General features: G+C 39.7%; 1 protein-coding gene, 1 pseudogene and 1 gene segment (V, D, J or C); all 3 read right to left on the bottom strand.

Moving 5' to 3' along the window:
• Nucleotides 1-32,218: 32,218 nt before the first annotated feature.
• On the bottom strand, nt 32,219-95,714 carry LOC144252920 (chromodomain-helicase-DNA-binding protein 1-like). Its single transcript, XM_077794954.1, is given in 17 exon segments — nt 32,219-32,268; nt 62,345-62,410; nt 65,767-65,920; nt 66,734-66,848; nt 70,524-70,634; nt 71,864-71,937; nt 73,827-73,923; nt 75,220-75,312; nt 75,894-76,049; nt 77,765-77,839; nt 77,842-77,926; nt 80,241-80,322; nt 87,852-87,883; nt 88,720-88,834; nt 89,340-89,446; nt 92,502-92,614; nt 95,635-95,714. Coding segments are annotated over 16 exon segments (1,398 nt in total). The 5' UTR covers nt 92,526-92,614; nt 95,635-95,714; the 3' UTR covers nt 32,219-32,256.
• A 19,534-nt stretch (nt 95,715-115,248) lies between these two features.
• Nucleotides 115,249-116,508, bottom strand: LOC144252924 (ankyrin repeat domain-containing protein 40 pseudogene; annotated as a pseudogene).
• Nucleotides 116,509-118,496: 1,988 nt separating this feature from the next.
• Nucleotides 118,497-118,974, bottom strand: LOC144252912 (immunoglobulin heavy variable 4-30-4-like). The segment is given in 2 exon segments: nt 118,497-118,843; nt 118,929-118,974. Coding segments are annotated over 2 exon segments (393 nt in total).
• Nucleotides 118,975-144,179: the final 25,205 nt, after the last annotated feature.

Here is a 144,179-nt window from a genome sequence, read left to right as displayed (position 1 = left end):
GCTTTCATTGGATTGATTACCATTTCAACTCTAAATGGATGTATGATAATTAGTGGGTATGGAAAAACCAGTGCAGCTCAAGAAGCAATTGTCTTTACTGAGAAACAAAGTTTCAAAAGAAGCACAGTGAACTCCAAAAGACAATTCAATCTTACACACCTCCCTATCATAGTTACAAATGGAACAGATGTGCTAAAAAGCCAAGGAGAAGGTGGTTAATATTTTTTAGGGTTCAAATATGAATAGAATCTCCAACACTTGACTTCTCATTTTCACAATGATTTTTGCAGTGTATAATCTACAAAGGCATCCAAATTTGGGAATTTTTCGTATTAGTCAGGAATTTAAAACTTCAAAATATAGTTAAATTAAATATGATAGAAGGGTTTTTCTTTTTTAAATGTTTGTTTTTGAGTTGTAGTTTGGCACAATATCTTTATTTTTTAACGTGGTGCTGAGGATTGAACCCAGTGCCTCACACATGCTAGGCAAGCACTCTACCACTGAGCCACAACCCCAGTCCAGGAGGGATGGGTTTTATTCAAAAGCTAGAGAACAAACAAAATGAACATAAGTCTTAGTCATTAAAACAAATGCATTTATAGCTATGTCATGTTTATATGGATAACCATACATATGTGATATATTAAACCTTTATAATTTTAAAGTACAGTGGTCAGAAACACTAGCAATAATTAAAAATTAGGGGGATATGAAATAAAAATGGAATTATACTACAATCTATTTTAATAGTCCTCTATTTAACTGAATCATTGAATTAATTATACTATAATCTATTTTAAAATAGTCCTCCATTTAACTGAATCATTGAATTAACCCAAACTTTCAATTTACTCTGTTATATCAACTGATAGATCAAGATGATCTGCTGAAAGATATTAACTAGACAGTGACCTTCTGTTAGAGTTCCTGTATTAAGGATAGCTGCAAAAATTCTGGAAACTGCTCCATTTGAGAGGTGAAGTCTTTATTTCCTTCCTTGAATTTGGGCAAGTCCTGTGAATGCTTTCATTGATATAATGTGGTAGAAGAGATACTGTGCTGATTTCCAAGCCCAGGCTTTGAGATACTGAAGATTTACACTTTGTGTCTTTTATTCGATTCACTTTATGGAACTGAGCTGCTGTGGGAGTTCAACAACTCTGAGTCTACCAAGATGGAGAGGTTATGTAAACATTGCAGTCAATATGTATAGCTGACTAATGTCTGCCAATTTTTTAAAATATTTTTTTAGTTGCCAATGGACTTTATTTGTATATGGTGTTGAGAATCAAACCCAGTGCCTCACACATGCTAGACAAGCACTCTACCACTGAGCCACAAAGCCAGCCCTGCAATTTTTTTTCCACCAAAGCACCATACATGTGAGTAGAACTATTTTGGATTCTGGTCAGCTCTTTTGCTAGTTGAATACCATGGAGTGATCACAGTGGATACTATGTAATGTGGAAAAGTCACACATGCCCAAATTCACAACCCACAAAATCATGAGATACAAAGGGTGACTGCTGATTTAAGCTACTAAATTGGGAATAAATTGTTACACAGAACAACAAAAGCAAATTGTGTGCAATATGTTATATGCATTTCTGAATATATCAAAACGAAAAAAAAATTATGAACAAATATAATGCATAAAAATTTTAAAGAAGAATCAAATATTATCATTGCCATTCCTGTTCATCTAGTGACATAATTATATATCATAAAATTAGATGAGTATAAAGAGATGTGTTTTGTTTAAAACCAGATAAAATCTGTGGAAATAACTCAGTAAAAGTAAACTGAAAAAAATTTCTTTGGGTGAAGGATATTATATAAATATTGAAGAAATCTCCTTTCAGATCATTGTACAAATGCTTCTAACTTCTCCACAGAAACTAAAATGTACAAGTTTCTGATCTTTGCCCACAAAATTCCCTTAATTTTGTGATTTTCTGCAACATTCTAACTTGTAATACTGGAGTCCTTATTGCTACTCCTTGAACATTCTGAACAAACTCCTCCTTGAGAAGCTTTGTTCTACTTGTTCCATCTACCTGGAACAATTATTCCTTCAGAAACCTAGTTGGCTTCGAGTCTCCTTTGAATCTCATCTGCTCAATGAAATCCATCCTAACATCTTATTTCATTCTACTTTCTGGGCTCTGGTTCTCTTACTCCCTTTCCCTGCTATTTTATTTTCCATAATACACATATCCTTCTAACACACAATATGATTTATTAATTTACCAGATTATTTATTATCATCCTGTTTGTGGGGAGTCAGAGGGTTTCTACTCTGAAGAAAACCACAAAAGAGGAATAGATAATTTTGAAGTATGGCTCTGGAGGTGGGCTTTCGAAAGCTACAGAAAAAAAGCAAATGAAAACCAAGGCTTTTGAACTACATTCTAGATCATTAAGAAAGAAAACTTCAAATTGTGAACAAGGGCATTGGCAGGGAGAGGTCAATATGCTTTGTTCTGTTATGATGCCCTCTAGCAGAGAGTTCCAATGGGCCAAGATAAAGCCCTGTTCACATATGTCTCAGTGGACGCACAAATCTCCTCTGGATGAGCACAGAGTTTGTTTTCTCAGCTATGCTCTTTCAGGTAACTCAAAGTTTTTCTCATCTCAAACATATTAAGTATTACAAGTGTTTCTGAGCCAGAGTTATAACTGGATACTGCACTTCATAAGTATGAGGCAAAAAATATACATTTCACGTTTACTTGTGTCTCTTAACTTTCCTACCATTTCAGATGCTAATTGACTTTTCAGTAATATATTTACATTGAATAATGTTCCTATTTTCTTTTATAGCTAAGAAAGGGAATCATTACATTCATTATCAAATTTCCATGTTTTTTCTTTAAAAGGCAAAAAAGTAATTCAAGATAGTCATTAAATCTGAATAGTTAGTGTATTTTATTGGGATATGGGAGACAACTAAATACTAGAAAGGCCAATCAGTTTTTTGCCCTTAGTCATTTTATGGTCCTCTTAACTTGGATATAAAGTCAGCCTGGGAATCACACCCTAGTTCTGCCACATACTTGCAGTCTTTGGGAAGTTATTCAATATTTCTGAACCTCAATTTCATTGCCTATAAAAGTTAATTGATTTCTATGTCAATCACATCTCAATAAAGAAGTTTAGAAAAGATTAAATTATTTCTGAAGGCAAAAATACTTGATAAGACCTTTCTTATCATTTGTGATACTATCAACAACAAAACGAGTCCATATTGACAACTAAAAAAAAAAAAAAAATTAGTCCATAGATTTGTTTTCCTGAAATGAAGTGTTATCTTAAGATGATACAAAGAGAGAAAAGGAAAGAGAGGGAGGGAGGGAGGGAGGGAGGGAGGGAGGGAGGGAGAGAGAGAGAGAGAGAGAGAGAGAGAATTAAAATGTTTTTTTTTTATTTTTTAACAAAAGACAATGCTTTCACATTATAAAAAAATTTAATAGCTGGATACAGTGGTACATGATCCCAACTACTCAAGAGACTGTTGCAGAAGAATCACAAGTTCAAGGCCAGCCTCAGAAACTTATTAAAACCCTGTCACAATTTTTTTTTTTTAAAAAATGAAAAAGGCTGGGTATGGATCTCAGTAGTAAAGAGCACCTAGGTTCAATACCCTAGTACCACACACAGAAAAATCAATGAATAAAAGTAAAAGAGAATTCTGGAAAAGGTAATCAAATAAATCAAATATTATACAAACTATATGGCCCATACAAATATGCTTTTGGATTTTCAAATTATTTGTATTGTTGGAAAGCTTTGAAACTTTAGGTTGGGTATTGTAGGGTTACTTATTTTCTGGTTTTACTAAGGAGGAAATGGTAGTAGCTTGTTGGGAACAACACAGAAGTTTTTGATATTTTTTTTCCTAAGAAAATGTCACATTTGTATTACTTGCATGCTTGCATGCGTGTATGTATATATAAGAGACATGTATTAAAGTACGTTGAAATTCTTCAGAGATTTTTATATGTGGACTACACTAGTTAACTAGCAATTCTCTAAAGGAAAATTCACATACAGAGAACCATTAAGATATACTGCTGTAATACAGAGAAGGGTATTATGTTCTGTCAAATGTATGGCCATTTTATGGTTATTCCAAACATTAAAATCTCCTTCATCTGAGCAATCATAATACTAACATAACTCACAAAAACCTTACTCGTCCCTCCAATATAGTTTCTAAAAGAAAATGTACAGAAAAAAAACAGTAAGAGATATGGCTTAGGAATAAATTAAAATTTAAAAAGTGACAAACCCATTCAGAAGACTAAAGACAATGTACTTAAAAAACTGTATTATGCAGGATGGGGCTGTATCACAGTGGCAGAGTACTTGTCTGGCATATGTGAGACACTGAGTTCGATCCTTAGCATCACATAAAAATAAAAAAAAATAAAAGCATGCTGTCCATCTACAACTACAAAAAAATAATAAATTTTTAAAAACTATACTATGGCAAGGGAAAATTTTTACAATTTTTAAACTAGTTCCATATTGTTTTTTTTTAATTATTTCTTATTTATTTATTTATTTTTATGTGGTGCCAAGGATAGAACTCAGTGCCTCACACATGTGAGGTAGGCACTCCACCACTGAGCTACAGCCCCAGCCCTCCATATTGTTTTTTTTTTGTTGTTGTTGTTGTTGTTGTTGTTTTTGTTTTGTTTGTTTTAAATTTTTTTTAGTTGCGGTTGAACCCAATGCCTTTATTTCATTTATTATTTTTTTAATGTGGTGCCGAGGATGGGACCCAGTGCCTCACAAGTGTTAGGCAAGCACTTTACTATTAAGCCACAACCCCAGCCTCTCCATATTGTTTTAATTAATGAATGTAGATGGTGCTGCATTTACTATACACACTTGATTCAGACATAAACCTTTTAGGGTACAAATATTTATGTTTCAGAGAAATAAATACGGGATCAAAATGACTATTTCCCACAAGAGACACTAAACCCTTTTATTTTTGTTTATTATCTTAATGTGCAGTATTCCAGAAAGAAATACAATACAGAAGAAGTTTTTAAAAAATAAAATGTATAAAAATAGGGATACCTCAGTTGGATTAGTGGAGACAATCCTAAAATATATCGAAAATAAAACACTGAAATATATAAAATGGTAAAGAAATTTGTTTAAAGATATTCTGTTAAAAGATGTGTATTAAATTACAAAGTTAATATTTTATTTTGAAAAATCAAACTTCATCCATTTTTTCTCTATCAACTAAGACTCATGTACATTCTTGATCATTCAAATACATAACACTCTCTAAAAGGCAGCATAGGTAATTTCTTTGTCTTTAAATAGATGAGAAAGAACTGTAGCAAGACAGGAATTTTCAGTACTATGTAGGTTATATTATGCAAGCAATGCAAATAATCAATAAAAAGAAAAAGCAATTTTGATACACGAATCTTTCTAGCTTCATTCAAGAATTTCACTAAAATCATCATTTGTGTCATTTTCATTTAACATATTTATTTCCACATTCTTTTAAAATACTGGATTTTCTTTGAGCCTTAATAAGTTTAGAAGAAAAATGACTTTTAAAAAACTCTAAGAAAAAAATTTAGGAGCAATGTTCAATGTCAGGTCTGAATTCCTGGAACTTTTAAATTAGGGGTGTTTCCTTAGTCTTTGAATTATCCTAAATTAGTTCATAAATAATAATTCTGAATTTTTAAACTCCATACCCAAAAGTGGAGTATTCTTTTTTTTTCTTCTTCTTAAATGAAAAAAGTCCAAAACAATGAGGGAAAAACATATTTTGTTTTCCCTAACCCTATTTTTTCCCCTTAATCTTGCTGCCAATTATGATGACCTTTAGTGGCAGATGTTTCTTTATGTTTATATTTGTTTGTCCCTTTGTACAATAAACTCCTTTTATAGAGTCTTTGCCAACTCATTATATTACCCTTTTAGAATTTGGTCAAAGGCAAGTCCAAATTACAATCCAATTGTCATATCCAGGAGGATATTGAAATTGCTTATGCACAGTTTAAAAGCATAGCTTTCCTCACCTTTTACTTACTGAAAGAAAGTGAAAACAATGACATTTTTATTTTTAGTGATTTAATTACATTGTCCTATCCATGTGATTTCCTTCATCTACTTTAATACAATTATCAGAGGCCTGGCCTGATTACATATTATCTTTCTTATTCCAGAAGTACAGTTCAAAAACAAACCTTGATTTCTGTCTATATTCTAAAATTTTCCTGATAGATTTGTACATCTGTATCCTGGTTTAAGGCTAATGACAATTTTAATTTTTATATTTCTTTAATGAAAGTAATATTCCTTTCAACTTTTCTTAAAAATGGATGCCTTTATTATTTGGGAGGCCAAAAATCTCATGTTTGGTTTTTAGACTTCAGTTGACTCAATCTATTAATAATATTCATAGTAATAATCCTGGTTGTAACTTAGGGACACACCATGTTTATAAGCATTTCAAACCCAGATGTCACAACAGGAAGCTCTGGGCCTTAAAGAAATGCAGCCATGTGGAGTCAATATTGTTCTTTAAGTCTCTGAGCCTCTCTGTAATGGCAATTGAAAACCCTGGTAAATAAACATACTATGTAGTGGCAAAAATAATTGGCAGTCTATGGACAACTACTTTATTATTTTCACTTCTATTTTACTGTTTAATAAAAGGTTTTGAGTAACATCAAGGGCCTTAACCAAAGAAATTGTAGCAATAAAGAAAAGAGTAAATATCCATTGCATTCATAAAATCACAAAATGCATGTAAAGTCAAAATGAAACATCCCTTTCAATATCTGAGAATACCCAAAAATTTATCTGAGTATTAATGGGAAAGAAGTTCATGCTCTGTTAAAGGGATATCTTCATAATGGTCAAAAAAAACCAACTAAGGAATATATATATGTAACTGTCAGAATGTGCACTGGTGGCTAATGTGTCTCAAATGGATGGAACTGGAGACTGTCATGTTTAGTGGAATAAACCAATCCCCCCCAAAAAAACAAAAGCTGAATGTTCTCTCTAATATGCAGATGCTAACACACAATAAGTGGAGTGGGGAAGGAAGAATAGAAGTTCATTGGATTAGACCAAGGGGAATAAAGGAAAGGAGGAAGAATGGGAAAAAGAAAGAGAGTAGAATTAATCTGATATAACTTTCCTATGTTCATATATGAATAAACAACCATGTAAATTCACATCACATTTAATCACAAGAATGGAATACTAATTAGAATATGTTATACCCCATGAATGTACAATATGTCAAAATACATTCTGTTGTCATGTATATCCAAAAAGAACAAATTACAATAAAGAGACAGATCACATGTAAATAATAGACTCTTGGTGGTGAGCAATATTCTGCATATTTTCAGGTCTCTACTCAACATGTACCTATTTTTTTCACAGTAGATATCTAAATATACTTTTATCTGACTTTTCCAACATTTATATCACCAGATATGGAATGAGGAATCTATTGAATAAATGCATTTCCTTAAGTGCACAGGAAATAACTGTGAGAAACATGCCTTACTGATATTGAGCTAATCCAGTTTAGACTTCAAGCAATTGCCATTTCCTTTTTCATGTCCCTTAAAATCATTACTTTGGAGAAGCATTATGTGATGAAAGATGGCAAAATTAAAGCATTCCTACTTTCAATCCCTGCCACCAAATGAACAACAACAAAAAAATGATGTCCAAAGGAAGAGTAACTGTAGCAGGTAAAAACCTTTATATATAATATTTAAAGTACTTTTCATGGTATATTAGTTTCCTGGGGCTATTATAACAACACACTTTAAACTGGATAATTTAAAAATATAAAACCGAAACTTCGGGGCTACGTTCTCATTGAATGTTCTATGGGACAGTCTGTTTCATGCTCCCTTTTTTTAGCTTCTGGTATTGCCAGCAATTCTTGGAACTTACTCTGTCATATAAGATTACCCTTCTGTGTCTCATTCTCTGCACCTCTCTCCTTTTCTTGCTTTTGTTTTCTTCTTTTTCTTAAAATCGAGTTTCACTGTGTTTTCCAGGCTGGCCTTGAACTTCCTGAGCTCAAGGCATCCTCCTGCCTCAGCCTTCCAAGTAGCTAGAGTTACAGATACAAGCCATCAAACCCAACTCTCTCCTCTTATAATGACACCAGCCATGCTAAAAAAAAAGGGCCTACTCTACTCCAGTACAACCTCATCAAGATTAATTATGTCTGCAATGAGTCTTTTCAACAAAGCTACATTTTGAGGTTCCTTGAAGGATGTTTTTTAGAGAACACTATCCAACAGAGTACACCTGGTAAAATAGACCTCAATGAATTGGCTCAATTAATTTTAAACTACACTTCCTATTCCCACATCCAACTTAATAGACCAGCAAATTATCTGCTGAATGAAAAGCAATGCATAGCTGATGAAGTAGAGAGAAGTTCAAGAATAAGCATGTCGGACTGAGGAAGTCATGTTCAAGTATAAAGTTCTAAAAGCACAGAGAAATCCAATTTAATTCATTCAGATTGAACATAACATGATAATAAAAAATCCTTATAACTCACACAAAATTATGGCTTATGTGTTTTTCTGCTAATCATTCATAATGCTTGGATTTAAATAGAGAATTTTAAAATTCAATTTCATGTTTTAAATGCTATGTAGTACATTAATTGGTTTTTTTTTTTGTCTTTCATAGCCTGCAATTTTTTTGCCCTTAAGATACACACACACACACACACACACACACACACACACACACACACAATGGAATATTACTCAGCAACAAAAGAGAATAAAATCATGGCATTTGCAGGCAAATGGATGGAGTTAGAGAAGATAATGCTAAGTGAAGTTAGCCAATCCCAGAAAACAAAATACCAAATGTTTTCTCTGATATAAGGAGGCCTATTCATAGTGGGGTAGTGAGAGAGAGCATGGGAGGAATAGATGAACTCTAGATAGGGCAGAGGAGTGGGAGGGGAAGGGAGGGAGTATAGAGTTAGAAATTATGGTGGAATGTGATGGACATTATTATCCAAAATACATGTATAAAGACACAAATTGGTGTGAATATACTTTGTATACTACCAGAGATATGAAAAATTGTTCTCTATATGTATAATAAGAATTGTAATGCATTCTGCTTTCATATATAAATAAAAAACGTTTTTAAAAGTTCTGTTATATACCAACTTAAAGAACCTGACGTATTTAGGGAGCCTCAAATGAGAAGCTCATCATGACCAGCTTCATCTGGAACTTGCTGTGGCTCAGGTCTCTAACCAGATTCTTTGTTTCTTCTGAAACATTCCTTGCCTTGTGGGCTTCAGTTCTAAACTCCTAAATGGATATAATTCATTTTACTTCTTGATCCTGTTTGTTCCTAGACCCCAGTTGAATTTCCATTACCCAAGCTGAGAAGGACAAATCATGTCATGATAAATAATTCTGACACTTTGCTCTACTTCTTTACATTTTGCCTATAACCCCAAGGCCCTGAGGTCTTCACCAACTGCTCATTAAGGTTAGGTTTACCTACCAATTACCTGTTATATAGCAAGCCTATAACCAAGGAAGTATAATCTCCCACCTATTGTGGAAGCCTCATGCCCCAGCACCCCAATCAATTGCCCTACTTCTGGTCTATCCAATCTCCAGAATCCAGCCATCATTCATTTCACCTGTCCATTTAAATCACATCTAACTATCCAGTTCTCTCCCTTCTCAGTCAAACTAACATTTTAAATGTCAGATGAGCTGTGATAATGTTGATTGATCATGACATCATATCCCCTCATATTTAGGAGATGAACTGTCTGCTTACATCAATATTTTTAAACACTGAAGGAAATGTCAAAGGTATGAAAATTAATGATAAAATTTATCACTTAAATATTCTGCATACCTAAAAGGGAGAAGCCACATCTCCAATAATACACACCTGCCAATTATTTATAATAATCTAAAATATAGCTAACTTTCATTAGGCCTGTATCTTACAGTGAACATTTTACAAATATTGTCTCATAATATTCATATTATAGTTATTATCACCAATTCACAGATATAGGCTTAGTGAGATTACATAACTTTTTCAATGTTACAATAAATAATGTTTGAGTTTCTCATTTAGAACAACCAAAACCTTAGTAGTTTTGATCTACCCCAATCCTACCCACTGAGTACCCTGGTTGTAAATTACGATTTTAAGAATAAAGTGTAAACCTGAGCTAGGAAAAAAAAGATAAATGATTCCCATTAATTTTTCCTCAAAAAAAATATATGAAAAAAGAGTTCAACATCTCTACCAATGAGGGAAATACAAATCAAAACTTCACTGATATTCTATCTATCTCCAGTTAGAATTGGAATCATAGAGATTATAAATAATAGTAAATACCTGTGAGGAAGTGGATAAAAGGTACACGTATACATTGTTGATGGAACTACAAATTAGTACAACCACTTTGGAAAGCCATACGAAGATTCCTCAAAAGACTAGAAATGGAACTCCCATATGACCCAGCTATCCTACTCCTTGGTATTTATCCAAAAGAACTAAAATCATCATACTATAGTGATACAGCCACATCAATGTTTATAGTATCACAATTCACAATTATATCCAAGCTATGGAACTAGTCCATTCAGGTGCTTGTCAACCAGATGAATGGATAAAGGATCACTTGGGCTCAGGAGTTCAAGGTCAGCCTGGGCAACACAAGGAGACTCCATCTTAAGAAAAAGAAAGGAAGGAAAGAAAAGGAGAGAGACGCAGAGAATGAGACACATAGGGATAATCTTATATAACATATACACACAGAATGGAGTTTTATTTAACCATAAAAAAGATTGAAATTACAGCATTTGTTAATAATTGAAGGAAATTAGACATCATCATGCTAGGTGAAATACACCAGACTCAAAGTCAAGGGTTGAATGTTTTCTCTCATATGTGGAAGCTAGAGCAATATAAGGAGAAAAAAAAGAAGGTGATCTCATGAAACCAGAAAGGAGAACAATGGATTAGTGGAAGGGGTTAGAGTGGAAGAGAAGAGGGATAGGAAAAGAAGGGAACTGTGGAATGAAATTTACCAAATTATGCTATATAAATATATAAATATACCACAGTAAATTCTATTTTAATGTATAGCTATAAAGCACTAATTAAAAATACCCAAATGACTAAAAGGAAGAATAGAGGAAATTGAGTAGAAGAAAGGGAACAGGGGGAGGGAGGAGGGAAGGGAAATAAAAAATGCTGGGGAATTAAATGAAACAAATTATATTCCATGCATGTGTGATTATGTCAATATTAATCCCACTATTATGTATACCTATTATGCACTAATAAAACATTAAAATTAAATAGGTTTTAAAAATAAAATAAACTTATCTATAATTTTTGTACTATACATTTTTAATTTCCTTGACTCCCTTTATACTTCTTTATTTTTTTTTTTTTATTTTGGGAGTACTAAGTATTGAAACCAGGGGCATTTTATTACTGAGCCACATACCCCAGACATTTTTTATGTTACTGAGGCTGGCCTTTAATTTGAAATCCTTTTGCTTCAGGCACATGAGTCACTGGAATTACAGGCATGCACCATCATGCCTACCCCTTCACATCTCTTATGTAATAATTAATCTGACCAACAATGGCTCCAAACCTACCACAAGTTTACATATATGCTGGCTTTAACATGCATCTGCACAGGCACCTTATTTGTGGTGAAACTTAACAGATCAGCTTCTCAGACATTCACACTAACCTAACTTTTCTACCCATGCCCATTTTGGGCTAACTATTAGTGACTCTTACTCCCTCCTTTCAAACTTCACTTTCCTAACTGTAAACCCTATATTGTATGTCAATTTCATGATCTAATTGATGAAAGAACAGCGACAAGTAAAACAATAGACTCACCTTTTAATTATATGACACTTTTGGCAGACATAGAGGAAAGGTGGCCCCTCAGCCATGAGTACCAATGTTTTTCAGGACAGCACGTTTATATGAAAGAAAACTTGATTTCTTCAGGGCAGATACAGCCCCATACCAGGGATGCCTTTACAGAGGATTGGATCTCAGCCCTCACTAACCCCCTCGACTGAGCTTGCGTGGGCAGTGCAAAAACAGCACAGTGATATCTGGCATCCTTAAACACATTTAACTAAAATAAATCAATAAATTTGCTAGGGAAAAGTTAAAGTTAGAAACATATTATTCAAAAACTAGAGAGAATTCTGAAGTCTTTCACTGATCTTAGTTCATGACTTCTTTAAGAAGACACTAATATAATACCAATATTAGACCTCATTTATCAAGGGGAAATGTGAGCTTTTCTCCAAGGATATTTGGTAGAAATCAAGAGTCTACATCTCTAACAAATAGAACTCATCCTATAAAATCTAGATGACAACATTTGTCTTGCCTGTCAGTGAGAATCAAGTAAAATAATGAGATAACAACCTTCTCACAGACTCTAAAGTGGTAAGGTAAAATTTAAATACAAACTAAGAATACCTATAACATTCATCATATTTATATTAGAACTACATAACTGAATTAAATGTCCAACCTAGGTGTCCAAAGTTCTCTTTTATGCTAGTAATTTAATAGCTAACACCTGCTGGATATTTAACATGTAAGTTGGAAAATTTTAATCTTAACAAGCCTCTTTGATAAGAAATAGGTAATCAAAACTACTGGTCATGCATATGTGATTAAAAATTTACAGAAAACCCAATAATATAACAATGAAGAAACCCTTTAAAATTATTAAGTGCCATTGAAACATCAAATATAATTTGCATAATGAGCTTAGGATCAAATAGTTAAGGAACTTGACTGCCAAACATATGCTCAAATCACTGTGGTAAAGGCTTTAGAGAAGGGCCAAGACATGATTCAAATATGTTTTAAGAGTAATCTCACAGGAGATGAAGCTCTGTACTATGGTGATAGCTTTTAAAAAAAGAAACAGGAAAAATGTGTCAAACAAAAATATGATACGATAATAAGAACAGGAAGAAAGAACTTTTGAAATTGACTCCAAGATTTTGTAGTCAGAACATCACTATTGGATAGCAGGAGCAAATGGTAGAATTAGCACACATACAAACACACACACACACACACACACACACACACACAATACACACACTCCTCAAAACACTATTTTTGGATATTTAGAGAGCTATAATCTAACAGATATAGACAGTTCCATGCTGAATTGCCAAAGTCACTTTCAGACCTATGTTTTTATATTATTTTATTTTATTTTCAAATTCTTATTCATTTAGAACCCTGTAAAATTTTCATTGCTTATATGCTTGTGTAAGAAATTCATATCATGTGATTGTGCTCCAAAAAAGTTTTAGTAGCATAATAATGTTTTAATGCTCCTGAGAATGCCTAGCAATATTCAGTTATTGTTTGTTATATTAGGTCTAGCAACAGCAAAAACTATTGACTGAAGTTTGACATTTTAAAATTCTCTAATAAATTGTTAGGAGAGTCCACTTCTGCTGAAACTCTGCAGGGCAGAGAAGACAAATAGAGTTTTCCATCTTCCCTTGACTTCACTTAATATAGATTTAAAAAAAATAATATTTTAAAGGCAACTCATAACATGTCTATCTTCACATATAAAACACTAATATGCAAGGACATACTAAAACCAAGGACATTTCAAAATGATGAAATCAATCCTCATCAAATAGATATTAATAGGATACTCCTCTACTAAAGGGGTCTTTCTAAAGTGCATATAAGTTGTAGAACTCTTGTGTTCAGAGTTACATTTTTCCTCCTTATTCATAATGATAAGGGACCATAAAACTTAAAAGAACATTGCTAAAGATTTAAAAAGTTCTCCAAAGTAAAAACAGTTCTCAACTTCCAAAACACAAAGTGTAAATCGACCCACTCATGTTTTCCAAGCTAAAAAGTTAGTTGTTGTCAGGTCCTCAGAGCCTCTGCTACCCACAACCAATCTGCTGCTAAGTGTGAGTTCCTTTTTGCTGTATTGTATGCCTTAATAACTTTTTGTTCACTTGCCAAAATGAAACCCATATGTTTTTTTCCCCCACATGGTTTTCCAATACTGTAGTTAATTTTCCTGCTTATTTTATACGTTAAATAGATTTTCATACAATAATTCAAAATTCACTTTGTTTCTTTTGAGTTGCAAATTCATATAGACAAAGTAGGTTCATGCTCTTAAAGACTTTAATTAATTGAATTTGGTAGATAGAATATTCTACACAAGAAGTAGACAGAATGTTGACAAAACAAAATTTTCACAAAAAGTAGACAAGAGCATGCACAGAATTCATCTATGCAGTATTGAGAAATAAAGATTTTAAAATGTATTTCTTTCTTTCTTTATTTAAAACTTGGTCATTTCTAAGCTTAAACTGATTGAAAACTTTACAATGTTATTCACCTGCTAAATATAACTGGTATGTTTAATTGAAACCATCAGCTTTGATTCCTAACCAATTTTGGATTTACTATATCCACTTTGGGTTATGAATAATAGATGCACATCATAAAATCTAATTATACAGTAGTCAATAAACACCCTAGTTCATGTTCTAAAAAACAGAGAACAGAATTATAGAAAAAAATCTTGGATCTATATTTTAGGGGCATAAACTCTTTTTAGGGATAATTATTGCCAGAGTATTTTCCCGTTATGTTTTTAATCAGGTATCAAAAATAAAGTAGAATACATATAAACTAATTTTCCATAGGCTTAATATTCATATAAGTATGGATTTGCGTTTCAATTACAATTAGATTACCTTTCTATATTGCTATAAGCTTTTCATATTTATAATTTTAGATAGCAATATAAAGGACATATTATAATTTATGATTCTCAACTATTAGGTAATTTTTTTCTATTATTATTATTATTTTGCCAAACTAAACAACATTGTGAGAAGCCAAAAAAAAAAAAGAATAGATTAGAAAATAAGTGGCCAATTAACAAAGTAATGGATTGAAATGCAAATCTTAAAGGCTAAAAATATTCTCCTAGCACAAAAGGGGTCCCCAGTGACTCAGCAGCCCTGCCCTCTTTCTTCTCCTGGTTTGATGGCAAGTATATCTAATAGATCATTGCACTCTCCTACTGAGGCCAGATGAAACCTTCTCAATATTTAAGTTCAAGAAGCTATGACCAATTAATTAGAGTTGGCACTTTAATTTACTATTTGCTTTTCTTTCTTTTGTGATATCTAGATTTAGATAATTCAAGTTATGTTAAATATCTCCTTCAATGTGATATGAGGACACTTCTAAAAGTGATTGCTTGAAACTGCAGATTTGGAGCTATAAGGAACTTAAGCTTGAGGCCTAAATTTAAACATGATTAATAGTGTGTAGTTCTCTATTTCAGCCTAATGAACTCACTGACTTTAATAAGTAATTTTCAAGACAACATGTCCTTAGCATCCTGGCAAGCCCACAGAACTTCTGCTCCTTCCTCCTACATGTCAGTTTGGGTTTCAGCATTGCATAAAAAAATCTCAATTTTTGTTCTGTGTTACAAGTTCAGAATTGGAAGTGTGAATATAAAGTTAGGGGGAAAACTTATTAAACTTCTGCAAAAGAAACAAATCATTATGTCTAACTAGTTTTAGAGCATCCAGTAAACAAGAATACCCATCAAAGAGTGTTTATCTGGCCTGAGGAAATGCAGAGAGTATAGGTCTGATGCTAGCCTTCATATAAAAATTTGTGATACCATAGTCCATGTTTATCTTTGTAATTATGATTCATAACTATTAGCTAAACAATTTACAATTCCAACTATTTTCCTTGTTTATGAAGACTGATGTGCATTTAAAATATATCAAGTATTGACAGTATGAAGAAAAAACATTTAGTGAAAGACAATAAATTTCAGGAATGAAATGTTTCTCAACTGAGGAACAACATAGAATTATAATTCATCAAGGTATTTTCCCACCAGTTGCTCTGAATAGCTCTTTATACAAACATGTCAAAATATGCACCAGGACCAAATAAGTAGTAACAAAGGAGAAAGAGATGATTTTGTAATTGGCAATGCTGCTTCATGCATAGAAAACAGAATGAAGGTAGTCAAAGCATTAAAATAAACTGCCATCAAGTAAAAAAGAAAAGCAAAATACATAGGACAAGAAGATGTGGTATTGAAAGTCAAAACAAGAAAGCTACAGTGGAGTAGCAGCAGTTGAGGATAAGGTAAGCTCTGAAGTTTTGATGTATAGGAAAAAAGGAAGGAAACTGAAAGTGATTAATGATGTTGTTTCAGTAACAGGATCACAGATTGAAGGTAGCTTTCTGAACTGATTGGAAAGAATGCTGAAGGAAAGAAAGGTGCTCAGTGTGGGAATTGGGAGATTGTAAGATATAGAAATACAAGGTCAGGAGAGATTTCAGCAGTGCATTCTAGATTTTAAAAATATGATGGAATGATTGATATAGCTTGGATAGCAGTCTAGGTGTTAGAAAGAGACACAGCTCAACATTATCATTATCAGTCACCACTGAGAAAGGGCAAGGAGAATTTAACAGCAAAGATGTTTGCAGGAAATTAAAAGTGAAATAAGATATATGAGAAGATGTGAGAAAGAGATTACCAGAGGAACTTCTTATAAAAAGCGAGAATTTGAGAAGTATTTCCCTTCCTAAATAGAAATCAGTATTCCTAAAGTAAATAAAATTTCTAGTAAAATAAAAACTTCTAGTAAAATATGCAGATGAATTCAATAACGAGAAATAGTCTCTAAAATTTGAAAGCATGTAATTTTTTATTTATGAAGTTTTCAGGTCAATCCTATATAAAATATTTCAGTGAATTTATATCATACTTGTTCAGATATCATGGAGTGTGAATCTAGAAAAGTATATTCCCTGATTTTTATTTTTATGTGTACTTTAAAATGAATGACTTTTCTATAATTTCTCCTCTTTTTAGTTCAAATTATGGAATATAGTGCAAGAACCTTGCCCTAAGAGCCTTTGTTAAACTTTTTTTTTTCTGAATGGATAAATATTCATTGACTACTTGGAAGAGTAATTTAAACTATCTAGGATGAGCCTGCCTTTTACTAATCCATCAAATAAAAGGATTAGTTTCTATCCAAATAAACCTAGAAGGTCATTAATGGAATATTAACACATTTGAAACTGGTTTAAAGTTGCTCTGAATAGCTCTTTATACAAACATGTTAAAATATGCACCAGGACCAAATAAGTAGTAACAAAGGATATCCATCCATTAGTCACTGATTTGCTTATAAATTTTACAAATTACCTATTATGGGCCAGGTACTCTCTTGGTTCTGGGAAGAGACAAACATTGTCCCTGGCCTCCTATCAAGTATTGGTACAATTAACAAGCAACATATTTAACATTCTTTTGGAGGCAGGAAACGATGCTTAAATAATTTCTGCTAAGGTACATTAACAAACATGATTATGGGGGCTGAGGACTTAGCTTAGCTGTAGTGTGCTTGTCTAGTATGCATGAGGCACTAAGTTCCAATCCAGTACAGGAAAAAAAAAATCCTCAAAATTAAAAAAAAAAAAAAACATGATTATGGAAGTTGAAGGGCAGTCTTTTGTTCAGGATTTTTTTCTATTGCTATTCTTGCATGCCTTTTAATGTAAATGAAATAACATCACTTTAGGTCTTTCTATTTGCACAACTTCAGGGAACACAGTTCATAGAAAAATAAAACTTGAATTTATGCAATAAGTGGTACTACTTAGTATATAAGTATACGCCCTTAAATTTATGCATTAAGTTTATGCAATTTATATTCTTTGATTCAACTGGTAGTTATTTGACATATTTTCAAGTTTATATTTTAAAATATATTCAGACTTAAATGAAAGTTGCAAAACTTGAATCATGTATTCTCATAAACTCTTCAACTAGAAAAGGTCATTACAAGTTTACTTTATCTTAAATACAATTTTTGTCTGTATTTTAGGGTCAATTTCTGTATAATGAAATTCTGTTAAAATGTGTTTGGCATACAAAAATACTTTAGGTGTTAAGTTTGAATATGAAGATAGCTTAATTTTTATGTTTGTCTTCTAGCATAAGGGAGCAAAACTTTTCTGAGCAGTACCATATACATAAACAGCAGAGGCAAAAAATTGAAAGCTTGTACTTGAGAAGGAGATGGTTCAGGGTCAGTATCCATTAACAAATTATGATGGTGTGAACTTGAGCTTGTTCATTAATCATCTAGAGCCTTAATTCTCTTGTGAGTAAAGTGAGAACAATATTATGTATGTTTTAAAGGTTTTATGAAGATAAAATGAATTAATATTTTCCAAATTCTTAGAACAGTGTCTAGCATATAGTGAGCACCACCATTTAATGGCTTGATAGAAATTCTTTTGACAAGAAAATGAACATCACTCTCTATTTTGTAATGTAGGCCCATAGCAACACCTAAATTCTAAAAAAAAAAAAAAAAAGAAAACAAGAAAAAAATGGTGGCATAGGAAGGAGGGAAGAGGGAGGGAAGAAGGAGGGAGGAGGGAGAGAGGAGGGATTTACATGATTAGTTATTTTACATAAGCTTTCAGAGTTCTGCACAATGCAGTCAAATGAAATTTTATACTTAAAGCAAATTTTAGCTAAAGGCAAACATACATTCAATGTAGCTTTTAATACTGCCAAAATATTATTGAAAAAGTCCTTTATTTCACTATTTATTTTTAATATTGGAAGAAACTGGGATCCTACAACACTGACTTGTCTTGATTTTGACCTTCAGTAGTTAATATATGGTACTAAAGCTATAGCAGCCTCAAGGGTTTCGCTGGTCTTTGGATCATGAGCCATAACCTGTAAGTTTGTTTTGAAATTAAATACTAGAAAATGATGTATATATAGATTTTGTATTATAAACTCAAATTCAGGTAATTTATATCTTAATATAAATGTAAATGTACTATATTGGAAACATCAAACTAAGTTAATAAATTGAAGATATGCTGGAGTCACAGAAATAAACTACATGAGATTTCTTCAGGGAAAAGACAAAAACAGGTAGTTGGAAGGTAGAAAAATTGGAATTGTGGAAAGCAAAGAATGGGTGACCACATACTATCAGAAAAGTTATGGGATCCAAAGGGTACACTGGGATTATATTGATGATAACTCAGTTGTGGTTGGGAGACTGCTAGGATTACTGAAAAGGAGAAAATTTTGAGGATAATGGAAGCTCAATCAGTGGGAAAGCATGAAGAATATAGTTGATTCTCCAAGTAAAATAATTAATATTAGGATTGAGAATGTCAAGTAAAATTCAGTATAAAAAGGAGGTTATTATGTAAGAAAGCAACTGGCAAAGGAATGCCTGAATATATTTTGAATTTCCAAATAAAATAGATTATTGTAAATCCTTTAAAAGACAGTTATTTTTTTTTCTCCATCTATTGATTCTTTTGGACTTGTGAGAGCCATTCAACATTGTTTTTTTTTTCTTTTTATCCAATCTGCCTTTAACATAATCGGGGCCTCCCGATTACATAGATGCTTATATTATCCAATGAACAGAAAAACCAAATCATTATTCACATCATTTCCGAAAAACTCAAGATTATTTAAAACTCAGAATTCTAAGTGCTATACATTCACAAAAATCAAAGTCTAGAAATTTTAACTGTTGATAAGTCTGCCTTAGTTACTATGTATTAGAGTGTATTTATTGAACCCTAAGGCCATTGAAATAATATAAGTGATATTTAATCTTGGGACTACCAATTTATTGATAAAGTTAGCAATATTTGGATACTTCTCTTCTGAATGCAGCCTAAGAATCTCACTAAATATATTTCTAAACAACAACAAAAATATATAGATGAGATTATAAACCTATTTCAAGTGTTTGCTACATTAAAATGTTGCTTTCCCACATCAATATTAATAGCAGTTGCAATTCACAATAGCCAAGCTATGGAACCAACCATAATGAGTACCATGGACAGACAATATGGATGTAAATTCCATTAGAAATGTGATCTCACTCTAATCTTTGAATTTTTGTATCAGTTGTAAGGCCTAGATCTATGAGCATTTTGCTTTGCCTATGGATATCCCATTGCTCAAGTACCATTTGTCGAAAACACTATCCTTCATTTATTGAACTGATTTTAAACCTCTGTCAAAAATTAGTTGGGCATAATGATGGGAGTCTATTTCTGGGCTGTTCATTCTGTTCTATTGATCTATTTGTCTATCTTCCTCTCATTAGAAAACACAGTCTTGGATACTGTGGCTACAAAATTCAGTCTTAAAATCAGTTAGTGTAATTTTTCTGACTTTATTCTTCTGTTTCAAAATTGTTGTAGTTATTCCAGAGGCTATGAATTTCCCTACAAATTAAAAATACATTTGTCTATGTTTATACAAAAATATTCCTAGGATTTTAATAATAATTATATTAAATCTATAGAGAAGACATGATATCTTTACTGTGCTAAACATTTCAATCCATTCAAAAGCTGTTTCTCCCATGACTCAGGAGGCTGAGGTAGGAGTAGTACAAGTTCAAGGCCAGTCTCAGCAACTTAACAAGGCTCCAAGCAACTAAGCAAGACACTCTCTCAAAATTTAAAAACACATATTAAAAAGTGCTTGGAGGTTGCTATGTGGTAAAATACTTCTGGGTTCAATCTCCAGCATAAAAAATGTAACTATAAAAATTGCTTATGTTTCTCTATTTCTTTAGGTCTTTTATTTATTTAATCCTTATTTTATAAATTTCAGCATACAAATTCTGTATACTTTAATGTATACATATGTAATTCATTTTCCTTGCAGTGATGGTAAGTAGTATTAGGTATTAATTTTCTATTCATAGAAACGGGATTGATTTCTATGTGTTTATCCTATATCCTGTAAGATTGCTCAGCTCACTGATTAGGTCCAGGATTTGCATTCTATTTTGTTTTTGGGAATTTCCTGGGATTCTGTACATAGATAATCATATCATTTATAAGTAAAGATAATTTTATTCAATTCAAATCTTTATGCCTTTATAATTATTTTCTTAGTGTATTGGCTAAAATGTTCAGTATTATGCTGAGAAAAGTGGTTACTGAACTTAAGAGAGAAAAATTAAGCCTTTTAGCATTAAATACAAGCTGATCTGCAGGGCCAGTCTCAGAAACTTAGCTACAGATAATCTTTACCTTGTGGAATTTTTGCTCTATTCCTTATTTTCTAAAGATTTCTTTTGAATAAAGTTATGGATTTTGAATTGATAACTTATTTTCCTTTGTAAACTGTTATAATTATTTGATTTTTCTTCTTTAGCCTGTTTACATGGTGGATTTTAGTGCTTGTTTCTGAAATATTTAACTAGTTTTGCATATATAGTATAAATACTATTAGTTCATTATGTATATATTTTTAATATGTTGCTACATAGTTTTGAATAGCTAATACTAAATTTCATTGAGATTTTTGTATATGAGCTCCTCAGAGATATGGTTTGCATTTATTATTATTATTTCAAACTATCTTTCATCTTGGTATGAGCCATGATACCAAATGGAATAACACAAGAGAAATGTGGTCACTTCCATTTCTGCAAGAGGCTGGGTAAAACTGGTGCTATACAGTTTGTAAATATTTGAAGGAACACTACAGTGAATTTATTTTTTAAGAGCTTTATAATTATGAACAGAATTTTCTAAATGATAATAAAGCTATTCAAATTATCTATTTGATCTTGCTTAAGTTTGGTAATTTTGGGTTTTCAAGAAATTTGCCCACTTTTTCTAAGTAGAATCATTCTGTAAAATTATTTCAAGTTCCTTTCTTGTCCTCTTAATGATTGTAGGATCTATAGTGGGATCCCCTGTTCTGTACCTGATATTGGTGATTTGTATCTCTTTTTTTATTTTTGTCACTCTTCTGAGTTTTATCAATGATATTGTTTTTATTTTATTTTATTTTTTGAATAACTTGAGATGTTTCAGGAAATTTAAGTCATTAAGTGGGGACCAGAAATTAGTTAAGAAAATTGATGAAAATTCTTAAAAGATTTATAGTACATATGTTTACATTTAATGTATCAATTAATTATACATGATAATAGAGTATATTTTGACATATTTATACAAGCATGGAGTACATCTTATTCTAATTAGGATTCAATTTTTGTGGATGTACACCATGGTGAGATTCACTGTGGCGTATTCATATATGTACATAGGAGAGTTAGGTCAAATTTATTCTACTGCCCCCCCCCCACTAAATTCCCCTTTGTCTAATCCATTGAACTTCTATTCCCCAGCTTGTTGTGTGTTAGCATCCACATATCAGAGAGAACATTTGACCTTTGTTTTTTGGGGATTGGCTTATTTCATTTAAACTCTCTCTTTCCACTGTCTAAATGCCTCTAAATGGAAATATAACATATGAGACCTGCTTATTGGAGAGGAGAAGTAGTAGGGAATTTGTTTTGACCCTCTCGTTAGTTTGAAACCTCTAGGGATTAAAGAGAACAGGAGACTCAAGATATGGCTTAGTTTTAATGTTAATTCTATGGTACAGCTGGGACTTGTCTTACATTTACTGAGAACTCTAATTTACGAAAAATAGATCCCAGCATTTTAAAAGCAGTTCTGAGACCTCTAAAGCGGTTTCTTTTACAGTTTTTTTTTAAACTTCAGTTATAGTCTATGATATTGTCCTGATTCTTTTTTCACCTATTCATAGATTATTGTTAGTCCCTTGGAACCAACCCCTTCTATCTATGTGATTATGTCTCCCTTCACAAATTTCCCAAAATATACTATCTTATACTTTTATTAAATTATGAAAAATAATTAAGAAATGAGTTATGTAATTTAATACTGTACTTTATCAAATTACAATGGTAAGTCAGAGTATTTTTTCTGACAGAGATAGAATTTTTTCTTGACATAGAAGAGGAAGCAAAAATGTACAAGAAATAGCTGAAGGAGGTGAGGGAATGTATTAACATGTAGTGCCTTATATATATATATATTTGTGCAGTGCTTTGTACTCTGAGAATTTTGTTAAACCATTTTATAGATAGGGAGCATGTACATAGATAACTCATTTCTGAACTGATGTTCTAGTTCGAGTCATTCTGACTCGGAATTCCAGCTGTTCCCTTTCTGCATCTAGAGACAAAAAAATGTGCTAAATATGTGATTATAAATATGAACAACTGAAAATTTATTTATTTTTCTATGAAAGAAATTCTTTATCAACTTATAGTGCTAACAACCAAATAGCTCATTCGCTATATAGTCACTCAATCATAAGGGGCACATTTTAGAAAGTTTCTCCCTTAATCTCCCTTATTGTCATTTTTTTCCAGGATCAGGGTTAAAACCCTGAGTGTGATATGCACAGCCTAGAATGAAACATGCATTTGATTGCCTCCTTCTCTTGTCTAATGCAGGGCCTGTAAATACTCCTCCTCTTAATTTTTTATGTCCCTCTATTCCGAGGTTGGTTTATAACAGAGGAGAGGAGACTCAGAGACTATCAACCTCAACTCCCTCAAAACCTATATGAGAGCCATTAAGATGTCTCCTGTGTTTAAAATCTCACAATATTCCTCTTCTTTTCACGAGTTTTTAAATATAGAATGGGTATGACTAGATGTATGTGCCCACTGGCCCCTACATGCATGATAACAAACGTTTTTCTGTCTGGACTTGGGTTGTCACCCTGTTTTCTGGATACCCAGAGAGTTTATGTCTTCCAAAATTTGTATGTCATTCCCACTTGGTACCCAAAACAAATCCTCAGAGGTCCTCCCTCCTATTGCTGCCTTCCCACATCATGAGAACTGATGTTCTTTTAAACTGCATGATTTTTCAAAATTTCTCCCTGTTTACATGTAAATTTGAGAAGTATTTGCAGCTTCTATTTCCTCTGAGTTCAAACAGGTTCATAAACCTGTACGCTGAAGAAACAGTATCTCACCTAATAATCTGTGAGGCAGACCTCTGGAGGTTGACTTACAGAAACTAATTTCTAGGACTGAATTTAGGCAAATGAAAATTTAAGGGGAAAAAAAGGAAGGAGTAACAAAATATATTCAACAAATTAACCCAATATATTCTTATAGAAGTGTGCTCTGTGCATCAGGTACTATTCAAGCCACTGGAGCTATGGTAATTTAGGAAAATGTTTTCAACATATATAACAATCTTTTCTGGATTATCTCTTGCCATAATTTCCTTCCCTTTCTATTCACACTTCCCATTAAAATGATTTATTGAGTTAAAGCCTAGAACAGGGATTGGCAACCTTTCAAAGAGTAAAATAAATCTTCATTTATTCATTTCTGAAGAAGGAATATTTGGATGCTGGCCATGAACAGGAATTAAAATTCCATCCATCTTTCTGTTTCTACCAATGGAGATGTAGAATGGGAATTAAGCTAATGGCCCAAGCCTTTTGATATAGGCTGAGATGTCTGAAGCATAAGCAACCACCAAAAGAGAGAGAAATTAAAACAAAGAATGATTCAGTCCTTTCCATTCGCTCTCTACCACCCCTAAGCTCATCCTGCATGTCTCTGATCACTAAAAAAATATTAACATAGTCAACATCCATGCAATAAATTCTATTAGAATTGATAGCTCTCCTTAGGTAGTATCAAGTAAGATTATACCCTGCATTTAACACTACAGTAGGAAATATTTCAACAGGGGCTAAAAACATGATTAATATAAAATTAATTTTTTCTATCAAAGTAATGAAACATGAAATATTAAATATTACATGTAGTTGCATACAAATAATGATTTTCATTTTCTGAAAAATCAAACAAATAATAAAATCAAGAAAGAAGAAGGTGACAGTGTTTAGAAACTTGCAACAGTGTGGAACTAATCAACATCATTCTGCAAGAACATAAAAATAATTTCCTTGGAATGGGCTTTAGAAATTACTAAAGATTCTACTTAACAAATACGATTTTTAACACTAAAAATTCTGGATTTGGTAAAGCCTCGAGTAAGTATTAGGAAAATCATCAATTAGTATACAACTTTATTTCAAAACACTATATATTTTCTATAATTTAGTCAATAACTCCATTTGCTAATAGATTTCTAAAACGCCATCTATAAGTTAACTTAGAAAAAAATACTTCTCTTGAAATCCAGAGCTCTTTGAATCTCTAAAATATATGTATAAATTTCTGTGTATTTTTGTGAGTATTATTTCCCAGATTGTAAACTCATTGCTCATGTTTCATTTTAAAAGGATACATGACCACTCGCCAATTAAAAATCCTAATTAATAGTTTTCAATTTAAATATTGGCCCAATGGCTATTGTGTTTAAATATTTTCATGAAAAGGGTAGTTGTTTGTATTTAATTTCCCGATATCTATGTCTTGATAAATACAAACCTTGATGCTGTTGTATAACAAAAAGTATATACAGATTCAACAGAAACAGGGGATATAAAGAAAGAAAAATTTCATTTTAAAGAGACTTCTCAATGACAGAATAAGTATGTTCATTATTCTTCCTTCTTCTAGACATTATAGTGTATGATTTTCACCTTACACATTATAACCATTCATACTGACTTAGAATATCAGTTGAAAATGATAATTTTGATTGGCTGATAACATTATTAGATGTTATAATTCTCAGAAGAACTTGACAATCCAAGCAAGATATTTAATATCAATAAGATATTCCAAAAAAGTAAAGAAAAAGTCATGATTTCTCATGGTCTATTTACGTTTCTATTATGTTTTTAGTACAATAATCTCATATAATTTTCACAGTTGGTCCTACATTTCACCAAATCATCACTGAATGCTAGCCTGCACATGCTAAAAATCCAATAAACTATCTTAGAAAATAAGAGGACACAGGAAAGAAGTTATAATGATTAAGAAAAATTAACTTGCATTTTCTTTTTAAAAAATTTTTTAGTTGTATTGGACACAATACTTTTATTTATTTATTTTTATGTGGTGCTGAGGATCAAACCCAGGGCCTTGCACGTGCTGGGCAACTGCTCTACCGCTGAGCCACAACCCCAGCCCTTAACTTCCATTTTAAAGGCCCTTCGACTTGACTTTGGAACAAGTCATGCACATAAAAAAATTACTGTAGATACAAACAGGATCATCATTGTAATTTTGTTTTAAAGGAAAGAGAAGAAATATGGAACAATCCCTAGACCATATAATATCTAAAGGAGGAGTCCTCCCTTTCCATGAGGACATCTAGAAGAGCAAAACTCATCCTATTTTTATCAAAGACACTACCACCTGTTTTGAAAATCAACTGTTAGGAGTATATCTTTTTTGACAATGCAAGGTGGTCAGAGGAAAGGAAGTTAATGAAGTAAAAGATAGTGATGAGGAATGTTGAGTTTCTTAGGCATTGGAAAACAAAGTCTCCTATGAATTTGAGGAGCCATGAAACTGAGGAGGAGAGAGAGAAACATTATAATAAATGTTACAATAGATTTTTTCATGTCTGCTTTTAGTATTTTTTCAGAAAAGTAAGTATACAATTACCAAATTCCTTTTTGATTGTTGTCAAAAATGTCATTCTTGTTATTGTTTTCCTGAACGTGGCATCTCTCTAAAGTTGGATTTTGGAGTTCTCTACTTTTATTAGAATTATATTTGCATATATTAACTTACTGCATTATATAAGAATCATTCAGACAATAAAATGAGAAGTTTAGCAGAAATATTACTTGTCTTGAGATAGACAGGGTAGACTTGTTTAAGGAGTTAACACACTCAGTCACTGAATAACAACAAGCTTCAAATAAGAAAAAAAAAATTAAAGATTCGGTCAAAATAAAGGTAGGATTGAAATAATAAAAGAAAATAGATGAACATTAGAGGCAATTACTTTAACTAAAACATAAAATTAAGAATTCCTGCTATAGTTTGAATGTGGTTTGTCCCACAAAGGTTCATATATTGGAATCTGGGTCCCCAGCCTGGGAATATTGAGAGATACTGGAACCTTCAAAGAGTTGAACTTAGTGCAAAGGTAATTAAGCCTAAGGGGGGTGGAGCACTGATCACCTGAGAATAGGTTGCTATAAAGCCAAAATACTGGTATCCTTGCTTTCTGGCTCCTGTCTGAGCTTATATTCATATTCTCTCTCTCTCTCTCTCTCTCTCTCTCTCTCTCTCTCTCTCTCTCTCTCTCTCTCTCTCATGCATTACTGCCACAAGGCTATCCACCATGTTGTGATGCAGCCACAGAAGCCTTCACCAGGATACCACAGCCATGAACTTCCAAAACTGATATGTACAGTTCTTCATAATGCATCCCATTCCAGATATCTTATTATGATAACTGAAAATGAAAAAAAAACTGAAATGGACTAATACAATTTCCTATCATTAAATTCATGCATAAAATTCTGTCATGCCTATTTATCTGTTTAAAAAATGGTGGTCACTCTTTAGGCTCGGATTGTAGTGCAGTGGTAGAACACTTGCATAGCATGTGTGAGGCACTGGGTTCCATTCTCAGCACTGTATATAAATAAATAAAGATCCATTGATGACTAAAAAATATTTTTAAAATGGTGATGATCATAAGTACTTTCAAATTGCCAGGATTTGAATCAAGTAGCTTTTAATGATAAGCATATTCCAAAAGAAACTAAATAAAGTGGGAAGCAAGATGTGTATTGCAATGAAACTGTCTCAAATTAGCAGCCACATGTTAAGGTCTGTAAACAAGTCAAAATAACACCTGGTATTTTGCAGGGGGAATGTTAGAGTTTGTAAACAAGTCTGGATGGTGCCTGGCAAAATGCCAGAGGGAGTGGTTTGAGAAGTAACAAAAGTGAGCCATTAAGTGTGGAGATTCCTTATTGGTTGACTGATGTATCTAGTTTATGCTAATTAAGATAAGCTGTGCAAAATGTATAAATAGCTCTGTTGCCCTACAATAAACCGCTCCTACTCCTGCTGTATCAAAGTACCAAAGTTATTCATCACCCCCCACCCCCCCACCCCCGCTATTTTGCTGCAGCCGGACTGCGGCAGCCACAAAGTTTATTATTGACAATTTCATAACTATCTTCAGACTTAGTGTAGTTTTCTTTTCTAACTGCCTTCATCCTCAAGGTTATCATGCATTCCATAGAATTCTCTGAAAAGACTGGTCTTTGTTTTTGGAGGAACTGCAAAGGAGATGATGGATACTCATATTCTATAACAGACAGATTCCCTCTTAGGCCATCATAGTAATCAAACACCCCACCTGATATTGAGAAGAGAGACTATCATGAAGTTGTGCTCCTTTCCTCTCATGAAATTTGTGAGAGTGGGTCTCTGCATGCAGGAGTAACTGAAAAGCAATCTTCCTTGTGTGGCTTTGAAATCACTCCATGTGGGGATAATGGAAAGACCTGTAATTTGGGAAGAGAACTGAAGAGCTAAACAATAGAAAATTAGAATCATCACAGAAATCAAAATGGCTGCCTTGAAACTAATAATAGTAGGCCTATTTGCTCTTATTATGCCCAAGGCTAAACAAAAACAAACAACTATTTCTTGTTTAAGCATGGTGGGAAACGAAGAATTTATTGGGTACCTATTTTGTCCTATGCAATTCATATTTATGTCATCCAATACTCAAAGCATTATTATGACTAAGGGAATAGTATTACTCTCACTTTTCAGAAAGAAGTACAATGAAAATAAGGTTGACTTTAGAAGAAAATATGAGTTTGAATTGTGCATAAACTTCTTAATAGTTTTAAGAATTGTGTTTCAACTCATTAAGACTCAGTTTCCTTACTGACAATACAGGGAAACATATTACCTCTTATTGTAAATGAACTAGACATGGTTCTATTCTGCACTTGTCATACAAAAAGCATAAATAAGTAAAATTTATAATTTTATAAAATTCAGAGTATGTATCAGACCTTATTTTATACATGCTAAAACTCTTCCGTGTTATCCAATTTAATGATAATAACAACCAGGTGAAGAGGAGTGTTTTTTTTTTCCCAGCATGTTTATGGGTGAGGAAACTATAGCTCTCCAATATATCAATATATGGACTCTGGTACATAATAAGATTAAGTGGTATTATTGCTACTAGTCATATAATGCTGTCCTCCCAGAGAAATTTTTGCATAGAAAAAAACAAGAGGTAACAATAAAATTGCTTTAATGGATCATTTATTTTACACATGAATTCTTAAGAAAGGTACAGTGATCACCCTTATTTTACAGATGTGCAAACTGAAGCGCATACATATTATGTTGTGGATTAATTTTAGAGGTGTCATTTGAACTCTAGAGCCCTTCACCACCACTATATGCTGAGTTTGGGCTGTTTCTTCCATTAATAATTATGAGACCCTGGACATGTAACTTAATGTCTCCTTGGCTTCAATTTCTTTATACATAAAATGCTGGTATAGACTGTATAATTTTAAGAATTATGGAATATTAAAAGCTGATGGACTTATAATTTTATTAGGTTACATTTATAAACTTGACACATTCCCTATTTAATGCTGTTCACATATGCAGTTATTCCAAGGCAGCTACCCCTCACACTCTCATTTTTTCTCTATGATTCACTCTTTTAAAATCAATCTTTTCCATTATTCATTAATCTATTACTTCTTGAGTATCAGCTAGGAGAAGGGTACAGCTTCTAATGCTATCTCTCTCCATCTATAAATATTCTTTCTTAGACTGTCTTAATTTTCAGCTATTCAGCCTAAGCTACCCTTTTCCCATACTCACTATAACCTCTGCCAAGATTCTTGTGCATGAGTAACTTTGTTGCCTAGTCTAGTTTTGCATGAATCCATGTCACACCCTGTTTCTGTACAGCACTTTTTTTAGCTCAAGGATTTCTAATATGGAGGCTTCTGTTTCTGAATTTGGCTTGAACTAATTCAGGATGTCAAGAAGTTTGTGTCCTGAAAATCCCCCTGAGTCAGAACAGCACATATTTTGTATAAATAGAAACTCAGATGAAACAGAGAGTTAGTATAAACAACAGGAACACCTATAATTTTATGTGTCAATTTTTAAGAAAATAAAATGAAAAAAAAGATGCAGTTTCCTACATGGGGACTCATGGCTTCACCAGAGAGCAGGCTAACAGGCACTGAAAAAGAAACACAAAAGTGTTTGTGGGTGTGTGCACATGTGCACTGGAGATGTCTACAGAACATAGCATTTACAAATGGAACAACAATGACTGAGAGAAAAATTAATTTAATTTTAATTTTAAACAAATTGTCATTCATTTTCATTTCTTATGGCATTGATAATTTTGGTAAGATTATAATTTATTGATGTGTTCTCTATGAACAGACTGGTTTCTCATTACTGTTATCCATATTTTAAAAATCTTCACCCTTACACAATCTGCCTATACAAATAAGTCAATAACCTAGGACCTCAAACTGAATATTCCATGTAATATCATTCAGGGATACAAATACATACATATATATCATGTAGAAGGGCAACTGAAACTTGTCTCCTTTTTCTATGACTCCACTTAATTTCACAACTTTGACCAGAGATATTTGCAGAAGAGGTTATCAAAGAATGTGCAAAACTTTTAATGGATCAATTTAAAGCATTGAATATATTTAGAACATTTATTCCATGCAAACAGTTATTACTTTCCAGAAGCCATGTAGATGCACAATACACAGCACAGGTCACAGATAGTTAAAATCAGAAGGAAACATCAGAACTGCCAAAGGTAAAAATGTAAGGATGGAGACACAGAAAATAAGTTTTCATTATCCTCCTGAATTTTTTCATTTATAGTAAAATCTGTCTCTCCTCTCTTTCTCTTTGAGATAAAAGAAAGTTCAAAGTTTATCATATAATGAATGATAGATATATTTGGGCAATTTTATTTTGTTATTAAATTTCTGTTTTAGGTCATATTTTCTACCATTATAGCCTAAGACACGGATGCTTACAAAAATGATATATTGAAGAAGTGCTCAAAAGAGGAGGATGAAGGGAACAGCACAGGGGAGAGGGTAACTAAATAATAATGTAATCCTAGCAAGAAATTGTTATGGTTTACATATTGCTGTCCCTTAAAAGCTCATGCGTGAGACAATGCAAGAAATTTTAGAGATTAAATGATTGGGTTATGAGAACCTTAACCTAATCAGTACATTAATCCTTTCATGGGGATTAACTGAGTGGTAACTTCGGGCAGGTAGAGTGTGGCTGGAGGAAGTAGGTCATTAAGGATGTGCCTTTGTGGTAAGTATTTTGTTCCTGGCAAGTGGAGCTCTCTGTTTCCTGGCTGTCATGAACCAAGCAGCTTTTATCTGCCTTATCTTACCATCATGACATTCAGCAACAGAGTTGGATATCTATGGATTGAGATCTCCAAAACGTGAGCCCCAAATAAACTTTTATTCTTCTGTTAGAAGATGTGAAAGAACTGTGGGCATGTCTGAGCCATCTCTAAAGGGAAGTGAGCCCATGGGAGAACTCTTGGTATAGTCTCACCAATCTGAGACAGCTTGGCAAACATCCTGCTCAAAGAGAATTCTATGAATTTATTGGCTCAGACAGCCCTAGGTTCAAATGCAGAAAGAGGTAGAGAGAGAGATACCAGTGTGCCCAACTAGCCAGTGATATCAGCTTCCTGGAGGAGGAATTATTGTACAAGTGATAAATCCCGAAGCAGGCCAACTTCCCCACAGACTCTCTTGTTCGCCTTGAAGAATCCCTCCTCACAACAAATTCCTTTGGTGTATTTCAGTATAAATAAAGCATTTGTGGGTTTTTTCCCTTTGTTAGGATCAGATCAAGGGTCTCTTCTACCTGTCAAGCCTCTGCTTTAAAGAAATATTTTCTTGTATCTTCTGTTTTTGTTTCTCAATACTACTTTTTCAGACTTTTTATTTCTAGCCGGCCTATACCTCCAAGAGTTACTTATTCCCTCCCTACACAGTTCCCAGGTGACACTCCTCCAAAATTGTTCTTGTCAGGTCTTTTAGTCACAAAAACAAAAAAGCTGACTAAAACAGAGAATGATTTGAGCATTATTTCACAGGGCATTCTGGAGGGCAAACTACTAAACAGCCCCAACTTGCAGCAAAGGGGTGGACACTTATACTTACACATCAAACAGCACTGTCCTGGGGTAGGGGACATATGCCATCTCAGGATCCTGGTTCCCTTCAGATCAAGGGAAATCCTTTAGAGAAGGAGAGAGCTGTGAGTAGTGTCCAGTTCCTAGCCACTGGAGGGTGAGTACACTGACCTGGTGAAGGGGAATTTTGGTAGCAAACCAACAGCACGTACTAGAGTCAATGAAGACAATCAATTTAATTTTGATGACAGTATACAAAGAAAAATATATTTATTTTTGTTTTATTACAGTAAGAAAAAGCATGAGATATATCCTCTTAATGTTGAAATATATAATAAAGGATTGTTAATTACAGGCACAATATGGTAGAGCAGATTTTTAGAACACATTCATCTTGAATGTGAATGAAACTTATGCCACTGACAAAGGGAAATATTTTACATTTTCTTTAGTCTCATGGTATTTCAAATATAACCAAATTTACAGTTTGTTATACAATGGAGTTATGCAGATTTTTGGGCAAATGTGAACAAATGTATCCATTTCTCCAAGGGCTCTAACTGGAATTTTATAAAATTCAAGCTAAGGTTCATACATATTTAGTAACAACCTAGTGACATGGATTCATATCTCTAGAGAATGGGAATCAGAATGAAAAGTACTGTTATTGGAGATTTAAACAAAACTTTCAACACCAGTTGCTATAAAAGAAGGAATTAGATTATTTTGACACAGACAACCATAAGGGAAACTAAGTAGAAGTATCCATCTGGATCTAGAGGAAAGCTGTTTATAAGAAGCTGGCTCAGCTTTGGAGAAGCATGCTTTAATTCTGCTAGATTCCTTCTTCCTGCCTCTTAGAAAGAATCTGGAGGTCCAGGATCCATATTAGACAGTAAGGTATCATTGAAAATGGATGGCACCACAAAAAGATGGAAGGTCCTGAGTTCCTGACCATCATGACCCATGTACTACTTATAATTGAACTTCTTTCATGTGACAGCAATAAATCTCTTACCTAATACATCACTATTTCTGGATTTCTGTTACATGCAGGCAACCCCAATCCTAACTGATTTAATCATTTCTTTATACTCAAAATATAAACTGCTTACAATTTTACCTTTTTGTTGCTTCTCAAATTTTCCTACATGATGACTAAAGCACATTGTGAAAATATATAATTACTTTTAAAACAAAGAGTGTATAAATACATTAAATTCAAACTAGACAAAGTCTCATAAACTAATGTAAATGTGCAGAACAGTTTCATTACACAAGTGAAAATTAAATTGGACTGCTCTGCCATAATAAAGATGTGTTTGCTTACTCTGAAAAGTACCAAATCTTTTTTCTTAGTTGCTCTAGTCTTTCTGAATGTAAGGTATTCATTACCACTGGGATAAAAACAGAATGTAGAGGGTCACATGATTCAGGCAGCTGGGATTTCAACTGAAGGTCAGCCACTGGACCCTCAGGCAGCCAAATAGTATTTATTGCCAAATTGACTGATGCCTGAAACTTTGAAATAAGGGGCACTGACTTTGATTATTTTTTTCTTAAGAAACACTTCACTCTCTAATACATAGGCTATATATCTCATTAAAATTTTAAGAGAATCAGACTTCAGAAATATGTAAGGGAAATTTGAGTATAGTTCGAAGTTATCTAAAATAATCAGCATGGGACCATGTGTATTTGAAATCAGATGACAAACATGTACTTTCAAAGTATGGACATTTTATTAGAGTAACTTGCATCATTTGCTAAATGGGGGATTTAATGTAACTATCAGGATAACCAGTGTTAGATATTGAAATATGAAATATAATTTGGGTCTTCAAAATTACAAATTTAACAGAACAAGGAATCCACTGCACAAATGTTATTGTACAATTCCTACATTCATATGTTTAATTTAGAAACTGAATATAAGGTAGTAGATAATACAAAGATTCTAAAATATATGAGTCGGTAGCCAAAAATTAAAACAGTCGGCATGCCAAAACTATTATGCCAATATTAAAAACCTATTAGGACTTAAGGAAAGTCCTATATTAGTCTTTTTTATTGTTCGTTATTTTGAAGGAGGCACATCACCTCTATAAATAACTAAATAACAAACAAATAAAACTCCCAGGATAATTGTATTTTTCACATATTTTTAAGGGAAAACAAATGTGGTAATGTTTATCCAAATTTATTCCTACTCCAAATATTTACTTCATGTACACAATAATTCCTTATATTCCTGGACTACAGTAATCAGTATTATCAACAGACAGATCTCTATTTACAATTATTAGAAGCATAGTATGTGTGTATACTTGAGGGTTATTGAGTATACATTCATACACATAATTTTAGGCACACAGGCAATTAGAGTTTTATTTATTTATTTATTTTAATGTGAGAATATTTTTATTGGTTGTTCAAAACATTACATAACTTGTGACATATCATCTTTCATACATTTGATTCAAGTGGGTTATGAACTCCCATTTTTACCCCAAATACAAGTTGCAGAATCACATTGGTTACACATCCACATTTTTCCATAATGCCATATTAGTGACTGTTGTATTCTGCTACCTTTCCTATCCCCTACTATCCCCCCTCCCCTTCCCTCCCATCTTCCCTCTCTATCCCTTCAGCTGTTGTTCAATTCTCTCCCTTGTTTTTTTTTCCCTTTCCCCTCACCATCTCTTATATGTAATTCTGTGTAACAATGAGGGTCTCCTTCCATTTCCATACAGTTTCCCTTCTCTTTCCCTTTCCCTCCCACCACTCGTCTCTGTTTAATGTTAGTCTTGTCCTCATGCTCTTCTTCTCTGCTCTGTTCTTAGTTGCTCTCCTTATATCAAAGAAGACATTTGGCATTTGTTTTCTAAGGATTGGCTAGCTTCACTTAGCATAATCTGCTCTAATGCCATCCATTTCCCTGCAAATTCCATGATTTTGTCGTTTTTTAGTGCTGCATAATACTCCATTGTGTATAAATGCCACATTTTTTTAATCCATTCATCTAGGTTGATTCCAGAATCTAGCTATTGTGAATTGTGCTGCTATGATCATTGATGTGGCAGTATCCCTATAATATGCTCTTTTAAGGTCCTCAGGGAATAGTCCAAGAAGGGCGATAGCTGGGTCAAATGGTGGTTCCATTCCCAGCTTTCCCATGAATCTCCATACTGCTTTCCATATTGGCCACACCAATTTGCAGTCCCACCAGCAATGTGCAAGTGTACCCTTTTCCCCACATCCTCGCCAGCACTTATTGTTGTTTGACTTCATAATGGCTGCAAATCTTACTGGAGTGAGATGGTATCTTAGGGTAGTTTTGATTTGCATTTCTCTTACTGCTAGAGATGGTGAGCATTTTTTCATGTACTTATTGATTGATTGTATGTCCTCCTCTGAGAAGTGTCTGTTCAGGTCCTTGGCCCATTTGTTGATTGGGTTATTTGTTATCTTATTGTTTAATTTTTTGAGTTCTTTGTATATTCTGGATATTAGGGCTCTATCTGAAGTGTGAGGAGTAAAAATTTGTTCCCAGGATGTAGGTTCCCTATTAACCTCTCTTATTGTTTCTCTTGCTGAGAAAAAACTTTTTAGTTTAAGTAAGTCCCATTTGTTTATTCTTGTATTTAACTCTTGGGCTATGGGCGTCCTATTAAGGAATTTGGAGCCGGACCCCACAATATGTAGATGGGAGCCAACTTTTTCTTCTATCAGACGCAGAGTCTCTGATTTGATATCAAGCTCTTTGATCCATTTTGAGTTAACTTTTGTGCATGGCGAGCAAAAGGGGTTCAGCTTCATTTTGTTGCATATGGATTTCCAGTTTTCCCAGCACCATTTGTTGAAGATGCTATCCTTCCTCCATTGCATGCTTTTAGCCCCTTTATCAAATATAAGAAAGTTGTAATTTTGTGGATTGGTCTCTGTGTCCTCTATTATGTACCACTGGTCCACCTGCCTGTTTTGGTACCAGTACCACACTGTTTTTGTTACTATTGCTTTGTAGTACAGTTTGAACTCTGGTATCGCTATACCTCCAGATTCACACTTCCTGCTTAGAATTGTTTTTGCTATTCTGGGTCTTTTGTTTTACCATATGAATTTCATGATAGCTTTATCTATTTCTACAAGAAATGCCGTTGGGATTTTGATTGGCATTGCGTTGAACCTGTAGAGAACTTTGGGTAATATCGCCATTTTGATGATGTTGGTTCTGCCTATCCATGAACAGGGTACATTTTTCCATCTTCTAAGATCTTCTTCTATCTCTCTAATTAGAGTTTTATTATGCCTGCCATCCCTTTCACTTACTCCTCCTCCTTCTTCACTCTGTTTGCCTTTCATCAGTTTATGTTCCCCTCTGAACAGTGAGGAAGTAAGATTCCATGATTGATAGTTTCATATAGATAAAAAAATCACCAAATCCAATGAAATAATTCTGAAGAATGAATGACCAAAGACATTTTAATCTGAAAGTAAGTTGAATTCAATCAAGAATCTTTATGAACCCAGGCCACAGAAATAATGAAAGATATGAATGGTCTCTATATCAATCAGTGTATACCATTCTGTAAACTGATTTCAGGAGCAAAGCTATTATGATACCCGTAAACCTTTGAATAGGCAACCACTGATCCCAGAGAGATAGTAATGCCATGGGGGAATAAACACAAGTGCTTGCAATGAAGCAAAATGCTGGCTTTTGAAGTTTCCCTCTCATTTAGAATACCTCATCTGTAAAATGGGAATAATAAGATCATCCTCACAGTCCTGTACTGAAAATTTACTCACATAAAGCACATAAAGCTCTCACCATGGCATATGGCACAAAGTATGTGTTCAATATTTGCTGTATATCCTTATTATCTGCAGGGGTTTTATAATAACCAAAGCACATGAAAAGATGTAATTCCCTTTGGTATAAACATCAAAATACAGATGTTTTAAAAAATGGTATGTGGTAGTCATGAAAAAAAAAAAAAAAAAAAAAAAAAAAAAAAAAAAACTTCCCAGCACATTGGCTACATTCAAACTTTGTAAGATTCTGCTTTTGACTGTCAACTCAATATTTTCTACTCTTTCTTACACATTGCCTGTTATTTCTGGTCAGGAAAATAAATAAATAAATGCCCATCTGGCAAAGTATTTCTTCACCTATATATGAACCAGAAATACAAATCCTTTCTAATGTGTATTCCCCAGATGCAATAATTATCCTCTTTTTACAGCTAAACCACTGATTACTGTGGAAAATATTGTCAGAAAACCATACCCCAAAATGTATTGCTCTGAAAGGGGAAAAAATATCACAAAACAAAATCCTGAACACAGTCCAAAACAGAAGCCAATCTTTGATAGATTCATAGAAAGAGAAATATGTGGTTATTTTTATTTGTTAAGAGATACTGCCTTTTTTACATTAAAGTGTTTAAAACTACTTATCTGATTTTTGATTCTTAGTCAAATGGCAAACTTGTGAAGCAGTGATTTAATCACTTGCTAATATTAGCAAGAAAAAGGAGAGCAGGGAAAAGCATACAATGCAACTGATGTTATAACACTACTATTTTTCTAATTCACATAAAACATCAGTTCTACCCTAATACATTTAGAGGATGCAACCATTAGCTAATATTTACAATGTTTTGTACCAGGCATCGAACTGAGAGGTGCTTAACAGCTGAGTCACATCCCCAGCCCTTTTTATTTTTTTTTATTTTGAGACAGGGTCTTGTTATGTTGTTTAGGGACTCACTAAGTCACTAAGTTACTGAGGCTGGCTTTGAACTTATGATCATTCTGCTTCAGCCTCCCAAGCTGCTTAGATTACAGGTATGAGCCATCATGCAATTTAATTCATATCACCAGTGTGAGCAATGAAGAAACCTATTAAAGAAAACCAGGGGCTGGTGTTGTGACTCAGCAGTAGAGTGCTCGTCTCGCGCGTGTTAGTCCCTGGGTTCGATCCTCAGCACCACATAAAAATAAATAAACAAAATAAAGATACTGTGTCCATGTATAACTAAAAAATATTTAAAAAAATAAAATCAGTCTATTGAAGATTATGATAAAATAATCTAATAAAGTTAATAGCATTTAAATAAGGGTTAGACCTGAACCTTAAACAAAAACCCCATGTTTAATTCATACCATTTTTTAAATTAAGGATAAGTTTTTCTGTACAAATGTATGTAGTCCAAATTGTAGTCTAAAGATGAATATCCTATAATATAATGAACACAGAAATCACTTTTTATATATTGAGGTAAGGAGCAACCATGTACCTTTGTATTTGTATCTGTGGGAATGAAAATATTATTTCCTGAATAATTCCAAAAGTATATTTTAAATCTCTTAATATCTACAAAATTAAACAATTCAAAATAACCACTCAAACAGGGATATATTGCTTCAATAATTAAAAAAAATCCTTTGGTAGCAATCACTCTAAAATGGGCTTGAGAATACATATGTGTCCATTCCCATGGGCAAGGAGGGGGATGTAGGAAAGGAGAAAATTTCCTAGGGTCTGGTGATTACTGGAATAAAAGTCTGAAATTACCTTTAGCAGTGTTGAAAACTAAACTCATCACTTGCTGTCTCAACAGGTGCAAGCTCAGGCCCACCAACTCTCAGCTATTTGTAAAAGCCAAGGAAAAAGTTAGCCAAGCCCCACACAACTGTGCCTCTGGATGCCACTACAAAAGAATGAAGTGGGGATATTTTTCGGTTTGGAGCAGGCAATCAGCCAAAGCTCAGCAGTGTCACAAGAGCATGTACAAGGATAACAAGAGACTTTATACTTGTACCAGGGTTCCACCAGCATATCAACTTTGTTTGGATGCCCTGATTCTGTTATATTTCATGTGATCACCAAGTTACCTGTGTAATTCATCACTTTGCTCAAATTTCTACATTTCTGTAGCTTTCCTCATCCCTCTCATGTCACAAATTCTATACCTCAGTTATTGAAGCCCTGAAATTCTCTTCATTAATATCTACATTGAAGAAGTGGAAAAAAATGAATAGGATAGTGCTCAACATCTGTCTTTCATTTCACTAAGCCTATTCTGTGCTAGTAGTCATTTCCAGGTGAAAATCTGGATTTTGATAGAAGAAGTTATTCTATATTAGATCTGGTCTTTTGCTCATACCTCTTTGCAGTTTGTAAACTAAAGTGCATGCACATATTTATATTATAATATTAGGTATTGCTATCAAAACTATAAAAAGAATACATTATTCTTTTTTAAAAATGATAGTTTGGTGTGAACTAACATATATGAAATCCACCTTTGTAATATAAAGTACATTTGTTATAAAATGAACAAGGACTCTAGGTCAACCAAAAGTAAAGTCTTGATTTCACAGAATGCTTTCATCTCTATAAGAAAAGACGAAATAATAGTCTAAATTGTGTGGCATAATTATTTAAAAATACATTAAAATAAAACAATGGAAAGAAATTAACATTTTATTTTCTAATTTCATTTTATCCCCACTATTTTAAACTAAATTCAAAATGGCAGATGCAATTGCAAGGACTTATTCTCAGTGAGCCAGTATTTTGCAGAGACCAGCCTGGTTTAGAAGTATCTCTCATTTGTGAGGGCATTGTTTGCCAAAAATAATCCATTATACCTTCCTTTTAGGCCAATAAATAAAAATTTATTATATTCCAAAGAAACACGTAAATATAAAAGGTAATCCTATAAAGTTTACAGTTATTTTACCTCTGTAAATATTTTTTAAAATTTTATATATATATATATATATATATATATATATATATATATATATATATATATATATATACCAACACTCAGGAGCAATTTTTAGAGCAAAGCTCAAAATCTCAAGTCTGCCACTGATTAGTTATATGACCTTGAGAAAACTAAGTAAACTTGTGTTTCACATTTTTCATTTCTAACATAGGGGTGATTATTTCCATATAATCTATTTATGAGAACTGAAGCACATACATTCACATTCCCCTAGTATTCTCTAATCATTTAATTTATCACATATTCCCTCACTTAGGAATCTTGTTTTATAATTTTAACTATTATCTTTATGTGGATGACACCCAAATATTTCTAATTTCAACTCTTAGCTTCGGTCCTCTAACACAAAAATACCTATACTATAGACCCATCTAGATATTCCAGCAACAATTCCATGTCTCAAATGACCCTCTTCTTACTGCTCTCCAATTTTGATCCTATTCCTGGTATTTCTGTTTCTATTCATGCTTTCCTCATTTCACCAGTAATTCAGGTTGATTGGGTATTATTGAAAATCCCCAAATATGTTTCATAAAGTAAACGTTTTCTTTTGTTGTTGTTGTTGGCTGCATGTCAAGGAGTTCCAAGGTCAGGTGAGTGTGGAAAATGATTTTAAAAGTTAGGGAAAGGTCTTTACTGCAAAAATTCCAAAGCATGTTGAATATGCATTGCACTATGAAATAGTAAGAGGAGGATGTATAACAGCATTTCCTTAAATTATATAATTTCAGACGTCTCTTTTGCGGGTGTGGGGAGGGAAAAAGTCCATGTGGAATTATATTCCATAAAGAACTCTTGGGGGGGTTATTACTATGGTGTCTGTTAACAACTATTTCCTTTTCCTCATCTAGCACAACTTACCAACCACTTAATACCAAATAATGTTGATTCCTTATTGAATTCCTGGCTCATTCTGAGCTATTTCCTCTGTATAACTGGCCTAGACTACATATAGGCTTTCCTTCTGTTACTTTTACTTATTGAGTCATTGTGAATTCTTAATTCAATATTTTCTATAGGGTTTGAGATTTACTTTTTCAATAAGAGATACAAGGATATATAAGACATGACCTCTATTGTCACTGAATTCATGGGAGAAGAGAATAGGCCAGCAGAGTTCAAATACATACTCAATATTCCTGGCAAAGACATACCATATCAATGTTGTAAACAAAGAAACTATAATGCATACTTATATGAGAATGGTTAAGTCATGTTCTTCCATGAAATGGGACCAGGATGATAATAGTTCAAGAACATCTAAGCAAATTATTAAAAGAAATTTGTCTAGGGCTGGGGATGTGGCTCAAGTGGTAGCATGCTCGCCTGGCATGCGTGCGGCCTGGGTTCAATCCTCAGCACCACATACAAAAACAAAGATGTTGTGTCCGCTGAAAACCATAAATAAATAAATAAATATTAAAAAAAATTCTCTCTCTCTCTTAAAAAAAATTGTCTATACTGAAGCCTATCTTCTCATCTTAGACTAAAAATAATATTTTTTAATAAAATGCTCATTGGAAAAATATTAGAAAATACATAAATATATAAATATGAATATTAAAGTAAAACAGGGTATAATCATCCTAGATACATCCACTGCTATGATGCATGAAATATTATTTTAGCTATTTGAATTCTCTATAGGTCTAGAATTTCAAATACTTGAGTTCCAAATCTCAGGTTTTCTCAGAATAATGCTAATGAGTTATTCCAAAAGTTTAATAAAAAGACAACATATGAGGGCTGGGGTTGTGGCTCAGTGGTAGAATATTGCCTAGCACATGTGAGGCACTGGGTTTGATTCTCAGCATCACATAAAAAATAAACAAATAAAATAAAGGTATTGTGTCCATTTAAAAATATTTTTTAAAAGAGAACATACGATAACTAAGTTTTAAAAAATCTTATCACCTATTCACAACATTTTGCTTTTCATTTCCATTCAGTTTAAACATGCATATGAAAGCCATGTAAGTGTTTTTGAACTTAACAAAGTATGATTTATGTACGAAAAAAACGCATTAAAAAGGAATCTATGTCTAATTTCCAAAACAATCATCTGTATGAATTAAAAATTTACTTAATATCAATGAATATTTAATCCCCATACACATATTAGAATATTTATAGATCTACACTACTTATAACACTGTTTCTATCAATGTTATTGCTGAGAGTAGAAATATGACTCAAAAATATAAATATTCTAATAAGTGTACATTCCTATGTTAATCACAATAACTATTTTATAAATATTATTGTCTGATATAGCATCAGTGGTTCTTACAATGCAAGGGTTACCATTCTGCATTTTGATGGTAGAAATATAATAGTAAATGGTAATAAATAAGAGTAAGTGTTAGCAAATAATACTTATGACAGGATACCTTCTGTTTTAGAGATATGCAAGTACAAATCTCCAATATCACTCCACGGAACTCTGTCCATGTCGGATCACATGTCCTTAAAGAGGAAACTAAAGAATAAAATGTACCAAAAAGAAAAGGAAAAGCGAAGGAGTATGTATGAATGCAGAGAAGAGAAAGGAGGAGGATGACTTTTTTCTAGATAAAAAAGGTAGTTTGGTATAGCTAAAAGATTTGGCATATAGGTCCAAGAAAAGATGATGTAAGAAGGACAAAGACAGGCCCAGTCATGAATGGCATTTGAAATTTATCTGTTTCAAGTGTGGGAGTGATGGTTTTGTCACAAATTTATTTTGTAGCCTTGTCTTCTATAAAAGTAGTTGATGTTCATGTTTTAAACACATATATAAAAATAGGTAGATATAAAGATGAATGCTAAAGAAAATTTTTAAATAAACATGATTTCTCTAAACATGTATATTATAATATACATCAATGCCTCTAGAGGCACATACATGCATAATTACTTATGTACATATATGTGTATACATATACACACACATACACACATACAATTATTGGATAGAGCTGTGAGTCACATGAATTTATCAAACTTTATGATGCTGTAGCCATAATGGATTTATGGAAGCATCACAAGATAACCTGTGTTTCACTGCATATTGTTGCAGATTCTTTCTTTCTTTTTTTTCTTCCAAATGTTTGCTGTGGCAATTATGTGAAGATTTTTAAGAAAAAAAATGTGTTGGTATAATTAAAAAATAATCTATCATTAAACTGTCTTTGGTGCAAGATTAGGATGCACAGTTTATAAGTGCTGTGGTGATGATTATGCATTGAAGTAAGGTACTATCTTGGCCATTTTATGCCACAGAATTTTGGTAACTATGGAACTTATTATGGCAATGTGGTATGACATGAAAATCACAGGTTGGGAACGACCTGAGCGTAACTTTGTATCTACCTATGAGAACTAAAGTTTCACTTTCCACATCTGCAAAACTAGTGGTTGGAAAATATTCTCCAGGTAACTTCCAGATGTGATGATATGCCCTTGTTTCTTACCATAGCCGGTTAGCCTGGTGAAAAAGCAAAACTATAGGCCTAAATCCAGGTTTCCATTAGCCCTATCTATTACCTTTTAAAATCTTAGGTCTTCTTAATGTACACCTTAATTTCTCCTTTTTTATCCTCCTCTCTTCCAGCCCCTGGTTCTTTTCTGATCACCTTCCTTTACTCTCCTATAGTTCTTTTGCCCTCTGGTGTCTTGTTGGTTACAAATTACTATTGTACCTTGCATAAAGGCTTGATTTGCACTTCAATCACACCATCAGCACTCCTCACTAACTCAAAGATGAAAAAAAAACAGACTCTCAAGCACCTGAATTCTAGTTGCAGTGGAGATCTAAAGACATTTTCCCAGGGATCCAATTGGATCAGAGGAAAACTGGGAACAGAACAGCAAAGCCCTGAGTCATTTTCCTTTTCCCCATATTCCACTCACATATCAATCTCTTTTGCTCTCAAAACTATGAGTTTTTTTTTTTAAAAACTCCTTGGTGTGGGCTGAATTGCTTCTTCCTCAAATTCATATGCTGAACTCTTAAACCCAGTATCACAGAATGTGACTATATTTGGAAATAGGGTCTTTAAGAAGTTAAGTTAAATGAGGTCATTCAAGTGGGCCTTAATCCAATCTGACTGAAGTCCTTGTGAGAAGGGGAGGTAATAACACAGTCATGCACAGAAGAAATAGCATGTGAAGACAGAAGGAGGAGGCAGCTGTCTGCAAACCAAGGAGAGAGGCTTTAGAAAAAAACCAACCCAATGACACTTAGCTTTCAGAATTGCAAGAAAATTAAATTATTGCTTAAGGTGCCCAGTCTGCTGTGATAGCTTTAGGAAAATAATACACTCCTTGAAATGTTTTATATTTAAACAGAGACCATCATTCAAAGGAGTTCAGAATGTGCTATTTCAGAATATGTCAAATTATATATTGATTAAGTTAAAATCACTTGAGGAAATACAACTGCAGGAAGGGCCATTTGGACAGTCTTTCCCTATATGCAGTAATCAAAAAGTTTCTTCCCATTCCAACCCTGGGAACTAGACTTGATCACCAGAGACTGGTAATTGGGGCTTCAGTGAACCTGAGTAAACAAACTCAGATGTGATCCTAATCTTCCACTAGCTTGTCCAACTCCCCGCACCCTCCACCCCACATACATCTCTTAGGGACATCTCTAGAATTTACCACACTAGTCCCAATATCCATTTGTCCTGTCATTCCTAAAACAAACTGTGGTTGTGGTCTCTCTAAAATCAGAGAAGCTTCCTCACGCTGACAATAAAGGCTAAAGGACCATTCCCTCTTATTTGGAAGACATCATGATAGCTGAGTGTAGAATCCACCTCCCCAGCCAGTCTAACAAAGTTTGACTAAATCTGTATGTGTGTGTGTGTGTGTGTGTGTGTGTGTGTATACTATTTTATTGCCAATTTAACTCTAATATTTCTGGAGCAGCTAGTGGGAGCCTAACCTACCCACCCCCCACCCTCCAGGGGAAAGGAATTGGTGTCATTTGGTAAAGTTCCTTCACAAACATATTGTTGTTTTTGCTAAAAGTATAAACACATCATGCTTTGCCTCACTGTCTTGTGAAGATTTCCACATATATGTAAAAGTAATATAAACTTCTATGCTTTCTCTTGTTAATTAGAACTTGTATTAATCGGGTTCCTAGATCCAGATGAAGGGTCCACATAAGAACTAAATGGGGGTGTAAATGTAATCTCTGTCGCCTATATTTTATTTTTTGATAAGGACATAATATATATAATATATATTATAGTATATAATATATATTAGGATATATAATATATAACATATTATATATTGTAATATATAATATTTATTAGGATATATATATATATTATATATATATATATATATTAGGATTTATAATCAATCACACACGTGTATACATATGTAAAATAACAAATATAAATAAATGAATCTATAGTTATTATTAATGGTTAAACTATAACCACAAAAAGATGGTTAACTACAATCATTGTTTTAGAATGAGCTCTGCCCCTCACATGCTTTTAAATACTCATCTATTTATTGAAGAAGCACTAGCTAAAGGACTTTTGTGCTAAGTTCTGTGCTCATTTCTAGGTATGGGGTAGGGGTAGGAAGCATAATAATAAAATAACACTATCACCATAATATTGATAAATCAAACATACCAATGTATTTGTACTATAATACTCAAGGAAATAAGTTGACAAAATATCGGAAAGGATATTGTACATTTTGATGAAGTTATGTCATGGGAATACTTTTAAGTGTTAGTTAACTTGATGAAGTGAAAGAAGACGGGGAGAAAGGGTTAGGAAAGGATTTCTTTGGAGATGAAATCATTTTAATTAAGAAAGTTAATGTTAAGGAGAAGAGGATTAAAGGGAGGGTCACTTTAGGAAGACTTCTCCCTTACAACATGAGTACATGGCAGTTTGGGGCACACGGATCCTTTGGCCAATGTGATGGGAGTAGGAGGAAAGCAGATTGGTTAGAAGAGGCAAGAGTAGTCAGATGGGTCCAGATAATACATGCACTTGCATGTACATGGAAACAACATCAGTCTATATGAGAAAAAACCTTTTTTTCTTATGCACAAGTTAAAGTTAATTGTAAACTTGCTTTTTTTTTGTAATACTATCTCTGAAGGAATGATTTTCTCCTATGCTCATTTGCAATCATCAGGGTCTTTCAATGCAAAGGATTTCTAAGTAATGTAAATTATACCCAAATTCTAATTTCCTTTAGGAACTTACACTTAGTCAATATTTCTATAAGATGGTAACTATGATCAAGACAGAGAACTTTATTTCAACTTAAAGATAGTCCTTTGTAAAGGAATTGTGAATACCCTAACCAATGAATATTCTAATTTCTCTCCTCTGTTGGAGGACACATTCTGGTCTATTTTTAACCATTAATACTATGGTATAAATGAACTATTTTAAAGTATGTTAATTATTCCGAACTAAGCCTTCAGACAAGATTTATGATGACATCTCTGTATACTGGATATCACACTCTGATGAGGTATGTAAGTGTGTAGTTTCTATGACCTCATTTCATAACCATACAACCTTCCTGAATCATACGCTTGGCTGTATTGAAATGGCTAAATATTGTACCTAAACTGAAAACATTTACTTGAAAATCAGGAACAAGACAAGGATATCTACTCTTCCCATTCCTATTCAACATAGTCCTTGAAACACAGTCCTTGAAACTAGCCAGAATAGTCAGACAAGAGAAGGAAAAAGAAGAAAAGAGAAGGAAGAGGAAAAGAGAAGAAAAAACTGGAAAACCAAAGTCCTAAACTTCATATGAAAGAATAAAAGACCCAGCATAGCCAAAGCAATCCTGAGCTGGTGGTATTGTAATACCTGATCTCAAATTATACTATAGAGCTATAGTAACTAAAATTGTATGGTGTTAGTATTTATAAAAGACCAATGAAATAGAAGATAATACAGAAACTACACTATATAGATATAGTCATCTGATCCTTGACAAAGGAACAAAATACATACATTGGAAAATATAGGCCTTTTTGGGGTATGGGGTAGGGGTAGGAAGCAGGGGATTGGACTCAGGAATGCTTTACCACTGAGCAACATTCCCTTATTTTGGGGACAGCATCTTACTAATATGTTGAAGCTAGCTTCCAACGTGCAATCTCTGTGCCTCAACCTCCTGAGTTGCTGGGATTGCATACATGTGCCACTGTATCCAGATAAATGATAGCCTTTTTTTAAAACAAATGGTGCTGGGGAAACTGGATATTCATGTGTAAAAGAAAAAAATAGATTTTTTTCTCTCTCTGCACACAAAAAAATCAACTCAAAATGGATCAAAGACCAACAAATGAGACCAGATACACTGAAACTGCTAGAAGAAAATAGGATCAGTACTCCAACATATTGGTGCAGACACTAATTTCCCTAATAAGACTGCTAAAACTTAAGAAATAAAACCATGAACCAATAAGTAGGATGCCCTCAAATTAAAAATCTTCTGTACAGCAAAAGAAACAAGCATATGAAAGAGATAGGCCAGGCACAGTGGCACAAATCTATAATCCCAGTGGCTTGTGAGGCTCAGGCTGGAGGATCTCAAGTTGAAAGCCTGCCTCAGCAATTGTGAGGTGCTAAGCAAGTCAGTGAGATCCTGCTTCTAAATAAAACACAAAATAAGTGTGGGATGTGGCCCAGAGGTCAAATGCCCCTGAATTCAATACCTGGTACCCCCCCAAAATGTACATATAACAGAGTTGGGGATGTGGTTTAGTGGTTGAGTGCCCCTGAATTCAATCCCTGGCACTTCCCCCCAAAAAATAAAAGAATGTGAAAGAGAGCCTACAGAATGAGAAAAATCTTTGCCAGCTACTCATCTGATAGGAGATTAATATACAGAATATATAAATAACTCAGAACACTTACCACCAAAATAAATAAATAAACAAACAAACAAACAAATAAATAAACAAAGTGACCAATGAATGAGCCAATAAACTAAGTAGGTATTTCTCAAAAGAAGAAATGCAAATGGTGAAGAAATTTATGAACAAATGTTCAACATTCTTAGCAATCAATGAAACACAAATCAAAACTTCACTGAGACTTCATCTCACTTCAGTTTGAATGGAAATCATTAAGAATACAAATAATAAATGCTGGCAAGGATGTGACGGGAAAAGCTGCACTCATGCACTGTTAGTGGGACTGCAAATTATTACAACTACTTTGGAAAGCAGTATAGAGATTCCTCAAAAGACTAAGAATGGACTCACCATGTGACCCAGCTATGCCATTCCTTGATATTTATTCAAAAGAACTAAAATCGGCATACTATAATGATGCATGCATATTAGTGTTTACAGCAGCTCACTTCACAATAGACAAGTTATGTAACTAGTCTAGATGTCTATCAATTGATGACCAGACAAAGAAAATGTGGTGTATATCCATAATGGGATTTTACTCAGCCATAAAGAAGAATGAAATTTGGTGGTAAACAGAACTAGAGACCATCATACCAAGTGAAATAAGCCAGACTCAGAAAATCAAGTTGAATGTTTTATCTCATATGCAGAAGCTAGACAGAACTGAGGCATTTTTAAAAAATAGGATCTCATGAAAATAGGAGAATAGTGGATTAATGGAAGGGGTTAGAGTAGGAAGGATGAAGGATGAGAACGAGGATGAACTGCTGAATGAGCTTCACCAAATTATGCTATGTGAATGCTTTAATACATTATAATTATTCAATTGTATGTATAATTATAATGCCCCAATTAAAAATAAACTAATAGAAGGAGAACCAATAAAATAGAGGAAGGGGATGGGGTGGGTGAGAGAAGGGGGTAGTAGTTCTGGGGGTTGAAATGGAGCAAATTATATTAAATGTATATATAAATGTGTCAAAATAAATCCCAGAGTTATGTAAAACTTGGACACACTAATAAAATCTTAAATTACACGTTTAGATTACTAGTCTTAAATCCTATTACTTACATAATTTATTGGGTATGTGTAAAATACCATTTACCATATAAATATTCTTTCTGCCAAATTTTTAAAAGGTAATAAGTATAAGCCTATGTAGTATAAACCTGTATGTATTATAGTTAGAAATCCAGGAGTCAGGGGCAGGGGTTGTGGCTCAGTGGTAGAGCACTTGCCTGCCATGTGCCTCAGCACCACATAAAAATAAATAAGTAAAATGAAGGTATTGTGTCCAACTATAACTGTCTTAAAAAAAGAAAAGAAATCTAGGAGTAAGTTCTCTCTACTACCTTTCTTTCCTTATTTTCTTTTTCTTTCTTCTTTTATAGTCCAGAGGTCTTTCATTCCCCCCCCCCACCTTTTATACTATGGATTCATAGGGAATAGTTTCCAGAAGCTCATGCTCCTTTCCATCATTTCTCACAAATTATGCTTCTCAGGTAATTCAGGTCACTTTCTCTTTGGCTTCTTTCCTTCTTTTTTGGCTTATTTTTTATGCTTTTCAGGAAGCTATCTGTGCTTTAGTATAATTAATAAGCTCAATACATATATTCTCTTGGCAAGAATCTTTCTCTTCTTGGTTTACAAGAATGCCAACAGCATGTTGGGTAATACTGTAGACTCTTCCAGTTTTGTCATGGTAACATCTGTGGGGCATCCCTTTTTTAAATAATAATCATTCACTTGGTTTCATCTTTCTTGTAGATTCACTTGTATGTGGCCATAGGAGCAATTGCAATTTTTCTAAAAGCCCTAGAGAACATACATCATCTATTCTTTCTATTTGTGTTTGTCATTTTTGCAGATTACTGAATGATGGTGGTACTCCAATAATTTTCTCCTTTCCTCATTACTTAGCTAAATTTCATTATTAAGTTTTACTAATGAAATATTTTAACCTCTCTTGGTTTCAGTCCAACTTTTCCATTCCTAATGACCTAATATGGCTCATATTTGGGATATAACTATAATAAGCTTCTTACAACTTTCTTTAGAATAGTATCTCTCAATACAATTTATACTTGGTGTGTTCTTAAATTCTGATATTATTGATCTGGAATTAGCCCTAAATTTCCATACTTTTAAAAGCTCCCTGTGTGTTTCTAACATAAAACCTAGAAACACTGCTCTAAGTCAGGGTTTTTTCATGTGGGGAACCCTGAACCAGGGACATCATTATCACCTTCGGAATTTGTAAGAATTCAAATTTTGGGGACTTGCACAAATCTAGTGAGGATAGATCCCAGCAATCTGTTTTGTTAGTCATTAGGTGATTTTACAGGAAGCTTATCGGGAACTACTGCTTTGGGGTTGTACTCCCACATATCTCTCTAATTCATGATCTACCAATATGGTATTAGAGTCTATATACTAAGGCCTAAAACATAAGTACAGAATTGCATTAATTACATATACAAAGTTATTTACTACCTTCCAAACTCCTTAGTGTGGCTATAGCTTCTTGGTGTGTTCTTCGTAATCTAATTCCAACTTATATTTTAGCCATACCCTATCATTGAGATTATATGATTAATGCTCACTTATTTAATTTTCTAAATATACTACATTTATTCTCTGTGCCTTAATATGGCAAATTATCATCCTCTATTAAATCAAATCTCACTGTTTTTTGTTGTTGTTGCTGTTGTTGTTGTAATTTGATACTGGGGATTGAACCTAGGGGTATTTCACCACCAAGCCACATCACCAGTCCTTTGTATATTTCATTTTATTTTTATAATATTTTATGTAGATGGACACAATACCTTTATTTTAGATATTTATTTTTATGTGGTGCTGAGGATCAAACCCAGTGCCTCATATGTACTAGGCAAACACTCTACCACTGAGCTACAGACAACCCCAGCCCCTATATTTTGTTTTGGGACAAGGTCTTGATAATTTACTTAAGCCCTTGATAAAATGCTGAGGCTGGCTTTGAACTCAATCCTCCTGCCATAGCCCCCCAGGTCGCTGGGATTACAGACATGCACAACCACACCCAGCTTCAACCACCTTTTGAAGACTTCTGGAATTGCCTTTTGGACTGTGCTCCTTCTTACATGCTGCCATTGCAAACTGCATGATAGCAATCTCCAGAATTACTATTTTTTATAATTTTCTCAACTTTCTGGGATATAAGAACTATGCTTTCATCAATTTTTCATTTTTAATGTTTACTGATTCCTAAAATTCAGTATGTGTTTGTGAATGTACAATATTCCTAAATATGTTGGAATTTTTTGTGTTTTTTTTCTTTTTTTTATTAGTTGCTCAAGACATTACAATGATCTTGACATATCATACATTTGATTCAAATAGGGTATGAATTCTCATGTTTTTTCTAAGCAAAAGAGATGCACCACGTACAACAGCACACATCTTAATGAACCAAAAATGCAACATATTTATTTCATGAGTACCTCTACTGCCATAGTACTATATAACTTGCAATTGTTTCTACAGATATTATCAGTCACCTACAAAGAGGTCTGAAGCTTCTTTAAATATTCTAAGATGTAAAAACATTCCTTGACAATATATATTTACTTTTTTTTTTTCTTTTTTGGTATGGGGGATCAACCCAAGGGTGCTTAACCACTGAGTCACATCCCCAGTCCTTTTTATTTTTTTCTTTTATTTTAAGACAGGGTCTCTCTAATTTGCTTAGGGATTCACCCTGTCTCTAAATAAAAACTAAAAAGGGCTTGGGATGTGGCTCAGTGGTTAAGAGCCCCTGGGTTCAATCCCTGCTTAAAAAAAAAAGGAAAAATACGCAAATTACTCTAAATACTCTTGCAATTAAGAGTAAGGAAAGCCAGACATGGTGGCACATGACTGTAACCCCAGGACTCCATGGGCTGAGGCAGCAGGATCACAAGTTTAAGGTCAGCCTCAACAATTTAAGTCAGGCTCTCTGCAACTTAGTGAGATCTTATCTCAAAACCCAAAATTGAAAGGGTTAGGTAAGGTAGCTCAGTGGTAAAGCACCCCTAAGTGCTGGAAATGGATTCAATCCCTAGTACAAAAACAAAAACAAAAAACAAACAAAAAAACAGTTTTCTTGCATTTGAAGAAGGCTTTATTTCTTGTTAAAAACTAAAATACCCATGTTGTGATGAGCACGAAAGGCACCATTTCACCTCCTTGGCCTTTTTTCCCTTTTGTTTGAAAGAAGATGCTTGATTCTCAAAGCAAAGCAGACATGTTTGATTTCATTCTACAAGCAAATTCATTAAGAATGTGAAAGTATTCACATTCATTCCAATTAACATTAAATGACACTCTCCCAATGAATAAGATGTAATGGCAGTCAATGAAATGAATGCTATGCTCTGGGGTTGCATGCATATTTGTACTCATCAATTGAGCACTAATAACAAGAAATACAGACCTACCTCAGAACAGAGGATGTAACAGATGCTAAAAGACAATATCTCTGACTAATGTCTAGTAATATGTGGCAATTTAATTTCAAATACTGAATTTCTCAGCTATGGAAATTAAATATTCAGGTTTTACTGTTAAATGAACATTGTTTAGATATATTAAGTGTACTGTGATCTAAAATTTTATCAGTTTTCAAACTGAAGCCAGAAGGGAAATATATCCTAAAGCTTTAAAAACCTTCATTTAAAATTCTGATTTATATAGCAATGATCCTGCTTACTTTTAAATTATTTCTAAGCAATAGATTATTTTTTCTTTTAAAGGCAAATCTTATAATAAATGTAAGGGAATGTTAAATGCACAGTAATAAAAAGTGATTCATATCTCCAAAGTTAACCATTACAGGTAGATAATATCCTTATCTTACAACTCACACTATTGGACCCCTGTTCTCTTTTTTATATTTAAACAAACACAGGTACACTCACAGGTACTGTGAAAGTTGAATTTCATCTTGAGAAAACATATTTCTCCACAATGGGTCCAAATGAATTGTAACAAAAGAAAAGCAGTCAGATGTTGTTCTTTCCCTCTATGTATATAATCCGCATTCCCTTTTGACCTAATGAGAATTAACATTTTAAAATACTCTGAAGCTAATGTAACCACACCAGATATATAACTATTTGAATATTTATAACAATTGATTTTATTACTTGATAAAAGAGACTCTATAATCACAGTGTTTGTATACAATTTCATTGTTTTCCTACATTTGGAAGGATAATTGGCATTCATCAATTAGTATCCTTTTTGTTCTTCTATTACAAAGGCTATGTTTTTATTATAGTACTCAAGATTATGAAAGGGTATTTGAATATGGGAATATACTTTAATGTGAACAGTTAAAAGACACAATCAGGAGCTGAGATTGTGGCTCAGTGGCACAGTACTTGCCTTGCACATGTGAGACCCTGGGTTCGATCCTCAGCACCACATAAAAATAAATAAAATAAAAGTATTTGTTCATCTACTACTAAAAAAAAGTTCAAAGTTCAAATGAATTATGCACTTGGTCTGTAGTCTAAATCTATTGCACATATCTTTAAAACTCTGGTTATACATGTACATAATTCTATTTTTGGAAGTTACATGAAATTATTTCTACTTCTTTATTATTTCCCCAATATAGATGTCATTATCAAATGCTTAAAACAAAGGACATTTATTCCTACTTAATCAAAATCACCTTTAAATATTATTTAGCTAGTTTAAAACATAGATATTGAATTTCTTTCTAGTAAAATGGAGCAGTTGGAAGTTTGTGAAAATATAAACACATAAGATATGGTAGGCAACTTCTAGGATGGAATCTAGCAATAGAGGCAATATAATTAATCAAATCTTATTTCAAATAATATAATCTCATTTACCACCTTTTTCAAGTGGGAATGGTGATGTATTCCCTAGTCAGCTTTTATAAAACTAAGTTATACACACATATGCACATATACAGTGTTATTCTTATTGTCATCATTTATTATAAAAGAATAGATATATAGAAATTAATTGTTCAAATATAGAACTTGATTTGCAGATGTCAAAAATTAAAATTCAAGTCTAGAAGGATAGTAAAATGAAATAGACATTATTATTACTGGGTGTATATATGTGACTGCATAACCAATATGATTCTGCAACTTGTACACTCAGAAAAATGAGAAATTATATCCCATCTGATTCAAATGTATGGTATGTCGAGGTCATTGTACTGTCATGTGTAACTAATTAAAACAAATAAAAAATTAATAATAAATAAATGAAATTCAAGTCTGGACCATTTTTCTTTTTTTTTTACCTTTTCAAAAATTTGTTTGTTCTTTTTAGATATACAAGACAGTAGAGTGTATTTTGACATATTATATACATACATGGAGTATGACTTATTCTAATTAGGATCCCATTCCTGTGGATGTATATGATGTGAAGTTTTACTGGTTGTGTATTCATATATTAATGTAGAAAAGTTATGATCTGGACCATTTTTCATTCTGAGTATCTATTTTAAGTTTTCAAAATTGCACCCTGTATTTCAATAATAAAAACCCAACACAGAAAATGCCATGAACTTCATCTAGACACAACATATTATGTAAGACTTCAATCATCTTCTCACTGGCTAGTGCTTTGCTTTTGGCACATAAATATTTAAAAAATCTATTTTAGTTGAAGATAATATAATAATGTATGCCTTCATTAATAAAAAACTATTATAGGTCTGTTATAAAAGTTATCATGGATAAATGAGAAATGTGGGATTTTTTTGGTTAAAAATTATAAGTCAAAATAGATTGGCACAATGTCCCACAACATATTTTAACAAATGTACTTGAAGATAAAATAGAGGAAGTAAATTAGTTCATAGAAAGTCAATTTTATTTTAAAATTTGGTCAGAAGGCCAGTTGTTTCAGTAAAGCAATACTATCACGTGAGCTATTTTTCTCATAAAATGTATATGTACTTCAACTCTATAGGTTTCTGTAATGCTCTAGAAAGAGGAGGAGTTTAAGACACAAGTATTTGAAAATTCATTATTACATGAATATCATGTAAGCATAAAACATAAACCATAGTTCACACTCAAGGGTTGATAAAAATGTATATAAACATTTTAGTGCAATAGTGATATTACATAATTCTATTTTTGGAAGTTAGATTGACTGTTATATTGACTCAGTAGAACCTATTTTTAAAAGACATTTCAATTCCATTTGTATGATTCATTCAATAACTATTTCTCACCTTGGATTTGGGCATATGTGTAATGGGGTTCCATGCTTATGCACACATATTTACCCAGCAACTAACTTTCCTTTTATAAATGGCTCTATCCCAGATTAACACAGATGAAAGATTTCCAATCATTGTGGCCAACCTCCAGGATGGAAAATGAGACCAAGAAAGCTGCTATCTGAAACTCAATACTCTCTGGAGTGAACATTCCATTCTAAGTCCCCTTCTGGAAACCTCCAACAATAGCTCAAGCACAAGCAAACACTTATCTTCGAGGTAGTCCAAGCTAACTATTCACCTTCTTGTGAAAATGTCCTCAGATACCCAGTATCAAAGAGAGCACCAATTTCTAATGCCCCTGCCTCTCTATCACTTCCTACCTGTTTGACATCTGCAAAGATAGCTTAGTTTTGTAGCCTCTTATACAAATCTCCATAAGTCAAGGCTTTTTTAAAAAAATGTTGACATTTATTTTGAGAAATATAAGACAAATTATAAGGATACAAAGAACACTGATTTCATGAATCATCTAGATTAACCAGTCAATATTTTAATTTGAGCTTTAAATTGTTTCTAATACACTAAACAGGACAAAAAAATGTACTGAGGATTATCCCAGTTAGTGTATATGTGTGTGTGTGTGTGTGTGTGTGTGTGTGTGTCCATGCACACACACTGTTAGACATAAATCCTTTTCAGTCTGGATGATGTCTGAGTTTCAAATACATAGTGATTTGATAACAAAATCACAGTTAGATAAATGTTCTGGTATTTAATCATTCGTGTTTGTTTCTACAAGCTGTTAGGCACAAGGAACCCACAGATAACAAGCACAAACCTTCCCCCGAAGTTGCAAAGGAATTCGTAGCCTAGAAATATCCTAAAAATGACAATAGAGGGGCTGGGGTTATGGCTCAGCAGTAGAGTGCTCGCCTCACATGTGCAAGGCTCTGGGTTTGATCCTCAACACCACATATAAATAAATAAAATTATTGTGTACAACTACAAAAAAATACTAAAAAATGACAATAGAGGATTTAATTGTTTGCATGGGATTATCTACCAATCAGTTTGCAATAAGAACAAATATCAGGAGCACCAAATTCTGACCTTGAGTAGTTAGTATCTAGGGATGCTTTTTTGTGGTATTGGGAATTGAACCTAGGAATGCTCTACCCCTGAGCTATATCCCTGCCTCTTAAAAAATAATATATATATTTTTGGACTTGGTCTTGTTAATTTTCTGAGGTTGGCCTTGAACTTGCAATCTTTCTGCCTCAGCCTCCTGAATTGTTTGGATTATAAATTTTTGCCATGCACCTGGAATAGGGATGCTTTTTAACAATATTCTATAAGCAAACACTAAAACAATGAATAGAAGTTTCTAGTGGAAGAAATATGGTGATTTTCTGGTGAGAATATTGTAAGAAGTGGGAACAAATCATAGGCAAGACTTTTTGTGCAATCATAAGTAATTTTATATGTTTAGAGGGAAGTGTTTGTGGTGGGGAATAGCTGATAAAGAAGAGACAAAAGCAGATGGGCTATTTTAAAAGACCTTGTATACTAGGGAATTGGATTTTACTCTGCAGCAAAAAGACTGTCTATAGTAGGCTAGAGGCACACAATCTGATGTGTTTTAGAAATATGATTGGAGCAGCATTTACAAGAATGGATTTATTTAAAACTAGATTAAATACAAGGAGACCATTCATTCACACTTATCAACAAACATTCAATCAGAGATTGCCTTTGGTTCTATGTATCTATTTATGAAACTTGGATATAAATGTATATTTATCTTTTGAAGTTATATGAATTAGATATTTATTGATAATAAACATGCAAGGGAAAAATCATCCCCAATATTTTGACATTCACTAAGCAATTAATATACCACCTGTCTTAATACTAACAATAAGTAACATGTAAAGTGGCATTATTTTGCCTAATTTGCTCATGAAAGACAGCTGGAAGTATGTATGGTAAATTGAGTGCCAAGAATAAGGTAAGCACTCAATAAATATTAGTTAAATAAATATCAGTTTGGCAGAATTACTTGACTTGGTAGGTTGTGTCCAGTTTAAAACCCAAGTCAATCTCAGGCACTGTCCAGTTACTATACCTACATATCACTATAACTTCTAAAAGGCCAGCTATTCCCATAGAGACTTTTCGGTCATAAACAATCGGAAACACAATACCTTATACAGACATACAGAACATAGCCTAAATCACCATGACATTTTGTTCAATAAGTGATGCATGTTCCCATATAATAAAAATGGATCATAGTCTGGTGGACTGCATTAAACCATCCTTTTTACCCTGAATGATGGACTTATTAATTTATTAGGCTTATCCCTTGATTAAGTCTGGAAATGATACACAGGGCTTCAGGACATGGAGGCCTTGTTAAAGGTTGTATGCTGGCATTTAAAACCCTTTTATTTTGCAATAATTATAGATTCACAGGAAGTTGAAAAAATATGCTGAGCTGGTTTGTGCAAACTCCAGCTTACCTTACCCAATGTTGTCAGCATCTTCAACTATAGCATAATATCTGTAAAACCCAGAGTCGATTCAGATTTTACCAGATATATCTGCATTCATTTGTGTCTCTTTGTGTCTGTATCAACAGTTCCATGCAACAATAAAACTTTGATTTTTATGTAACAAAACAAAATATATAATGAGTTTATAATCAATGTACTACTATATAGAACACCTCCTTCCCCATTCCTAACCCATGGCAACCAGCAATCTGTTTATAATATCTGTAATTTTATCACAACAATGTTCAATAAAAGGAATAACAGTATATAATATATCGATATATTTTTTTCACTCAGCATTTTTCTTCTAAGATCCACTGGAGCTGGGTGTGGTGGTGCATGCTTATAATCCCTGCAGCTTGGGAGGATGAGGCAGGAGTATTTTGAGTTCAAAGCCAGCCTCAGAAATGGCAAGGCACTGAGGAACTCACTGAGACCCTGTCTCTAAAGAAAATACAAAATAGGGCTGGGAATGTGCCTCAGTGGTTGAGTACCCCAAGTTGAATTCCAGGTACCCCCCCACCCTCCAAAAAAAAAAAAAGCACTGAGTAGTACTTCATGGTATGGCTGTATCATGTTTTAAAAGTTATCCATTTGTGGACAGTAGAGTTGTTTTCATTTTCTGATTATTACATTCAAGAACAGGATTTGAGTGAACATAAATTTCTATTTTCTGAGATATATGCTCAAGAGCACAAGTCATATGATTATTACATATATAATTTTAGGGGCAACTCCCAAATTGTCTTCTAGAGTGACTGGAGCATTTTATATTTCCACCAGCAACGTATGAAAGATTTAATCTTACTACATCCTTGTCAGCTTTTAGTATTGTCTCCATTTATTTTCTTTTAAGCTTTAACCATTCTAATAGGTGCATAGTGAAAACTCATTGTATTTTTAATTTGCATTTCTCTAATGGCTAGTGATATTGAACATCTTTTTGTGTACTTATTTGCCATCCTTATATCTTCCTCTGCAATATGTCCTTTCAGGCCTTTTCATTATTTTCTAAAAGGATTGTTTTTGTTTTAGGATTTGGTTTAGAGTGAACTTTATATATTTTATATGGTTAGTCCTTTGAGAGCTCACAAAGAAAGATGAAGAAAAGAAAAAAGACATGGATTAAAAATAGTAAAAATATAAACCATCAACCAAAATACTCTAGAGTAAAAGGGAATATAATAAGTCAAAGAAGGGTAGGGGGAACCTAATTGATGAAAAGCAATTTTACTTACTTACATAGGTTAAGCTTCAACCAGAACTAAAATACTTTTGTTGTTGTAAAAAATATTCATAAATTATAAATTATCATTATTATTATTATATATATTAATATGTATAAATGGCTATTAATGACAGCTTTCATTAAAGTGTTAAATAGGAACTTACTCCAAATATTGAGAAAACTTTGGTTCTAGGGAAACAATGATGAGCACAATATTTGAGGATTCATGGAACTTATCATATGCTCTGAGCAACTAGTATGAATTATTACACACAAACATTTGGAATCCTAACAGTGCTGTGTGTTATAGACTGATTTTATGTAGTAAGAAAATTTCATTTATCAGAGAACTCTGATGCCTTGTGAGTGGAAAATAGTGTTATCTAGGTGAAAAAAAGAGAAATAGAGAAGCATAGGTTCTAGACAAATAGAAAAGCATGTGCAAAAGCCCTGAAGTGGAAAGAAGCAAGGACTATTTATACAAAAGTAAGTCAGTAAAGTAATAAGTCAGAAAAAGCATGATGGAAGATGAGACAAAATAGGTAGGCAGTGTCTAGGCCTTGTTTATTTAGCTTCTTTTTATCTTGTTTTTACTAACAGCCAAGATAAAGTAATAAAGTGATTAAATGGATGATCATAAATTCAAAATTGACTGAATAAATTTTAGAGAATGGATTAGAGGGAAGGGGGAACAGGCAATTCTGAGCAGCCAGGAAGGAAATGGCTGCTGTATGGCTCATGAAAAAAACTAGATTGGGTAATTGTAGAGGAGAAGAAAAAAATTGAATGAAATGATATCTGGGGATAAAATCCACAACAAATGCCAATGGTTTAGGCATAAGCAAACATGAGAGATCAGAGTTTCAAAGATGAATTAGGTAATTGGCCAGTGAAACCGGAATGAATGACATCAACATTCAATGATAAAGAGAAGGATGGGAAAGGATCAGATTTCATTGGATGGAGGAAAGTTCCATTTTAAGCATTGCTATGGTTTGGATATCTGTTGTTCCCAAAAACACATATGTGAGATAATGCAAGAAAGTACAAAGGAGAAATGATTAGATTATGAGGGTTGTAACACAATCAGTGGCTTAATCCACTCAAATGGATTAACTGGGTGGTTACTAAAGGCAGGTAGGATGTAGCTGGAGAAGGTAGGTCACTGGGGGGATGTCTTAGGGACTTATATATTTTCTTCCTGGTGAGTGGAGTGCTCTCTCTGTTTCTAGCTGCCATGTTCCAAACTGCTTTCTTTGAGCACATCATTCAACCATGGTGTTCTGTGTCACCTCTAGCCCAGAGCTATGAAGTTGGCCTACCATGCACTGAACCTCTGAAACCATGAGCCAAAATAAACTTTCCCTGCTATACATTGTTCTTGTAAGGTCTTTTGATCACAGCAGTGTAAAAGCTGACTAAAGTAAGCATTCAGAATAAAGATGCCTTTGTCACATATGAATGGAAATATCAAATTATAGTTCTGAAATTTATTGAAGAAAACTGAGTTAGAGGTAAACCTGGTTAGTTATCTGCAAATAAGTATTAATACTATAGATGTGGGTATAATGACCAAGAAAAAGATTAGAGAATCACACTAGGATTTGCTCCCCCAAAACTGTAATGTTTAAATGTAGAGAGATCAGTCTGCCATGCAGACTGAAGAGAAACACCACCCCAAACCAGAAAAACACAGTGCACAGATGTCTAAAGAAGACAATATTCTTAAGTGAGAATAGTCAATATTAATCACAGCTGCAAGTTCAAGAAAGATGAAGAAGAAATTTTGTCAATTGGTTTTAGCAACTCGAAGTTCTTCCCTTCACTTGAACTTAGTAGGGTAAAGCATGAATAGAAAGCATTAAATTTTAAGGAAAAAGAAAAAAAAATATTGCTTATATTTACTCCAATTAATGTATATAAAGAACAAAAAAAAGGCAATGCCTCATTTTATTTTTGTATTTGTACCATAATAGAAATGAAAATTTTATTTTCTTAAAACATTATGAAAAAAGGAACCACTAATAGAGTTATACCCCATGTTTAATATTAAAATAATATGACTAATATAATCTTAAAGAATAAATAACATTAAATTAACATTACATACAATGGAATATTACTCAGCAATAAAAGAAAATAAAATCATGGCATTTGCAGGTAAATGGATGGAGTTAGAAAAGATAATGCTAAGTTAGCCAATCCAAAAAAACCAAATGCTGAATGTTTTCTTTGATATAAGGAGGCTGATTCATAGTGGGATAGAGAGTGGGAGATGGGAGGAACAACAAGCTCTAGATAGGGCAGAGGGGTTGGAGGGGATGGGAGGAGGCATGAGGTTATTAATGATGGTGGAATGTGATAATTATTATCCAAAGTACAGGTATGAATACAGGAACTGGGTGTGAATATACTGTGTATACAATCAGAGATATGAAAAAATTTTGCTCTATATGTATAATAAGAATTAGAATGCATTCTGCTGTCATATATGAATAAAAATTTTTTAAAAAGGTCAGTAAAACCCTCTCACACCAGCCCATATTGACTCCCTCTTGCTGATACAGGAGAACAGTCATTTTAAAAATAATCATAAGAAAAAAAAATATATATATATATGGAGAGAGAGAGAGAGAGAGAGACAGACAGACAGACAGACAGACACAGACACACCAAATTTGGGAAAAAAGAAAAAGGAAGACAAAATATCTCCTACACCTCATGGGTCTTTTTTTTTTAATATGTATTTTTTTAGTTGAAGTTGGATACAATGCCTTTATTTTTACTTTTGTTTTTATGTGGTGCTGAGGATTGAACCCAGGCCCTTGTAAGTGCGAGGTGAGTGCTCTACCGCTGAGTTACCACCCCAGCCCCCCACCTCATGGGTCTTAAACGACCTAAAGCACATGACATAGTCAGTACTGTTGATGAACAAAATAAATGTCCATAAATATCAGTTGCAATTTAAAAAACATTCTACTATTGAGAAGAGGAATCACTGTGAAAAGCACCATCATAAAGATAGGAGGTTTACCAAATAAACTCCAGAGAAGATGTCTGCGTCAAGGGAGAAAAGGTTCAAATTTAATCCTTGAGACTGACAGGACCATAAACATTAATATCATCACTTGGATTCAAAGTCCAGCTTCAAGGGAACAAGGATTACTCTGGTAGTTCTTGGACCAGGAAGCCTTAAGAATGTCATCAGATGACTACAGGGCTGGGTAGGAGAGAAAGGTCCCGGAGCAGGACACAGGACTTCCCGTGGGGACGCATCTCACTCACACCCTAGCTTGAGGTGATGGAGTCACTGGCCCACCTAACCCCAACTCACTTCCTTCCTCCTGCTCTCTGATCCCTCCTCCAGCTGCAGGCAGGGCATCAGAGGCCCACTGGCTGTTCTCTGTCTCTCCCAGGATGTACTCCAGGCCTACCTCCTCCAGGGTGCTCCCGTCAGAAGACAGCAGTTTATCCAAGCCAAATTTCAGTATGTCACTCAACTTGAATGAAGAAAACGAGAGATCCAGTTAGTTCTCATGAAAACACAGATGAGGATGTATGACTTGCTAACTGTCTAAATGATACCAGGTAATTCTTTCCCTGATGGACTTTCTTCTCTTCCATCACAAATGACACCTGCCAGGCTGTTTTGGAGTTGGATGAGGAATAAGCAGAGAGGTGATAAATGATGATCAGAGATGTTGACTTTGACAATTATTTACAATACCAAAAAAAATTTTTGGCCTCTAATTTTTTTGAGGAGTGGGGGCAGATAAAATGATTCCCAGCATCTTCTATAGCACTTCTCACCAGCATTTTTTACAGGCACTTCCAGCAGTCCCGAGAGAAGTCAGAGACCCTGTTGGCTACCTTCTTACCTCTCCCACTGCCAAACTCTTATAAAGAGAAGGTGCCACTGAATACCTCATCTCACCATGAGCTGCCACCTGTCCTTGCCAAGCCGCTTTGCTACTACAGTGCTTTATGGGATCCACTTTGGCAAAACCATAACCATCCTGATCACCAGACCCAAAAGCCCTTTGTCAATTTCAATCTCCCTGGATAGTCCTGCGGCACTCCCCATCCTGCCCTCTTGCTCCCCCTAGGAGATATACTCAGCCTACTTCCTATGGCTACAGGAACCAGAATCTTACATAGTGTTACCTGGCTTTCATTTGCTACTTGCAACTCTCCACCTCCCTAAGTACTATCTCTTAGGAATTCTGAACCAATTGGGATCCACATCATGGGACTTCATTTTCATTTTGCCCTTTTAGATTTGGTTAGTTATCTCTAGATTGCCTATTCTGTAACTTGGAAACTTTAGCTTGAAAATACCCGAGATGAAAACTATGACAAAAACTAAGCAAAACCATAACTGTTATATTTATATTTAACTTTGGTGTACATATATATATATATAAAACCAAGCCAAATGGCTCTGGTATTTAGTACCCAAAACAGAAGAAAGCCAAGTATTTATGATGAGGCTCAGTCCATACTGGGACCCTTCCCTCTTTCACTCCTTGGACTATGTCTCTTGGCTTCCCTCGCTACTGCTCACTCACAACGTGTCTTTAAGGAACTACCCATTTTTTAAATGAAAACCACTTTATTATAGTAACTAAGAGCATGTAGTTGGAAGTTAAAGAGTGCTCGGATTAGAGTCATGAATCTGATGTTTGGAAACTTTCTTAAGATGGAGGTAAAGACAACGTCTGATTTTTTTGTTATTCTTCTTCTGAAACAACTGGAAAAAGTGCAAGTCACACAATGCTTAGCACACAGTAAGCATTCAATAAGTGTTCAACGCATCTTTATCTGTTCTCTGTTTCTGTTGTGTTCTCCTTCTAAGACAAGGAACCTGCTTTCCTTTTTCAGGACTTCACTGCTCTATACTGCTTAGATTTATCAAACCAGAACCACATCTTTTACTATTAGATTCTTTTAATAACTTAAAAAAATGTCCTACTGTATTTTGAGCCAAGGCAGTGAGTTATCACCCTTGTTCCTGGCAACCATAAATAACTCACAGTCTGGTGGGGAGGAAAGAATCAAGACAGAACCAGAGTGTGATTTCTTGCCATGGCTTGGGCAGGAAGTCCCACCGAGGTCCTCTCCACCAGCCCATAGTTTGTACTGGCCCCAGGATCTGGTCCCATGGCAGAGTTTGTGCCTGTGCATTTCACAATGATGTGCTAGCAGCCAATGTCACAGGGAAACCCCTGACTGAATGCCTGGAGCTCCCTCCACTGGGGAAGTGTCTCCTCTAACTCCTGACGCCTGTGCCTTCACAACAGCCCATGATGAGCTCCTCTCCCAAGGTCCTGAGAAGAAGGACACCTACAGCGTACACGCACCTCTCTCTCAAGCTTTCACCTTCCATTTGAAATTGCCTCTTCAATAGTGTGAAAATAAAATGCACAGCCTGCCCGGCCACCATGACAGAAGAGCATGCAGAAGACTCAAAACACAAAAGGCCAAAGACTCCAGTTACTCTCTAAGATAAACAAAAGTCAAGCAAACAAACAAAACCTAGGGTTCTTCTTTCAGGCTCTAGTACCCCCAAATCTGTGACCCTTTTCTGCAGGTCAGTGACTCCCTAACAAAAACAGCACCTTCCCTGTCTGCAATGCTGATGTGTAAAGATACAGATGTGAGAAAACTGCCATTTTTAAACTCATGCTTGGGCTAGTTGTAAATTTGATGATTCTGCTTGTAATACTGTGTAATTTTTTCCTTTTCACATACCTCTTGAATTTTTTGTTTGATAAGCTGATCCTTTTAAAGCCTGGTTTTTCTTGCAAACTTTTCTAATTCCTTTCTTTTCTGAGTCTCCCTCTAACAACAATGTATATTGATTTTTACTACAAACTCTGTTGACTAAAGCCTACATTATCTTCATCTTTCTAATTTCTATCCCTATCTTCCTACTTTCTACCCTCATCTTTCAGGCTTAAAGGCTTAAAGCCATCTTGGAACTTGCTCTCTCTCACTGCCTGCCTCAAAACAAGAGCCAACTCCTGTCATTTCTCTGCAGTTTCCTACAGCAGACTTTCCCACAGCTACTACCTTTTCTCAGACATTTATTACTCTCTTCATGCCTGAATCATGCTAGATACTAGGGGTTGATCTCTTTGCATCTAATCCCTCAGAAGGACCTGGGGTATATCATAATATAGGTTCAATTTTATCTCAAAGGCTGCTGCTAAGGAATAACTCTAAACCTCCTACCAAAAGAGAGCTCTCTAGGATATTCTAAGACAGCATTTGACTCCCATATAATTTTTCCTTCTTCAACAAATTAACTCTAGTGCTTTCATCCCTATATCTTATGGCATAATTTTGAATTCCTAATCTTGTTCACTCATCTCTGAGTATGGAATGAGTACTGTAAGTCACTACTCAAAGGGTCTGGGATTAAGGAGGAGGTATGGAACTAATCATCACTGATTAAAAGAAAAGGAAGAAAAAAAAAGAACTTAAACAAATTCTCTCTGAGGTAAATCGTGGCACACTCATCTGTAGAAGCCATGAAGAGATTAGATCCATGATGTTCAGTTACATGCTCAAAGTCATACATCCAATAAGGGATAAGATGTGAATTTCAATCCAAGTTAGATGGTTCAAAGCTCATTCTCTTTATTCTATTTTCTCCGCCTTTAAATGCCACCCTCATTTTTAGCTTGTATGGCACCTTGCATGTAGTTAGGTACTGAGAGGGTAAGAATTAGGCCAATGAAAAAATGTGTAATTTGCAACAATGGGTGGTTAATGCTGGTCATTTTTATTTGCATTCTCATTCAGAGAGTACTGGTTATAAATCATGAGACTCTAAATAAAGAACACATTTTACCTGGAGGTCAGGATCAGCCAAAGGTTTCTGGGCTCCCAGAGTAAAATGGTCTCTTTCTATGATCGTGTTGGTGAGCTGCAGTTTGGAGGCTGGTTTCCTATAAACTATTTCTTCCACAGTGTCTTGGCCAATCAGCCAGATCACTTTCACAGCCCTGTACGGGAGTCAAATGAGAGCAGTGTTAGGAGTCTGCAAAGCTGGGGGAAAAAGCATGCCAGGAAAATACACCCAAAAGGAAGCAGAACCAAATGCCACATTCAGGAACAATGAAAAGGACACTGCTCATTGGGACCTGAGCATTTGTTAGAGAAATCTGGCCTCAACTTCTTCCTGAACTTTTCCCCAAAAGAGGAAGAGGAAGGAAGACGAAGTGACCACTATTGGGCCTTCATCTGTAGCTAGGATAACCCCTTCCTGTACTGGTTTCCACACTGATCAAGGCATGTTACCTCAAGTCAAAGGGTAGCTGAACACAACTTTGTTTCCTCTTTGTGGTACTGGGAACCCAACCCACGGGAGCTTTACCATGAAGTTATAATCCTAGCCTTAAAAAAAAAAAAAGTTTTGAGACAGGGTTTAGGTAAGTTGCAAGGTTGGCTTTAAACTTGATCTTCCTGCTTGAGTCTCCCATGCTGATAATGATTACAGGCATGTGCACCCACTGGCTTTAACTTCATTTTAAAACTGAATTAGGATCTAACGTGAGAAACATGAACTAAATAAATTCTAAGTTTCTTCTAATCATTTTGGAATTTAACTGTTCTTTTCAACAAAGTGAGTCTGAACTGATCATGTGACCACTGATCCCCCAACATGACTCTACAAGCCAGCAGCACAACGGGGTTCAAACCCAGTGGTCTCTAACTCCAACGTGGCACTGTTGTCAGGACTACACGGTCCACCTTCCTCCCCAATCCACAGCTGCAAGCCAACAGAGCAGAAAGGTGCCAATGTCTAACTCACTCACTTGTTCTGGCCAATTCGGTGAGCTCTGGCAGCTGCCCGCAAGTCATTTTGAGGATTAAAATCACTGTCAGAAAAAATAACAGTATCTGCTGCTTTTAAGTTCATGCCAACTCCACCTGAAAACCATACAAAAAAGGAGCATGATCAGCAACACACAAATAAGGAACTAGAAAACACACAAGGCAGGACTGGGTCCTACTGAAAATCTGAAATCAGTCCAACTGACTGGCTTCATCCTTCAAACTGACATTTCTGCCCCAAACTTCAGGTTTTGACCACCCTACAGTGGTCAAAAGTGCTACCTCACCTTTCATTGCGTGAACTGGGAAAATTTAATTATCAAATATAACAGAATGAGAGGTAAGCAGAAGAAAAGGATGCTTAAGTTAATTGCGTCAAGACATTAATATTTGTTTGAAAACCTTGATTGGATTTTGCTTCAAACAGTCTGTGAATAAGGACACAAGTTCTTTCAGAAAACAGCTCCAAAAATAAGAATTCTGGGGGCTGCAGTTGTAGCTCAGTGATAGAACACAAGTGATAGAACACGTGAGGCACTGGGTTCCTTCCTCATCACCACATAAAAATAAATAAAATAAAGGTATCATCTGTTATGGTTTAGATGTGGTGTCCTCCAAAAGCTCACATGTGAGACAATGCAAGAAGGTTTGGAGGAGAAATGACTGGGATATGGCTTTAACCTAATCAGTGAATGAATCCCTAATGGGATTAACTGAGTGGTAACTGGGGCAGGTGGGTGTGGCTGGAGGAAGGGGTTCATCAGGCACATGGCTAAAGGGTATATATTTTGTATCTGGACAATGGAGTCTCTCTCTCTCTCTCTCTGCTTTCTGATCATGATGTGAGCTGCTACCCTCAGTCACACACTCCTGCCAGGATGCTGCCTCCCCTGGAGCTCCAAGGAATGGAGTCGGCCTTCTATGGACTAAGACCTCTGAAACCATGAGCCCTCCAATAAACATTCCTCCTCCACAGTTGGTTCTGGTCACAGAGGTGAAAAAGCTGACTAAAACAGTGCCCATCTACAACTAAAAATGTATCTTAAAACAACGAGAGGTCTGCAGTGGGCAGTAAGAAACACACATGACCATACTTGCAGCTTCAACAAGGTAGGAAGACCTGACGCTAGCTATGATTAGAGCAGATGATACCTGCCTCTGAGTGGAGAAAACCTGAGAGTGTCTTCCTGTACTGGTTTCCACACTGAACAAAGAAGATGTCATAAAATCAGTTCAAGACAAGAACACTCAATGCAACAACTCTCTGGTCTTTCTCCAATGGTGCAGGAAAAGGCCAAAAGAGCACTTTGCGTTCAAGAATTTAGAGTACTAAGAAGCAAACCACAGGCTTCTCTTTGATAAATGTGGAAACTGTAGAGAACATACTCTAGCCAGGGTCATTGGAGCTCATTGCTAAAACAGGCCTAAAAGGGCTTGTTCCAAGAACTGAATGAAGGGTTCCTTTCCACAAGGACTACTAACTCCCGGCTGGATGTAAGACAAGCCAGGCAGGAACATTCTCATTGAAGTCTTCCTATAAAATCAAAGTTGGAATAAAGAAATACTAATGACTGAATACGGAGAAAGGCTAAGTTATACCCAATAATAAGAGCTACACTTCTACTTTACTACTGCCAAGCACTGCTCATGGCACTTTACATGCGTTGACTCTTTTAACCCTCACAACAACCCTGTGTCCTTGCTAGCACTATTCTCATTTTGCAGATGCTGAAATGGAAACAGCTAGATTAAGGGATTTATTTGAAGTTGCACCACTAGAAGATAAAACAGTCAGGATTCCATCCCATATTCCAGAATCTGAGGTCATTACTCCTGGGACAGAGACAGGGTCTCACAGTGTTGCCCAGGCCGGCCTTGAACTCCTGGGCTCAAGCCATCCTCCTGCCTCAGCCTCCTGAGTAGCTGGGACTGTAGGCATGCACTACTGTGCCAGGCTCCAGAACCTTTTTATCCACTGTATGCTAACTATCGAGGCAGTCATCTCATTTGAAAATGTGTTTGTGTTCCATAAGAATTATCTTTCTTGGGCTGGGGATGTGGCTCAAGCGGTAGCATGCTCGATGGCATGCGTATGGCCCGGGTTCGATCCTAAGCACCACATACAAACAAAGATATTGTGCTTGCCGAAAACTAAAAAAATAAATAATTCTCTCTCTAAAAAAAAAAATAATAATAAAGTTGCTTTGTCATCACTAAAAAAGTTTAAAAAAAAAGAATTGTCTTTCTCTTGAGTTAATAGTGGCTAGTGCAGCCCTTCTTCACCAAAGATGATATTTTAAGCTGCATTTTGTTGTTTGGGACATATTCCTAAGCTATCGATGCCATCTGCCGGCAATATGTGGTAACAACCTCGTGGAAAGCTGGAAGGAAACATTAAATGAAAACACGGCACAGCTATAGCTACAACATGATGGCATGTATGACAGTTAGTGCGTGGAAAAGGCTAATGTCCAGGACTGCTTCAGCTCCTAGATAATCTACTCTGAGGCCTCCAAGGAGATTAACTAATTTTAGATGTTTCAAACATTATTTGCTCTCTAAATATGAAAAATAAAATCTTAAAACACAGGGCTGGGGATCTGGCTGAAGCGGTAGCGTGCTCGCCTGGCATGCGTGTGGCCCGGGTTCGATCCTCAGCACCACATACAAACAACGATGTTGTGTCCGCCAATAACTAAAAAATAAATATTAAAAAAATTCTCTCTCCCTCTAAAAAAAAAAAATCTTAAACACATAAATGGAATTCCTCTCCAAACACTGACCATGCCTTTGACCAGATCCTTTGAGCTTCCCCAAAGACTAATCATGAGACAATGGGACTGAATGACAGGGTGTGGTATATGACCTGGGAAGAGACTGGACCAAAGGAATCTGATTGTATCTTGTTATTGGCTTTAAGAGAGAGGTAAGACACACACTGGAGAAATGATCTCCTGATACTCAAGGGTCATATCTAACACTTCTTTTATAGACCCATATAGTACAAAGCACTTACTAAGTGCTTTCTACATATGGGTGACCTTTCTTTCCATGAAGACATTAATCTCTTTATCATCAAGGACACAATTCCTGTTTGTGTTCCTATATCTATTCCATCAGGATTATCATCAAAAAAAGAAGATCATGAAACTCAGACTATGAATTCAAAATTAATTTAGGGCTTTTTGATTCAGAATGTAAGAAAAATTCCATTTCCCCAAACCGATTTCAAATTATTTAATACTATGTGAAAGCAACTGGCAAAACCACAAGTGTCATTTATTTATAATTAAGTCATATGGACAATACCATAATAATTATAAATAGTTGTCAGTTTCAGTCTAGTCACATTTTAAACAACAAATCTTTATTAAACTTTATAACACTCTTCCAGAGGTACTCCTGGAGGAAGGGAAACTAGAAAAGAGATTATCTTATTTTCCAAATTCATGGCTGGGAAGGAGAATGAATGAATGTGAATAAAACTTTCCCCAAAATTAAAAACAAAACAGGATGTTCCCGGTCAGTGGTCTAAGTGGATTAGAATTACTTTCCAACAGGCCCAGGTTTCAGCCTCCCTTCTCAAGATCACAGCTTCACAGTTTGAACAGAAAAGAGCTCCACACGAGAAGTCCAGTATTAGGCTACGTAAGTGCTTCGATTCTCTCCTTTTTCAATACTCCTTGGTAAGAACCTCTCCTTTCAGAGAATTAGGGGAAAACCTACCAGTGGTGTGATGACTGTCTGCTTCCTCAACACCCATGGGCTTACCTGCCTTGATGCTCAGGAGAAAAACAAAGATGGGCTGCTGTCCAAAGTTCTTGATGGCCAGGTGTCTCTCTTCGCCTCTCACAGAACCGTCCACACGCTCATAGCTGTAGCCTTTACGTAGGGAAGACAACAACCACACACAGGTCCTTACTCTTTGCAAGGACTCTTAGGAAATAAAATAATCGAGTCATTCCTAAGCCAATGCCTATTTATCCTTTCCACACCCAGGCCTGCCCTACTTTCAATAAAGCCCAAGGGAAAGATCTCAATTGTTTTATAACTTGATCTTGTTTCTTATTTTATGTGGTACTGAGGATTCAAACCAGTGCCTCTCACATGCCAGGTAAGGGCTCTACCACTGAGGCACAACGCCAGTCTGAAAGATCTAAATTTAGGGGAACAATTCATCACTTCACCAAAAAATCACAAATCACCATAACACACTATCCTGGGTTTTAAAACCATAGGCAGCCAAAGTCTTTGGCATTTGCAGAGTTAATATTTGGTTTTGACTCTTCCCAGGCCACCCTAAATATCCACACGCTGGCAGTTGGTGACTGCTGAGACACAATCCTGACTTAGGCAAGCAGTAAGACAAGCACTTGGGAGCCTGCCTGATGACCCAGCACCTGCTTTTCAGCGAAGCTCTAGGGCTCTCCACTTGTCACCACGCATCAGGTCAGGAAGGGGAATTATAATCTCAAGTCATGTTTTAGCACTCGAGATTCCTCAATGTGCCAATAGCTGAAGTGTCCAGTTACTGCAGTACTTGGGGGGCATCAAGTGGATCTGAGAGACCACTCTCAACTAAACTTTAAAACAGTTATTTCTGTGGCTGATACTCTCCCACAGGCTCAAAAATCAACCCCTGTTCAAGCTTTGTCCCATTATCCCACATCAATTTTATTATATATTAAGCAGAGTTCTCAAGTAACTGCCTACATTCCCTATTGTCACAGAAATAATTACCCTCACCCTCCCTCTGCTTGATTTGTGGGATCTCCATACTATCTATCTTCCCTTTCTTACTAATCCTGCATAAGTACACAACTGCTGAGCTGTCGAGAGACGCTGCAAGTGTTTGTCGCTGAAACTCGACTCACACATTTTTGAAGCCACTCAACATTTTCACAACGTCTGCTCCATACCCATCACCTGCATCACCTGGTGAGAATGTGGGTGTTACTTCTGCCCATGCATCTCTACCCTGCTGTCGATCTTGCTTCACACACCACTCACTCTCCTCAGCCTTTTCACCTTCTTTGTCTTTAACCTTATCCTCGGTAACCTTCCCACACCCCTTATGACTCTCAGATGATGTAGTGGCCAAGGGGAGTCACCTTTGCAGTCCATATAGTCCTGGAGAATATCCAATATCTGGGTCATCTGAGAGAAGAGTAAGACGCAATGGCCCCTGGCAAGAAGAAGAAAAGGAGAAACTGCCAACTCTAGTAGTGTTTATGGGGAGTGACCCTCAGGCAACATGACCAAAGAGGACAACTTTACACATAAGGGAAATGCTAAAGTAGAAATATCAATGTCCTGTAACTTTTTCAGAAACTCTGAATACTTTATACAAGAAGACAAAGTGCCTCCACATGTACCTGCATCCCTCAGAGCAGTCCTAGGGCACCTGTCAATTCACCAGGGAGTGTGGAAGCCCTGGCGTAACCAAGGAGCCTCTTTCCGGAATATCACTTCACTCAATGAAAACAGAAGTTTCATTTCAATAGTAAAATAAATATACATGTGAAGAGTAAAGGCAAGGTACAAATATGTGTGCACCCACTCCCCAAGATCCTGAAGAGCTATGGAAGGCTATCTACTGCTATTCTCTACTTGGCGGTACAAGTCATTACCATCTAGAAAAGTCGAGAAGCATCATGTTACAGAAGCAATCCACCATGGTACACAAGAAACTTACATATAGAGAGTGAAGAAAGGAAAGGATAATTCAAAATAATGTAGAAGAAACAAAGTCAAGGTGACAGCCCTTATCATCAGACATTGTTTTAAATTTGCCTGAACAAACAAGGACAATGCTGTCAAAACAATTTTTTTTTTTAAGAAAACGAACTTACCTTAAGGTTGCCAGGAGAGTAAGACCAAGAGTTAGGGAGAACATCGGCCAGACTCTAGCCCCAAATTGTTGGAAAAAGCACTGAGTTTGAAGGTGAGTACCTCGATTCTTATCTCTCTCTGCCACTTACTACCTATATGACATTGGGCCTGACCTTTCAAGGTCATGAAAAACTTGGATGGAAGGTATCTATAGGTTCTTCTCCATCTCTAACACACACACTTATGGTAGATATGTCAAAGGCCATAAAATACAGTAAGACGTGTAATTATGATTATTAACAGTTTTTTTATATTTATGTTTTAGTCATAGTTGAACACAATACCTTTATCTATTTTATTCTTTCAATTTCTTTAGTTGTAGATGGACACAATAACTTTATTTACTTTTATTTTTGTACGTGATGCTAGTGCTTAGTCACTGAGCTATTTATTTATTTTTGTGTGGTGGTGAGGATTGGACCCAGGGCCTCGCATGGGCTAGCTAGGCAAGCACTCGACCACTGAGCCACAACTCCAGCACCAAGACATGCAATTATTTAATTTGCAAAAGACTGGGCAATTTTGACAAATCTGAAGTTTTAGGTTAGTTCAGGCCACACCTGGGGCAATCATCCTAAAGGCACAATTCTGAAATTCTTGAGTCTCTGGTCTTTTCCTAGACTCCCCCTTTCCTGTGGTGATGAAGATGTACATGCTGGATACCAGGTTGCTGAACACTAACCAAATGTCATCTTCTGATACCCAACTTGCATTTCTGGGAAAGAGTATTCCCCAACTACGCCTTGAGTTTAAATCAAATCCCAAAGATCAACAAGAACCAATGTTTACTCAACCTTTATTATGTGTTAGTTCAATTCCAGGAAGCAGCAATTTTAAAAGAAATGCTCAATGTTGACTCGTCCTTGTGGATGCAACCAACATAGTTGGACTGATGAGGTGAACATACACTGATCAACAAGGTAGCAGAGTAAGGTAGGGCTTGCCAAGTCCTGGACTGGGATCCTAAATGCTGTAGGAATTCAGGAAAGAAAGGATAAAGGTGGAGGAGTGGGGTTGGATGAGATGGAATGGGGTGGGTGTACAGTTGCAGAGAAAGTAGGCCCTGAATTCCAGGCTTCTAAAAAAGGGAACTTGAATCAGTCTCAAGAATCAGTAAGTTCTTCATTACTCAGGTTTGAACCAGTCACTCCCCGAGAGCAGTACATGTCAACCTATTCCTACCTGGAATGCAGGAATGCCAGCAGCTTATCCAGCAAGTGAAGTTTCCCACTAGCCTCAATCAGGTGGTCTCCAACTTCAAAAGGCTCTGGCTCCACACCTGGAAAGCAGAGAGCCCAATCCTAATTGTGTGCCCTGAGTCAGGGCAAAATTCTTAAGTAGAAAACCCAATAGGTAGGCAACAGAGAGAGCCCAAGCTCTTTCTAATGCAGTAGGCCCTTCAGTCTCACCTATTCGAGGCATTTTCTAATTATTTGCTTAATATCAACTGCAGAGCCTGCCACATCCAAAAAGTCTAATAAATATTTATCTAAGAAACAAACTCACTCTTTAGGAAACCAAGGGAAAGGAAGATGCCAGAGATCAAGAAGATCCACAAAGGAAATTCTAAGGCTCTCATTCTAGATAAGAAATCAAGAAATAGGCTTAGGTGTGTATAAAAGTGATTCTCAAGGTACAGGCAGCAGTCAGAATATTCTGGAAGATGTCCTTCAAAATCTATGTTCCTAATGCCCCTTCTCCCTTAAAAAAGAAGTTCTAATGTGCACTTGATTAAAGTTCTGTTAAACTTTTAAACAGCTCCTAATGGTACTTGGCAGACTCCTTAAAACAAGTACAGCAGACCTTTTGCAATCTTTCTACACTAAGGAATTCCAGGGCCAGAGAATCGCCCATCAGAGTGCATCAAAAAACCCCAATGGGAATGAAAATGAAACACTACACATAAATTTGTGGCAACAAGAGCAGTGCTTAGAGGGACATGTACAGAAGTCACTAGGATGAAAGGAGAGAGCAAAGGGCACAGAGCAGGAGCATGCAGACAGGAAGAAAGGCAGGAAAAACTGCTACCCCAGAAGCTGAGTGAAGAGCGACCCAAGGAGGAAGCCATCTGCTGTGTCAAGGGATCTGAGAGGTTAACGAAACGTGAACTGACAATGCCTGGGCATCACAGAGAACACAAGGAACTGGGCGTAATGACCGAGAGGGCTCAAGACGAAAGGAAATCCAATCCTGAAGAAGGGTCAGATGATTCCCCATTATGACCCATTCTGTAAAGCTGCCAGTTTTCCTCTCCACAACTGTCACTATCATGAAAGAAAGAAAAGCTCCCTGCCCTCCAAAAAAGCTTAGAAACATTTCTAGATTGTAGAAAAGTAGAGCCAAGGCAAATGCCATGGATCCTGCATTAAGAGAGAAAAAGGAAAGCAGCTTAAGGGATATTACGGGACATGTGAAGAAATCTTCAGTATGAATAACACGAGATATCATGAATATAGAGAAAATGAGAAGAAGCAGAGTAGACACATAAATGCAGCAGTTCTGTTGAAGAGTCCAGCTATGATTTTGGTTACAGAACTAATGAAAAATAATGGGGGTAAACAGGACACTGGCTCACCATCAAACAAATACGGGTGATCCACGCACTTTCGAAGCTGGGATAAGATATTCTGAAGTTTAACTTTCCTTGCCATCTCATTTTCAAATGCATCTGAAATTTTGAAGACAGAGAGGAAAAGGGACTAACAAATCAAAACACAAACACAACACAAACATAACCTTACTCATTTCATAGTATTTCCCTCAAATTTATACTAACCTCCCAAATGGCAGTCAATTGCACTGAGAATTAAAATCATACCAATATGGGATTTTCTTACTCCTCACTTTGTTTTGAGAAGGAAGTCTACAAGGTGAACTTAGCAGTGCTTTGTTAAAACAATTGTAAACTTCTAAAATTTCTTCTTTAAGTGCTATTGTGGTTTTAAGAGGGGAGAAAAAAAGCAAATAGAGGATAAAAATCATGAGTAGACACTTAAAAGTGTTTGCTATATTGCAGGCATAAGAAAAACCATGCAAGAGGAAAAAGGGAAATTCCATCATGCAACAACCACGTCTGAGCTACACTTAACACTGCTATTGTTCCACGTCAGGTGATTGGCATATCATTCAGAATACAAAATTCTACCTTATATTCTTGCTACACAAAGTGAGTGTAATCATAAAATATTTCCCTGCACAAAAATCACATCCCCATTTAGTTTCTTAATGGACCAAGTGCCCTCTGAATACCTAGGTCTTTCATCAAAATAGCCTTGTAGTATTTTTTCTGCAATGCTGACATGCCATGGTATATCACTACTTCTGTCTTCTTGGGAAATTCTTTAGCTACCGGTGCTTTCACTCTCCTCAGCAGAAACGGCTGCAAGAGGTTGTGAAGTTCACTTGCTGTGGAAGGAAAAACATAAAAGAGTGTGGTACAAAAATACAGCAGAGGCGCCGAACTACTAGAGAACATGGAGCAACTCACTTTCCTCATTTTCATGCTAATTCTGCATTCTAGGTCAGTACAGTAAGTTTTCACAGTTACAGATGCTCCTGGACTTACAAAGGGATTACATTCCTATAAACCCATCACAAACTGAAAATATCTTAGACATAAAAAATGCCTTGAACGGACCTAACAAACCACAGCTCAGCCCACCCTACCTCAAATGTGCTCAGCACTTACATTAGTCCACTCAGAAAATAATCTAACCCGAAGCCTCTTCTATGAAAAACTGTGAAGACTTCATGTAATGTGCTGAATGCCTGTGACTAAACAACTGACAACACAGAGCACTGTGTGGTATCAGTTACTTACCCTCAGGGTCGCTGAGTCATTGGGGAGTGGTGCCTCGATGCTGCCACCCCACCTCACAGGACAGTACCTTACAACCTCTCCCAAGCCTGGGAAAAGACTGAAACTCATGCCTTGTTATGGCTGAAGAGCATCCCAACCTGTATCTACACCACATTTCCTTTTTATCTGCTAATGGACGTCTAGGTGAGCTCCACACTCTGGGTACTGTCAAGAGTGCTGCAAGGAACACAGGAGCACAGACATCTCTTGACGTGTCGATCCCCTTCTTCGACTATACACCCAGTATGGGACTGCTGAATTGTACAGCAGTTCTATTTAGTTTTCTGAGGAAACGCCATCGTGGTTTTCACGATGGCCGTACTATCTCTATTCCCACCCGGGTGTCTCAGAGTTCCCCTTCCACCACAGCCTTGCCAGCGTGTGGTGTCTGTAATAACCATTCTAATGGGGGGAGGAGGTTTCCCATTGTGTTCCTGGTTTGCATTTCCCTGATGATTATATTGAACATTCTAATATAACAGCACACACATAATCACTGGGTGGCCCCCTGCCATCTGTTTTGGACAATCATCCTAGGGTATTCAGATATTATGGGAATGTTTCACAAGGCAGAGTGGCAAAGGTATAAGAAAAAGCTATGGATATACGAATGAAGGCTTCCCTTTTCCCTTACACATCCCAATCATCTCAAACTTCTGGTTAAAAGAAAACAGCAGTGTTGCAGAATTCTTAACAGTAGTCTGGGTCTATAGCATGCACTTACTTTTCCGCACTGGCAAGTGGCATGGAAAGTTAACAAAGTCTATAATTTTTATAAATTACAAGTTGAAGCCGCATGGTAACATGAACTTGAGGCATGACGATGATAAGCTGAAGGCCAGCCTATGAAACTGAGCAAGACCCTGTCTCCAATTTTTTACAGAAGGACTGGGAATGTATCCCTGTGGTAGAGCACCCCTGGGTTCAATCTCCATACCACAAAGAGAAAAAAAAATTGAAAAAAAATTAGAAGTTGGTTTTTAAAAAAGCACACATATCAGTGGGTACTTTCTACTTTTTCCAAAAGTGAACCAATAATCCTCACTGCAGAATCATGTAACAAACAAGTAAGAGCCATGGATAGCAGACAAGTGGACACCACACGAGGGACCATCATCTGCCTTATATCTGTGGTGGTTTTTCTCCCTGGAAAGCATTCTCCGGTTATTGATTCTCTTCCTTTTCAATCTGCAACTCTTATGCATTAGGGAAGTTTCTGTGTCAAGATCTCTTGGGGATAATTTGCTGAATGGGAATTAACCTGATTTGGACTCTTTTTCAATATCCCGGTAACGTTCAACAAAATCCTCCATCTGTTCCTTGGAAAACAGGTCAGTTCCACAAAACTGAGGGGAGAGTAGAGCTCTTAGAGGCTGTTCTGGATAGGAGTTCCAGTCAACAGGAGACTGAAGACCACCGAGAACTAGAATATGTAAATAAACACAATTAAAAATCTCTACCACTGGGAAGCAAAACCAAGCGACCCATCACAACATTTATTTGAACACAGAGGGACATGATATAACACAATGAACCAAGGCAAATGAAATCAGAAGGCTCAGGTTCAAGTTGTACACTCTATTTAATGTGAGAAATAATACCTCTCCAGTTTCGACCATAAGGAGGGGATAATAATCTGTAAGAAGACACTCTTGTAAGCATGTAAGTAACATCGCGTTGTAAACTTTTGAGTATTACATGAGTATTCACTAGGGTTACTAAATGCAATCTATGTGAGGAGTCAAACTATGTTATAACCTACATGGGGGAATTAACGGGAGTATCTGAGTAAACACATTCATTCAAAGAGTTTGAGAAGCCAAAGTTATTTATAGCATCAGGCCTCTCTGCTACAAGCAAACAGCAAGATTTACACTGACACAATGTCTGTTCATAAACTTTGCAATATATCAGAGTCAAGATATCAAGATTTCTAGATGTTTCTGGATAGTAAGCTATGGACAGTCCAACATAAAAAGGGATTCTGTAAATTTTTGAGAAACAGGGCTGGGAATGTGGGTCACCAGCAGAACGCTTGCCTAGCATGCATGAAGCCCTGGGTCAATCCCCAGCATTTCCAAGAGAAAAAGGAAAAACACTGAGAAACAGATAGGAACACGGAGGATAAGAGACTAATGAAGGGAGAAAAACAGTAACAACAGATATCAGGCCAAGCAAGGTCAACCTCTGAGCTGACATTAACAAGAACTTACACCAGCAGAATTAAGTAATGTGGAAAAGTCACATCCTATGCATGTGTATTATTTTAAATATAGAGTACAAACTCTTGGGAAGGACATGTAACCAAGGGTCCCTAAAAAGAAGGCAAACAGGACAGCACAGATAGAGGATGCCCTACCAGGCAGGGGATAACAATATTTGAAACTAATAAAAATGATGATATCTTCAGTAAAAACACTGCAACTTTTAGGCCAATAAATATTAAATACATAATCCAGGTCTAAGATTTTCCTCTAAATGACCTCTAAATTTAAGTGATTTATTATAGGATGAGGACCAAATTTTGATTATCTCAGAAATTAACAAGTGTGGTCTCATGAATGAGCAAATTTTCAAGTTAACAAGGAGAAGGTACTTCACATTTCATTGGCTTCTCAGAAACAAGGGCAGCTCCAGGCCACAATGATCTTTCTCATCTACTTTGCTGAATGATACAAGAGATCAAGAGAAGGGAATGCAATCAAGTGTATCATACTAAAAATACAACAGACCAGAGACTGAAGGCAATATGCTGTAAGAAATTGGTCTCTTCATGACTCCATGTGAAGGGTAAGTTTCTAAATAGGTAAATTGGGGGAGGCGTAAGGTATATCCAATGCATCTACAACTGCAGACAGGAGTATAAGATCTTTATTTGTAAAAAAAAAAAAGAGAGAGAAAAATTAAAAGCACTCAAAACAGAGTTGAAACATCTCCAAAAATACAATGCATTTTATTGGGGTAGGGTCTGACTCATTTGATAACTGGATTTTAGTAAATGTTATCTTCTATATAAGAGAGAAAGGAATAGTAATTAGCCATATTAAATACTACTTTTGTCACTGCCCTCCCAAATAGGTTTATTTAGCTGTGCAGAAGTCTGAATACAGAAGTTTTAATTTATGAGATGGACATCATTATCCGAAGTACATGTATGAAGACACGAATGGTGTGACTCTACTTGTGTACAACCAGAGATATAAACAATTATCCTCTATATGGGTAATGTGAATTGTAATGCATTCTGCTGTCATATATTACAAATTAGAACAAATAATAATAATAATAATAATAATAATAATAATAATAAAGTTTCAATTTAGTTGGCTCTGTATAGACTAAACTAAGTGGTTTTAAAGGGGAGTTAGAGGGGAGAAGGAATGGTGAACAGATGGGTATAGGATTTCTGAGCCAGGAAACTGCTCTGCATGATACTATAGGGTGGAAACATGCCATCACCTGTTTGTTCAAACTCACAGGACACGCAACAGCGAGTGAATCCAGCATTACGGACTCTGGTGACACTGCGGTGCCAATGTAGTTTCATTAGTTTTAACATTTCTCTTCAGGGAGAGGCTGAGATAGGGGAAGCAAGGCTTGTAAAGGGGCAGGGGATATATGGGAACTCCCTGTACCTTCTATTCAATTTTGTTGTAAACCTAACTTGCTCTAAAAAATAAAGTCTATTAAAAAAGGAAGGGGGGTGTGTAAAAACTAAGACTATCCTTTGAGTTTACCTCTGAGAGTGTCTTATGCAACAGAGAGCTTTGGCTTTTCAATCTGTGGGCTTCATCCACAACAAGCACACTCCAGGAGAAGCTGTGAGAGAAAATCCAAACTTTCAGCTTCGTGTAGCTCAAACATATTTCACAACCACATCTTACTATACAATTATGACGTGTTAGAAAGACTAACAGCCCACTCTGTTAGAAGCATACCTGGCATCGTTACCTTCCTATCTGGAAAGGTTACCATGTGCTTTGTTTTCCCCTCAGATGAGAGAGATCTATGCAGAAAGTAAGGAGCCGGAGACAGAAATGAAAGGATACGTTTATCATATTGTACTATGTAACAGACATTGTGCTTGTGGCTTTGTGTGCAATTTAATCCAAGGAATAAGACAAGTAATCATAATCGTGCCAACAAAGACACTAAAACTCTGAAAGGATAGGAAACTAGGTCAAGATCATAAGGGCAGAGCAGAGATTCAAACCCATAAGAAAAATCAGGAGACAGTGATGTCACAGCAGCTAAAGGAGTAGGACTTTAAAATGGGAGAGTGGTGAACAGGATCACGGAGATGTCCAGGATGATGCAGCCACTGGACTTGTTAACGTGGAGGTCACTGGGGGCTGCTGCCACAGCATGTTTATAGTATAGTATATCACGAGAGCAATTTCTCAAGAAGTTTCAGTCCTAGAATCATATTTTTAACAGATGCTACTGGTGAAAAGCTGTTAAAAAAATCCAAAATATGGAAAAAGATTGGATGATATTCTAGATGTATTAACTTAAAATAGCAAAAAAATGAAAATAAACTATCTAACAATAGGTGATAAAATGATAAATGGTAGCTGCAAAATACAATAATGAAAAAGGTATAAATATTGAATATCCTTTTAAAAATGTGAAAATCATGCAAAAGATAATAAAGTGGGCGTTATAAGACTTTACCAGTTTTTAATTTTACTGGTAAACATTATGGAATCCCACTGCATTATTTTTGCACTTGTAAAACTAAGTGTGTCAAACAAAAAAGTGGGTAAGGAAGGACAATACCTGAAAAATTAAAACAAACGTCTGTGTAAAGGCTGGCCTATAAAAAGGAAGCCTTCTTTCCAATACCACGGCAGACACTACAGACATATAGGAAGATAATCAGAAATGATGTTGAAAACTTGTACTCCAATAAAATAGAAAACCTCAAAGGCATCGACAAATTTCTAGAGTCATATGATTTGCCTAAATTGAATCAGGATGAAATACACAATTTAAACAGATCAATTTCAAATGATGATGGGCTGGGGATGTGGCTCAAGTGGTAGCGCGCTTGCCTGGCTTGCATGCGGCCCGGGTTCAATCCTCAGCACCACATACAAAGATGTTGTGTCAGCCGAGAACTAAAAAATAAATATTAAAATTCTCTCTTTCTTTCTCTCTTAAAAAAAACATTCAAATGACAGAATAGAAGATACTATCAGAAGTCTACCAACCAAGAAAAGCCAAGGACTGGATGAATACACAGCCAAGTTCTACAAGACCTTTAAAGAAGAACTAATACCAATACTCTTAATTAATTTCAGGAAATAGAAAAAGAGGGAGCACTTCCAAACTCATTTTATGAGGCCAATATCACCCTGATTCCAAAACCAGGCAAAGACATATCAAAAAAAGAAAACTTCAGGCCAGTATCTCTAATGAACAAGATACAAAAATTCTCATAAAATTCTGGCAAATAGAATACAAAAACATCAAAAAGATTGTGCACCATGATCAAGTGGGATTCATCCCAGGGATACAAGGTTGGTTCAACAGAAATCAATAAATGTAAGTCATCACATCAACAGACTTAAAGATAAGAATCATGTAATCATCTCAATAGATGCAGAAAAAGCATATGACAAAATACAGCACTCCTTCATGTTCAAAACACTAGAAAAACTAAAGATAACAGGAACATATCTCAACATCATAAAGTCTCTCTATGCTAAGCCCCAGGCCAACATCATTCTAAATGAAGAAAAATTGAAGGCATTCCCTCTAAAAACTGGAACAAGACAGGGATGCCCTCTTTTACCACTTCTATTTAACACAGTACATGAAACACTGGCCACAGCAATTAGATGAAAGAAATCAAAGGGATACATACAGGAAAAGAACTCAAATTGGCATTAATTGATGATGATACGATTCTACACCTAGAAGACCCTAAAAGTTCCACCAGAAAACTTCTAGAACTAGTAAATAAATGAATGTAGCAGGATATAAAATCAACACTCATAAGTCAAAAGCATTTCTGTATATCAGTGACAAAGCCTCTACAAAGAAATGAAAAAAAAAACTATCTCATTCACAATAACCTTAAAACAAAAACAATAAAAATAAAACAAAAACAAAAACAAAAACAAAACAAAAACCCCAGAACACACACAAAAAAACTTGGGAATCCACTTAAGGAAAGAGGTAAAAGATCTGTATAAAGAAAATTATAGAACCCTAAAGAAAGAAATCAAAGAAGGCCTTAGAAGATGGAAAGATCTACCTCGCTCTAGGTTAGGCAGAATTAATATCTTATCAAAATGACCATACCACCAAAAGCAGTTTACAGATTTAATGCAATTCCAATCAAAATCCCAATGGCATTCCTCATAAAAACAGAAAAAGCAATCATGAAATTCATCTGCTAAGATAAGAGACCCAGAATAGCTAAAGCAATCCTTAGCAGGAAGAGTGAAGCAGGGAGCATCACTATACCAGACCTTAAACCATACTACAGAGCAATAGTAACAAAAACAGCATGGTATTGGCACCAAAACAGACTGGTAGACCAATGGTACAGAATAGAGGGCACAGAGACTAACCCACAAAATTGCAATTATCTTATATTAGACAAAGGTGCCAAAAACACACACTGGAGAAAAGATAAACTCTTCAACAAATGGTGCTGGTAAAACTGAAAATCCACGTGCAAAATGAAATTAAACCCCTATCTCTCACCATGCACAAAACTCAAGTCAAAATGGAAAAAGGACCTGGGAATAAAACCAGAGCCCCTGCACCTAATAGAAGAAAAAGTAGGCCCTGATTTCCATCATGTGGGATTATCCCCCAACTTCCTTAATAAGACTCCTTTGGTGCCACAATTAAAATCAAGAATCAATAAATGGGATAGATTCAAACTAAAAAGTTTCTTCTCAGCAAAAGAAACAATTTGTTAGAGTGTACATCTTGGGAGCAAATCTTTACCCCTCACATATCAGACAGAGCACTCATCTTTAGGGTATATAAAGAACTCAAAAAGCTAAACACTAAAATAAATAAATAAATAAATAAATAAATAAATAAATAAATAAATAACCAACCCAATCAATAAATGGGCCAAGGACCTGAACAGACACTTCTCAGAAGATGATATACAATCAGTCAACAAATATATGAAAAAAAAAATGTTCATCAACGCTAGCAATTAGAGACATAAAAATCAAAAGTACTCAAAGATTTCATCTCACTCCAATCAGAATGGCAGCTATTATGGATACAAACAACAATAAGTGTTGGCGAGGATGTGGGAGAAAATACACTGCTGGTGGGACTGCAATTGGTGTAGCCAATATGGAAAGCAGTATGGAGATTCCTTGGAAAGCTGGGAATGGAACTACCATCTGACCCAGCTATCCCACACCTCCGTCTGTACTCAAAGGACTTAAAAACAGCATACTACAGGAACACAGCCACATCAATGTTTATAGCAGCACAATTCACAATAGCTAAATTGTGGAGCCAACCTAGATGCCCTTCAGTAGATGAATGGATTAAAAACTGTGGCAAACATACACAATGAAATATTACTCAGCAATAAAAGAGAATAAAATCATGGCATTTGCAGGTAAATGGATGGAGTTGGAGAATAATGCTAAGTGAAGTTAGCCAATCCCAAAAATCCAAATGCTGAATGTTTTCTTTGATATAAGGAGGCTGATTCTTAGTGGGGTAGGGAAGGAGAGCATTGGAGGAACAGACAAACTCTAGATAGGACAGAGGGGTGGGAGGGGAAGGGAGGGGGCATGGGGTTAGAAGTGATGATAGAATGTGATGGACACTATTATCCTAAGTACATGTATGAAGACATGAATGGTGTGAATATACTGTGTATACAACCAGAGATATGAAAAAAACGTGTTCTATATATGTGATATGAATTGCAATGCATTCTGCTGTCATACATAAATAAAAAAAAACTAATACAAAGAAAGATAATTAACCCATAATGAATGTGTTGGTCAGCTTTCTGCTACTGTGACAAGTAGCTGAGATAATGAGTTTATAAAGAGAAAAGTTTTACTCTGGCTCACAATTTTGGAGGGTCAGTCCTCCATCAGCTGGCCCCCTTGCTGTTAAGCACACCATGGCAGAAGGGCATGGCAGAGCAAGCCAGCTATCTCAAGGCTGGGACAGAGAGAGCAAAGAAGAGGATGAGGCTGGATCCCTGCTACCCATTCCAAGGACACACCCTCAATGAATGACCAGAAGACATCCCATGAGGGCTCACCTTTCAAAGGTTCCACACACTCTCACCAGTTTCATGCTGGGGACCAAGATTTTAACATATGAGCCTTTGGGAGATATAGAGGATCCAAACTATAGCAGTAAATCTCAATAAGTACTAGCTGTTAATAATATCATCTTCTTCCTCACTTTTACTCAACTCTTTTTTAAGCATCTCTCATTTTTCCCTCTTATTTAAACCATTTAATAAATATGTTTACACAGTTCTTGTGTCCCACAAGCACTGTAAGAGGAATTTTGGAGGGAAGGAATTAAATGTGGGAAATCTGATCACAGAGGCTCACAGTATAGGCAGTGGGCAGGTTAATAAATACACTGGCACTCTACCTACTGGTGAGAACATGCCACCCTTTTGCCTTCGTTTCTGTTTGTCTGCATCTGCTACAAGACTACACACCCCTGAAAGTCAAGGTCAATGTCTTAATCTTCTCTATCCCTATGGCCTCATCTGGACCATGATTCAATAAATATTTGCAGAAAAACAACAACAAAAACAAAGGAAGCCTTCCTCCTCAGGCTACAGAGAAAATGAGGAAGAGAGCCAGAGACAGACACTCAGCTAATGAGAGTGGAGTAGGAGAAGACTGAACTGGGGATCCAAAGAGAGGGCAGGAAGTCCAAGGAGAGCACTGGGCAGAATAAGCAGGGGATATATTTAGGATTATAAGGAGACAGGGTCCCCATGAGGTTGGACGGTGGTTATGACATAGGTGGTGAGCGTCCATAGTATAGTTCCACTCAAAACAGACTAGGTCTGATGCCTTTGGAAGGACTAGACACAGATATGTATATACACAAACATCTAAAAATGCTTATTTAACGCAAAAGGCTAAGTGAAGTGGATTTTGGTTCAATGAGTGAAAGTGGATTGAATCACTCATCAAAGGAAATTAAAGATTGTTTCCCGGAAACAAAAGTAGAGGGAATTCCAACACAAGAATGGAGAGTCAAACAAGGGAACTCCTGATCTTCTCAATCCAAGATTTTACAAGCCTACTGTCTGTTGTCCAAAAGATTTCAATATTTCATGGTGATAACATACAACTTTAAATGGCCTTCATAAACCTCTTGAGTGCAGATTTTATCACATTGCCTATTTTCAGAATGTAAAATATAGCAATGGAGAAATATAACATTAACAAACATACTAAAAGAAACAACTATGTTGTTGGGATTCTTGCTATGAGTCAATATTATAAATGTCCCTTTATTACTAAGGCTCTTAAATCCACCCAGAAATGCATTCAGAACAGACTGAAATATAAAAATGTGTTTCTGCTGAATAAGGTGACATTTCAATGCTTCTACATACTTAGAGACACTCTCTTAAAAACACGGTCCAGGGCCTGGGGCTGTGGCTCATCAGTAGAGCACTTGCCTAGCATGTGCGAGGCCCTGGGTTTGATCCTCAGCACTACATAAAACTAAATAAATAAAATAAAGGTATTGTGTCCAACTACAACTAAAAAAATAAACATTAAAAAAAAGAGGCCAAAAGCACCAAGTGCTGGGTTTGAATGTCTGCTCTGCCTTACTTGGATTCTTAATCTCTTAATTTCCTCATTTGTAAAATGAATAATAATCCCTGCCTACTAGGATTTTCATGAAACCAAAATGGGACAATTTACCTAAAGTACCCAAGAACATTTATGTCCCAATCTTATTACCTTCTGAGACCTGCCAGATAGTACCATGTTTCATGGATATCTTTGTACTCCTCACCCCTCTATTGTACAGACCATGGGGCAGCTCTATAATTTACTTTCCTGGTTATTACCAGTAACTCCCTTTCCATGGAGAGACTTCAAAACAAGACAAGTTGGATATTAAGTAGCCAAGAAGAGCTGGGGGAAGGACTGAGTGGAAGAGCAGTTGGGAGGCTCTCAGCTCAATGCCCAGAACCATAAAATGAAATGACATGAAATAACGTGACACGACATAAAATGAAATAAAGTAAAAAGGAAAAGAGGGAATACATCATATGCTCATTTAAATGTAAATTAAGTAAAACAAAATACTGGATGGAATCATAAAATCTTGGGCCCAGTCATCAAAGTAAGAGTAAAACAGAAACTCATTCACAACAATCTGGATGAGGAAAAAATATTTAAAATATTGATAAGGCCCTTTGAGAACAAAACCTTCTGAGTATGAAAGATGCACACAGGGTATGATGGGGCACACCTACAATGACAACTACTTGGGAAGCTGGAGGATTGCAAATTTGAGTCCCATCCCAATGACTTAGTGAGACTATCTCAAAATAAACAATGAAAAGGGCTGGGCATGCAGCTCAGTGGTAAATGCCCCTGAGTTCAATCCCCAGTACCAAGACATAGTTAAATGGACAAATTACAAGTATACTTCAAACTTCTTTTCCAAATAGTCAGTTCTACAGCACTGACTGCTGCTTGGTAATTGCCAGGAAAAGGCTCCTATACTACAGTGAAATCTCAAGCAGCAGTCCTGACAGGTGTCTGTGCAAGTTACAGTGTAAAGAATCCAGTGTCCAGGCTGGATGCAGTGGCCCACCTGTAATCCTGGAGACTCTGGGAGCTGACGGATGAGGATTACAAATTCAAGGCCTTCCTTGGCAACTCAGAAAGACCCTGTCTCAAAATTTAAAAAAATAATAAATAAAAAGGACTGGAGATGTTGTTCAGTGGTAGAGTACTCCTGGGTTCAATCCCCAGTACCAAAATAAAACCAAAAAACAATAAAAATCTGCTAGTAATAAAAATCTCTAGTAATCTCCTAAACATCAACCATGTAGATTTAATCTCAGTTGTCACAACAGTCATCCAAAGTAAAAAAGGTAACTACCCCCAGTTTACAGATGAGGACACTGAAGTTGATGGAAATTAAGAAACCAACCCAATAACACATAGCTAATGAGTAGAGGTTAGATCACAGAATTCCCACCATGCCTGCCTATACATCAACAGGACCCAAAGAAGACAGACCAGACATATCAGGAAAGAGGCCAAGTATCAAAAAAACGTAAGACAAGACAAGACTTCCACACATTCAGCACAGTTTCTGACAGGGTACAGTATACTCACGATTTTAGAAACGGTGCATCTTTCAAGCAAATCTGAAAAATTAAGGAAGACACATTAAAAAGACTGGTATTGCTGGGCATGGTGGCCCACACCTGAATCCCAGCAGCTTCTGTAGACTCAGGCAGGAAGGTGGCAGGCTCAAAGCCAGCCTTAGCAACTTACTGATACTCTGTCTTCAAAAATAAAAAGGACTGAGGATTGGCTCAGTGGTTAAGCACCCTTACGTTCATTCCTTGGTACCAAAATAAAAAAGTTAGAATTAAAAAAATAAAGACTGGTATTGATAAATTCTGATTATTAATAATCTAGTTTCTTATTTCTTGTTAACTCTCTTAAACCACAGGATCTAAGCCTTTAACTTGTTTACTAAGTTAAAAACTAAGCACAATTTCTAAGTAGCACTATCACACAAACAGATAGAAATTATGCTTAAGTAGAGACTTCAAAACAAGACAAGTTGGATATTAAGTAGCCAAGAAGAGCTGGGGGAAGGACTTACTTAGATAAGTATTTAAAACAAGACTGAAACTAGGCATCCTGCATTCCTATCCCCCGGTTATCAGACATGATGCCTCTGTACATGAAACCCTCTGCCCTGCTGCCTGCCTCCTCCTGTTCATCAACAAAGAGGCAGCTAAAGTGCCACTTTCTGGGAAGCTTTCCCCTTAATCCACCAGTAGAGAGGGAAATATGTCTCGCTACCTTGAAGCACAGTGATCCTGCACTTCGTTTGGTCACAGTCCCTCTTTGACAATGTGATGAAGGTGGATGTCCTCCTAGAAAAATGTGTGCTCTCAAAAAAAAGTCAATACAACTCAGTGGGTTCTACAACTTCTAAGGACCCAGGTTAGGAGAAACGAATGAATACCTCATAGGTAGCCAGCAGCACATGAAAACGTGACTTCTGTTTTAGGTCTTGCTGAAGATGGGCTCTTTCCTCCTTGTCCCCTGCATATGTTACACAAGAAAGACCTGGAGCAAATCTAAATCCAAGAAAAGAAGCAGATGAACCCAAATGCCACAGCCATGAGATAGTGTGTGCATGTCATGGACGGACTGCAGTGTGCAGACGCTATTCATTAGGTGCTGGTCACAGAACTATACCTAGAATAATGGTTAAACCCCAGGGTAAGGTCTGTGTTAAGCAGGGAGAAGGATCAGGTCTAAGAGGGTCTTGTGCTAACTAAAAATGCAATGATGTTTTTCACTTTAGTTACTTCCTATGTTACTATGAGAAGGACAGTTTATCCTTTACATCAGCAAAATTTACTGAGAATAAGTACTAGCCTTTAAATTGTAGAAGGGTAACAGTAACACCCACTGGATCCTCCCCTATCAGATCTTGTGTCTTGCCTACACTGTTTCAGTTCAACCTTTCTGGAATAAAATCATTGAATATGACAAGATTTTGCTTCATGATCTTTTATCCATCATCTAGAAAAATATCTTAACATAAACAATACAAGTTCAGCTACATCTACTCTGTACCTTTCCATTTCTTCTTTCCAGTTGTCCAAAACAGACAGAGGACTGAGAATCAGAAATGGTCCTTCATCATTTAACCTTCCCGTCAAGTAAATGAGGAGAGCAATCGTCTGAAACAAAGCAGGCAGTTTTGATCACCTTTCCAGGAGACACAACCATAAAGTTCCCACAACCATAGGCAGAGAACACAATCTGTTATACATGACTTGCTTTATAAAGAAATTCCATACAATCTTCCACGTATTAGGAAACTAGTACGTTCTTAGAACGACATCAGGTAAGCTCAGTGACTTTGCTAAGGAAATTGATGGTGTTCAATTACTTCAAGAGTTAACGAGCAATGAGGCTCAATATTTATGTAACTGAACCAAAGGGAAAAACATCAGGAAAGAACAAAAATCAATGAAACCAATACACTTGTTGGAAAACAGCAGGAGTACTTTGAAACTATTAAGCTAGAAGTGCTAAGACCTGACAGCAAACAGTACCCGCACATCACAGCCTTGGCCCTTGGCTCGGCTGCTCTGATGAGAGTGCTTTCCTTCCTCCCCAACTTTCTCCCTCCTTCTATAACCATTTAGAGGGTGCCTTCTACTGGCTCAAGTTCTAAGCTCAAGTTATATGTGAACAAAACAGATACAACCTTTGGTCTTTCATAATGGGTGCATTATAATCATACTGTATAGCGAGATCCATATGCCATAGTTGTACATGCATATATCTATAACACACATTCAAATGCAGAAAACAGACAATAAATCATTCTCACAAGAAGTAGGAGTATGAAATGAAACTTTGCAAAGCCAAATGTGCATACTTCAGGACATGTTTGAGTACACTTATGTCTCTAAAGTTGCTCTCAACAAACAAAAACACGTGAAGAGCTTGCATCCCCAAATACTGTGCTATTTCTGAGGAAAAAATATGCCCTAAGGATCAAATTCAAAATCCTGAGAAAACTATAGGCTCAAAGGTGTTCACATCAAAATTAATTTAAGTAACCCCAAAAAGGGGGAACTCATGATTCCTCATCAATAGGAAGTTTAAGCAAATTATAAATTCTCGATGCCAGTTGAATGATTGTGAATATAATAAAATGCAAAACTACAGTGCCAATGTTACATTAATGAATAGAAACCATATAGGCTAGGTGTGCACTGTAACTTCAATGATGTAAAACATACCTTGCTGCTTATGGCTGTGGTTAGAGTGCTGTGATGACAGAGTGGCAGTTCATTTTTTTTTGACACAATCATATTAATCTTATAAAGGAAATGATTTTCTCATTTAACTATCCCAGCCCAAATTGTGCCCAGAGCATCCCTCTAATAAGTGGCTTAACTGGATTAAAACCATTCTGTTGAGTGCTCCCTGAGGAAGCAATTTAGAGAAAGTTTGTCTTTTATTACCACAAATCAGAAGTGTCTACCAAATAAATTTAGAGTCACTAGTGAATTTTATCAAACATCTAAAACGTAAATGAGAACAATTTTACATAAACTCTTGCTGAAAATTGAAGAGGAACACTTTTCAATATATTCTATGAGGCCAGCTTTACCCAAATACTAAAACCAGACAAAATTAGTATAAAAAAGGAATATCACAAAACAATATCCTTCAAAATGTAGATGCAAAATTTCTAAACATTCTTTTATCAAAACAGACTTGGAGTTGGTATATTTTTAGAGAATTTAAAGTAGAGGTGGAAAGGCAAAGGACAAGTGGAATTTGCTGGCTCTCTGTGAAGTCAGTAGGACAATTTCAATGACTGAGACAAAGGAGATTATAGGGAGGATACCTCCAGGAAACTGATTTTAGTTTCATATTTCTTGTTCAGGAATATACCAGGAACAGATTTGTTTGCCCAAGAGAGAGAAGTGATGAATCTCAGGGGACCTTATATAAGTGGTTGCAGTGTTTCTGAATAATGCCAAGATTGATGAGGTACATCTGGCCTAAGTAAAGGAGGCTTCAACATATGATCAGACTAGCCTATGTGCACCATGTGCACCACTGCTCCAGCTTAAAGTTTATATATATAGTGAGCGTTGGAGGGGACAGTTGAACTTCTAAAAGGATGATGAGACCCTTGCTCATTCTCTCCAGTGACCACTGGTGAAACTTTCCTGGGATTGAAAAGTTTTTATCTTCCTGATTTCTGATCAAGCTGCCTCTGACATATATCGTGATTATACCAGGATATCTTTTGTATCCTTCAGATAAGTAATCCTTATGTGATTAACCCAAGAGGTGTTGTGACTGAATTTTCCATTAATCCAAGGCCATGTGTCAACCCAGGGCAGTATTGCTTATTATTCTGGCAAGGCATCAATTTCATCACTCCACCATTAATCACTAGATCAATGCCCGAGGGGGCCACATCTCATTCTCCCCTTTTAAGGTCAGAGAGTCTAAGTTTTATTTTGGAAAACATAGGGTACTTCCTCCATATTTCTCTATCACTGTAGAAAAATGGACAGCAGCCCGACCCCAACCCACCCCCATTGAGAAAGAGAGAGTAATATTAGAAGCAATACAGTTAACTTCATATAGTGTTACTAAGGAGCACAGTCAATTTGGTCCTTGGGCAAGTATACATGCTTCACACAGAAAAAAGCCCTAAACCTGGGCCCATTAACTGCACTTGTAACTCAAGTAACTTTTCTCACAGACACATGTCAATGCTCATATAAAGGTAATGATATAATTAATAACTGCCCCTACAACTAGAAAAATCAATCCCAAGGTTGTGATCTCTTAAAAGTTAAGCATTTCGTATTCTAGTATATATATACATATACACACACACATACACCCTCACACACACACATATATAACAGCACTTAAAGATGGTATTAAGCCAGGTGTGGTGGCACATGCCTATAATCCCATTGGCTCCGGAGGCTAAGGCAGGAGGATCATTAGTTCAAAGCCAACCTTAGCAATTTAGCGAGGCACTAAGCAACTAAGTGAGACACTGTCTTCAAATAAAATACAAAAAAGGGCTGGATGTATGATTAAGGTTTTAAGTGCACCTGAGTTCAATCTGGGGTACCAAAACAAATATATATATATATATATATATATATATATATATATATATGGTAATGAGTTGTGAGGAGGTGTTTCGGTGTAGGTAAACAGTGCTTCTTCACAGTAACATACCTGGCAGGTCTTACCAAGGCCCATCTCATCTCCCAGGATGCAGCCATTTTGACAGTGGAATCCCTGGGCTAGCCAGTTGACTCCCTTCAGTTGATAAGGGCATAAATGAATTCCTAGAAATAAAAAATAGAGCAAAACCAGAGAGTAGACATTTCAGCACATATGTGGGCTAAGCTCTAAGGCTTTGAATGAAGAACATGGCTTACATTCCCTTAATGTCAAACTTTATTGGTTCTATCTTTTATTGGGACATTCTATGTATACAAACATTAGCTGATTTCCAAATTTCTTTTTGGGCAGACTTGGGTTACCATTCAAAGCCCTGAAATAACCAGTCACTGTTACATAATCTTCTTGATTGATGAGAAACTCAGCCTAGGATTTGTTCTATAATACCCAGTCTCAAGCCACTGTCCTTTTCTGGAAATAAGTATTCCTGGAAGTGATGTGACAAACAACACATGGACTATTCATATGCTTGCTTAATGGCACTCATCTAAATCTGCCATTCCTGCTATATTGTCCCTTAAAGAAAAGGGGGACAGTAAAACATCATGATCCTGAATGCTCCCTTTCTGTTTACAAAAACCTAGCAAATTAAGGGACCAATGAAATCAAGCCTAGGCTGGAAAGTCCAGATACATATCATCTTGAAGGACACTGGCTTTCTCTATGCACACTGGGAACTAGGGCAAGTTAGTGTTATCTGTAAAAAGCTACTTTCTTGCATGTATGCTGGTCATACACACAAACTAATGCTGATGTCACTGCTTCCTCAGTCTAACATGTAAGCCTCCTTCCTGAATGGGGCTGGGCAGAGAACTGAGGGCTCTGTGGAAAGGATACATATCACTTGTTTGGCCAGAGCCACCAGGCAAAACACCAGGAGCAAGAGAGGTACTGCTTGGAGAAGTACCTTCAGGGACCCAGATGCTATCTGTTCAGTCTGTTGCCACGGAACTCTTCCTGGAGCCGTCATTGATCTGTTAGAAGTTTTCCCGGATAAACCATGTCTCCCATGCTGTCTCCATTTGGCCTCCCCACAACCTAGTACAACTGGGCTGTAGACTGCCCCTGCTAAAGGACAAAATGAAAACAGGACTACACTGTGCGCCAACAGAGAAGCAGGGTTAAGAATGGAGACGCTGCTACATGAAGGGTGTTTAAAACTTAACAAGAATGGCAAGACACTATAAATATTTATGTTATTATATATATATTTATAATTATATCTATAAAATAGTCAAAAGTAAAAGGTTGATGGGATGGGGATGTAGCTCAGTGGAAAGAGCACTTGCGTCCTGGGTTCGATCCTCATAAAATAATAAGTAAAAATAAAGATATATATTTAAAAAAGTAAAAGGTTGAAGTGGTGGATAAAGAGTGACCCTCAAAGAGTTCATGCACAGACCTCAGAATCAGTGAATGTTACCTTATTTGGCAAAAAGGACTCTACAGCCCTGACTAAGGTTGAGGGCCTGGAGGTGGGGAGACGATACTGAGTTACCCTTTAGAAAATGGACCCTTTACCAGATATGATTAGGAGGAGGTGACTATAATGAGGCAGTCCAGGTACTCCCGCCCAGAAGACCTTGCCATGATTAACCTTCCCTCTTGTGAGATCAGGATGCCTTGCAGTTTGAAGCTTCCTCTTGTTCTAAATGATCTGTTGGCTCTCCAGAGTCAGACCTCTGTTCTAAAACTCCAGTCAATGTCTGGGCTATGATATTCTACAGAAGTTTTGCAAGATATTATCACTGGGGAAACTGAGGAAGGTTCTATGGGAACTTTTTTTTAAACTGCATGTGAATCTATAATTAGTATATAATAACATGTTTAATTAAAATGATATGAAACTATACAAATATAACAATATTTAATACTTAGAAGATGACTGCAAAAGTAAAAAAAAAAAAATTATCCAAAAAGAAGTTAGATAGAAAAGGATTTAATATTGAGAATTAGGTCACCATAAATTTTTTTGTTGGAAGGGCTGGAAAAGCAGCCCCCGGTTTAGCTTCCTGGTACAACTGCTGGATAACGATCACAGAACTGGCTCATGAAGGTGGTATCTACCTCCAGGACCAGGAATCCAGGAACCCACCAAAGGCATAGGCTATTTCCCCAAATGTTTTACAAAGAACACACACGACTGCTGGAATCAGGAAAAGAAAAATCTTAGCTCACAAACAGTTTCCCAAAATATCCACTTACTTTAACAAACAGGATGACCAGTCGCTACCCTTGGGTCTGGTGTTCCCCCTCTTCCCTGCACTGCCTGGTAGTTTACACCCCGACTGCTCTTCCCAAGGCTTCCCCGGCGACCCGCCACCTCCACAGTCCCCTGCAGTCTCTCCGGGTCACTGCGGCGGACCAGCCGCGCACAGGCCCCTCTCCACCCGCCCACCACCCTCTGAGGGAAGCCGCACGGCGCCTCGTTTCCCCAGAGCCACTGAACCTTGGGTGGGACCCCACAGTCAGAGGCGGGCCGAGCGCTCTCCACCGAGAAGCGCTGCTCTCCAGGCGGGAACCTCGGGCGCGCCCCCCCAAGTCCTGCCATGGCCCGCGGCCCCCCCCCCGCCCCGCGCGCCGTCCCCCCGCCCCGCGCCCCCCCCCGCGCTCCACCAGCGCTTCCATGAGACGACTGACGGCGACTCCGCCTCCCACAGGCGCCGCAACGGTCCCGGGCTCCCGTGAGGAACGGGGCGGGGAGGCCGGCGATGGTCGCTGCAGTGGCTCCCCAGGGCAGGACGGGACCCCGACTGACCTCTCAGGACGACGCGAGCGTGAGTGGCCGGAACGCCGCGGGGAGAACCACCCAGCGGCCAGCCACCTGCGGCGCGCGCAGGCTCCGTCAGGAAAGTCAAAGGGGCGGTGCGTCTTCCGAGTCCGACCAGCGCCACCCGCACAGCCGAAGCGCCTGGACCCGGGATTCGCGCCCCACCGGGCACGTTTCCTCGCCCACCGCCCGGGTACCCGGAAGTGCCTCGCGCCAAGCTCCACCCACCCCCTACCGGCGGAGGGGAAGCCCTGGCGCCCGCAGGAAAACCTCCTTTCGCGAGACTCGGCTCGCGAAAACTTGGTGTGCACCAGGTGGCGCGTCTGGGCGGCCCTTCTCCTGCAGCCCACTTACCTGTCAGGCAGCACTGCCGTAAGTCCTGCTCCTGCACCCGCGTCCTCACCGCCTCCGGTGGGCCCTTCGCCTGGAAGCCCGGCACTCGGCCCTCCATCTGGCTGCAAGAGGCTCCGCCCCACAAGCCGTGCGTGCGCAGCCTTTCCTGTGAGCAGCGGAGGACCCTGGGAGCGCCGCTCAGGGCTGTAGGAGCGCTGCGCAGCCGCCAGGGGGCGCCCGCTGAGGACGTCTATGGCGAGCAGCTGGGGGTCCACCACAGGTCAGTCCTGGAGTTCTTGGCTGGAGCCCTGGGTGGCTACTCTGCTCTCAGGAGTAAGCTCAATTCTGTTGACTCTAGTTATAAATTGGGGGAGACTCTGAAGCCCCCTGAGCTGTTCCCTGTTGGCTGTAGGCCAAGCGAAAGCCTCCAAATGTTGCTGCCACCAAGGGCATTTCAAGGACGCTATGGGAGTAGGTAGATTGCCCACTGGGTTAGCTTCAGCCTTCGGTGGCAGATGCATACTGCCGAGCTGCGCCCCCAACCCAGGCTCCTACAGGAGGTCTCTGCACCAGATTTGAACCCAGATCTACCAGTCTCCAAAGCTACCCGGGCTCACTGCCTCCCTGTGTGATGAAAGAACCAATCCTGCCAATCAGGCCACTTCAACCCCTGCTGTGGCCACCAAAGAGGAGACGGACAGCAGGAAAACACAGCCTTGGGGCTGCTGGGCCAGGACAGGCCAGCGTTGGCTCTCAGCTCTCCTATGCGGCTGGATGACCTTGATTTGGTCTCTCTCTCAGAGCCTCAGTTTCCTCAGGGATATCCCATCCGCATCTGACGCTAGAGCAAGGGTTGAAAGACCGTGAACGTAGGTGGTGGTCCTGGTGCCCAGCCTGTTCAGGAAGCAGTCCCCCCTGTGGCCTGGGTGGCTCCTGTGGGCAGGCCATGAGCCTCTGGGTACCTGCCAGATTGGTCCCTTGCAAGAGCTCATCAGACAGCCTTGAGGCAGGGTCTGGCCCTTGCTCACACCTTTGGCAAACCAGCCTTTCAGGTTGTTTCTGTTTATTTATTTTTTGTTTTGTTTTCAGGTTGTTCAGCCACCGACCCCCCCCCCCAATTGGGACAAGCAGCTCTCCTGCCTGGTGAGGGAATGGCTTCTTCTAGTCCTTTCCCTGTCCCTGAGTCCTAGTACCATATGTCCGCATCTCCCAGTTGGCTCCTAGTCAACGTTCAGTTTAGTTTTGTAAATAAGTGGCAGTTTCTCCTGGTGTGTTTTGACTTTGCTTATGTAACATGTGTGACCCCAACAGAAAAGGGTCGGCTCCTGAAGGGAAGGACTACCTCCTGTCTCCCTGCCTCGCACACACTCTGTACTCGGCAAAGGGCCTCAGTATTGATTTTGTGGAGTAGCTGAGTGTGTGAATGAGTGGATAAGTGTGTTGAGCATCAGGGAATAATAAGAAGTTAGAGAATCTTTGTGGAGGAAGGGTTGATTAAGGGAAAAGCACCCCTGGGTGTGCTGGTGCCCTCCTGTAATCCCAGATTATGTCAGAGGCTGAGGTAAAAGGATAGGACATTTGAAGTCACCCTCAGTTTAGCAAAACTGTCTCAAAGTAAAAAGGCTGGGGATATAGCTCCGTGGTGAAGAGCCCCTGGATTCAATCCCTAGAAAGAGAAAAAAGCACCTGGGCTCTAGGTTCTTTTAAGCCACAGAAGGGACTTTAGGCAATGGGCAGAAGTCTTATTTCACAAACCAGAAGATCATGAAGCTGCTGAACCCTTTCTTGTTCGGGGTCTAGTGACTATCCAGTTCCTAGTCTGTTCGGTCAGGGCAAGGGTGGAGTTTGTGTGCTGGGGGCCCTAGGCTACCTGCGCTGCCCTCCCCAACCCTCCTCCCTGCCCATCACTGACTTTTTTCCCTTACCCCTCCAGGAACACCCCCAGTGTGCCTGAGTGAGGCCTGCATCTCAGTGACCAGCTCCATCTTGAATTCCATGGACCCCACAGTGGACCCCTGCCAGGTCTTCTTCAGCTATGCCTGTGGGGGCTGCATCAAGGCCAACCCCGTGCCTGATGGCCACTCACGCTGGGGGACCTTCAGCAACTTCTGGGAACACAATCAAGCCATCATAAAGTACCTGCTGGGTAAGCACCAATGGGGACACTAAGGAATGGGCTGCAGGGGACGTCACCTACTGCACCTGCCAGCCAGGCCTGGTCAGAGGAGGGGCTTTGCCCTGTCACTCGCTGTGGGGCCCTGCTGTGTGAGTTATTCATCTCTAGTCTCAGTTTCTTTGTGTAACAGCATTAATAACATCCAAACTGTAGAGTTGTTTTGTTTGAGGTGCTGGGAATCAAACTCAGGGCCTTGTATATGTTAGGCAGGTGCTTTGTCAAAGTTTTGAAACAGGGTACTTGCAAAATTGGCCAGGGTGGCTTCAAATTTGCAATCCTACTGCCTCAGCCTCCAAAGTAGCTGAGATTACAATCATGAAGGGCTTTGAGCACTACAGAACACACTGTGATACGTCAGCCCGTCTGTGACATATACCAGGCACACAGGAGCTGATAGCTGTGGTCATTTTATTTTGTGGCTTCAGGATGCAGCATCGTCCTTGGCTAGCATTGACTGAGTTTTGAAAGCTGTGAGCAAATGGAGTCAAGGCTGGACATACCACATCAGACTTTAAGGCTACGGCCCAACGAAAGTTCTAACAGCTTATCAGAGAGTTAAGTTGTCCACATAGGCAGGGTCTTCCGTGGCCTCTCAGACTCTCCAAAGTACTTTTGACTTTGGGGTTGATGGTTTCATCCTCAGATTCCAATTCCCCGCCTGCCTTGTGTACAGCTGGATTTCTGGTTCATGTTGTTGAATTCCCATCAGCCCCATGGAACGCAGAGGGAGTTGCAGTGCCAGGCTGCACCCCAGTCCTGACTCAAACCCCTTGGCAGTAGGGATCTTTTCCTGCTGCCCCCTGCTGTCCCCTGTCCTGGGACCCTAAATACTGGGAAGGGCCAGATTATGAAAAAAACAATCCATGCAGCCATGCTGGACAGACCTTGGCTTTGACAAATACTCATTAACTTTTTGAAAACCACTCAAGACACCCAAGATAGGTAAAATGAAGAAGCTACCTGAAAGGGGACAAATCTTCTCAAAAGGACAGTCATCTCCTTACGAGACAGGAAGTGATTCTAATTTGACAATTATGAAATCAAGGCAGCTGGGGCTCTTGGTGAAGGTGGGAACATGTACACAGGTGAAGGAGTCCTTGACTCACTCGTGCCAGGGCACAGCTGCCACCAGGTAAAACCTGCCTGTCCTTTCTCCTTGACCCAGGCATTTCCTGGGTGGGATGCCCCTCAGCACCCAGTGCAGTGACAGCCTCCTGCTGGCCCCCCAGGGATGGAGCAGGGTGGTACTTGAACGTGGAGTGAAGGAATCTGCAGGCCAAGATGGCCAATCCCCAGCTTGAGATGGCCCCGGGCCATCTGAGGCCACCAAAGGTGTCTTCCAAAGGGGGTGCCACCTTTTGTTTCAGATCTGGAAGCTCAAGTGGCAAATATGTCTGTGGTTTCAAGGCTACAACTCAGGACAGTCCCTTCCCCAGATGTGGGTCATTGTTCAAGAGTCCCTGAATTTAATCCCCAGTACCTCCCACCAATAAAGCTGGTTTAACCAATCAAATACAGACTGTGTGCAAGTGAGGGTGTCATGTTTAGGAAAAGAGATCCCAGCATCCTCCTTGACTCAGGAAGGAGCTGAGTGAGCCCTCTAGAGCAAATCCTGATGTTTCAGTTAGCCAAAGTAGACAGAAATGAAACTATTGAGAAAATAAGCAATTGAAAAAATTCTGTTAATCTGATACAAAATCATTTTTCTTTACCAATGAAAAAAGTATTATACAAACTATGATTATTATTTAGGTATATGTAAGAACATCAGAGAAGAAGAAGAAAAATCATTGTATTTGTATTTGGTATAAATAAAAATAGATAATAATTTGAGAAGATAATGACAGGTAGAGAAATTTCATATAGAAAATACAGGCAGGAAACAAAAGACTCTTCAATAAATTTTGTTCATACATCTATGAATATGCCAAAATAAGCAACACAATTACATAATTAAAATTCTCAAATAAAATATTAAAATATGGAAATATAGTTTATTGAAAGAGAAATGGCTTGTATTGATATAAAATATAAAACTCTACTTAGCAACTTATAAGGTTTATATGCAAAATCAGTGTTATAACACTCAATCAACGTCTTTTGGCAAATACAAAAAAAAAAAACACTTAATTTTCTGGAATGAACCAGGAGTAACTTAAGATGATCTGGGATATAACAATTTTCCATGACCATTTTCACCCAGATTGCTGCTGAACTCTCAGGACAGGATGGGCATTGACGTGAGCAGGAACACAGCCCAGGTTGTCCCTGTCTCTAATCCTGCAATCTAGCCACAGTGGCTGGAAACCTGGACAGGATCCAAGCTGACTCTGCCAGGAGCCAGGTGTCCTGGAGCTTCTCAGGCTCAGGGTCATCTCCCAGCAAGATGGGGTTAGAGCAGCACTAGGCAAACTGTGCCTTCAGGGTCCTGAGGCCAGTGGCAGAGCTGACCTGTTATTCCCACAGTCTACGCAGAGCTGTCCACTCTCCCTCCTGGGTCTTTGCCAAGGGTGCCCCTTTCTCTCACCCCTGTCCACAGGCCATGTACAGCTTGGATCCCTGGGTGTGGAGTGTGGATGTCACAGAGCCTCATCATGAGAGGTAGGCGCTCACATACACCAAAGTTACTCTAAATATGCATATTTCTGTGCATTGATCAGGTTTAGGGATTTCTGTCACTGCTTCTCTGTTCAGTCCATAGATATTTGGTTCAGATAATTCCTTGCTATGGGTGGTGTTGAGTGATGACTGGAGGTTTGGCAGGTACAATGGTTTCTAACAACTGGTTGCCTTGCAAAACGCTTTCTTAACATAAGTGAAAATAAAATTGAATCCAGACATTGTCAAGGGTCCACAGGGGTGGAAGTTTCTGGCCCACTATGTGGGCTTTGCTGTCAAGTGTGTTCTGTGACCTGATCCATGACAGGAAGTACACTGAGCAGATTGGGAATGAAAAGGTATCATGGGGAGAGAAAGGGGATCCAGCTGAGAATGGAGAGGGTAAGATATGGCATCAAGTGTTTATAAAGTTAACCTGGGTGTGGTGGAGCTCACCTCTAACCCCAGGTACTCAGAATGCTGAGGTAGGACAACTTGTTCAAGGTCAGCCTGGGCTTCTTAGGGAGAACCTGACTTAAATAAGACTCAAAGTGGGTTATAATGGAACTCAGGGTTATGACACCATTGTATCAATACCTGGTACTGAAAAAATAAATTTAGAAAGTTCACATTAAATACACTGAGCAGTAAATATTAATAAAATTAATTTTCATCGGAAAATAATGTTGAGTAGCCTATGCTGAGCAATGGAATTATAGACAAGCCTGATCTAGAGGAGGAAAAGCAAATGAGATTCTGAGACAGTAATGAACTAGAGAATTTCCATACAAGATTGTGTCTTTGCAGGTCCTGGCTGAGGAAGAGCCTCAAGGACTGAGGTAAACTCTTCTCTCCTCCCTCCGAACCTGCTCCTTAGCTTGCTGAGCACACCCTGATGGCCCTGGGCACCCTGCAGTGAAGTTTATGTATAGATTCACACTGAGGTCCCCTCACTGTGGCTCTGGCACAGTAATAGATGACTGTGTCCTGGGAAGTCAGGGAGTTCAGCTGCAGGAAAAACTAATTCTTGAACATGTCTCTGGACTTTCACTCAGCTTTTGAAATATGAGCTCTAGTTAGTACCACCATTATTTTATATATACTCTATTCATTCAGCACCTTTACTGACGGCTGAAGGATCAATCCAGTGCCAGCCATAACCACTAGTTGTGATGGACAATCCAGACACAGGACAGGTGACATATAGGGTCTGTAAGGGCTTCAACAGGCCAGATTCTGACTTCTGCAGCTGAACCTGCATAGGACACCTGGGGACAAGGACAGTCACATGCTATCAGTCACCTGCAATCACAACCTCTGCATCAACCCAGGTCAGACACTGGAGACACTCACCTTGGGAAGGTGTGACCAGCTAAAGAAGAGACTAAGCAGCCTCATCTTTTAGAACACACTCCTTCCTTCCCAGAGACCTCAGCCCTGTGTGAGCAGAGAGCTGTGATCTCCCACAGCTCAGAGGGCATTTTGAACCCAGAGCAGGAGAAGGACTTTGCCTGTGGATGAGGCTTTTCTTACATCTGGAGAGGCTGAGGTCAGGCTGCCCAGGTCCTCTGTGCTCCTGAGGTGTGTCCCTCCTTGGAAACCAAGTAAAGCTTTACCTGTGAGAGGAAATTAGTTGGGTTCAGGGGTGCTGGAAGGCTTTCAGAGGAGAAACCAACATTCCTGAGCTCTTCCTCTCACCAGGAGAGGACAGGATGGAAGTGCTGGGCCAGGTGAGAGTCCTGGGAGCAGAGGCAGCTCTCAGCTGCAGCCTGAGGCTCAGAGCCCCTGAGTGCCCCAGAGCAGCAGAGCCAGGCTGACAGCAGACAGGATGGCATGCAGGGCAGGCTGGGTGAGGGAGGAGGCCCAGTCCCCCTCCCTGTGCAGCATCCCTGCAGTGAGACCTGCCTTGCCCACAGCCCAGCATTTGGAGAAAATAGTGGACACTGTCTATAGTGAGGTGGGTCACTGAGAGGGCAGGTGTAGTTGCTGACCTCCTGATGAGGTTCAGGAATTATTTTCCTGCTTGAGTGAGCACAGCACCCTAATAAGACTTGTGGGCTCCTCCCCTTATTCCCTGTGGTGTTGACCATGAACTTCCTGCAAACACTGAGCCTGCAGCACCCACCTCTTGTTATTGGGGTGGCTCAGGTAAGACCTGCTGGTCTCCAGGTTTTCACCATCCAAAAAGCCAGGTGTGCCATTATATGTAGTTTCCAAGTCCTAGCAAATCATCTGATTTAGAAAGCTATTCTTCAAGTTAGACCATCACAGCAATGTACCTAGACCCTTGGCATGACACTCTTTTCTCCTCCCCTCATCCAGGTGTAAACCGGTGGGTTCTAGCACCCAGTGTTTTACTTGGCCCTACCTGAGATTTCATGTCCATCTACTACATTAACATCAGGCTCACTTATGGATCTTTCATTAAGCTATGATCAAAATATCATAGATCCAATATTTTGGTCTTGCAGGCTCCTTGACTTCCTCTCCCATAACCTTTGGAACTGTCCTGAGTGGCCTCATGCTCAGTTCAGGTGATTTCTCCTCCTACTCATGGATGATTGAAATTGGTGACCTGTTGACACTAGAGCCTTGGCCAAGATTTCTGAGTCACAATTGAAAAAAAAAAAAATTCTGTTTCTCACATTCTTTCTGTGTAAGGCACATCCCAGTGTTCTTTCACATCTGAAGCCCAGGGATTCATAAAACATAATTCTTGGGGACAATTTGAAATAATAAAATCACAATGCAGAGACATTGCAGGGAACATGGTCCTCCATTGCTGGTCAGAAAAATATTTGTTCACAGCATGAAACAGAAACAAGAGGATGGGTAGAGGGAACCTCCTGGGAATGGATGTCTGGGGGGAATTGCCTTCCCAGGCAGTTCATGTCCATGGATAACAGCAAACATACTATAGGTTTGATTGCAAATTTGACCTGGCTACCAGGGCTGTGGAGGAAAGTTGGCCAGAAATTATATTGGTGACTACCTGTAAATTGCTTAGCTGCTGCCTGAGTATATATACATGGTAACTGTGCAATAAAATCAGAACTGCTTCTTGCTTGGTCACCAAAGGTCTTGATTAGTGACTCTGCAGCCATAATCTCCTCTACCCTGTACCATGGACTTCCTTCCTGGGTGAGGAGAGCCCACGGACCCAGGAGACTAGGAGTCAAGCTACTATGGGACCAGTTTCCACTCCTCAGTACTGATCCACAGACCTAATATGAGCAGAGAATAGTGATGCACACACACCAATGTTATACCAGCATAGCTCCAGGAGCCAGGTGTAGCACCAGCCAGGTGCTGTCCACACAAGAGTGGACAGAGAAAATGTGACCTGCGTGCCCACTGGAGTTCCCACAACAACAAGAAAGAGATAAATAATGTCACTTCTTGGAAAATGGACTGAATTGGGAACATGATGCTTGGAGAAAAAAGTAAGACTCACCAAGTGAGTTAATGAAAGATGTTGTCACATGCGACAGTTACACTCAGGGCAACCCACCAATCCAATACCAGGGGCTCTTCTGGAACCTCACAGAAAGTAGGAACAGAAGGGGGAAATACTCCCCATACCACCCCTCCTTGTCCTCAGGAACAGCATCCTGGGCTGAAGAGTCCAGAACAAGAGTCTGGGTCCTCAGAGGAGAAGCATCACAGGGAGGTGGCAACAGGGAGAGGCAGGTTTCTGTGGTGGGTGGGAGGTGATAATGTGGGCCAAGACCACCTCCCCACTGCAGTAGGGATAGACAAGGGCCTCCCTAGGGGCCCTTCATGTGAGCCCAAAGCCAGGCTGGAGAGAAGCTCAGAGCAAGTCCCCTAAGGCAATCCCGGCCTGGAATAAAATTTATCAGGTTACAGAGCTTCAGGTGCAGAAAGAAGTAGGGGAGCTGGATGTCATCTAAGGAGCCAGGAACCAGATGTGAGGGGATCAAAGCACAGGGTGGTTCCAAGGAATGTTTTCATAAGACAGAAACCAAATGCTAGTGAGGGCCCCATACAACAGAAATCTCCACATACAGAGTGGACAAGGTTCAAGATGATATATATAGAACACTTAGAAAAAAGCAGGTCTGGGGCTGGGGATGTGGCTCAAGCGATAGCGTGCTCGCCTGGCATGTGTGCAGCCCAGGTTCGATTCTCAGCACCACATACAGACAAAGATGTTGTGCCCACCGATAACTAGAAAACAAATATTAAAGATTTTTTCTCTCTCTGTCTCTCTCTTTTAATAAAAAGCAGAAAAAAGAAAAAAGGAGGTTAAAGTAATTTTCTGAAATTATAATAAATTATAATAAAACACATGAAATCCAACAAAATGCCTGTCTGCTAACATAAAATCCAAGCCAAGCCCAACAAGACAGGACACTGAGATCAGAAAAGAGGACAAGAGGGACATGAAGCAGTCTCAGCAAGTTGTGTGAAACACAACAACATACACTATGAATGCTTATTCGGGTTTCAATATGTATTCCACTGTTATATCCCAAATCTAATGTATATAACTTTGTCCAAACATTTTACTCAGAAAAACAGGCTTAAGCTATCGAACTCAAACTGTCTGAAAGTGAAGGGTACCATATTTAGGGAATGGTATCTCAGCATCCACCAGGGCTCAGGAAGAAGCTGAGCAAGATTCCCAGAGTAAATTCTGAGTTCTGAATGAGGCAAAGGAGACATAAACTCAACCACTAAGGAAAAAAATTAATGAAAAAATTCTATGTTTATCAAATGCAAAATCACTTCTGTTCACCAATGAAAACAATATTGTACAAGGTATGATTGTTAGTTAGGTATACATGAAAACATCAGGGATATACAGCAAAAGAAAATCATTGTATTTGTATTTGGTATGAAAAAAATAAATTATAATTTGAGAAGATGATGATAATGCTCAATATAAAATATTAAAAATAATTAAAAATATAAAAGTTTTGTTGATTGAAACAGAAATGGGTTCCACTGATATAAAATATAAAACTCTAAGTTACTTAGAAACTTATCTATTTTGTATACAAAAAAAGTGTTATGACTCTCAATCAAAATCTTTTGGGAAAAAAATCAATTAAAAATAAAATCTTTTGGAAAAGGCACAATAATTTAAATTTATGAAGTGAAGCAGGAGTTGCCTGGGAGTATTGTGGAACTAAATATTGGTGATGCTCATCCTCACCCAGACTGGAGCTGGACTCTCAATAGGGTAGGCACCTATGTGTCCCTCTCTGTGATCCTGAAATCCAGCCACATTGGCTGGAAACCCAGGCACTGTCCTAGGTGCCTCTGCCCAGCAGCCAGATGGCCGGGGGCTTCTCAGACTCAAGATCACCTCATAGCAAGATGGAGTCAGGGTGGTTCTGTGCACAGTGTGTCTTCAGGGTTCTGAAGCCAGTGGCCCCACTGGCCTCACTTCTGGGCATGGAGCTGAGAAAGCTCCTGAGCATGTCTTCCTCTGGTGCTGGTTACTCTTGACCATCCAGGTGGAACTTTCCCTGCTGACCCCTGACACTGTGGGGGCTCGCTCTCTCCCCTATCCCCAGGACAGCTGAGTCCTGCTGCACGAGTCCAGCACTCCCTCGGCATCACTGTGGGGAATTCAAAGTGTCTCTCAAATTCTCTGTGTCTGTGGAAGGCCCCAGCCTGGACATCACTGTGGAGAAGTCCCTCATGGTTCTGCAGGAGGGCTCAAACACAGTGCTGAGAGCAGAAAAGTACCCGGGAGCCCCCTTACCCTGGTTATCTCCTCTTCTTCCTCTGGCTGCTAAAGGCTCTTCTCTCTGGAGGGATCAGGCTCCATAAGCTCTGTCTGTGACATGGGCCAGGCTGCCCTGTGCTGAACTATGGAGCTCTCCTGTGTCTCTGCAACCTGATGACAGCAGAAATTCTGATAACTGGTTGGTTTCAGAGACAGTACATGGAATCAGGCCCTCCCTTAGGAACCCTTGATGATGGGCCTGAGCTGCGACCTTTGTGTGTCCTAGTATGAGCTGGGTCTGGACCCCACTGTCCATTTTGCCTCACTCTGAATCCAGAGTAGCAAGTCTACTCTGTGACTGATTGTGTGTCTCAGAAAGTGCTGTCAACAACTCTGCAGAGGGCTCTGGATATTGTGTGTCCCACTGTGAGGTCACTCACAGGAGCAGGTGTGGCCACACCCTGTGCTTATGCATGGTGAATCTCTGCTCCCTTACAGTGATGACTTTTGAATGTAGAATTGAGAGCAGATGAACAGGATTGTAAATCTAGAAAAGATCCATGGGGAGACTCTGAATTGAGGGGAAGCCCCAGTGGGAATCCATTTGAACCTCCCTCTTCAAGAGTTCAAGTTGGAGACTGTGATATAGGGCTCTAAGTGGCCCTGGTGTTCCTGTCACCCTGAAAAACAAGGAAACAAACATTTTTGTCAAAGATATCATAGAAATATACAAACTGAATTAAAAAGGTATTACTTGCCTAGGACCCAGGGGGATAGAGAAAAAAAAGCCTCAATACACAACAAGAAACCAGTCCTCAACCACTCTCTGCACCTGCTCCTGTCCTGACCCTGAGATTCTTATTGCTGAGCGTCCCCTGCTGGTCTTGGTCACAATGTGGGAGGTTTGTTTCTGGGCTCACACTAAGGACCCCTCACTGTGTCTCTGGCACAGTAATAGGTGTCCTTGTCCTTGGCTCACAGACTACTCATTTGCAGGTACTGCATGTTCTTGCATTTGTCTCTGGAGATGGTGAATTGGCACTTCACTGAGTCTGGGTAGTAGGGGCTACCACCATTTTAGTTAAATTGTCAAAACATTACAGGCCCTTCCCTGGAGCCTGGGAGACCCAGTTCATCCAGTAGCTGCTCAAGGTGAATCTAGAGGCTGCACAGGAGAGTTGCAGTCCCCCCCCCAAGGGCTGCACGAGGGCTCCCCCAGACTCCAACAGCTATATATCCACTTGTCACCTGCAAACACAGAAGCATCCTGGTCAGGACACTCTCACTCATACACTCATTCTCTCACTTCTGTCCACTCACACACTCAGGGTCTCTGGTTCTCCATTATTTACCTTTTAAGACAGCCACCAGGAAAACCCAGCTGAGCACACTCTCCATGCTAATTGTCCTTGCAGGGACCAGTCAGGAGTGGGCCATGGAGCAAGCACAGGGACTGCATACATGGTCTCAAGCCCAGGGCTGTGTCAATGGGTAAGGAACCTGCCACTCACACACCTAGAGCAGACAGTGCCAGGCTGCCCCTGTGTCTCCATGGTGATTTGGCCATGATCAGGACCTGTACCTCAGGGTGAGACAGGAAAGGAGAGGCTCTGGCCATGGGCTTCTATTGAGTGAAGTAGGCTACAGCCCTGAGAGAATTCAGACCTCTCCATTTCTCCCATTTTCCATGCCCAGCATCTTTTTTGTCCTGTCCAGGGAATATGGTGAAAGAAATATATGGAAGTGGATACGTGGTCAAGAACAGGAAAGACTTGAAAATTGGAGCAGTGTTCTTGTATCATTTGGGGCCTGAGACCAATTATAGCTAGCTAAATATCTATCTATATTTCTATGTATCTATTACCTATCATCTATCTTTCTCTGTGAATCATCAATCATCTATTATGTATATATTATTTATCATCATTTTCTTATATTTATATCAGCTTTGATAAATTATTTTGTCACTTATTTATATTTGTATATCATCTTTTATCATTTTCTTGTTATCTGTCAATGAAATACCTTATCTATCTACCATGTATCTCTCTATTTGTCTGCCCTCTGTCTGTGCATATCTATCTATCTATCTATCTATCTATCTATCTATCTATCTATCATCTGTGACCTGTTCCTCCCTTCCTGCTCCTGGGCAGTGCAGGACCTGCGGAAACAGCATCTCACTGTCTGGAACATGTGTCTTGTGATCCTCCTGGGCACACAGCTACCTGCCCATGCTGCTGCTGCCCTGTCTTTCTTAGCATGTCCACATCATCCACAGATAGAGAGAACAACTGACACCCTGGGCCAGGCTCCCCAATGGCCTGCCCCTGAGACCTTCCACCATGTCCCCACTGCACTACTGAGGTCATATCCCAGCACATGTTCCTGTGTGGTGCAGAACTTGTGAGAACCATGAGGAGGAAGTGCATCTGAACTTAAGGGTTTGCTGTAGATCCCCACTCTCCAGCTTATCCAAATGAGGGCCAACCAGAGGTCTCTCAGATGGAGGGGGGGGGAGCCCAGCCTGCCCACCTCTAGTCAACATCACACTGCAAGCTTTAGCAATAGCAATTTACAGGACAGGGAAGCAAAGGCCCTTCAAAGTGGGAAGGAGAATTCAAGGAACTTCAGTTTTAGATGACCCGATTTTATATACATAAAAACCTAAAGAGGTCCCCGCCCCTCTCTGCATATGGCTGCTGTTGCCCTGGGCTGCTGTGGGCTCCTTAGCTCCCAGCCAGTCGGCTCTTTCTATTGGCCGCCACTTGGGCTGGGACGCCCAGGCCCAGGAGATTGGTCTGGGGCTGGGAGAGATGGCTGGCGCCACGGTGGCCCGCTGGAGGTGGGGAGGCCGCTGTGAGGAGGCGGAGCTGTGAGGCCCGCCTGTGCGCCCCTTTTTGCCGCCGCCACCACCAAAGTCCCGGGTGCTCCTCCCTGCTTGCCGCAGCCCCTCGCCCCCACCCAAGCTGGCCTCGCCTCCTCAGCAGTGGTGGCTTCCCCGTTGTAGCTGCGCTTCTCAAGGAAAGGAAACCAGGCGCAAGTCCTGGGGGGAACCGGAATAAGAGATCGCCAGGGAGGCCCGGATCCCCGGCAACCCAGCGCTCCCTTCAGAAGCTCTACCCTCTGCCCTGGGCCCGCTGTTGCTCAGGCTGGTCTTCAACTCCTGGGCTCAAGCAGTCCTCTTGCCTCAGCCTTCCTGAGTAGCTGGGAACAGAGCACTGTGGGAGATAATTATGAAAAATGAAGCACTGCTGGAAATAGTCCTCATGAGGAACACCATCAGGTACTAGTGATCCCAGCAAACCCCACTGCACAAAGGACAGCATATCCCGTGGTGGTGAAAGTGGAAAATGCTTTACCAAAGACCAAGTAGAGGGAGTTCTCAGCATTAACAAATGTAAAAATTACTATGAAGTACTTGGAGTTACAAAAGTTGCTGGTGATGAAGATTTGAAAAAAGCTTATAGAAAGCTTGCTTTGAAGTTTCATCCAGACAAAAACTATGCATCTGGAGCAACAGATGCTTTTAAGAAGATTGGAAATGCTTCTGCTGTTTTAAACAATCCAGAAAAAGGAAAACAGTGTATCTCACAGGCAGTGAAGAACAAGCATGTAATCACCAAGACAATGGCAGATTTAATTTCCATAGAGGCTGTGAAGCTGATATAACTCCAGAAGACTTGTTCAATATATTTTTTTGTTCAATATATATTTCCTTCAGGTAGTCTACTCTCATTTTCAAATGGCCGAGCTGGTTATAGCCATCAACATCAGCATCCACATAGTGGACATGAAAGAGAAGAAAAAGAGGAATCGGAGGTTTTTCTTGTTTATCCAGCTGATGCCCATTATCCTACTGATTCTTGTGTTATTATTAGCCAACTGATGGTCTCCAATCCTCCTTATTCCTTATATCCCAGATCTGGATCAGAGCAAACCATTAAAATGCAAACAGAAAAGTTGGGCCTTGTTTACTATGTCAACAAACATTTTAAAAATGAATATAAAGGAATGTTATTACCAAAGGTAAAAAAAAAAAAAGAGTGTAGAAGAAAATTATGTGACTAATATTCGAAATAATTTCTGGAAAGAAAGCAAAAACAGATATGCAGTATGCAGCAAAAGTATACCGTGATGATCGACTCCGAAGGAAGGCAGATGCCTTGAGCATGGACACCTGTAAAGAAGTGGAGCGGCTGACTAGCCTTTATAAAGGAGGATGAACTGGAATTTGTATTTATACCTTTCAGCATGCTCTTTATCTCTTCTGTAAATTTAATTTCATCATGAAAGCTGAAAAAAAGATTTGATATTAAAAACTGAACTGAATAGTTGGCTCTTGAAATCTTGGGCTGTTTATGACCTATTGGTTCCTTTAAATAGTAAGAACTGAGAACTGAAATTAACATTTATGTTTCTGCAATTATTTTCATTTTAAAAGCTTATATGATTCCTCAATAAAAATGCTTTGAGAAAGGATTCTCATACCTGTAGCAATTCAGTTTTAGTGATTCTCTCTCTTTTCCCTCATGTAAATATTTATGGAATGATCATTTTGTGTACATACAGATTACTGCCTTTTACTTAAATTCTTTTAGTGTTTAGTTCCATAAGACACTTCCTTAAAAAAAACCCCAAAAAACAAAAAAACCTAAAGAGTCCACCTTGAATGTTACAACTGATAAACTGGTAAAGTCACAAAATACAAAGTTGCCATACAAAATGTGACATTTTTATACATCAAAAGTAACCATGTTGTGGGCTGGGGATGGGGCTCAAGAAGTAGTGAACTCGCCTGGCATGCATGGGGCATTGGGTTCAATCCTCAGCACCACATAAAAATAAAATAAAGATGTTGTGTCTATCGAAAACTAAAAAATAAATATTTAAAAATTCTCTCTCCTCTCTCTCTCTCTCTCTCTCTCACTCTCGCTCTCGCTCTCTCTTAAAAAAAAAAAAGTAATCATGTTGAAAAATTCAAGAAATAGTCCTATTCAAAATTGCTACATAATTATCTAGAATTAAATTATCCAAAAAAAATGAAATATATCCATTAGGTAAACTATAAATTCGTTTAAAGCAATTGAAGATAAAACACAGAAAAAGTGGAAAGATATCCCAATTCATGGAATTGGAGTAAAAATACTGTTGATTGTACACACCCCATGAAACCACCTGAGGATTCAATGCATCCTTTGCCAAAGTTCCTGTGACATTCTTTACAGAAAGAGAAAGCATAAACTTAAAACTCACAGAGAGCCAAAGGGAAACTGAACATGCAAAGCCACCTTCACCCAAAATAGCACTGCCTGGTCTCATCTCTACCTGCACATCAACATGTACCACAGGTGACAGCAGCCTAGAGAGCTGGCCCTGCACTGAACCCACACACAGATGCAAGGAGATTTTGATGACAGGGTGCAGCCACACACATGTAGTCCACTGGGTCTAGCAAAAAGGTCAGGAATCCTTATTGGAAGGATGGTTCTTTACTGAATAGCTCTGGGAAAACTGGACAACCACAGGCAGGAGATTAGAATTAGACCCCCACTCTCACCAGGTAAAATCTCAGCTCCAAATCAATGCAAGACTTACACACAGGTCCTGAGATGTCAAAGCCATGGAAGAAAACTTAGGAGACACTGAAAGGTGCTCACACAGGAGGAGAAATAAGATAAGAACCTAAAAACAAAGGCCATAGAGTAAAAGTGGACAGATCAAGCAGCAGGATTCTCCACAGCAAAGGAAGCTACTGACTGAGGAGAAAATCTACACACTAGCAGAAAATTTATTTGGAAACCTATTGCTCCAACAAGGGTCAGAAATGCAGAATGAGTGGGAAAAGCCAAGAGTTCAGTAGCCAAAGATAACACAGAGCAAATACCCCACAGTTTACTGCACTTGGGTAAATTACCTATGTTCACATCTATCAAAGATCACATAGAAATAACACAAATAACTTATTAAATGCTCAACATCACAAATCACCAGGAAAATGCAAACAAAACCACAGGGAGATTTCAATCCTCCCTGGTGAGATGGCTCCTTGTAAAGGAGGAAGATAACAAATGCTCACAGTGGAAGGGGTCAGAGTACTACTGGGAATGTAGACTGTGTCATGGAGAACACTGTGAAGCTTCATCAGAAATAAAATCAGGTCTCACCCATGATGTAGCCACCCAGGTACTGAGTGTTTTTCCATAAGAAATGTAATCTGTACATCAAATAATTATTGGAAAACCATTGATTATTGAGGGAGGGTGGTGAGGGCCACGTGCAGAGAGGGCCTTGTCCTGGGGCTCTGAAGCTCACAGGGCACTTGTGGCCCACAGCCAGGCTGTGCTTCACAGTGAGTGGGGCAGAGCAGCTGGTGGGCTCCCCAGACTCAGGAGGGACAGGTGATGGACAGCTGGGCGTGCCCAGCCTGGGACCCATCATGGCACCTGGCACCCCTTGTGTCAGGGTGCTGTCTCCTCTGCCTCACAAGACTTTACAAGGTTTTAATGTAATCATGAAAATAAAGCTGGAATGGCCAGCTGTGTGTCTGAGGGAAAGAAATGGTGACATTCACAGTGATGTTGATGATCAAACACCCTCATGTGTGAACAACAATATACAACACATCATTATTTATTCAGATCCTTCAAAATGTATTACACTCTCAAGTCCTAAATCTAATTTGTATAAGTACGTCCATGTATTATACTCAGAGAAACAGGCTTAAGCCATCAAATACAGGCTGTCTTCAAGTTAGGGGCATTGTGTTTAGGAAAAGTGATCCCAGCATCCACCTGGGCGAGGAAAGAACTGTGTGAGAATGCAGAGCAAGTCCTGAGGTTTCAGTGAAGGAAAGAAGACAGAAATCAAACCACTGGGGGAAATAAATCATTCAGAAATGCCCTCTGAATGCAATTGGGTTCTTTTTAGTCATTAAAACACCAACATTTGTACAATGTACAATAAGAACATCAGAGACATATAACAAAGGAAAACTGTTGCGTTTTCTTTCTTTTTTTTTTTTGGTCAGTTAATATTTAATTTTAATAATACCTGTTATGTTTGAAGAGTAGGAATGCACAAAGAAAAGAATCCTCTGTGAATGTTTACACACAGTGTGAACACATGCTTTAAATATGCAGTGGGGAAGGAGAGAATTCACAGTTAACAAAGCTAAAAAAAACTCTTGTTATAAATTACACAAAGCATATAAAAATATTTCTCTGAATGCATAGATTAAGACTTTAAACTCACCTGCCAGCAACTGTGCAGTCTAATCCCACTGCCAGAGTCACTGACCACAGAGGATTCTATGGAGAGAGGTCAGGGTAGGGCAGAGCCCTTGCTCCCTCTGCTTCTGAGCCTGGAGAACAACTCTGTAGGCCACCTCCTAGCCAAGGGCCTCCACTGCTTCTGAGAATCTCTAATTAATCTAGGTGGCTAAAAGAGTTTTAACCCCAGTAATTTAGACATGAATTAATACTGAACCATTTCTTGAAGGATAGAACCATAGTTAATTGTATCAGTAAGTTGTAACTTTTCAAAGTGAAGGAAGAGGTTAGTACATCTAGATAATGTAGTTTCTGATTGGTTGAAACACAAGGGAGGTTTCTTTAAAGCACTTAAGAGAAAGTAGGTAATAAAGTAACCTTCACTATGCTATGCACACTCCACAAGGGTAAGTCACGAGCAGTAAGGGGGGAGGGGATACGAGGAAGTCATTAAACAGAGTGACTGCAAGAAGTTGGCCTTGAAGAATATCTCAGCCTCATTTCAGTACTTAAGCAGCAGCAGGAGGCCATTATCTTAGTACAACATTCTCTTCCATTGACATCTTCTGCACCTTCTTACTCAATTATAGTGTTCTAATAAAATTAAGTTAACACAGTCAGGAAGTTAAGTTTCTTTGGAAACTATAGGCACTATGGGGAGAAAGCTTCTTAAGACAGCAGGGATGCTCTCCAACAGCTGGCTTCAAACCCTGCTCTCCTGTCTACCTGGGCAGCTCTGATTTCTAAAGCTAAGCTGTTTGTTTCAATGAGACAGTAGCTTTTCTTTCACCTTAATGATGCTGAAGAAAATGAAAAGAATCCTCAAATGCATTCTTGAACAAAATTCTTATGCCATGCTCAATAGTTTAATCAGGTAAGTTTTGTTTTTAAGTCTGGTAGACTCACAACTGATTTTGTTGAGTGGATTGGTGGTGGCAGTAGGGGGAATCCCTAAGATCAAACGATTTGTTTAAAAAAGCAACAGATTTCAGAGTTGTGTAAAAATCCTAATAATTTCAAAATAACCTTTATCTTTGTTACAAAAATAAAGATGCTAACTCCTTTAGTTCAATTTCCCACAATAACCTGTAAAATAGCAACAGATTCAGGCTCAAAAACTGCTTTTCATTTCTAGTGGAAAATGAGAATGTAGAACACGGACTGGCAATGCTTGTGCTCTTCTCAAACAGTGCAATTAAATACATTGATGACAGGAATCGCCTCAGTAAAAATGCAGTGGCTTTTTTAGAAAGCCTCAGAGAGCCCTCTTGTGACCGTGAAGGGGAGGTAAAGCAGAGATGATAGTGGAGACAGAAGCAGTTGTGAGTGTTCGCAAAGGAAAAGTGGGGGAGGGGAAGCTTTTGGTTAACAGCCTATTTACAATTAGGTAACTGTATACTTAAATACTTTTCACCTGAGTAACATTTATAAATATGTTCTAAGAAACCTCACAGCACAAGTCACACCAAAATCCCTTTGTCCAGTACCGGTGCTTTCCCCAGTCTTCCTCTCTAGTCAGTTTGCAATTTCAGGAGAGTCATGAGCATGCAACACTAAGAAAAGCACGCCCAGCCCTTCAGGTGCACTGTCAACAGGAGTGGCCGGAAATAGGTTCTGTGCTCTCTCAGCTTCTGCTTAGACAACTCTCTTACATTCTGCACATAAAACACACTGGATATAGAACCTCCGGCTTCTGCCTCTCCAGACCACTTCTCAGCTGTTCAGAGCTTCAAGCAATAGGTTTATTGTGCACCAAGAGGCTTGGAAGAGTGGCACTGCTGCTGGGGGACAGGGGCTTCCTGCCTTGGCAGAACAACGATGTTAGTGTACACTACGCAGTGGCACCAGGGGACCTCGTGGCCATCCGAGGCTTTTGGATGAATGGCTTGTCCTTGGCCCAGAGGTGACATACATTGTCACAATACTCAGCGATAAAAGTCCCTGCTGCATTAGTACGTCAGTTCTGAAGCTCTCCTGTTGTAGCAAGGCCTTTCAGTCAGTGTGGACGCAGCATTTCTGAACAGAAAATTGTTTTCACTTATCATCAGAACCAGTTCCAGCTCCTAGAAATCTTGGAGTCAAGCGACATCTTTGCCCTTTCTTAGCAGCGTATTTGGTAACTTTCTGATCTTCTCCACTTGATCTGGATTAACACCCAGCTCACAGCAACTCACTCTGAGCAGTTCTTGGTATGTAAGCTCTTGTCGGTCCAGTTCAATTTCAATGAAATCATTTTCTCTAAAAGATGGGTTCTGAATCCTTACCTTGAGTACAAGCTCTTGCATATTAAACGGAAATGTTCCAGTAAAAAAAAAAAAAAAATGGCTGGAATGCTGGCGCCGGTCCTGTATAAGTCCCATTTTGAAGCTCCAGAGTCACTGGTGGCTTAGATGGGACAAAAGAGAAAAGGGAGCGGGTCTGACTCACTGGTGGCTGACAAACAGGACCCGGTTTTGTGCTTTCTGGTGTTCTGAGTATGGCAGGGGGGGCAGTCACATCACAGTTCTGAACCAGTGCCAAAGAAGGGTGGTCCCGGGGAAAGGCTCCTAGCAGGGTGGGTTCCCCAGGGGGCAGCAATGGAGGTGAGCCATCTGTAGGGGGGGATGCTGGGGGTGTGGAGGAGCCCCCATTCTGCAGCTGGGGTGAATCCTCTGCTCTGGGAGTATAGATAAAAGGGAAGGCTGGGTTGGCCAAGTAATTGGGAACAAAGGGCAGTTCTGACTCCTTCTTCAGCTGAGGAAGGGTGTCGTCATCAATATCATCTTCTTCCACTCCCATGATCTTCCTGATTTCTCTCCTTGATGTTAACTGCACTGGCATTTCCCCTTTTGTGGTAAGAATCTCTTTGTTAGCACCTGACTGTAACAGGTATGAGACCACCTGACCATGGTTGCGTTTACATGCCCAGTGTAAACAAGTCCAGCCGTTGACCTCATTTTGGGAATTCACATCAACCCCGCTCTCCACCAGTTTCTGCACCTCCCGAATGTCCCCCAAGGCCGCGGCCTCCTGCAGCCTCTCCTGCTGCTCCTTCTGCTCTAGGAGGGCGCTCATCTTCCACTCGGCAGCAGGCCCCCGGCCGCCCCGCCCTGGCCTCTCAGCGCCGTCGCCGCCTACGCGGCCTGCTCCCGGCCATGGGGAGGGAGCGCTGGGCTCGGCTGCCCTGCTCGCTCCGCCGCCCGCGCCAGGCCCAGGCCCGTGCTCCCTCCCGCCCGCCGCCCGCGGCTCCCCAGGTGCTCCCGGCCAGCAGGCCCCTGTGTTTTCTTTTAGTATGACCAAACATATATAATAAATTGAAAAGATGATGACAGGCAGAGAAATTTAAGATATACAAGGTACACAGGTAAAATTGCTCTGCTATAAAATTGTGTATATGCATTTAAAACTACATCAAAACGGACTACACAATTTTCATTTTTATGATGCACAAAAAATTAAAGAAATTTTAAAAAATGAGATTGTTAACGATAGATGTAGAATTGACAAGCATTGTTACAAATTTTAGTAGTATAAATTTTAGCCACTAGCAAACTTTATATTTAAAATCAGTGCCATAGCTGTCAACCAGCCCATATTTTTCAAATATTCCCAATAATTTAATATTCTGGAATGAACCCGGAGTAGCTTAGGATGATCTGGGATATCAAAATTGCCACTGTTCATCTTCACCCAGACTGGAGCTGGACTTTCAGGACAGGGTAGACACTGGTGTGAGTAGTAACAGAGCCCAGGGTGTCCCTCTCTGTGACCCTGCATCCAGCCACAGTGGCTGGAAACCCAGGCAGGCTCCAAGCTGCCTCTCCCCAGCACGTGTCCTGGAGCTTCTTGGATTTGGGGTCACCTCACACCAAGATGGGAACAGAATGGTCCTGAGCAGAGCATGTCTTCAGGGACCTGGAGCTAGTTTCAGAGCCACCTTACAGCTCCCACAGTCTCCTACATAACTGACCATGCTCCCTCCTGGGTCTTTGCCAAGGGAGCCCCTTTCTCTTCAAGACCTTTCTCAGGTCACCCCTGTCCACAGGCCATACAGAACTTGGAGCCCTGGGTTTTGGAATTGGGTGTCACACAGCATCATCACTAGGATAGACAGCTCACATACATGAAAGTTTATTCTGAATATGCATATTTCTCTGCATTTTAACTGGGTTTAGGCCTTTCTATCACTGCTTCTCAGTTTCGTACATAGCCATTTGGTTCAAATAATGCCTTGCTGTGGGTAGTATTGTGTGATGGCTGGAGGTTTGGCAGCTACAATGGTACCTAACAACTAATTGCCTTGGAAAATTTCTTTTTTAACAGAAGAGAAAACAAAACTGACTCTAGACATTGCCAAAGGTCCCAGGTGTGAAAGGTTCTGGCAGTATGTGGGCTCTACTGTAACATGTGTCCTATGACCTGACCCATAACAGGAAGCACACTGAGCAGATTGGGAATGGGAAGGTGTCATGGGGAGAGAACAGGGTATCCATCTGAGCATGGAGGGGATAAGACATGGCATCAAATGTTTATAAAGTTAACCTGGATGTGGTAGAGCTCACCTTTAATCCCAGGTACTCAGGATGATGAGGTAGGAAGATAACTAATTCAAGACCAGCCTGGGCCTCTTAGAGAGAACCTGTCTTAAAATAAAACTGAGGCAGGGCTAGGATGGAGCTCAGGGTAGGGCCCCCTGATATGAAACCCTGGTACTGAAAAGATAAGTTTATAAAGTTCACGTTGCAGACACTGGGCAGAAAATATCATTAAAAAATTAATGTTCGTGGGGGGGGGCTGGGGTTGTGGCTCAGCTGTAGAGTGCTCACCTAGCACACGTGAACCCCTGGGTTCGATCCTCAGCACCACATAAAAATAAATAAATAAAGGTTAAAAAAATAATGTTCATCAAGAAATATTGTTCAGTAGCCTGTGCTGAGCAAGAGAATTTCATACAAGCCTGATTTAGAGAAGGACAAACTTCTGAGATTCTGAGACAAGAAAGATGTAAATAATCTCTATTCATGGTAGTGTTAGGGGGTGTGCTGGCTGGGAAGAAACCTCAGGACATGAGGGGAACTTCACTTTCTTCCCTCTGACCCTGCTCTGGAACTGACCCTGTGTGCTGAGCGCCCCCTGCTGGCCATGGGTGCCCTGCAGGAGGTTAGTGTCTGGGCTCACACTGAGGTACTCTCACTGTGTCTCTGGCACAGTAATAGGTGGCTGTGTCCTCAGTGGTCAGGGAGCTCAACTGCAGGGAGAACTGGTTCTTGGACGTGTCTCTGGAGATGGACACTCGGCTTTTGAGGGATGGACTGTAGTTAGTACCACCACCACTAGTTATGTACCCTATGTAGTCCAGCCCCTTCCCTGGGGGTTGACGGATCCAGCTCCACCAGTAATCACTGGTTGTGATGGAGTAACCAGAGATAGCACAGGTGAGGGACAGGGTCTGCGAGGGATTCACCAGGCCAGGTCCTGACTCCTGCAGCTGCACCTGGCACAGGACACCTGGGGACAAAGACAGTCATACCCTGTCAGTCACCTGCAGCCACAACCTCCCCATGGATACACATCTGACACTGGGGACACTCACCTTGGGGAGCTGTGACCAGGCACAGGACAAGACCCAGCAGCCTCATCTTCTAGACCACACCTGACTTCCCAGAGACCTCAGCCCTGTCTGAGCAGAGAGCTGGCAGCTCCCACAGCCCAGAGGGCATTTGAACCCAGAGCAGGAGGAGGGATTTGCATGTGGGTGAGGCCTTTCTGATATCTGGAGAGGCTGAATTCAGGCTGCCCAGGTCCTCTGTGCTCCTGAGATGTGTCCCTGTCTGGAACCCAAGTGGAGCTTTACCTGTGAGAGGAGAGCAGGTGGTTTCAGGGGAGCTGGAAGGCTGTCAGAGGGGGAGCCTACCCTCCTGAGCCCAGGCTGCCTCTTTCAAGCCCTTCCTCCCTGAACCTGGGAGGGTCTCAGAGTGGCAGGAACGTGCCCAGCATGCAAGAGGCCCCAGGTTCACCTCCCAGCCCTGAAGGAGAAGCCCTCAGTGATGACTGAACAGAGCCCAGGGCTGAGGATGGGGTTCCCCACATCCGGGAGAAGAGCCCCCCTTTGTTCTCAGGACTAGTTCTTCTCTTTCATCTCTGTGAGATTTTGGGGCTACAGACTGAGCAGGAGAGGAGGGAGCAGGGTCTCAGGAGGGCAGGGGCATCTTGCTGTGTGCCCAATGCCCTCCCCCACCCTCTGCCCTGCTTGTCCTCCTGACTGTCCAGCCAATTCCTGTGGACAGCAATGGGTGGGAATCTGCTCTGAGCTCTTCCCCTCATCTGTCCTGCCCTCTGGTCTCCACCAGGAGAGGACAGCAGGGAGGTGCTGGGCCAGGTGTGAGTCCTGGGAGAAAAGGCAGCTCTCAGCTGCAGCCTGAGGCTGAGAACCACTGAGTTTACTCAAGCAGCATAGCTTGACATCAGACAGGGCTGGCATGCAGGGAAGTATGGGGTGAGGGAGGGAGCCCCAGGTCCAGTTCCTTGTGCAGTGTCACTGCAGTGAGACCTGCCTTGCCCACAGCCCAAGACCTTGCTCATCTCCATGATTTTACCACCTAAATTCATGAGTGCCATCTGGTGAACTTTCTATGTCCTAGAAAATCTTCTAACTTAAAAAGCTATTCTTCCAGGCGTACTAAAGGGGAGACATCTTCAGATGATCTTAGCCCTGACCTGGGGAATCTGGACTCTTCTTTAGGATTCTCATTCCCACTTCACCTGTGTCAAGTGTGAGACGGTAGACTCTATCCTGCCAGGGCTTCATATGGCCCTGCTTGAGGTAACATTTCCATCCAGTCTCACTTAGGCTGCATTTCTGTTATGATCAAGGTGCATGGATTCAATATCTTGTCTCTCAATTCTCCTCCATGAGTTCTGCAGCCAGGACTCATGTTGCTTTGGAACTTTTCTGAGTGGCCTCCTTTTCAGCTCAGATGATTCTACTCTAGTTTGTGAACATTGAGAGTGCTGACTAATTAAGACAGGATCCATTGCCAAGATCACTGTGAGTTATAGCTGAAGAAAAACTTCCTGTAACTCATTTGCTTTCTGTCAGCTTTTTTCATCCTTCTTGCCCCTGGGAAATTCTTTATGATGAATGCAAATAACCAAATCCAAATTCACAGACATTGCAGAGAATGTGGCCCTCCAATGTGGTCAGAAGAAATGTTGTTCTTAACAGAAGAAAGTAAAACAGGATACAGTGAAGGATCTTCCTGGGATTGGGTGTGGGTGGGAAATGCTTTCTCAGGCAGCTCATGTTATGGAAAACTGCAAAACTACAACAGTTTCAAATGTGAGTTTGACCTGGCTCCTAGGGACGAGCAAGTCTGACTTGGCCTCCAAAGCTGAAACACTCTTGCTTTAGAAGTCTGGAGCAAGGCAAGCCTCGTGTTCTCATGTTCCTATGATGCTGCTTCAAATCCTCAGGTGTGCCTCTTTCTCTGTGTGCACAGCAAATAAGGAGAAGGAATCACACAATATTTAAAATTCTTTAGACTTATTGATATAGTTATCAAGGCTGAGAATTTAATGTTGAAATTCATGAAAATGTTGAACCTCACAAGTACATGGGCCCAGAGTAGGAAAACAGAATATTACTTACGGATAATAACATTTAACATTTAAGAACTGCAATCAGACAGAGAAATTGGAATTTGTATAATTAGACAAAATATCTTAATACAAACACTCCTCTGGACAGTTCTTTACCTTATCCTGGGGCAGAGCTACCCTTGATAGCCCTGAGCTCCCCCTCCTTGTCCTGAGCTCCCTGAGTCCCCTGAGTCCCCTGCTGATTCTGAGATCCCCTGCTGGTCCTCAGCTCCACCTGGTGGTCCTTAGATCCCCATGGTGGTCTTGAGCTTCCCCTATAGGCAGGTTAGTGACTGGGCGCACACTGAGTTTCCTCACTGGGTGTCTCCCACTGGAATACACAACCATATCCTCAGGTATTAAGCTGTTGAGTTCTAACGATACCTGGCTCTTGGAAATGTCCCTGGTGATATTGACTCTCAGGAGTATTGATTTCAACCCCTGCAGGTGCAATTGGGAAGGACATCTGGGGAAAAGAACCAGCATATGCTCAGGTCCATCAGGGAGTCCTCAGGAACAGCAGGGGGCTCAGGAACAGGTGTGTAATAGTATCTGCTTCCACCACTATATGTTCTTCTAGCATACTCCAGGACCTTCCCAGGATCTTGGCAGATCCAACTCAGGCCATAGGTGGGAAGTAAGAATCCAGTGATAGCACAGGTGAGGGACAGGGTGTGCAAGAGCTTCACCAGGCCAGGTCTCAACTCCTGAGCTGCACTTGGGACATGACACCTGGGTACAAGAAACATCACCTCTTGTTAATCACAATAGCACCTGCATAACCACAACCTTCTCAGGAAATCCTTGTACATTCTCAAAGAGAGGTGTCACCAGGCAGAGGAGCAGCACCAGAACCTCCAGGCTGCAATGAAGAACTAATGAGAAGGAGACGGGGGCTGCTCAGCCAAGGCTGGGTTTTCAGCTTGAGATTGGGAGCTGCTTTGCATGAGGAAGTCCTAGGGTACAAGTAGGGAGCAGACGGCAGTGCCACCCTCTTTCCCAGGAAGAGTGTTTGCCTTGTGCTTCTCAGAGGCACCGGGAGACAAGCTGGGGAGTTCTTTCATGCTTCCTGCTGGTCCTCCTCCTGCCAGCCATCCAGAAATGGGGAGGCCAAGTGTGCAGGGATTGCTAGCATCACACCAATAAGGGATGTTTCCTGCAGGAGTGCACAGCCATGCAGAGGTGAGTTGCAGCCACACAGGAAGGTTCTGGATGAGTGGTGTGGTGTGCTTGTGGGGCTCTTGCAGGTGCAAGGGCAGCATGGTCAAGGGTCAGCTCCCATCCTTGCTCCCCCAGGATCAGTGAGGTCACTGTATTCTGCACTACTCCTCATTAAACCCCTCGTGATGAAGCTGCTCATACCCTTGTGATGCCTGAGATTCTCAAGTTCTCAGAGGATGTCTGAGGCCTGCCTGTATCTGTGCCTGCACAGCTGCACCACCATGAGGACTCTGGGCCTGAAGGTCAGCCTCCTACATTTCCCTCTTCCAGTCTGTCCTCTTCTTATAGAGCCCATAACAAAACCGGAAATACTTAATGTCCTCATTTGTTTAGTCAGGGGTAGAGTTGAAAAATCATATATTTTAAAGACATTTTAAGAGTGACCAGAACAAGAGGGCAACACAGAAGAGAATTTTGTTCCCATGCAGAGACCAAATGCCTCTGGTTGCTACTGTGACATCACCAGCAGGAAGAGAGTCTGAGGTCATCTGCTGTGGGGCAGGAATTAACCTTGATTCCTGAGGCTGCAGAATCACCTGTGGATGGTGAAGGGCTGTTGGCACAGAGCAGAGGCTGTGGAGGATCCATCTGGACAGAGGGCACCACAGGATAAGAGCTAAGTGGGAACCCTCAGTACCCATGCTGTGCCCTGAGGAGTAACACTTAAAAGAGGAGGACGGGGTCCCAGCCTTGAGCAGCTGCAGAACCACCTGTGGGAGAGGCCTGGAGAGCAGGGAGGTGGAAGGACGTTCAGCTAGCTCAAGTGTGTTCAGGGTCCAGGGGACTCACCAGAGGGCAGCCTCCAGGGAGCACTGAGAGTGCAGGGGCATTTCATAGGGGAAAAGGCACTAGGAATGGAGTGAATGTGAGAAGATATTCACCATCAGTCCAGCCTTTTTATAAACCAGATAGATCCTACTGTAACAAGATATCAGGGGTGTAGTAAAAGTCAAAAATCTTTAGAAGAAATGCCAATCACATTGCACACCTAAGAGTTAACATTGGAGAAAAGCCTTTCACATGCAGTGAATGTGGAGATGGTTTTAGGCAAATTCCACACCTGCTCAGCATCACAGGCTCCATGGTAGAGAAAGTATTTTTGTGTGTGTGCAATGATTATGGTCAGGTCTATAGCCACAAGTCCAGTCTGATTTTTCATGTGTTCTCACCCTAGTCAGAGTGGTGAGTCAGCCTGCCCACACTACAATCTCCAGGTATTTGACTGAAGAGTAACCAAACCCATTTTAATAGCCATGGTAAACTCAGTGCTAGAACTCTTCAGAAAAGTCCTGGCAAGCTGCAAACTGAAGAGCAGAGCACAGTAAGTGAGCCACACCTGTCAGGTGGGCCTGGGATGCCTCGACAGATAAAGGAGCAGTTCACTGTGATTCTTTCCTCAGCACAACAGAGGCCAACATTAAGAGAGTATCTGCACAAGCACAGAACCTATTACTGGATGAAATCCAGCAATTTCTAAGATCAAAGTAACATGAAAGTTTTGCAGGAGGAACACAACAGTGAAGTGAATCCTGCTTTAGTGGGAGACTGTGAAGGCTTTCCCCTGAGACTGAACTAGGGCAAGAAAGCCCCCCTCAACTTTCCTGTTCCACTAAAGTCTGGGACCCTGACAAAGCGATAAGCCAGTAAGAATGTTGAAAATCATCCAAGTCAGAAAAGATGAAACTAACCATGTATGTTGGCTAATGATGTGAACACAAGGGTAAGAGTCTTAAAAAATAAACCAACCAACAACATTATGAAGTGCAAAAAAAATCAAGATCAGTCAATGAGGACGGTGACAATCAGAAGGTTCTGTATGGCCCAGAAGAAATGTATATGCATGGAGAGAGAGCCTAGAGACTGGGTGAACACCTCTGCTCTGCTCCTCAGAGAGGTATTAGTACCCAGAATATATAAAGAACTCAAAAGCCTCAACCTTCAAAAACAAAGAATTCAATAGCTTATGGGCAAATAACAGACACTTTTCAAAAGCACAAATACAACACACTAAAAATATTTTTTAAAAATTTGCATTTCTAGCAATCAGAGAAATGTCAATGAGAATGACAATAAGATTCCTTCTCACTTCAATCAGAATGGTAGTTATCAAAATACAAATAAAAATATGTGCTGTAGAAAACATGGGGAAAGGTACACTCTCACATTGGTGGAACTGCAGATGAGAGCTACCCTGAGGGAAGCAGGGTGAAGATCTCTCAAAATAGCATGGATGAAGCCACATTGTGACCCAGCTCTCCTGTTACTTGATATTTATCCAAAAGACCTAAAGTCAGCAAACTACTATGACCCAGCCACTTCTGGGTTTACACAGTACAATTCCCAAGAGCAAGGTATGCAACCAGCCCACATGCCCATCAATAATGGATGCATAAAGTAAATGTGTGTCATATACCAATAATGCAGCTCTGCTCAGTCATTAGAAAGCATGAAATTATGATGAAAGAGTGGAGATGGAGAACATTAGGGCAAGAAAGTCACGGTACAGTGTTTTCTCTCATATTTGGAAGCTAGAACAAATAAGGAAAATAAAGGCAGGTGGAATCCCAAGAAAATACAAGAGATCAGTGGAGAGGATGAAGGTGACTAAGGGTGAGTAAGGATGGACAGGAAATAGGAGGAACCAGGAGTTTTATATATATATATATATATATATATATATATATATATATATATATATATAGAGAGAGAGAGAGAGAGAGAGAGAGAGAGAGAGAGAGAGAGAGGTGTAAACATATACATAGTGTTTATTTAAACAAACGTATAAAACATGGAAGAAAAATCAATAAAGTAATTGGGGAATTTGAGGAGAAGGAAAGAGGAGTCACTAGGGCAGAAAAATAGCTTTTATATTTAATGAATTATATAATCATATAAAAATGAATCCCAATGTTATTGTTTGAATGTGAAGTGTCCCCAAAAAACTTATGTGTGAGACAATACAAGAAGGTTTGGAGGAGAAATTATTGGGTTATAGCTTTAACCTAATTAGTGAATTAATCCCTAATGGGATTAACTGGGTGGTAACTTGAGAAAGGTGGTGTGTGGCTGGAGACAGTTGTTCACTGAGGTGTGGTTTGGGGTATATATTTGTATCTGGCAAGTGGAGACCTCTCTCTGCTTCTGATCCCCATGTGAGCTGCTTCTTTTTGCCACACTCTTCTGCATGATTTTCTGCCTCAGCTTGAGTCCCAAGGAATGGAGTCAGCCTTGTATAGATCAAGGCCTCTGAAACAGAGAGCCCTCAAATAAACTTTTATTTACCTAAAATTGTTTTGGTTATATCCTTTAATGGCAAGGTCAAAAAAGCTGGCTGAAATACCAAATGAGTACAATACCTATGCACTATTTTAAAAGAGGAAATACATAACAAAAACAGAATAATTATCTTAAGAGATATCCAGAATTAGTATAGGCAAACCCACAAACCTCCCCTGGGAAGCTGATACATGGAGAGGCCCCCAGATGCAGGAAATCAACCTCCAACCCTCATCTGCACCTGCTCCTGTCCTGGTAGTGATCTCCTGTGTGCTTAGTGGCCCTGGGTACTCTGCAGGGAGGTTTGTGTCTTGGCTCACACTGAAGTCCCCTCAATGTGTCTCTAGCACAGTAATAGATGGCTGTGCCCTTGGCTCTGAGCTGGCTAATTTAGAGGTAGAACCTGTTCTGAGAATTGTCTTGAGATGATGAATTGGTCCTTTACCAGGTGCATAGTTGATGACCCCTCTACTATTGCTAATGTATAAGATCTATTCCAGCCCCTTCCCTGGAGCCTGGTTGACCCAACTCATCCAGTAGCTACTGAAGGTGAACCCAGAGGCTGCACAAGAGAGTCATAGGGGCCTCACAGGCGGCACCAGGCCTCCCCCAGACTCCAGCAGATGCGCCTCACACGGCATACCTGCAAACACAGAGGCAGCCTGCTCAGGACACTGTCACTATTCACTCTTTCTCTCACTCTTGTCTACTCACACACTCAGGATCTATTGTTCTTCATTAATTACCTTTTTTAAAAGCCACAAGGAAAAAACCAGCTAAACCACAAGGAAAACTCCATGGTGAGCAGCCTATGTTTAGCTCAGATCACTGAATGGGATAACCTGGGAGTCCAGGGCTAGAATCCTCTGCAGAGCTTCAGGGTCAGGTGGGCTGGTTTTCATGAGCAGAGGGAGGCTCTATTTGCATGTTCTCCTGCTATATAGCAGCACTGGGTGGAAGGCTCAGTTAGAGTAGCACTGAGAGCATATGGGAGTTTCATGGAAAGCATGGTGGATGGAATAACATTCAAGAAGGTAGAATTTTTAAATTTTGATCTGTCATTTTAATTTATTTAATATAAACATAAAAATATGCATTGGAAGTATCGTTGTTAACTTCATTGTGCAAAAGCAAAATCACACAGAGAAGCATGAATGGTGGTTCACTGTGTCCTACAGTTCATGTGTGGCAAAAGTGACTGAATATTTGGGGTTTTTGGTCTTTTCCTGGACATGAATGCTGCCCTGACCCTCCTCCAGCCCCCAGGTGCACACACTGGTGAGGTCCTCAGAACTGTCCTGCATTGGAAATGTGCTGTGTGTCTTCCCCCCTCTGCTGCCACCTGCTCTCCAGGGAGGCATCCAGCTGAGGGCCTCAGAGGCTCCCTGCAGTGGGAAGGCTGTGCCTCCCTGTGAGGGCCGCCTTCAGCTCAGGAGCATCCAGTTGGCATACAGCCCTCAGGTCCACATGCTGCTGCCATCTGTGGTGGGCATAGGACACAAGTGTAGGCAGGGAGAAATTTAGCCTCCATCCTCACTTTTAGTTGTCATGAGCTGAGTCCACAGGGGCCCACATGTAGACCCCTTTTGTGAAAGCATGGACGAAGGACCAGCCACCATCCCCATGGACCTGGTGCTGTGTTCAGGGTCTGGATAAATATACTTTATTTCACTATCTATTTAGTTTCTAGGTATCTCTGTCTCTCTCTCTGTCTCTCTGTCTCTCTCTCTCTCTCTCTCTCTCTCTCTCTCTCTCTCTCTCTCCATCTATCATCTATTGAACAACAAGCACCAATAATCTATCTACATATATTCTATCATCAGTCATTCTCTATCTATCTATCATCTATCATGTGTGATCTAGGAATTAACTCTTCCTCCTGTGCATTGTAGACCTGGGGCAAACAGGGTCTAGGTGACTAAAAAAAATGTCTTGGGATTCTCTTCAAAGGATCCATCCCAAGACAGCTACCTTGTCTCCCTCAGCATGTTCATAGCCTAGGGGTTCCCTCCCATCCCCCCTGCTCCTGGGGACCTCCTATCTGGGGCCTGATTTCCACTCCTCGGTCAGTTCTGGGCTTAAACACCCTTCTCAGGAGGCCTTCAGTGACACCTGGCTGAAGTGTTTCCTCAGCAGTTGCTCCAGTGAATTATTTTGCTTTATTTGTGCTTCATGCTTTATTTTCATAACATTTAGCACTAAGTAAGGAAGTTATCTTGCCTTTTTCTGTGTGTAGGTACTTATTTTTCATATCACTTCCCACCCACCCAGCCACCCCCAGAATTTCACTTGTATCCCCAGCATATGGGATCCGGAAGTAGAACCTGTGTTCACTAAGTGAATAGAAAAGACCAGAGGATGTATTTCTCATCTAGAAAAATAAGAGACCCAGAATAGCTAAAGCAATCTTTAGCAAGAAGAGTGAAGTAGGTGGCATCACTATACCAGACCTTAAACTATGCTATAGAGCAATAGTAACAAAAACAAAATGGTATTGGCACCAAAACAGGCTGGTAGAACAATGGTACAGAATAGAGGACACAGAAACAAGCTACACATAACTACAGTTATTTTATATTAGACAAAGGGGCCAAAAACATGCATTGGAGAAAAGATAGCCTCTTCAACAAATAGTGCTGGGAGAACTGGAAATCCATATGCAACAAAATGAAATTAAACCCCTATCTCTCACCATGCACAAAACTCAACTCAAAATGGATCAAGGACCTAGGAATTAAACCAGAGACACTGTGCCTTTTAGAATAAAAAGTAGGCCCAAATCTCCATCATGTCTGATTAGGCCCCAACTTCCTTAATAAGACTTCTATAGCACAAGAATTAAAATCCAGAATCAATAAATGTGATGGATTCAAACTAAAAAGCTTCTTCAAAGAAACAATCAGTGAAGTGAATAGAGAGCCTAGATTTGGGGAGCAAATTTTTCCCACATGCACATCAGATAAAGCACTAATCTCTAGGACATATTAAGAATTCAAAAATATTAACACCAAAAAAACAAATAACCCAATCAATAAATGGGCCAAGAACTTGAACCAACTCTTCTCAGAAGATGTTAATTAATCAACAAATATATGAAAAAATGTTCAACATCTCTAGCAATTAGAGAAATGCAAATCACAACTACTCTAAGAGTTCATCTCACTCCAATCAGAATGGCAGCTATTATGAAGACATAACAATAAGTGTTGGCGAGGATGTGAGGAAAAAAGTACACTCATACATTACTGGTGGGACTTGCAAATTGGTGCAGCCAAAATGGAAAGCAGCGTGGAGATTCTTTGGAAAACTTGGAATGGAACCACTATTTGACCCAGCTATCCCTCTCCTCAGTCTATACCCAAAGGACTTAAAAACAGCATACTACAGGGACACAGCTATATCAATGTTTATAGCAGCAGAATTTACAATAGCTAAACTATAGGACCAACATAGATGTCCTTCAGTTGATGAACAGTTAAAGAAACTGTGTGACACACACACACACACACACACACACACAATTCAGCATTAAAAGAGAATAAAATCATGGCATTTGCAGGTAAATGGATGGAGTTGAGAATATAATGGTAAGTGAAGTTAGCCAGTCCTCAAAAAACAAATGCTGAATGTTTTCTCTGACATAGGATTTCTCTGATATAAGGATGCTGATTTATAATGGGGTTGGGGGAGTAGCTTGGGAGGATTAGACAAACTATAGGTAGGGAAAAGGGAGGGAGGGAGGGACAGGGAAATGAAATAGGAAAGATGGTGGAATGAGATGGACATCATTATCTTAACTGCATGTATGAAGTCATGAATGGTGTGACTCTAATTCGTGTGCAACCAGAGGTACGAAAAATTGTGCTGTATATGTGTAATATGAATTGTAATGCATTCTGCTGTCATATATAACAAATTAGAATATAATAATAATAATAATGATAATATTAAAAAGAACAGAAGATGCCAAGTTTCACCGGAATGTGGCAGCATGCGCACAGTCAAAAGAGAGTTCCTCTGTCTGGGTCCCCACCAAAGAACATGCAGAGGAACTGTCAGCCTGGAGGCATTTCTGACTTCTCATCCTTCCATATCTACCTAAAGAATCTAAATGCAATGAAGTCCCCCTTCACACCACTGGAAAGGAGGGTAAGCTTTTAAATTGTCCCTACTGGGCCCAGGTGTTGCCTCTTTATAACAGACTCATCAGTAATCTCCCTAAATATTGGACATCATTTAAAAAACAGCTGCAAAACATTTTTTTAATTCCAAATGTTTGAGAAGTGAAGGGTATAGAAGACTTTTAAAGATGAACTTAGATACTCTTGTTTTGAGAGGAAGTCAGCTAAGGCTGGGAGTCAAGACCTCATTTACAGATATTTTTTGATTAGCTACAATACTGTATGCCTAACCACGTTGCTAAGCCTAACGGGGTTTTTAAAACACTTTCACACAACTTGCCATAAATGGGTACTAATAGTAATAAATTGTAAGTGTAGAGTACTTTAATAGATTTTTCCTGGGGGATGAGAAAAATGAAAATTCATAACCTGAAGAAGTAACGTGCTGAAATTTGGTAGTTTGCATGTTTAAAAAAAATAAGGTGGCAGGGAGCTGGGACATATTTCAGTGGTAGAGTATTTATCTAGCATGCAAGAGGCCCTGGTTCCATCCCCAGTAATAATAATAATAATAATAATAATAATAATAATAATAATAATAATGCAGTGCCTTATGGATCAGGGGAAAGGTACACAACTTGGGGAAGACCTGAGTTTGAGTGCAGCATAGAGACCTAGCCACTTAACCCCTGAGTCCCTTGTTTGGGTGCCCAACTGACCCCAAGCAGACCTTATTTTCACAGTATTTAATACTATCTGCTCCATGTAAGTTTGCAGAACAAGCTTGAACGATAACATTAATGCTACTCTGTGTGGTGGGGAGGACTGAATGAGATAATGAACACAGACAGGCATTTTCTTCATAAAATGCTGCAAGATGGTGTGTATTGTTATAGGCTAGTTGTGTAGTCAGCAAGAAGGGAGCCTGGAGCAGGAAGGGAGGGTCACTGTCCCCTGAGACCCTGGAAAGGCTCCTTAGAGGTGAGAAGGGTTTGAAGCTCTGAAGCATCTTTCTCCATCACTACCAGCCAGGCTGAGTCCAGTGGACATGTACCAGGCAGCAGGGGCCACCGTGCCCTCCATCATCTGAGGGGGACTTGTGCCCTAATCTTGGCCTGATTCTGTGCTCCAGAGCATGGAAACACATCCCTCTGGGCTAGGTCCTCTCTGCGCAGCCAGGAGTGGTTTTCCAGCCAGTTGGGCCTCATCCTGAGTCTGCAGGACCCCTCCCATCCCCACCTCACACATATTAGCATCCTCAGAAAAAAGAGTCTCAATCCATTCAGAATCATGTTATTGCCACTATGATTATTGTAGTTATGACTATGACAGTCATTGGGAGGAAGATCACCCAAATGCAGGAAGGCAGAGGAAGCGAGGCCTCTGTGTCTCTGGGCCAAGCTAGACAGCCAGCAAATAGAGGCGTCAGCGTGCCTTCTGCCAGGCTCCCCCAGGTGTGTGGGGAAGCAGCATGTATCCAGGGCGTGGGGCAGCTGTGCTACAGTGGGAGGAAGCCATCTCTGTCTCCTCCACTGGAGACATGTGCAGTGACCTTCCTTATTGTCCCTGGTACGCCCCACATCCTCCTCACCCCCTCTGTGAGTGCCCCAGGCCAGCCCCTCATCACCTGTTGCCTGGATCTTTACCCCCTCATTGCCCTCTTCTGGGTTCCCCCAGCCCCTCTGGTCCAGCCCTGTGAGGACCCTCTCTGGCACCAGGTCTCCAATCATTTCCCTGTTCAAAATCAGCAGGAGCTTCTCCTTGCTCAGAGAAGATATGACAAAGTCTTCCCCGTGGCTTGAAAACCCTTCATAGACAGGTGCCATCATCTGAATGTGCACCCCCAAATTTAGATGTTGACATCCTAACCCCCAAGGCCTTGAAAGATGGTGCCTTTTGGGGAGGTGATTAGGTCCTGAGGGTAGAGGCTCTGTGAATGGCATGAGTGCCCCATAAAGAGGCCCCACAGGACCCTCGCCCTTCCATCACTCGAGGACACAGCAAGAAGGTGTTATCCAGAAAGTAGGTCCTCCCAAAGCCTCTAGAACAGTGAGAAATAACCATGTTGTTTATAAGCTGCCCTGTATATTTGGTTAAAGTGTCCCAAGCAGACTATGACACTGGCCACCCCCTCCTCAAATGCAACCCCAGAAAGACAGATGCCCCACTTGAACAGGCCCAGCCCCTTCACATCCCCACTCCTGCTCTGGAACCAGGTTATTCCCACAGTGCGATCTTCTAGAAGTACCTCATCACGCTGCCAATGGCCTCTCAAGGTCTTTCAAAGCCCACCTTCTCCAAATATTTGCCAGTGTTGGATTATTCCCTCCTTGGCCTCTCCTGCCTGTCTGTATTCAAGATGCACGCCCTCAGCTCTGGGCCACTAAGCTCACACTGCTGGTTCCCTGAGCCTGCAGTCCCTGGAGTTCTGGGTCTGAGTTGTGGTCCCCTTCAGTACTAAGCACCAGCAAGTGGTTGGAGCTGAACACATTTCTGGTGAGTTGAAAGTGGATTTCTCCACTTGCTTTGATTTGTTCTCACAGTGGCCCTGGCTGGAATGAGCACGGTGCTGTAAGGGGACATAAGAGGCCTAGCGACTTGGCCTGAGTCATGCACCAAGGTGACAGAAGCATGCACAGAGCCTTGTGCAGTCCAGAAGAAGCAAGGTGGGCCCACCAAGATGGCACTCTCTGTGAGCAAAGGCTTTGGTGACTCCATGAGTCACGGTCCTGTAACATGGTAAGAATCCAGATCTTGTATCTGGATCCCGGTTTCATGATTTCCCTTCCACCTGTATAGTCCTGGGGACATTTCTATACCTCTCTGAATGTCAGTCCCCTTATTTATAAATGTCATCATAGCTCCCTCATAAAAGTGCTGGGGCCAATCATCGTGTGGAACAGCAGCATTGAATCAGGCACACACCGCCACAGAGGTAAAGCTTTGTGAGATGAGATCAGCACCAAAACCACTCAAAAACAACAGGTTCAGGCTTCTCTTTGTGCCTGGGAATAGTGGTGGGGTCCAAAGTACCATCCCAGGAATGGGGAGGAGGAGGAGAGGCTAGAAAAATATCCCCTGGTTGTCTGAGTACATTCCCAAGATACCAGGCCACCATCAGCAATTCCCAGGCCACAGTTGCTGTCCTTGTCTCCCCCAGGCCCTGGGAAAGTGCACAAATTGAGCTCATTCCACAAGCTGCTGTCTCCTGTTCTCAGGCCCAGTCATGACCCTCCCGCGCTACTTGATACGCAGAGAGCCAGGTATGGGCCTCGTTGGATGCGATCCTGTGGCCGTTCCCAGGCTTGCCTGGAAAGAGTTGGAGTTGGCAACTGGAAGAGATGTCTCTGTGCTTCTCCAGATATGTTAACTGAAAGGGAATCCAGTTTCCCAGGTAGCAGCGAGGAGGCTGAGGAAGAGTTTTAACCTGGAGTCAGCCTGCAGGGTCCAAATTTCTGCCCATCCCCATCGAATTTCATGGCTCAATGAAGAGTACTGTCAATGAAGAGTACCGCTCACATGGACACCATAGAATTCGAGGAGGATTAATGGCTACTTCCAGAAGAGCTTGCCCAGCACCACACATGGCAGATTCCCACTTGGCTGAGGGGGTTGGTGGTGATGATGGCAGTGGTGATGGTAGTTGATGCTGACACAGGACGAATGGATATTTCTATCCCCACTTCACAATTCAAGATTCGAAGTGCCTTGCTCAAGGTCACGGCATGGGTCCATGGCAGACCTAACTCTGGTTACACTCTGTTTCAGGTGCCCTAAGGAGGAGGAGCTGGGCCCAGAATGGCAGTCTTCCCAGAGAATCAGTGACCCAGGAAGATCCAAACCCAAACCATGCTGAGCTGAACAGCCAGGTGAAACACTCAGGGACTCCAGACCGTTTCTCGGAACCAGGAGGTAACAGCATCAACTTTTAGGAAGGTTGCTCTGCTGTCCAGACAGGCCAGCCCAGCAGAGCTCACCACCAGCCCCGCCCCGTGCCTGTCATTTAACTGGCTGCAAAGGGCGGGCGGGAGGGGTCTCCTAGAAGAGCCCCACCCACACCAGTGACTCTCAGCAGCAAAGGCAGGAGGCCCAGCCTTGCCTGGGCCACAGAACACGCCACCTGTCTAGGCCCCGTGGGCCATTGTTCTACTCCAGGGGGAGCCCACTCAAAAGCAGCATTTACCACCCACCAACTCAGGCCAGAGGTCAGGAACCGGGTCAGTGTTAGGACTAAAAGGAGGAGTGACCCCAAGAGTAACAAATGGCCTGGGGACTTATAGGCTGGGGCACCAACTGCACTGTGGTTATTGTCCTCTTGTTGCCGGGAGCTCACCTTTGACTTATCTTTGCAGAGGTCCAGGCACCTATACCATGGCATGGCAGGTGCTCCATAGACACCTGTTGGAAGAAGAAACAGGAGTCATTATCATTGAAGGGAGCTTGTGGTGCCCTCTGGCAGCACTCTGTCTGGTCCTCCCAGCGGCTCTGAGGTTGACCTCTGCGGGCCTTCCTATCCACCCATCCACATGAGGCTCCTCCAGACCTCTCAACTGTAAGCATCAGCACTGAGGTTTCTGAGCACAGACCCCACAAAAGTCCCCTGATGCTGCCCTGGAAGGTGGGCAGCTGCCTGCATGCTCTGAGATAGGGGCCAACTCTCTGCTTCTTTCTCCCCGTTCTCCTGCACTGTCTTTAGGGAGCCGGCCATTTGGGCTCCTCCTGGGCTGCTCCCCCGACTGTTACTCTCTGGCTTCTCCGAACACCAAGAACCCGCTGAGGCATTTTCAAGAGTGATGGCTTTTGAACAGGAGATCTGGGCTCCCTGCTGGCAATGGGTCCCTGGCAAGTCACAAAACACTTCTGTTCCTCGTTCCCCACACCTGTTCTCCAGGCTGTGGTGACGTGGATTAAATGAAATGGAAATGGGAAAGGTCCTCGGTTATCTGGTGCTAGAAAAATTGTGAGGATAAAGAGAAAATGCATTCCCCGCAGTTATCGTTAGGCCAGACCCACAAATGCTGCAGCTGCAGTAACTGGCTCTGGCCAGGGCTAATCCCTGGGGCAGTGTCTGTCTGTACCCTCACACCAGAGGCTCTCCCCCTGGCCACTCCTCCCTGGCTACCCCATGACCACCCACTGCCCCTTTACCTCACCAGGCTCCCTCACCTCCAGGGCCTCCCAGTGCCCAGTGAACTGGACGTGAGTCTCATCCAGCCTAGATCCTGGCATCTGGCCCCCTCTACCATCCTCCCTGACCTGCTGCAGCCCCTGCCTCCCAAAGTCCCATCCATTCTGTGGCACAGTTGCAAATCCCGGAGATCCTGCCTGTGATGTCCCTCCCACGTCCATCTTGAACTCCTCCTCTCCCCAGTTGTTTGAGAGCAGCTCCAGTTCTCTGGGGAGCCTGGTTCTACCCTCACCTTCCTTTTGAACCAGTGGCTGAACCTCTGTCTGTTCCTCCTTGGGGAGAAGGAACCCTCCACATGGCCCATCTGTGGGGCAACAGAGAGTGTAGGAGAGACTGGAAGGGCGAGGCTGGGATGGATGCCTGACGTCACATGAGTGGAAATGTGCCTGAGAGAGGCCCTGGTGACTCATTGACCACAGGGCCCTGAGCCTGGCACCTCATAACTGCTCGGTAAACATGCAGTTGCTCAGACTCACGCTGACATGGAATATGTGATTTTTATTGTTTTCAAAACCATCCCAAGAATGTGGGCATCGAGGATCCAGTGGCCCCTACAGCAGCCTTCCCCTGTGGGCCCTGTGCTTGAGCAGCAGTGGAAGAGAGGCAGACCTCCCCCCATCCTACAAAGACATCGGCAGGCCAGAGATGACCCTGAGCCCTTGGTGAGGCCACTGTCTGTGTGATGCAGGGGAGACTGCTTTCCCAGTCACACAGACATGTCCAGAAGAGGAGAGACCAGGAGGCCCGGGGACAGTGGCCTCCTACTGTGTTCTGAGTTTTAGCACTCACATTTCCTCCCAGATTGGAACTTCTGAAATCTGGCACTGCCCACTAAGTTGCAGGCAACGTGGCCTACTGCAAGCAGGGAGATGTTGCTATGAGACACTGGCCATCAGCCGCCTGGCCTCTGCACCCTCAGAAGCAGAGATTGGAATTGTTCTGTGGGGAGTCAGCAGGGGCAGGGTGGTGGCAGGAGGAAGTGCCCAGGACAGGAGCCTGGGAACTGGCTTTACTTCTGGAGTCTGCTGCTCACCATGTGTGTAATTTGACCCTCTGCCCGCAGGACCTTAGTCTGAAATTAGGGAATTGACTCAAATCACTGGCCCTCAAACAGGTGCACATTGGAAGCACCTGGAGAGCCTGCTAGAATATGGGTGCTGTCCCCGAGCTTCACGCTCAGCAGATCAGGTGAGGCCTGAGTCATTCTATCAAGTTCCTGGATGGGACCATCCACCCAGGGACCACACTTTGAGAACCACTGGCCAAACTGATGACCAGGGCTTCTTCCAGCCCTGAAATGTATGGATTTTCTCTTTGAGAAGCAGCATAATATGGGAAGAAGAAATTAAGGTGGGAAAATGTATTTTAGAAGAAGCAAGAGAAGTTTCCAAACACTTTGATTAATCGTGACAACCAGTAATGCCTCGCTACTGCCGGGGCCCAGCAGCTGGGGGGCCAGGGCCTAACGGGATGGCTCTCTTCCCTCGGCTCTCAGGGGTTCTTTTTAGTTGGTTTTCATGGATCCCACATCTGAGACCATTTTTATGACAGCATCTGCTTGAGTCTGTAATGAAATACATTATGTGAAAACACGTTGAAAATATGAAGAGCAAGGCAGGGGGTTTATTTTTAACGTATGTTTATATTTTCTGCTTTATCTCCTCCAAAAAAAAATGATGATTGAGATAAAAGACACAGACGTTGTTGATGGGAGATGGTTGAGTGGGGTGGAATTGAATTGACTTGAATTAAATAAGAGTCTCATTATCCTTTATAGTATCCAAACACTGAAACGTGGAGGGAAAGCCAGGGTAACACTTCACCATGTCGAGGTCTCTTGCCTGGGCTCCAGAGACACTAAAGACCATCTCCCTGGGGTGGGAAGTAGGCACCAACAGCAACTGGTGCATAATGACGGTGGGTACCCTGGGAGCCACGTGGAGGTGTGTTCCTTCCTACCTGTGACCCTGGACTCCAGCTGCCCAGACACCTTGGGTCAGAGCATTCAGTGGCCAGGTCTCACTGTTACAGTCTGGGCTCCCCAGCCCTGGCCAACGTCTGTCCCTCCATCTCCACACCCTTCATAGTGCCAAGGGCTCTGCCTGTATTTGTAAGTACAGCAGAGCACTTAGAACTGGCCCAGGCCCCGGGACACAGGCTATCTGTCTATGCAGCTCAGCTTCTCCGTCCCAACATCTACATTTGCCTCTTCCTGCTCCATACAGAAGCTTATAGATCTAGAGGCTAAAGGCTGATTTCAGAGTTTTCCATGAGCAATGTCACCTCAGACCCTGGAGCAGCCAGGGTTTCTGCAGCAGGCCGTGTGCCTTTGAGGGCTCTGCTGAGCCATGAGTCTTTCCAGAAGGTGAGGAGTCTGGCGAACAAGGGGCCAAGCCCACCTGGAGCCCCTCAACATCTGGACAGGCTCCTGTAGACACATCTGCACCTGGGAGTGGCCAAGGCTTGACTATTTCAGAAGAAATGTGAAGGGGCCGAGACGGCCACATAGCTGTGTAGGAAGCCTTTGGGGATCAGGTCAGAGCTGGAGCAGGGGGTACGATAGACCTTTGGCCACAGGTCCTGCCAAACCTCAGCCTGCCTATAACACTAAGGTTAAATGCCAGCTTCACAGAGGAATTGCATTCTATTTGCACAGGGAAAGAGGCCAAAGGGAGGCAGAGGGGGCTGGAGTCCTGGCAGCCCCCAGACTCGCCTCTGTGTCTGGCCGGAGGAGCCAGCCAATAGGGCACCACCCCCCACCTGCTGGCAGATTGTCCAACGTCACCTGAGAGCCCTTCTCAGGAAGTCAGCTACACCCTCCACCAGAGTTGTTTCAAGCCAAGGTCCTGGTTGCTCTTGAGAACCTCTGTAAGTGGACAGCCGGCCGAGGTGGCGCCAGGCAGACCAGGCCTCAACAACCCATGGCCTCCTCCTGACCTCTGCACAGGGACAGGTTGAGCCCACAGGGTCATGTGATGTGGTCGCACTGGAGGCACCAAGGACTGGCTTTCAGGGGCCTCGCTGGCATTTAAACAAGCTGCGGCATTGAACTGTCACACACCAAATAGAAGTCCTGGGTCTGGGCTCCAAAAACCAGCCAAACAAGCAACAAATGAAAGAAACTCTAATTAACCAGAGCATTGAGGACTCTGAATGTCCCCACACCACAGGCTCCTGTGAGCCTCACGTGAGCTGCTGAGACAAAAACCAACAATAGAACAGGGTTCAAAGCAAATGACGCAACAATGGGTGAGGGCACACTAGGTGTACTGTGTTCTGTCTAGGTGGCACCTTCTTAAAACCATAATTACAAACCAGAATATTCCATAATCTCCAGACTGATACAGTGAGGAGCTTGGAGAGTAGACTGTGCAGGATTTTAAAGAAATGGCTGTTTAGCCAGTGAGTGTGGGAAGCTGGGAAGTCTGAGAACTACCTTCCAGTATTTGATGGGCTATACACAGTGTGCTTGCTTCCACCTGGGTGTTACCAGGGGGTGCTGAGAAACACTCCCCACCATGGAGATGGACCTAAGCTCTCTAGAGAAAGCATGCTCCCGAAGGTCAAGTCCCCCAAAATACTGACATCCTTGGGCCAGGACTCCTGCTGCTAGGAATTGCTCTCAGAGAAGTGATCCAATGCAGCACATATTTCCCTCAAGTTCCTGCAGTATAACATGGAAAAGTTTGAAACAACCTCAGCATCCAGTACTATGGATTTGTTTCACACATCATAGTATTTAAGCTCACGGCCTCAGTGAAGAGAACAAGGTGCACACAAAATCCACAGTCCATGTGATTCAAATTCTGTAACACGCATGCCTGCCACACGCCAAATGTGAATAAATACGCCAACCAGCTGACAGTGCGCTCATCACCACAAGCTGCATTTATCAGAGATTTCTTCCACATTGATTTTCCTATATATTTAAAAAATCTACTGCAATGCATAGGCATCATCTTTATAATTTAGAAAAATGTGTACTAGGTACTGATAATGTTCTGAGAGCAGTCATATGCACAATAGGTGGCGGATCCTGAGCTCCCGTAGCTGGAGCTGCTCAGCGCAGCTTCTCCTTGAGTGTGTTCCCCATTGGGGACCCAGGTCTGCATTGGGCGGAAGTGGAACAAGAGCGTTTCCAGGGGTTGGTGGGATGAAAAGGGGAAAGAGCATTCATGAGCACCTGCTGTGGGCTAGTTGCTGTGTTCCAAAGGTGGACTTCAGAGTCAGGCAGCTCCTCCGTGAGGTACGGCTAGTGGGATCTGAATCCAGGACTCTGCGTCTTCAGCTCACCTTGGAAGCAGTCTCTTCTGCCACATGTGCCCCGGCCTGCATGGCCTGTTGGGATCAAGACAGAGACAGGACGTCCAGAACGGCTGGTGAAGAGTGTTCCTGGAAGGTTCCTCTGGCCTCTGGGAGTGGCAGGAGACATGCAGCTCAGACTCCGGGGTCCTGTGGCCAAACCTCTTCAGCATCCTCATGTGGATGAAAGCCCCAGGGGATGGACTCCTTCCTAAGTCCCTTCTGTCCCTGATGCAGGAAGCTCCACCCAGGGCAAATCAGCTGTCCCTGTTCAAAACAGCCTGCCTCACCGTGGGCATCGTCCTGGCCTGCAACGGAGGGGCTGTCTCAGGACAGCTGGCTTCCTTTCACAGATGAAAACACTGTCCACCAAGGAGGCCCAGCGCCCCAGATGAACCTGGCATGCTACAGAGAGCCCACAGGTCACAGCTGGGATAGCAGTTTCCCAAGGGCTGTCTGACTTTCAAAGGGTGACTTGAGTGAGGGAGTTCAGGAGGGATCTTCTGTGGACACCAAAACAGCAAGTCCTGGATTAGTAGTGTTTGGAATATTGCTTCCACCTGTGCATACCTCAGCCCCAGCCACCAGCCACACACACAATACAGCACACACACCAGACAACCACACGCAGCACATACAACACGCACACACACACCAGACAACCACACACAACACATACACCACACACATACACACACACACACACCAACCACAAACAACACATACCCACGCACACACACCAAACAACCACACACAACACATACACCACTCACACACACATACCAGACAACCACACACAACACATATACGACACACACACACCAGACAACCACACACAACACATGCACCAATGCAGACACACACACCAGACATACACACACAATACATACACCACACACATACACACACACACCAACCACACACAACACATACCCACGCACACACACCAAACAACCACACACAACACATACACCACTAACACACACACACACACCAGACAACCACACACAACACATGCACCAATGCAGACACACACACCAGACATACACACACAACACATACACCAGACAACCACATGCAACACATACACCACACACATACACACACACACCAACCACACACAACACATACGCACGCACACACACCAAACAACCACACACATACACCACTCACACACACACCAGACAACCACACCCAACACATATACCACACACACACACACACACCAGACAACCACACACAACACATGTACCATGCAGACACACACACCAGACATACACACACAACACATACAGCACACACACCAGACAACCACACACAACACATACACCACATACACATACACCACATACACAGACAACCACACACAACACATACACCATGCAGACACATACACCAGACAACCACACACAACACATACACCACACACACACACATACACCAACCACACACAAGACATACACCACGCACACACACCAAACAACCACACACAACGCATACACTACACATATACAAACACACACACCAGACAATCACACACAACACATACACCACACACACCAGACAACCACGCACAACACATACACCACACACACACACATACACCAACCACACACAACACATACACCACTCACACACACACACCAAACAACCACATATAACACATACCACCATGTGCACACACACACACCAGACAACCACACACAATACATACACAACACATACACATACACACCAGACAACCACACACAACACATATACCACACACACACCAATCACACATAGCACATATACCACGCACACACACACACACCATACAACCACACATAACACATACACCACACACACACACACACACACACACACACACCAAGCAACCACACACATCTTCCTCTGAGCACCGACTGACTTGGGCCTTCCTGGTCTATCCAGCAGAGTACAGAAAGCAGGTTTTCTGGTTTTCAGGAACATATTGCCCAGATGCGGAAGAGGTGGGGTCTCAGTGGACGAGCCCAGGAGCAGCTCCCTCCTGTGGGCAGTGGAGGTTCAACCTGCCCCCGTAGTCCCAGATAGTCCAGGGACTCGGCCTCAGGGCCAGCATTACTTTTAGGGACTGTCAGGAAATACAGTTTCCCCCCATCTCAGAACTAGGGGTCAGTTGGAGAAGCTTGAGGAATGCTCTGTTTCTTATTTTCTGATGTGTGTGTGTGTGTGTGTGTGTGTGTGTGTGTGTGTGTGTGTGTTACTGGGGATTGAATCCAGGGTGTTTTACCTCTGAGCCACTTCCTCAACTCCTTTTCAAAAATTTTATGTTTTGAGACAGGGTCTTGCTAAATTTCTTAAGGCTTAGCTAAGTTGCTGAGGGTGTCCTTGAATTTGTAATCCTCCTGTCTCAGCCTGTATAGCCACTGGGATTATAGGCATGGGCCAGCAGGCTCAGCTGATATCCAGGAATTTTAAAGTATCCCTCAGTTTTCTTGAAGCAAGCTATACTTCCATATCCTCCCCCTGGGATATTCTCTAAGAAAAGGCAGGCTCTGACCGTGAGAATTTATTTAAAAGTCAGAAATGCCCAGCCCAAGCGCACTTTGTTACAATCCTGCTATCCATTTCTGAATATCCCCTAGGCAACCTCAACAGTCCACTGGATGACATTGGGGTGTTTATTTGATGTATCTGAATGTCACAGTCATGCTCTATAAAATTAGGGTAGAACCACCAAGATACCTCTCAGTTTGGAATCAGACCACTGAGCCCACCCTGCATTGGTGTAGACCAAGCATTAACAAGCTATGCCTCACTGGTCAAATACAGCCCCCATCTGTTTTTGTGAATAAAGTTTTATTGAAACACAGCCTGCCCATTCATATATATTGCCCATGGATGCGACTGTGCTGCAGTAGCAAAGTTGAATTGTGCCAACAGACTTGGCCCACAAACCCAAGCATTCACCCTCTGATCTTTTACAGAAAAGGTGTGCTGGCTCCAGGTGATGATGGTTAGAATCCAGGAGCTTGGGTTAGGCAGCAAGAGGCCAGTGGCTCTGCAGTAGTGAGTCTATTTATGTTTCCTGGCTGTGCCCCACCTGGAATCACACAGCAGGTGGCAAACTTATGGGACGTGGTAAGTAGAACTTTCTCCTCATTTTCCTGAAACGACTGCTTCTTGGCTCCAGTGGGTATCCTGTTGGCAGGCACACCATCCCTCCGGCCCCGCCTCCATCTCATCCTTTCTGATGGCCTCTTCCAGACTCGGCTGCTGGTAGTTTTAAGTCTGTCCTTAAACAGAAGTCCCCCTTCCCCTCCAGTGTTTTAATTGCTCTTCTCTGGACCACGTCCAGGTTCATTATTTCTTCACAAGCATCTGTGACCAGAGCTGGGCACTTTCAGAAGAGGCAGACTGTGACTTTGAGCAAGGAGAGCAGCCTTGGCCAGGGCCTTAGGGCAAGGGCCAGGCTTCACATTCAGACAAGGGCTGGAATCCTGATTCTCACCTTCTGGTTACACGACCCTCGGCTGCAGCTGAGGTGACTGTGCACAGTGGCCTGCAGTCTGATGATATGGTGCTCCCAGCCAGCCCTGCAAGACACAACCCAAAGTGCAGAGCTGGCTGCTGGTGCTGTGGGAGACTCCATCAGCAGGGAAGCCAGCTGTGATGTCAACTGTGTATATGTGTGTGTGCGCGCACGTGCATGTACATACATATATGTGTACACATGTGCATATAGGGTTGAAATCAAACCTGAGTACTTTAAAGACACAAGTCCACAAATACATGTGTGTACACACACGTGCACACACACTATGCATATACAGTTTTATAAATATGCATTTGTATAGTATATATATATATATGCACTGCCTTATACATATACACATATACATATACACATGTATTTATTTATATTTATTTATTTATGTATACTCATATTTAAAACTAATAAGATGAATCTTCCCAGCTGGGCACTGGGCTCCTGGCAGGGACCTCGCCTCACCTCTCCTTCTGCCCAGCCAGGGGCTGGCCTGGTGTGTGACTTATTGGACTGCCTGAGAAAGGGGATACTAAAGACCACCTTGCAGGCCAGCAAAAGAAAATCCAGTAGAATTTAAAGCTATAATGAGGAACTCGATTGCTCAGTAATTATGTGTGAATTCATGTTTTAAACTGAATGCCCTCAGACCCATGTTTAAAAGTTATTTCGAAGGCTTTTGTTGATGTCCAATGAGTGGAACCCCTTCCAGTAGGGAGCGTCCTGTCCTTTGCATTCCTAAGTATGGTTTTTGGCTCATCGGGGTTTGACAGGGCTGCTGGGAGGAGAAGATATAGAGGGAGATGTGACCCTGGAGTGTCCCGAGTCACTGTCACCTGGAGACAGTGCACCTGTGCAATGCCCCGAGAATGTGAGTCTCCATCCACAAAGACCTAATGCTCACCCTGAGGTTCAGCAGTACAGAACGCCCCGACTCTTTCAAGGGCCCGACTTCAGCACCCAGCATCCCTCAATGTACTCGCGTGATTTTCCCCCGGGAAGATTACCTGAGATGGGCTCTCGGGAGCTCACATACCCCTTATCTGCTAGAGCCAGCAACCCCGTGGTCTGGCAGCCACAGCAATAGGTCCTGACATAAAAGGCTCCTGTCCCTCAGCTAAGAGTCCCCCATCAAAGACACAGATAGTTGGAGGAAGACCTTCTGAGAGCCCAGGAGCGCCCCTCATGTCTCCCTGTCTCAGCCCCCATTTGCCCTGGGTAACTCCGGGTGTTTTTAAAAAGTAAAAAAGTTGTCAAAGGCCTCTGCTTGCGGCTCCCATTACCCCAGCAGACCCCCTATCTCTAATAGGGATCACCCATTAATGACAGAGACAAGTCCTCAGGAAGATTAAAGGCCTTGTGTAATTAAAAAGATAAGAGCCGGCCTGGGAGAAGGAAATTGGGATTCAATTAACAAGAGGCCTCTCCCCCCAGCCTCTCCCAGCTCCGCTATCAAATGTTACACTCAGAAGTGCCCTCGCCACTCACACAGAGCCAGAGGCTGAAGGCTCTTATTTATGGCTTGCTGGGAGTGGGCCTCGGGCCTCACTTGGCTGGGGCTTTGTTTGC

This window comes from Urocitellus parryii, unplaced genomic scaffold (assembly GCF_045843805.1).
Source record: "Urocitellus parryii isolate mUroPar1 unplaced genomic scaffold, mUroPar1.hap1 Scaffold_67, whole genome shotgun sequence".
Classification (NCBI taxonomy): Eukaryota; Metazoa; Chordata; class Mammalia; order Rodentia; family Sciuridae; genus Urocitellus; species Urocitellus parryii.
Note: the sequence above shows the minus strand (reverse complement) of the source record. Positions and strands in the feature narration are given on the sequence as shown.